We start from the raw sequence: 144179 nt of genomic DNA, 5'->3' as shown, positions 1-144179 counted from the left end.
GACAAACCTAGACAGCATATTAGAAAGCAAAGACATCACTCTGCTGACAAAAGTTCTTATAGTCAAAGCTATGGTTTTTCCACTAGTGATGTATGGATGTAAGAATTGGACCATAAATAAGGCTGAGCATCAGATAATCGATGCTTTTGGATTGTGGTGCTGGAGTAGACTCTTGAAAGTCCCTTGGACTGCAGTTAGATCAAGCTAGTCAATCCTAAAAGATATCAACCCTTAATATTCATTGGAAGGACTGATGCTGAGTTCCAATACTTTCACCACCTGATGAGAACTGCTGACTCATTGTAAAAGACTGATGCTGGGAAAGATTGAAGGCAGAAGGAGAGGGGCAGCAGAAAATGAGATGGTTAGATAGCATCACCAACTCAATGGACATGAACCTGAGAAAACTGTAGGAGTTAGTGAAGAAAAGAGGAGTCTGGCATGTTGCAGTCCATGGATTCAGATGTAACTTAGGGACAGATGAACAATAATATCTATCTATCTTATATATATATATATTTTTTTTTTCTGAAGTACGTTTCTTAGTAGTAATGAAACTAAAACCCTTGATGATTCAATAGCATTATTAAGGCACTTGATGTTCATATTCTTTCACCAAAAGTTTTCAATTATTTGAGAAGCCAGAAAAGCTTGATGGAAGATGTATAGTATAATGTCCATTATTTCACCAATGGTAATTTCTGAATGTTTTGCACCTTTTAAAACTTGATGTATTAGGTAGTATATGGAGAGTTGAAAATAAAACTATATGTGCCTAGATTATATTTGAATATATTTAGTTTTAAAACATCTTGGTATGTCAGTTTTTAGGATAAAATAAATCTCTTTAAGTTAGAGAAATGATATAAATTACAGTAAAGTAAGATTATTTTTCCTAAAGTTTATAATTCTCCTGAGGAGTATAAAAGTTTTACTACTCAGAAATATCATGTGAAATTTGTCTCCATAATCATTTCTTATTTGTAAACTGCTCTTTGTACTATCTTAAAAATCACTTAATGCTAAATAGAAAACACCCTTTAGGATGTTCCCTGGGTAAATGCTTATAGACAAAATTATGATGAGAGAAAAATATGCACTAAATTTGATTTAGTGTCTATGTGGTATTGCAGAAGGTATTCTTCTTCTTCTTCTTTTTTTAAATTTTTGGCTGTGCTAATAAGCTCGTGAAATCTTAGCTCCTGGCTGAGATTTGAATCCAAGCTGGGCAGTGAAAGCACCAAATCCTAACCTCTGTATAGGACCATCAAGGAATTTCCCAGAAGGTGTTCTTCTTATAAAGCATTACAAACTCAGTGTTGACAATAGAGTGGTTAATTGACAAGGATACCAAAGGATTGAGGGGGAAAAAAAGAAAGTTTATTTAACTATGACTTAGGATGAGATGGCTGGATGGCATCACTGACTCAATGGACATGAGTCTCAGTGAACTCCGGGAGTTGGTGATAGACAAGGAGGCCTGGTGTGCTGCGATTCCTGGGGTCGCAAAGAGATGGACATGACTGAGCGACTGATCTGATCTGATCTGATCTAAGTTTTTAAAGAACATGTAATGTATGGGGCCCCAACCTCCAGGCTGAAGACCCCCTGTCAAAACAGTGGGTGGCACGAGATTAGAAACAAACTGCACATTAAATATAATGCACTTGAATCACCACAAAATCACCCCCCACACCCCTTGTCCTTGGAAAAATTGTCTTTCATGAAATCACTCCCTGGTGCCAAAAAGTTTGGGGATTGCTGGTAAGGCTAAAGTCAAAAAACAACTTTGATGATATAGATTACTGTTAAATTAGTTTAACTATAATTTTAATAAATTTCATTTAGAAATATGGGAAAAAAGTATTAACTTTTGAATTATTACTAGTTACCACTATAATAATAGTACAAGTGAGCATGTGGTATGTATGTATATAGAAAAACCTTACTTAAAGAAGCTACTTTTCTCAACTCTCTGCAGAGTCCCATATCTAGCTTTTCTTATCTATAGCTGCTATCTTCTTCTAAGCTAGTGAGTTCAGTCTCAGTATCCATCTAAGGCTTGGTTTCTTAGCTGAGTCTCCCAGAAAGGATATCAATTAGTTACAAACATCATGGTCATTTTTCAGTGTGACCATCTGTCCACTTAGAACTTGAATCTGATGAAAAACTTATTTCACAAAGGCTGGCACACAGCTGCCAGATGGCAGCAACTTGTGATCACCATGACCCAGCCTAAATTTAAACAATATGACTAATAGTAAAAGTTGGCTTATCGAAATTTATAAATTTCACTTCAGAATGAAGTGTGAGGATTGCAGGCTTCTGACCAAAGGTCAGTAGTTGAGTTATATTCTGAGATATATAGTTAGACAAGTGTTGATGAACCACAATTATCTCTTTGAGTCCCCATAGTCAACTTTTAATAACTGTAAGAACATTATCTTCAGCAATTCACATTCTTGAGTTTTAATATGTATAATATTTACCTCATAATTTAGCTGTTGCATATTTTATTTTCTTTCATATTGAAGCACAGACTTCAGAGCATAAAGAATATGTAAATACCACAGAAAAGAGAAAACACTTTATATTCTGTATGTGTATATAAAACACATAATAAGCTTTGGGAAAAGTATAATAGACATTATTATTCATATTTTTCAATAGACAAAATAGGGTTTTGGAAAAGTTAATAGATTTTTCATATATTTATTTACTAATGTAAGTGCTAGGCCAGGAACATTAACCACCTATCACTCCAATTTCTGTACAATTTTCAATAAACTACCCTATCTCTTAATAGAAAATTATAAAAATGGTAATATTTAGCTGTTTTCTTACACTTTAGTTCAGTTCAGTCACTCAGTCATGTCCGACTCTTTGCAACCTCATGGACTGCAGCACGCCAGGCCTCCCTATCCATCACCAACCCCCAGAGCTTACTCAAACTCACGTCCATTGGGTTGGTGATGACATCCAGCCATCTCATCCTCTGGCATCCCCTTCTCCTCCTGCCTTCAGTCTTTCACAGCATCAGGGTGTTTTCAAATGAGTCAGTTCTTCACATCAGATGGCCAAAGTATTGGAGTCTTAGTTTCTGCATCAGTCCTTCCAATGAATATTCAGGACTGATTTCCTTAAACTTTATTGGAAATTAATTATTTCTTAACTCAGTATTGATGATGATGATAATGATGATGAGTCATGCTTACTCAGTTATTATTAAATTGAAGGCTTTATTTATTATAATTTAATTTAATGCTTAAAGGGATCTCTTAATACAAAACTCTGTTATTATCATCTCCAGTTTTCCATGGATTGTAAACAGAAAGTTAAATGAAATACTACCTTCTGCCATCAAAGGACATGTGTGTTTTTGTATTGAGGTCTTTATTTTATCTAACCTGGGTATAGGTTTCATTGGGTCTCTGTTGATACCAGCTCTAGAGTAAGCTTGTTTCCTCAGCTACCTCTTTTTTAGAGCTATTCATCAAGGAAAACATTCACTTAAGCAACCCATGACCTTACTCAATGTACAAAAAATAACAAGCTTAACATTTTCTAGTTCATTTATTTTCTTCTATTCAGCTGTGAGAACCAAGTATAACAGAAGAACAATGTGATTTGCAAGTGCATAGTTTATTTACTGTGACAGGTCTCCTCTCTGACTGGTACAGATGTGTCCTCTATAATAAACTTTTTCTAGTAATTGCAGGTTGATTATAGTCCCTGTTAATGACAGCTAACCTCAAGCTTCTCCTTATCTTATTATTTGATAAAAAAAAAATAATAACTGCTCTTAAGATATTAACCAAAATAACGATAGTCTAACATCACCGTAGTCGTTTGAAGATACCACAACTTGTGCAAATGAAAGTGGTGGCACTGTAGTTGTGTCTCAGTTAGTGTAAGGACATGTCTTCCTGGCCTATCATACTGTTACAGACACAAAAATATACATATCCGATGGTCACCACCAAATTCTCAAAGTAGATGTTTCTCCAAAGCTGTCTCCTGAATCACACTTAAACTATTTGGGGCTTTCTGTTGAGGTCCTTTAAGGGACCAGAACCTGGTGGTCCAGGGTTGACGATAAGAAAGTAAAGGAGAGAAAGAGGCTGATATTCCTTGGTTTACACAGAAAGCCAATAAAGCCCCTGGCACGGGGCTTGCTCTGTTCATGGAGGCCTCAGGCGCCCTCTCGATGGGGTAAAGGCACAGAGCACCTTCTCGAGAGGGTCTTAGAAGTCTGGGCAGGAAAGTGAACTCAGAGGGCCTCTGTGCTCTAAAGAAATAGCCTGAGAGAGAGAGAGAAAGAAAGAATAAGAAAGAGAAAGAAAGACACAGGGACCAGAGCTCTGATGCAGCAAAGGTGTTTAATCAACATGGTGTGGGCATATATACTGTAGTTATTTTCAGCAAAGATAAAGATTAAAATTCCAGACTTACAAAATATAGGCAATCCATATTAAAGAGAGAGAGAGAGTTGTAAGCAATCACTTTTACCATAAACAATCACTTTTACCATTTGGTTCAAAAGAAGGAAGAGGCTACTTATCACTGTGTAGAAAAACTAATGAAGGAAATGCCTGGATTCCTCAGTCCCGGAAGAGGCTTGCCTTTCCTCTAAGGAACAGAGAATTCCTGACAGATCCAAGACAATACACAGGAAGCCTCCTGTTAAATGCTTCCTGACAGCTTTTCTGGTGGTTCAGTTGGTAAAGAATTCACCTGCAATGTGGGATAACTGGGTTCAATCCCTGTGTTGGGAAGATTCTCTGAAGAAAGGAACAGCTCCAGTATTCTGACCTGGAGAATTCTATGGTCTTTTTTGTCCATGAGGTCGCAAAGAGTTGGACACAACTGAGTGACTTTCACTATTTTTATAATATATTTAAAACTGTGTTTTCCTGATACAGTATGTTCATCCTCTAACCAACACTGGCTGACCTGATACTTATTTCTACCTGTCCAATTAGTTGGCAGTGTTTCTTGCCAGTAGTAAGGATCAGTTTATATCAAAAGCATGTTATTGAGTGTTTACTATACTCCAGGAGCAGAGGGAAAAAAAAAACTGTAAGTATATTTTCCAAATTCAGAAAGTGTGATATCTCTTAGGAGGTAAATATTGACAGGCAATTTGATCAATACCCCACTAATGGTGAAGCAAGAATAAGTATGCAATAATATAAAAGAATAGTATTTAGTCAAGATTTTCAAAGAAGAGTGGAGCTTGAAATCAGTTGTGCATGGTAAGGGGACAAAAATATTTGGGAGTATTCTTGGCAGAAAGAAATGCATAGTTAAAGGCATAAGGGGTGTAGCATAACATGTTGTATGCCAGGATCTACAGTACCCTGATGTAGGGAGAGGTAAGTGTGAGACCACAGTGGAAGGACGTCTTAAGAAAGGTGGTGTAGTGGATGTCTTGAATTGTGTATTATAACTTTAGGGATTCTGTAAACAATGGGAAATTGGTGAACTGTCTTTAGTAGAGGGCATGTAAAGTCAAAATTATACTTTAAACTTTCTGACTGCAAAGGCAGATGATGTGTTCAAGGAGGGGAAAACTGAAGTTAGGAAAAAAAGTTTAGGCTTTGTTCTAAGTTAACTCTTGAACAAGGTAAGTGTTTGAAAGCTTTAAAAAAAAAGGACATATATTTTATAAATGCTTAGGTTATGAAAGGACAGGATATGGATATGTTTCCCTGAATAAGCCTGTAAGACAAGTATGTATGGTCAGATTTGAAAAATCATATGAATGATATTGTTGTGGAGCCAGACTCTTCATTAGTGATAAAAGCTGCTTTCATATGTCTGAAATTTTCTCTATCTTTATTTGTGAAAGATATTTCACTAGATATTAATTTTCAATTTTTTTTTTAGCACTGAGTCATTGCTCCCTTACTTTCTCATGTGCAGATTTTCCAGTAAAGATGGTGCTATCATCTATATTATTTCTCTTTACATATTCCACCCCCCAGCTACTTTTAACATTTTCTATTCATACATTTCCACTATTTTATAAACAATTCAATTAAGATGTGCCTGGGGTTAGTTTTACTCATATTTCCTATGCTTGGATCTTACTGACCTCCATCAGTCTCAGGGTTTATTGTTTTCTCTGAATCTGGAACACATTCAGCCATTATACCTTCAAATATTTTGTATATATGCATGTACATTTTAATATGTTTTAAATATTTGATATTATTCTTCTCCTGTCTCCATCCTTTGGGAATAGCAATTCAATAAATACAATATAAATAGGATCATTTGAAGTTCTATGTGTCTTTAAAGATCTATTCATTTTTAAATCTCTCCTGTGTTCTCCTTGTGCTTCATTTTCCATAATTCTTATCACAGTTTTTTTCATTGACTAATCTTTTCTTCTAACCCTAACCCTAACTGCCACATTGTATTACTTTCATAAAAGAATAACAAAATCTACAGGGAATAAGACTTTGCTCATTCTTTTTGGTTTCCAGTACATCATGGCGATTTGAACTTTTTTAGAATATATTTCATATAATTGGTATGGTTGCACTAATAAAAATGAGAAAATAAAATAGATTGTTTACAATATCAGTGATATATTAGGTAGTGTCCCTGAAGAGTTTTTCTGTGGAACTTCACTGGCTATATCACATTGAACTTAAGCTTGAGCTATTTTCTTTTACAGAAAGACATTTCCAAATGTGCTGACATCTTTAGTGATAATAACTCACTGTTAGTATAGACTGCCTAGCAGATTTTTAAAAAAGAGATGAGCGATATGTACTTTTAAGCTAAAGAAGACAATACAAAGAGTGAACTGCTTTCAAAACAAGTCCATTATTATGTAAGAATGCTGAAAATAAGCTTTTAATATTTTCCTTTTGTCATAAATGTGCTGTTTAATTTGCATCTTTGAATCTATGTATCATTTTTAGGTTTGATCACCATTAAAACTAAATATAGAAGAAATTGATTGATGTATCACAAAGAATTAAATTCAGATTTTCAAAAATTAATGTATCATGGTATGATGGTACTCAAATCAAATTAAGACAATAGTAAATTAAATGTGAAATAATAATTTCAAATTATATCCCTCATTTCACCTTTACCTTTTTATGAGTTCTACTTAGAGTACATACAATATTAATACAGAAGTATGAATGGTTTATAAATACGTGCATGACTGAAATCACATTAAGTTACCAACTCACTCTTTTCTTTACCATTAAGCATCCAAGATAAAAATAATACAGGTCATCTCTCTTTAAGAATTACTTCTGTTAGTTTGCCTAAAAGAAATAAAGTCCTTCTTTTAGAATTGTCTCTAGTTTTCACTGTTGCTACAAATATAGTTGTAACTCTTCAATGAACTCCAAAATTCAGATGTATGATTCTATCTAAAAGGAAAAATATTAATTTCCTTTTTAAAAGAATTGACATTTACTTTATACATCTAATCTTTCTGCGTAAGTATTTACTGTGTTCATTTAAGTTAATGGAGTTCTGATAGAGATATTTTATCTGGAAAGATCTAGATCTGGGACTAAGACAACATAATATCCAATATGTACAAAATCAGAAAAATAAAATCATTGATTTTAAATTATCCGTTAACATCCACTATGTTTATCAGTAGCAAATTATACATTAGTTTTCAGTTCTTTTTTCAGTACATCCTTTCATATTCACCGTTTTCTTTTTCCATGTAAAACAATTGGTTGACATTTTGAAGAGATTTTTCTAATGTTAGGAAACAAAACCAAAACAACTCACTTTAAACTTATCCAGTATTTCAAAGGAACATGAGTATATACTTGAATCACATAAATGCATGCAGTTTTTCTATTTATTTTGCTTTATGGATTATTTTTATTATCATAAAGTGAAGGAAATGGCAACCCACTCCAGTGTTCTTGCCTGGAGAATCCCAAGGTTGGGGGAGCTTGGTGGGCTGCCATCTATGGGGTCGCACAGAGTCGGACACGACTGAAGCGACTTAGCAGCAGCAGCAGCAGCAGCGCAATCCTTTACTGGCTCTTCTCAGAGCCCTCATATGTGTAAAAGAAGCCTATTATACTATCAAATAATAAAACACATTGGAATAAACTCACCTGCAATTTATATGCTTTATAAATTAGAAACATAAAAACAAAAGTGGTTGTTTCAATACAGGCTTTCAGACATATCATTATAGGATCTGAAAAATGCTACTTTAAGCAATGACTTACTATGAAGAAATGCATACCTACCTAGAAAGAAGTCACACTTTTCCTAATCAAATTCAAATAGAGTCTTACTGGAATTTAGATTGTTATTATATGAAATCAGATATGCAAGTGACAAAACATGAGACTGAAATGCAAACATGTTTACTAAGTTCTATTAAAATGATTTTTTTTTACTTTTTAGTGTCTATTGACCATGTTTATATACCCTTACATAAAGTTTTAAAGGCAGATATAATTCTGCTTAATTGTCCTCATTTTACTATTGAAGAAAACTGAGACTTACGCCACTCAACACAGTTTTCAAGGTAAACAAGATCACATAGCTTGCATGAGGCAAACAATGCCTCCTAGTTAGGTCTTATATCCAAATTAGCTGTCTTTTCACCACTTTGTCACACAGATTAAAAAATGATAAATAAACAGCAAATCTGGGACAGAGCTACAATTGCACAAATCTCAGAAAAGATAAGTTGGAGTTCCACCAAATGAGCTTGTCATCCAAGCCAAGAAACTAAGAATCATTTCTCAGTATTATGTTCTTAAATCTCTTCATTTTAACTTTAACATGGTGAGGCTAGCCATTCAATAATTTTCTTTCGCTCTTACATTCATTAATATTAAGCCACATATGTTAAGTAAGTTAAGAATTAACAAAGATAGGTAGGGAAAGGAATAGTCTAAGATCATATATTTGAACCATGTTTGTTAGTTGATGAAGACTTGGAGGTACAACACCTGTAAGTACAGACATTAAAATTTGTATAAAAAGAGAAAGAGTGAGAGGAAGCCCGAACAAATATATTTCTATTATCATATTTCACAGCTGGGACTAAGAATAAACAAGTGGAAAACCAATGTAGAATAAAAGAAACCATTTGCTAGATTGATTCAAAATGCTGTGTAATAGATTACTGTCTCTGTCATTTGTGCCATTCTACACATGATAACATTTAGCCCTATTGAATGATAATCTGCATCAGGTCACATCTAAATAAAAGTATAAATGCATAAGACTTCACAGGTGGCTCAGTGGTAAAGAATCCATCTGCCTATTGGAGACACAGCAGACACAGGTTTGAACCCTGAGTCGGGAAGATAATTTAGAGGAGGAAGTGGCAACCTACTTCAGTATTCTTGCATAGAAAATTCCATGGAGAGTGGAGCCTGGTGGGCTGCATTCCATGGAGTCACAGAGTTGGACACAACTGATCATGCATACGTATGCACACACACACACACACACACACACACACACACGTGCATGCATAAATGCATAATTTTTATGACTTCATTCTAGAACATAAGGTTTTTTCTAATTTCAAGGAAAATATTTTAGTCTTGATGCTATAGTTATCTAATAATTTCTAGGCGTTCATATGAATATATCAAATGATATATACTTTTATATTTGAGCAAACTAGCTTCTCTTTGCTTCCCTCTTCCCTATCTAGTTTCTCAAGAAAACTTTGTTAAGTAATCTTCATTTTTCTAATCTCTGTATGTTGTTGTGCCACAAGGCCCATTTTCTGCGTGAAACGCACATCCCAGACCCACTCACCCAAGACAATAATATCAAAGCTTATCTAGATAAAGATGACTCTTTCCAAATCTATCTTTTCATTTCCAACTTCTTCCATGATCTCAACACTTATATAAACCTAGCATGGGCAAAAATCTAACTTCCTATCCTTCTCCCAAATCTGCTCTGTAAGTAATATTCCTTGATTGATTGAATGCTAACTCCACTCACTCGGTGGCTCAGACCTCTAAACTTGGAGTTGTCTATAATGTTTCACTTTCTTTCATTTTTACATTTCGTTCAACAGTACAGCCTATCTGATCCATCTATAGCATGCATCTTTCTCCATCTCAGTTCCTATTTCTTCTACATTAACCATCATCTGTTACCAGGACCACTAAGATAACTGAACAGTTTGATTTCCTGTTTCCATTATTTTCCTTCTGTATTATTCAGTACACAAAAAGCACTGTCATTATTTAAGTATATGTTACTAATCACCTCACATCTCCACTTAAAAGTTCTCAAAGTCTTTTTATTAGTTAATATAATAATCCAAATTTCTCACAGAGAAATTTCTAAAATGTCCTTGGGACTCTCTTGCCATCATCTCACATACTCTTCTTTCTCATTCCATTCAAGCAACATTTAGCTTCTCAACAGTGGACCTGCTCTGGACTCTGCACCTTGCAGCTTATCCCTCCATCTGGAATGATTGCCTAAAGAAATCCTTGTTGCTTTCTCCCTTAGTTCTTCAACTGTTCAATTTTTACCACTTAAGAAAGGCTTTATCTGAACTCTCAATATAATATGCAAGACTGACCCATACGAGATTGCCAATAGTCATCTGTTTTTGTAATGTTTAACACATGATAATCTTTGCTCTCCATCTCTCTCTGTTTCCTCCCATATGTCTTCATTGACATTGTAGCACCTAATAATTATCTTACCTTATAGTGACTTTTCACTTCTTTATACATTGACCATCTGTCTTTCCCCACTATATATAAATATAAGCTGCACAAGACCAAAAAGTTAATCTTATTTCTTTGAGCAATATTTAGCATAGGAAGCAGTCAATGAATATTCATTAACTATATGAATTGATTCCCATTTTATAAATTGACAATAATAAGCAATTTAATTCTCTCATTTTAGGGGAGCAAAAAGTAGAATATGTGGAACAAAATCACTAATTTGTATGATTATAGACTTTATGCTTTATTATAATTTTCATATGTTTCATATTTGTTTTTTATTTCAGTTTTAATTATTGCATATGTGGGCTCAGTGGCTCAGTCATGTCTGACTCTGTGACCCCATGGACTGCAGCCCCCTAGGCTCCTCTCTCCATGGCATTTTCCCTGCAAGAATACTGGAATGGGTTGTCATTTTCTCCTCAAAGGGATCTTCTTGAGCCAAGGATCAAATCTGCATCTCCTGCATCTCTTGCATTGCAGGTGGATTCTTTACCACTGAGCCACAGGCAAGGCCATAATTGCATATATTGGTGTTTAAATATGGAATTAATTTTTATTCTAGAAAATGTACAAAGTAGGATAAAGCAATTCTAGCTATGAACAATTACGTGTTTTTATATTTTATTTGTAAATCATAATGTGTATCAAGCACACTGTACTGGAATCTGGATGGGAAAATAAAACATTCTTCATCTGGGTAAAATAGCTTCTTAGCATTTCAAAAGCTCTATTTTCTTAGTAATCAATTCATAATCCAAGAAAAAAAGCAGAGAGTGCAAAAGGTCATTTATCTAATCTTACATAACCTTCTGAATAAGTCATAACACACACACACACTCTCTTTTTTATCTGTTTCTCTACTCCTATATTTTTCCCTGTATTTATTTCTCCCTCTTTCCTTCCATGGTTCCAGTATTGGGATTTAAAATTAAAATTTTAAGTGTATATGTAAATTGTGAATGAAGTTTTGTATTAGTAAGTTAAAAATTTGAAGATTTACTATTTTAACCTTATATATGCAGCTTCCTATTACACTCCTCAATCATTTTTTAAAATTTTTATATTGAATTATTGCAGAGGATTCATTGTCTGTTATTAAATTGCAGATGCAAAAAACAAAAGATATTACCAAGTAGCTCTAGAGGAATAACATACTTTGACTTAATACAGTATACTAACGCATATATATGGAATTTAGAAAGATGGTAACAATAACCCGGTGTACGAGACAGCAAAAGAGACACTGATGTATAGAACAGTCTTATGGACTCTGTGGGAGAGGGAGAGGGTGGGAAGATTTGGGAGAATGGCAATGAAACATGTAAAATATCATGTAGGAAACGAGTTGCCAGTCCAGGTTCGATGCACGATGCTGGATGCTTGGGGCTGGTGCACTGGGACGGCCCAGAGGGATGGTATGGGGATGGAGGAGGGAGGAGGGTTCGGGATGGGGAACACATGTATACCTGTGGCGGATTCATTTTGATATTTGGCAAAACTAATACAATTATGTAAAGTTTAAAAATAAAATAAAATTAGAAAAAAATTAAAAAATAAAATGTAATGCTTTACATTTATATTCTCAATTAAAGATCAAGTGTCAGTTTCCTCCTCCTCACTTAATGTCAATTTTTCTCTAGTAAAATTTGTGTTTTCCAAACTTGTCTAATAAATGTCAGTGTTCCCTTTAACTTTTGTATTTGTCCCAAACTCACATCCTGTAGATCCTCTGTGTCGTGCTATTATCTTTAAAAGGACTCTGGACAGACAGGGTGAGAAATTGATGTGGTGTCATTTCATCTCTTTTTCTAACACTGTTCCTCACTATCCTCTATTAAAGTCCTAGACAAAGTCATGCAGGCGAATCGAACTAGACTGAAAGGTGTAGAAAATTAAACATGTCTTCACTATTCTTCAATCTTCTGTAGGCATTTGAAGACAGAAAAATGCCCTTATACTAGGGCGAATATGGAAAGAAATAGCTGAGTCTAAAGCATGACATACCCACATTTCTTTCAGGCATTTGGATACATAAAGGGAAAACAACGTCAGCACATACCAAATATTGTTTAGTATTATCAGGAGTTGATGTATTTTAATATATTCTAAAGGAAAATCTCAAACATAAATAAAACCAGAGAAAGTAGCAAAAAGAAGTTCCATGACAATATCAACCAGCTTTGATAATTACCAACCATGACCAAGTTTTTTCTATCTCTGTGTTCCTATTATCACTTGCTTGCCCTGCTGGGTAATTTTGAATCAATTCTCAAATCCCAGGCCTCATAGCATTTATTTTGTATAAGTAAATTTTAGCAACATATAGAGAATGTACACATACACATTAACATGTACAAATTAGAAAATTTAACAGAGAAGAAAACTCTGAATTAATGTGAATAAATATTTGAATTTGCCATTTCAGAATGATTATAGATATCTAGATAATAACTTAAACATAGGTCTGCCCTTGACAATATTTCTATCCCTAAAATATATTATGAATTGGATTAACTAAGTAGTTAACTCTTCTGAATTTATTGAATGGATGATTATGTTTCTCTCACTGTTTCTTTGCCTTTTATATGGAATAAGACTAAATCATATACAAAAAATAATGAAATAATTTTAAGAAAAGAATGAAATAATTGAAAACTTTTGATGAACAGGATCACGATCAAATTTTTGAAACAAATGCCATTAAAAAGATAAATTACAGAGGCATTAACTCATTTGTATATACTTTCTTTACTTATATATATAGACACACACACACATCTATACACACACATATACACTAAAAAATAAATAAATAAATAAATGTATGTACACACTCTAGGCTTATATACCATGGGTCAGATTCTGTGCACTGAAGTGGGAAAGAGAAATATAAAATGTTTTGGATTATGACAGTTTGATGTAAGCGTATACTTTTAACACAAAATAAAGAATACCAGCAGAGGCATTTTACATGCTTTTAATAAGTTAACAGGAACAACATATTAATATTAGAAACACTATTTTATAATTTTATAACTGATATTCTTGGTTATAGGTTCTGAAATGATTCTTGATTATGATCTGGTTATATAAGCATAACTTCTATTATTTTTTAAAACAGGTTACCATCAGTCTCAAGATATTTGGTTCCTGTACATCAGTAAAATTTTACTTTTTTATTTTTAAACAGGCAAGCTTCTTTCTTAAGCATGTGGTGAAAAAGTAGTATCAAAAGTAGTATCAGATTGAATCTGTCAGCCATAAAGTTTGGGTTGGCTTAGTAGCAGGGAATGGAGAAAGCAATGGCACCCCACTCCAGTACTCTTGCCTGGAAAATCCCACGGATGGAGGAGCCTGGTGGGCTGCAGTCCATGGGGTCGCTAAGAGTTGGACACGACTGAACGACTTTGCTTTCCCTTTGCACTTTCATGCCTTGGAGAAGGAAATGGCAACCCACTCCAGTGTTCTTGCCTGGAGAATCCCAGGGACGGGGGAGCCTGGTGGGCTGCCATCTATGGGGTTGCACAGAGTCGGACACGACTGAAGCAACTTAGCAGCAGCAGCAGTAGTAGGGAATGTATTCAGAGAGACAAATATGAATAGTTACATAAGGCATGGTATTTATTTCTCTGTTTGTGGGTTCACTACTGTATCCCTGGTGCCTTGAAGAGTCCTGCGTTGTGTGTTCATTGGCAATGTGGTGTTTTGGTCTATTCAATAGACCTGCAGGAGGGACAGGACATTACCTAGGAAGAGGCAGTCATGCAAAACATTTAAGAAACAGAAACAAAAAAACATATCTTTCATGTAACATGATTTACAGATAATGACAAAGAAATGTTTCTCTGTTGCTTTAGGATTATAATTTAAAAAAAAAAGAAAAGAAAGGTAGTCTTGAAACTTGTCAAAAGCTATCCCCAAAACCCTGATCATTAGTAGAATGGAAAGTACATAAGCCAACATAAAGGCAGAGGTTTGAGAGAAGGAGAGAGAAAGAGACGGGGATGTACAGAGAGAAGGATAGATATTCCTGAATACAAAGCAACAGGCAGGGATGAAGTGTTGATATACATATTCAGGTGAATTGTACAAATGAACTTCACAGTGCTCAAATTGGTTAAAAAAAAGTTCCAATTGGTTAACATGAATGCTTAAATCATCTTCAATTTTTTTTCATCAAATAGTTACTACAGAAATTTGCAAATTTCTAATTTTACTCCTGCAATTTACTATTTGAATCTTTGATAGTATCAAGCACAGAATTTAAAAGTAGATGCCATTTCTTTTTTATTTTAATTTTTGTTTTCCAAATGTCTAATTTGTTCTTATGGATATATGTCTAATTTTGCCTTGTCAATTTCCAATTGTTTTTTCTTTCTCAAAATTACTGTTTGGTTAAAATTAATCTTGAGATGTCATATTTTCTTTTTGAAAATATAAACATTTTAATTGATCAAATATAAATAAATTGTTTATGTATCAAAATTTCATTCACATTCATTCTGGTCTTTCATGGTATCATTTTTAATTTATTTTGTTTACTGTGTCTTAAAGGTTTACTTGCAAACTCAGTTTTGACTGGAAGTTTCTCTCTCTTCCCTCCTTCAATGCTATCTTCCTTTCCCTTTTTCTATACACTCTCCCCTAGCTAGCAGTTTTGCAGTCACTCCTGCCCCACAATTCCTAGATGGTAACACAGAGCCAGGTCCCTGCTTTCCAGGGATGTGGGTGATCCTGCAGATTTTTCATGAGAAAAATGAACAGCATGACTCCCATACTGGTTTCCTGACTTTCTCTGTCATCTCTTTTGGCCCATATATATATATTTTTTTTTTCATGCGCTCTTAACTTAGGTCAGTATATTGTTAACTTTCCAACAATCTTTCATCACAAGAAAACCTTCACTGCTGCCTTTCTTTTCCTAATCTTATGTGGATCATCTTCCTTTTCCCTGGGGAGTCATATTATCTGCTACCGCTGCCTATTTATTAACCAGAGGTCAGTGCTATGAAACATTTGCTGATTGTACTTTTTCTTTTCATAAAGATGTTTTGTTATGTTTAAACTTAGTTATGTCTTCTTGTTTTCTACTTTTTGTATTTTCTTCACTCATTACTATGTATTTGGAGCAGTGGGTGTCTCTCAGTATAAATACTCTGGGGCATGTTATTATGAAGCTAAGCTTGTTTTACCCAACAGTGTTAAAATTTAACAATAATGGCAATGTATATTAGTGTGTGTGTGTGGAATGTCAAATATATATATATATAAATAGATGAGCTGGTATTTCAAAATAGTTATCTTATGGCCTTGTTGATGCAAATACTTTCCTGGTTAGACTTTCCTTACAAGCTCTGTTACACTTGTTTAACTCAACCCAGTGGGATTGTCAGAATTCACAGGTGATGGCAGTCAAATAAATGTACCTGGAGAGAAAGAAAGAACCATATGACAGCTGTTGAAGACAGATTTTGACCATCTGTTATACAGTGACTACAAAAAGAAAAATATGGATATTTGAAAATGTGGATTATGTGAGGATATCATAGTATAATATGCAGATTTATAAGAAATACATATTTAGTCATTCAGATGAACAATAACAACAAAAAATAATAATATACATATATATATATATATATGTATGTTATCTTAGTCCATGGCTCCTGACTCACAGCTCCTAACATTCTTGGAATTTCCTGAGTGATAAGAGCATGTTTTGTTATAATATTTTGTCTATTGTCTTTGGTTCCTCAAATTGCTTCAGAGCCATAAAGGGTGAAGTTAGTGTCTTATTATTCACTGTTTCTGCTGTCTTGTCTGGAGAAGGAAACGGCAACCCACTCCAGTATTCTTGCCTAGAGAATCCTGTGGATGGAGGAGCCTGGTGGGCTGCTGTCCATTGGGTCGCTTAGAGTCAGACATGACTGAAGCGACTTAGCATGCATACATGCATTGGAGAAGGAAATGGCAACCCACTCCAGGATTCTTAGCAGCAACAGCAGCAGTTGTCTTATCAACCATAGGTTTATGGTAATAAGGTAACTTTTGGAAAGCACCTAAGGATGGGAACTGATTTCCAAGACAATTAATCATGAATTCAAGGGTGAAACTTTGTCCATCCCTTGACGGAACTTTTTCCATCTCCTCCCTAGGAGGGGAGATAGGCCGGATGTTGAATCAGTCACCAGTAGCCAATGATTTAACAAAACATACTTATGTGATGAAGCTTCCATATAAACCCAAAAGGACTAATTTTGAGAGATTCTGAGTTGGTGAACACATGGAGATTGAACTTTCATGTCCTTTCTTCATAACTTGCCCAATGCATCTTTTGCATTTCTCTTTCCTTGTTATATCATTTCATTAAAAAACAGGGAATCTAGTAAGTGACATGCTTCTCTGAATAACGTGAGTGGCTCTCTTAAATGAATTGAGGCCAAGGAGGAGTCACTGGAATTCCCAAGCTATACAGCTGGTCAGTACAAAGTACAAGTGGCAAACAGGAATCGAAGTGATGTCAAAAGTGAGAGAGGGACAGCCTGTGGGACTGAGGTCTTAACTTGTAGGATCTGATGCTATCTTCAGGTCCATAGTGTTCAAGAACTGCTGGGTCACGTGGGGACTCCTCTACCACCACCATGTTGAAGTTGAGACTAGGACCCAAAATATATATCAATGATATATTAACAGAAAATAGTTAGGTAAGAATGGACAAAACAAAATGAAGCTGAAGAGAACCATTTTGCTGTTAGAATAATTAATACCACCATAATTATGCAGGATTTTTTTTTTATGCCAGAAATTGACATAGTGAAGAAAATACTCAAACCATTTATGTTAAATTATAAATGGTTGGGTGTAGAAAACTTAATATTTAATACTAATGTGGGATAAAGAAACAAATATCTTTGGAAGAAAATACAGTAATACCAATACATTGACTACTACTAAATATGTCAGCAATTGAATGACTACGAAAACAAAAACAAATGGATCTTTACTAAATAGAATATTTCTACAATGACTCATTCAATTGTAAGTACATTTTTGTTTTTAGGGTTTTAATAGTGGAAAAATACTTCAGAAATCACTTTTACTATGTTTCACATACTCAAGAATTTTTTGAATATTCTATTTTTTTTATTAAAGAGAGTCTGAATATTTTGAAGCCTTGAATGAAGTGATATATAATATATGTAGAGTAATTTCTGCCAGAGAATTAATATAAGGCCCAATTGTAGTGTCCTGATTGAATCACACATCTGTCTTTCAAGAAAACAGCATAATGGTATAATATGGCAGATATTTATAAAGGAACTACTTGCATAGTATACCACAAAACCCGGAAGGATGGTATGACTCTATTTTGACAAAGTGTTCCAAAATTTTCTATTATAAATATATCTAAATTTAAAGGAGCATATTCTTGAACAAAAATATGCTTCATAAACATGCCCAATAAAAGCAATAAAAATGAAGCAAAAAAGGAAAAATATAGTGTTAAAAAGTTAACTGATGCATATTAAATCTGAATCATTTCTTTGAGCAAACATTGGTTTGAACTGAATAGCACCAAGCCAAAAGTTGTAAGGAGTACTCCACCAATAGGAACTAGGGACAAACTTTTTATCTAGAAGAGATGAAGGGAAAGGAAATAAATTATTCGATTATTTATAACTTAAGTGATTACCTTATTTGGGAAAGCCTAATTGGCTGTTTATGACGGACTTTGCCTAACCTTCACTTTCTCAGATATGGATGCATTCACTCTGGCTTAGGTTTGGTTTGCTTACATAGGCTAGTGAGGCATTAGGACCACCACAGTCTAAAGGTCACTTTGTTAAAAGACTTTAACAATGAATAGATAGATAATACTTAGAATTTTGGCGAGGAGTCTCTTCCTGGTTGGGAGAAGGCAATGCCACCCTACTCCAGTCAGTACTCTTGCCTGGAAAATCCCATGGATGGAGGAGCCCGGTAGGCTGCAGTCCATGGGGTCGCTAAGAGTCGGACACGACTGAGTGACTTCACTTTAACTTTTCATTTTCATGCTTTGGAGAAGGAAATGGCAATCCACTCCAGTGTTCTTGCATGGAGAATCCTAGGGACGGTGGAGCCTGGTGGGCTGCCGTCTATGGCGTCACATAGAGTTAAACACGACTGAACTGACTTAGCAGCAGCAGCAGCAGCAGCAGCAGCTCTTCCTGGTTGCAAACTGCCATCTTCATGTTGTATCTTTATATGGTTAGCTCTCTGGCCTCTACTCAAGAGGGCAATAATCCAATTTATGAGGACCCCACTCTAATGACCTAACTACCTCTCAAATGGCCCCACCTCCTAATCACATTGGAGATTCGATTTTAACATATGAAATTTGGAAGAATACAAACATTCCATCTATAACACATGCCCACTACTGTAATATTTGTCTGTCCTGCTCAAAATAATTTACTATTAGTTTTCTTTATCTTAATATACAAATCTAGACGTGAAATCTCCAAAGCAAATCAGTGAGATGCCCTCAAATAAATTTTAGATTAGTAAGAAGGAGAAAATAATGAAACAGATGCTAAAGAAGCAAATTACTTCATGAATGCTATAATGATAGTAAATACTGTTCAAGGTGAACTAATTATGCTTCCTGATCTTACAGGTTGTCATTGAAGACATACAAGATGTTACTGAGTATAGCCAAGTTCACTTAACCAAACTGTATGAATCAAATTGGGTATTGAGTGAAATTAGCAGTAAGTTTTCCCTAAACATACATAGAAAAATGATGTATGAACCATAAATTTTAATGCAGCCTGTGCCTACCCATTTATGAAATATTATCAATGAATATGAGATTCTGACAAAACAGATTAGAATACTAGAAAAGTGTCAAGAAAAGAAATTCTACATAAAAGGAATAGAATTAAAATATGAGTGGAGGGGAGCAGTGTTATATCAAAAGGAGGGACAACAAGAGTATCTTATTTCTGAAAGTGAAAGTGTTAGCCGCTCAGTCTTGTCCGCTCTTTGTGACTCCATGGTCTGCCCATGGAATTTTCCAAGCAAGGAGACTAGAGTGGGTTGCCATTCCCTTCTTTAGGGGATCATCCCAACCCAGAGATCGAACCCAAGTCTTCTGCATTGCAGGCAGATTAAAATTTAAAAGTAAAGTAAAACTGAGTACAACTTATTAATAGCTTCATCAGTACTGTATGCTGGGACTTCTAAGTCATGTCTCCTTTTGCTGATCCACTGAACAACAACAAGAAAAATCTGCACCATTCCTCACATTTTCAGTCTTTTTTTAACCTAGTACTGAGCTAACGAATCTATAGCCAATCTGGGAGTGTATGGCCCCCAGAGATAAAGACTAATGCATCCTTCTTGAACTGCTAAGCCTGTGATATTTTTATCAGGTAGAAAGAAAGCTAGCTTAGTATCCCTAGAGTCATTTCAAACATCACAAAGTTCATGTATTTTACTCTTCCAAAATGTCTAAGAAAAAATAAGCAACTTAAGAATACTGCTGCATTATCTCATTTCTGCAAAACCATTGAATTAAAAACAATTTCAACAGCTGTTATAGCCATCTTGCTTCTTAGTAAAATTTGATGTCATCAAGAGGAAAGATGATAGACTAGAAAGTGAACAAAATAGGAAATACGATTTATTTTTATTTCATCAGTAATTTAATCAGTGTGAGATCTGTCAACCATTTACCAACTTTAATTATTTGGGAGGATTCACCTAGGAATTTGTAGCATTGAACTATCAATTTCCTGGGGGAAATTCCACCTACTTATATCATTCTATCTCTCAGAGGTTAAAATACCAAGTGCTTTTTGTATTTTTCAAATTTGTAAATATCCTCTAGCAGGTGATACTATCCAAAAGTATGCCTTTCTATGCTTATGAATTTTTCATGTTTTCAGTACTAGCAGTGAAAACAATCCTTTCTTATATATCCTATAATTTGGCATTGGGACCTGACTCTATTTTTTTTTTTCTCTCTCTCTCTTTTGCTGAATCTTTAACAATTTTAAGGTTGGTGCTATATCTCCCCTTCTCTACTTTTCAATCCTAATTTTATTTTTCTCTGGGAATTTTTTTCTTTCTCATATTTCATCTCTTTTTAGAGCGTCCCAAATGTATTTTCCTAGGATTCCACCAGAGGTATTCACTGGTCTTTACACCTAGGTATTCCATTGTTTGCTTTCCAAATCATTAATAATTTGATGCTTTAATAAATCAACCTCAGGAATTCCCTGGCAGTCCAGTGTTTAGGACTGTGCTTTCATTGCTGAGGGCATGGTTTCATTTCCTGGTCAGAGAACTAAGATCTTACATGGCATGCAGCATGGCCATATATAAATACATAAATTTTAAAATGAAATAAAAATTAAGAAAAATAAATCCATCTGTTCCCAGGCTAGAAAAGTTGAATCAGCTCAATTGCACCTTTGCTACCAAGTGGAGTTTGCCTTTTTTCTCTTATTTTAACACAGTGAAGGGAAATAATTTTAATTTGAACTAATACAAATATTTTGAAAAGTGATACAGATGTATTCCAAGTTATTTATATACCATAAGTGTTTAAACTACCAGCTAATCTTTTAAGTGCCTCAAAAATACTATTTTGAATAAGATTTTCTGACCCACCCACTGGCATTGGTTTTCAGATAATACAATTATTATTGATGCATCAGATCAGATCAGATCAGATCAGGCCCTCAGTCGTGTCTGACTCTTTGTGACCCCATGAATCGCAGCACACCAGGCCTCCCTGTCCATCACCAACTCCCGGAGTTCACTCAGACTCACGTCCATCAAGTCAGTGATGCCATCCAGCCATCTCATCCTCTGTCGTCCCCTTCTCCTCCTGCCCCCAATTCCTCCCGGGACTCTCAAGAGTCTTCTCCAACACCACAGTTCAAAAGCATCAATTCTTCGGCACTCAGCTTTCTTCACAGTCCAACTCTCACATCCATATATGACCACAGGAAAAACCATAGACTTGACTAGAAGAACCTTTGTTGGCAAAGTAATGTTTCTGCTTTTGAATATGCTATCTAGGTTGGTCATAACTTTACTTCCAAGGAGTAAGCGTCTTTTAATTTCATGGCTGCAGTCACCATCTGTAGTGATTTTGGAGCCCAGAAAAATAAAGTCTGACACTGTTTCCACTGTTTCCCCATTTATTTCCCATGAAGTTGTCGGACTGGATGCCATGATCTTCGTTTTCTGAATGTTGAGCTTTAAGCTAACTTTTTCACTCTCCACTTTCACTTTCATCAAGAGGCTTTTGAGTTCCTCTTCACTTTCTGCCATAAGGGTGGTGTCCTCTGCCTATCTGAGGTTACTGATATTTCTCCCAGCAATCTTGTTTCCAGCTTGTATTTCTTCCAGTCCAGCGTTTCTCATGATGTACTCTGCATATAAGTTAAATAAACAGGGTGACAATATACAGCCTGGACGAACTCCTTTTCCTATTTGGAACCAGTCTGTTGTTCAATGTCCAGTTCTAACTGTTGCTTCCTGACCTGCATACAAATTTCTCAAGAGGCAGATCAGGTGGTCTGGTATTCCCATCTCTTTCAGAATTTTCCACAGTTTATTGTGATCCACACAGTCAAAGGCTTTGGCATAGTCAATAAAGCAGAAAAAGATGTTTTTTCTGGAACTCTCTTGCTTTTTCTATGATCCAGAAGATGTTGGCAATTTGATCTCTGGTTCCTCTGCCTTTTCTAAAACCAGTTTGAACATCAGGAAGTTCATGGTTCACATATTGCTGAAGCCTGGCTTGGAGAATTTTGAGCATTACTTTACTAGCATGTGAGATGAGTGCAATTGTGCAGTAGTTTGAGCATTCTTTGGCATTGCCTTTCTTTGGGATTGGAATGAAAACTGACCTTTTCCAGTCCTGTGGCCACTGCTGAGTTTTCCAAATTTGCTGGCATATTGAGTGCAGCACTTTCACAGCATCATCTTTCAGGATTGCATAGCTATCATCTATTGAAAAAATATTGATGAGATAAGATGAAATGAATTTTTCAAAGAATAATTATGACAGCAAAAACTCCTTGAACATTGGAGAATGCCACTTTCTTCAACCCCCACACCACCGCTTTTGTTTATTATGTGCTTTACTTCCATAATCCCTTATTACTGGCTTTCTTCATACTTTCTTCAGCAGGCTCATCAATATTTTTTCAAACTCCGATGTTATATCCACTCGGGGAAGAAGAAAAAACAAAATCCCCAAAGTACCAGCTACTAAGCCCACCACAAAACGAGATTAGGTATCCCTACACAATTCACATAGTACATTGCCCACACGTTTATTGCTCCAGTGAACACAATTAAGGATTTAGATTTCTTCACTTAGTGTTTCTCCTCCTAATATCACAAATACCTTGAGTACTCTCATTTTTGTTGTCAGTATTCCTAAAACATAACCATGTACGTCTCTTGAGGTATAAGTTCAAAGAATCTTGGTTAAATGAGTAGCTGCCCAAATGTATTGTCTTCTGAAAATTAGAAGCTACTCAAGTATCTTGAAAGAATTCTAGAAATAAGAACCATCCTACGTGGTCCGTGGGTGATGAAACTATGTACAACTTCAATATTCCTAGGTGTACATAAACTTAACTTGAGCATAATCTTGAATCTGCCTGTTGTTGTACCTTTCATCGTAGTTGGCAAGAAATGAAAACATTAGCTGTATGTCCTGGTGTGATAAATAAGATCATCAGCATATAGCTTAAAAACAGCAAGAAAAAGATAAAAAAGACACAGAGCTGTTTTATGTGTATTTTTGAAAAACATTCTCCATTGTAATTTTAAAAAAAACACTGAAACAATTGTCCTCAGGACAGCTGTGAAATATCTACTACGATTTTCCAAGACTTTTGCTTTAGAAATTAAGTGAAGGGTCATCATTAAGTGCCTTTTATTTATAGTCAAATTAATTTTATTTTATAAATATTAATTTTCTATTTACCATAGTTTGTATTGCCTAAATAAACTTGGAGGAATTAAGTCATGAAGCCATAGTAGCAAGAACATTAAAGAGTAGCAGCAGGATAGAAGGGATAAATATGGAGGCCCTACTGGATGAACATGGTTGGTGCTTACAGCTCTGCTTCTCACAGAAGCCATAACCCTTTAAGAGAGGGTGGCTTGAGTGTGAGAAACAGCCCTCTCTATCTCTAAAGCTTTCTGTGTTTATTGAATGTATATATTTAACTTCCTATGAACACTATGGAGTTGTGTATCTAACATTTTCAGAACAATTTTATATTTCCCTAGTGATTGACTGTACTCACTGGCTATATATTTGGACATGCTGCCACTAACTAGTCTCATGGAAACTTTTTTTTTTTTTTAAATCCAGGGTTAAAGTAGAACATTTAAAAGATAATGCTCTCCCCATCCACAATTAAGTAAAAATTTAAAGTATTCAATTAAAGTGATTCTAAAAAATAAGAAATGTATGTAAAGAAGCAAAATAATGGCAGAAGGTTGAGTTAATTACAGTTTTTAGTTCACAGCACATTATTACCTAGAATACTTAAACAAGAGGATTATGTGTGCTTTAAGGATGTCTATATAACTTGTAAAATTTATTAATTATTAAATATTTAATTTTAATATTAAATAATTAATACAAAGTACAGTTATTAAATATGTACTTAAGTTTCCATAGTGAATATAGTTGTGCTATACCAAACCATCCTCAAAATAAATTTTTTTGCATTTTCACTTTCACAAGTTTAACAGTTTACACACAGGGTATTTTAGCTCATTAATCAACCATCAAATGACCCGTTATTGTCTCTCTCATTCTATGCTGCATTTTATTCAGCCTTCTTTTACAGTCTTAATTCCATACATTTATTGACCACATTTTTTAGGGTATAAAAATTATTCCTGTAACCTCACCCACAGTGAAATTGTTACTCTGTAGTTTTTCAAGCAGTTTTTGAAGATAATGCTGATGTTCTGAATTTTCCCCCTGAAATTTCTCTAGATTGATTATACCTATTTTAATCTTTTATTCCTTTTTCTCTGGGTTTTTCAGTTCTTGCTTTAAGAGAGCCCCTATACTTAATTTCCTGCCATCTGGTCACTTCTGAATGCATCATTTCTGTCAGCTCTCTGACTTGCCTCTTGCTTGGTTTGCTTTCCTTAGGACCCATTAGGTTATGGTCTAATAACATTTAAGGCAGCCTTCTTAATAACGTTAAGATACATTTAGTGCACTTTATTTTTTCTTTTACATATTTCTTTTGGGACCTTTCAGATCTCATTTTCCCCTTCATATCTGAGGAATTTCTCTTTTAAGGTAGGATCGTAAGGAAAGATCTCAAGGAAAGCTAAATGTCTTTCTTCCAGCTTAATTAACATCCTCTTTGAAAATTTTTTCTTTGTTTTATCATCAATCTATTCCATGTTCTTATTGGATCTTGTTGGATCTGTAGTAAACCTGATTCTTAAAGACAGGTTATTCCAAACAGAGATTTTAAAATTACCCAAAGCAGGAAATGACCAGGACGCTCTCTGGTCTGCATATCTAGGCCTACAGAGATAGCTTAAAGTCAAAAGTCACAATCTTATATTCCTTACCTCACATTGGACTTATATGAGTTCTAAAATTTAGATATGGATAGAAAAATAGCCTATAGTTGAATCATTACTACTTTCAGAGAGAATAACACCTGAATGTTTTGAGATTCCCACAAAGCCTAATGAAGCTGGTGTATGCTTTCTCAAATATGCCTTGGTCCTGAGGAACCCAAGTCCCTGTGTTTCTAGCTGACCCAAACTTTGGCTGAAAGATGTCTTCATAAACTGCAATTTCAAGCTAAGGTCAACATACTCTTGGCCTAAGCCCTACGTCCTCAGATATGCAGCAGCCAGAACTACTCAATTTTACCTACTCAGTTACCGTAAATGCTATCCAGTCTCCTTCCCTGATGAAGAATCATTCAGTTCAGTTCAGTCGCTCAGTCGTGTCCAACTCTTTGAGACCGCATGGACTTCAGCACGCCAGGCTGCTTTTTAAAATGCTGTCTATGTTGGTCATAAGTTTCCTTCCAAGAAGTAAGTGTCTTTTAATTTCATGGATGCAGTCACCCTCTGAAGTGATTTTGGAGCCCAGAAAAATAAACTCTGCCACTGTTTCCATTCCCATAAACAATCATTATGCTCCTTAGATTCCATTCCTTATTTCTTTCTCAATATCTTCAGCCTAAATAAATAGCAACTGAGTTTTACTTTATCTAATAAAAAAATGGATCTTTTTATCTTGGCCAAGTTCTGAACAATTGTGGTACCTAGAATATAAAATCTCAGCAGTTAAAGACCAAAACAATACCATTTTGACAAAAGCTAAGTTCAAACATGTGGCTTTAAGTCTAATAGTTAAGGAGCTAGCTGGCACTGTATACTAGAATTCAGTGGATAGAGAAGTCTGGTGAGCTACTAATCATGGGGTCACAAGGAGTTGGACATGACTGAGTGACTAAGCACTTCTTCAGGCCAGAATCTGAAGGGCCAATTTGTGATCCCCCTCATAGGGGCCTACTTCTGCAAATTTTTAAAATTGAGATAAGAATGTGGACTTTTGTCAATAGTTCTTTAGGCAGGAAAAAGGGAAGAAGTAAAGGGCTGCAAAGGGTCCCTCCCCAATGGAAACCAACCACAGTATGCAGGACAACAGCTGACTATGAGAGGCATGGCCTTAAGATCAGCAGCACATCCTTTCCTTCCAAAGATGACTGAGGTTGATATCTATCTCATATCTACTTTGATTGGCAACATAGAATTATGTTCTATTTACACTCAAATATCATGCCTGTAAAAAAAAAATGTTTTCTTTCAAGTTATTTGGAATATTAGAAAGTGACTTGTGTGTTTCTTTTATTTGATTTTTAAAAAGTATTTACACATTCAGCATTAATCTTGCATTTTTTAACATATCTACATATGTTATATATGTTCCCTGCAGAGAATTTTCTTAACATGAAGATTGTAAGCTATGCCTGTGTGTTTGGGACTAGATTATGCAGTTTTATTGTCATAAGTTAAGTTTTTGGAAGTCCAGCAATAAGATGAGGCAGATTTACTTCAAATACTGTTTTCATGATTTCTTTTTTTTTTTTTAATTAATTTTATTTTATTTTTAAACTTTACATAATTGTATTAGTTTTGCCAAATATCAAAATGAATCCACCACAGGTATACATGTGTTCCCCATCCTGAACCCTCCTCCCTCCTCCCTCCCCATACCATCCCTCTGGGTTGTCCCAGTGCACAAACAAAGTGATATTAACATGGAAAATAACTTTGCTTAAATATTTCAAAAAGCAAACTTCATGCCATTAAGAGGTGGGAACCAACTTATTTTCCTGATTTTATAACCAATACATAGCTAGGGAAAGGAAAGAGAGAATTGAGATGATAAAAATAAAGGTTAATAGATTAGATACAAAATAATACATGTAATGAATTAAGTGGAAGAAAAAGTAGGGTAAGCTACAAAAGAGAAGCAGAGAAAAAAAGAAGCCACTGTAAATGGATACCTTGGGGCAAAACGAGAATGAAATGTGTCTTCAATATTAATATTCCAGGAAAATAAGTATTTGACTTTGTTTCTATGACTACAGGTGTCAGAACTAATTTCAAAGATTCAGTTGCAGAGGGGAGAGACTGACATCCCTTTAAAACTCTATCATAACTCAGTGGAATTTATAAAGAAGTCTTGAAAAAACGTTCAGATCTTGAATATGCAAATTGTATCTATGAATAGTAATTGGGCTATTCATATATTGATATATTGGGTATGGGCATATGTATTTGCTAAATTAATTTGTAAAGAATATTAAAAGTAAGTTCCTTGAAAAACTTCACTATTATTAAAGTTTAATAGTATTTTTATTAGCTTCTGATTTAAATTTAGATCCTGTCCTCTTCAGAGACCTTCCTTGTTTGTTTCCCTTCTCTGTCTCTATGAAATAGGGAAACCAGCTTTACTTTGCTTTCTGATATGTTCATTTTTCTTCTAGCTTCTAGATCTTCTTTTAAGGGAAAGTTAGTTCTTCCTCCCAGCAGCAATATTTTCAAATATTTAATTTCATTTAGTCTTAATTATTGTAGTAAAGTGATATGCAGCAACTTTACATTTTCTCTCTTCTTATATAATGTATGAATATGACATTTATCCATTCATATCCACTGGTCATTGAACATTAAGTTTTATGTATCAGGCTTAATAGACCATTTTCAACTTGCTACATCCAAACAAAATGATTAGATCATAATTAATTGCACAAACAGGTAATTAAACTACTATGACTATGATTATATATACTTCAATTATGCAGATTAAAGATTTGATTTCTATTTCTTTATCTTCTAATTGGAGAAGGGAATGGCAACCCACTCCATTATTCTTGCCTGGAGAATCCCAAGGACAGAGGAGCCTGGTGGGCTGCCATCTATGTGTTTGCACAGTAAGACATGACTGAAGTGACAGCAGCAGCAGCATCTTCTAATTATTAAAATATTTTATTTATTTTTGATATGAATTTAGCTCAACTAAATATTCTTAAAATCAATTTTAACTTACAGTTAAAATTACATTTTTGGGGAATATCCAATATTTCTGTTCTTATAATAAAATTGTTTATATATAGCATAATGAATTAAACAAATTTTGTTAGGATGTAAAAATCAGTGAGCCAAAACATTCTTGATACTGGTAACATGACACATTTCTCAAACTATAATTCATTATAGAATGCAACTGAAATTTTATGAGTTAATGTATATAAGTGAATGAGAAATGAACATTCATTAGAAAATAATGCCTGTCTTATAATAAAAAGAACTTAATATATTGTCAGTCAAATTTTCCAAAAGCATTATGATGGCATAGGTATATTTAGAAAATATTTCCATATGTTTATGTACAAAAGCTTTCTAATTCACTTTATGTTTCAAAATTATCTTTCACATATCTCTTGTCTAATGTTACATGTGAGCCTAAAATTTGAGTCTTTAGTCCTATCACTATAAATTTTAAGCTCTTAAGTATTATATAAGAAATTTTTTAAGCTATGAGTTCTTAGGAATAAGCTTAAGCATAAGATGGTTGTAAAATCAAGGTCATAAAATTAATTTCTAAATACTTAATGATATTTCAAGAAAAACATTAATAAATAATATTGAAAATATTAATTGATCAACTTATTAATTGTATCAATTATTTGGAGTATTTGTTACTTTTTTCTTTAGTTTTTACATTCTAATTTGTATTTAAAATCTCCTTAGGCAGTTAGTAACTTCTCAAGATACTTTAAATTTACAGGGAGACAAAAGTCCTCTAGAAAATGAAATTAATGTTTCATTATGTTAAAATGGGTATGAATAAATTATTTATTTAATCTGGGCAAGGAGAAATGTAAGGAGTTTGTTAATTGGCATATTTGTACCCAGAAAGGAAAATAAAAGTGAAATTTGGAAAAGAGTAACTAGTTAAAGAAAGGTAGCATTATACCTAAAAATGTTATTATAAAGCTGTATTATTTCACATTATATTATAAATTTAAGTAAAAACAAAAAATTGTGCATATTTACATTTAAAAGTAAGAATGGCTATTTAATTGAATAGGATGATCAAATATTTGTTAGTGTAAATAGATTATAGAAATTTACATTCTACATGTACCCTCTAAAATTTATGTTGATTTTTATTTGCTCACACAGGGTCAAGTAGTAAATTGCATGTTATAGGTACAAGAATGTGCCAAAATGTATATAAAAGATTGATGTTTCTGAGGAAAAGTAAAAGCAAAATTACCCAACATCTATATTTATCTCTATTTCTAATGCATTTGAATCTCATTCTTGTGAATTTTTTCTTCTGTTTACAATTTTGCCTTGGCCCTGTCTTGGAATTGCATGCATCTACCTATACCTGTCAGTCTACTACTATTACAAGATCACAAGTTATATTTGTCTTGTTGATTCAATGATGCACATTTCAGTTATCCAGTATTTGGTCTCTCTTATGTAGTTAGTCCTGGAATCTTATGCAAATTATATAACATCTCTAAGCCTTAGTTCTCAAGATAATCCATGTGAAGTGCTCAACTTTCTGTCACATAACTCTTAACAAATGAGTAACTTAAAACCAAAGATGAACAAACTGAACATTTAGCTATCAATCATAAAGATACATGCTATATTTTTGTATTTTACATAAAGCATAAAGATATAACATAAAATATAACAGAATTGTAGTATTTCATGGAAGAAACTAAATGCAAACGGAAGGTCAAATTAAATTAACAGTGAAAGGAAACCTGCAAATAAAGTGACAGTTGTGTCTTTCGTAAAGTCTGAATTAAACTGGAGTCAAAGGGTCCTATGATCTTGTTGAATACGTAAGCAAACCAAAAGCAAAAAATAATTAAAGAATAAAAGAGAATAAAAGTTAACGTCTCATCTATTTCATCAAGGAGACAATTTTATCCATGCACGTGCATGCATGCGAAGTGGTTCAGACCTGTCAGATTCTTTGCGACCCTATCGACTGTAGCCCACCAGTGTCTTCTCTCCACAGGATTCTCCAGGCAAGAATACTGGAGTGCATAGCCATGCCCTCCTCCAGAGGATCTTCCCAACCCAGGGATCCAACCAGCATCCCTTATGTTTCCTGCATTGGCAGGTGGGTTCTTTACCACTAGCACGACCTGGGAAGCCCTGTCCTGCACAGCTTGGGTCAAAATAACATATCAGAAATGACAATCACCCAAATCTGTGGTTCAGTGCACATGGAACCATTTAAAGTGGTTGATTATTTTATCATCTGCAGCTATTTAATTATCGGAAACTAAATACTTACCCACTTAAACTTTTAGTCATTATAATATCAATTGTCAGGACTCCTTCAGAATGAAAGCCAAAGATAGAGAAAACACCAACATTCAAGAAAATTGTGATCATGATCTCATATCACAGGTTTTAAGTCAGTAAATAAAAAATCTCACAAGTTACCTCTTTCTATCACTGAGGTCAAGAGCAGAGGGCAGAGCATAGGAACTTAGACTTCTCTCTAGATATATTAATAATTATCTGGCAGTGTATGAAAAATTGAAAGAATATTGGAAGTCTGTAGTGGAATATTGACATTCTATAATTACATCATTTTAGCTTTGTATAATAGTTTTAATATATCTAGTATTTTTGAAGCAAAATAATGGTACAGAATTGCTTATTGGTCATACACAGGTCACTGTGAAATAGGTAAGATGATAGCATCTCATTGTTTCTTATTAAAACTTTAGTCCTAGTAGGAAAATGGCATATTTTTTCGTTTATGGCATGCATAAAGAATGCAAAAGAATGACATCTATTCTTTTGCTTTCAATGTCTTGACAATAAATAATCGAATAGTGAATAATATAAAAACTATAATGCATATCCGCAGTTCTACTTGGTTTTGCATTACTTGAATTCATGAATGTCTAGGTAATTAAAGGCATAAAAATCTATGCAGCTTTAACATATACTACAATTTGTTATTTAAATAAAAAAATGATCATGTGGATAAAAATTATTGCATTTAAGTTGTCTTATTGCATTATTGTCTTTACCAGTGAAGAAGTTACTTCAGTTTCTTTCAAGACCAAATATGTTTATTTAGATTAAAAGTAAAATGTGTAAGCTAATAAATTTTTCAGAAGTAATATGTTTATAAACTAAATATGAAGAGCATATCTATAACATTGGAAATATCTATCATGCAGCAGTCGTGTGCCCTATTGCCTCTCAAATAACTTGTGCTTTCTTTTAAATTAAAATGTAATTCATTGAATTGAAGAGAAGGTAGAGTCATCACATGGAAGTCACTAGTAAATATCATGAAGCTTTCATTGGGTTAAACTTGATGGACCATGATTAAAAACTCTCTCAAACTTCATGTACTGGAGTCTTCAACATATCATAGATAAGCAAGATACCCTTCAAATCTTTTTGCAAAGGTGCTTCAAGTACTTAAGAAAGGGTTCCTATACTTCAACCTTCTCTGTCTTCTCATTTATACATCTTTTTCTTGTGCCGATAAAGTGCTTAGATAAGGAAAATTACTATCCACTTTCAAAATGGCTTGGACTATTGTTTACATGCTTGTACATTTTGTTTATTAAATGTCCTGTAGATTAAAAAAAAAATGAATATCCCTCAGAGAAAACCACCTAATAAATTATAATGAAATCCAGTCAGTTCTGTTTTACAAACATGAAAGCACATTATAACACTTCTTTTGGTGGTGGGGCTGGGGAGGGGGGGTTAAGAAAAAAAAAAAAAAGAAAAACCTCAGATTTAAGAAAATCCACCTTCTACTTAATGGGTTAAATTTTGGGACAAAAAGTTCTTTCTCATAGGAGATAGCACTGTATCCTCTATTAATATATATGTGTATTGTGTGTGTTGTTGTTTTGTATGTGCTCAGTCATGTCCGACTCTTTGTAATCCCATTGACTGTAGCCCTCAAGGGTCCTCTGTCCATGAGATTCACCAGGCAAGAATATTGGAGTGGGCTGACATTTCCTACTTCATGGGATCTTCCTGACCCGGGGCTTAAGCTCATGTCTCCTGTGTCTCCTGCATTGTCAGGTGGATTCTTTACCACTAGCAACAACTGGGAAGCCAATATCTATATATGATGAAGGGAATGGCTACCCACTCCAGTATTCTTGTCTGGAGAATTCTCTGGACAGAGGAGCCTGGTGGATGCAGTTCATGAGGTTGCAGAGTCAGACATGACTGTGTGACAAACACTTACACTTTTCATGATAAAGATTAACCAAAGAATGTCCACTGATGCAAAAATGAAAGACATAAATCTTATGAATAACTTTTGGAAAATGGAGTCTAATGATATGACCACATCGACAAGGTAAGAATATAAATGGAATATAATTTGTTTTGAAAGTTAAAGTATAGTCACTCAGTTGTGTCTGACTCTTTGCAATCCCATGGACTGTAGCCCGCCAGGCTCCTCTGTCCATGGAATTCTCTAGGCAAGCATGCTGGAGTGGGTTGCCATTCGCTTCTCCAGGGGATCTTCCTGACACAGAGATTGAACCCGAATTTCCCACATTGCAAGCAGATTCTTTAATGTCTGAGCCACCAAGGGATTTTGACAAATATATATTTATTAAAAAAGGTTTCATGTTCAAAATTATTAGGGATTTTAATCTTTCCCTATTCATGCTACTATCCCAGATAAGTTGCTTTTATGATGATTAAAAAATGGTGAACAGGCTCTCAGGTGCTCAGTGTAGATGAAGTACCATTTCTACGTCTATTCTCAAGCCTAGAAGCCCAATCTGAGTCTGCATTATTAGCACACACTTTTCATAGTACCTACTCATGCCATCTCTCCAGGGTGTTGCTAAGATGGCTTTAATCTTCCCCTCAGCTTGACTAGAATTTCTCAATATAAGTACCTATTCTTAGAGCATACATTCAGAAAATTTGGAATTATAACTCTTTTTTCTGCCAAGTGACATGTAAATTTCTCCCAGTCTCTTGCAAATTTTGCAACACAGGAATGCTTTTTCAAGGAACTGTGATGCATCCCATTGAAAAGTAATCTCACGTGGATGATAGGACACTTACTTTGATAAGTACCAGTTAGCCAGTTAGTAAAAACAGACGATACAATCACTATAGTCAAACTTCCTCCTAACGTTCTCAGTGCTTTTCAGAGGAGTTTAATTACTTCTCTACAGAAGTTTCTTTCCCTTATTGCAGTAGTCTGAACAAAATGTGTTTTTTGCCTTTCTTTCTTTATAAGTATTAAGAAACTTTGAAATCTTTCTTTGGCATAATTTGATTTTATATTATACCCACCTATAGATTATTTTTCATAACCATGTAACAGCTCAGGGTATTTAGGATACAATTTGGATACATATGTTCAAGACCTAGATAAAATTTCATAAAGGAAAGATTGGTGAATTGCTTTATCTTTTATTTGGGTTCAATGGTTTTTTTAAATATTTTAATTTATTTTCAAAGTACATTTTATGTTCACTGGTGTATTATCATAGAGGAGGAAGAGAAAAATTCTGACAATGAGATTTGTCTTAATAGTGAATTGGATGGAAGGAATGTTATTGTCAGTGGAAAAAGAAAATGTCAGTAAGGTATGTTGGAAAGGCCACTGTACCTGCATTTCTCTTTCAATTCCAAAGCCATGTTAATGAAATATGTATATCTTAAGTCAAGAAAGTTTAGTCACTCAGTCGTGTCCAACTCTTTGCGACCCCATGGACTGTAGATTACCAGGCTCCTCCGTCCACGGGATTTTCCAGGCAAGAGTACTGGAGTGGGTTGTCATCTTAAGTCAGACAGCCAGGAAGAGAGAGTTAGACATTATCTTTCAGGTTGAGGAAAGTAAAACTTAGAAGAAGAAATAATCTGCCAGCTTTGTTACATTCATGTAATTAATACAGAAGAGTGAGTTGGGCATAGGATATTTCTTAATCTGGGAGTAGCTTCATTAACTGACAATGTAAAAGAAATTATAAAACAAAATATGTGGAAATACTTGATTAAATAAAATGATAAGAAATTTGATAATGATCATAACAAGAATCATATATTAATGATGATTTTGATAATAGTAAAGACATCCATGGAAGAAAAGCTATGACAAGCCTAGCATATTATAAAGCAGAAACATAACTTTGCTGACAAAGATTCATATCATCAAAGCTTTAGGTTTTCCAGTAGTCACGTATGGATGTGAGAGTTGGGCCGTAAAGAAGGCTGAGCCCTGAAGAATTGATTCTTTCGAACTGTGATGATGCAGAAAACTCTTGAAAGCCCCTTGGACTGCCAGGAAACCAAACCAATCAATCCTAAAGGAAATCAACCCTGAAAATGAAAAGACTGATGCTGAAGCTGAAGCTTCAATACTTTGGTGAAGAGCTGATTCATTGGAAAAGACCCTGATGCTGGGAAAGATTGAAGGCAGGAGGAGAAGGGGATAATGGAGGATGAGATGGTTGAATGGCATCACTAACTCGATGGACATGAGTTTGAGCAAATTCTGGGAGACAGTGAAGGATAGGGAAGCCAGACATGCCGTAGTTCATGGGTTTGCAAAGAGTCGGACATGACTTAGAGACTGAACAGCAGCAATGTTCATTGTTTTTTAATTGCAGAAATGTGAAAATGTAAATAGATACTGTCTCATTAACATTTCATATCTGAAAACTCTTTTGTTAATCTAGCTTTAAATTTAAAGGAATGCAGTGTGCAGATTACTTTGAGTGAAATCTCTGCCTTCTGGTCTCCAGAATGAAACACTATCACATAGTAACTGGAAGTTTGTAGATACAATAAAACTATTGACATATTTTTCTCCAAAGCCTGTTCTTAACTTGGTGTGAGTAAGTATTTTAATATATTGGCAAGGGAATGCTATTTTGGTCTACATAAATTCTCTTCTGATTTATTTGAGTAATTCATGGGTTTATTAAACTCTAAGATAAATTATAAAAGTAATAAATAAAAACTTTAAAACAACAGTATATAGAAACTTTTTTTAGACCTGTGAGACTTCCTGACTTGTTTAAATTCATATTTTAATAATAATCTGTAATTTATTATGTTTTTATTGTTTAATATTTTCCTGATGGTGAGCATATTTTTTGCTACTCATATTTTATTAGTGCTAGAGATATTCAAAACAAGTAAGTACATTTTATTTGCATTTCTCTGATTCTTAATAATATTGATTATCTTTTTATGTGCTTGTTAGACTTAAGTCTTCTTTGGAAAAGTTTCTATTCAGATTTTTTGTACATTTAAAATTTTTCTTTTCTGCTATTGAGTTCTTTGTATATTTTGGGCATTAATTCCTAATCTAATTTTTGATTTGGAAATATTTCCTCCCATCCCACAGATTGCCTTTTCATTGTGTTTATCTGTTCAGAAACATTTTAGTTTGATGTACTGTAGTTCTATTTTTTTGCTTCATCAGCTTTGATTTTGGTGTCAAGTCCAAAAGATCCCTGCCAACACCAAGGTCAAAGAGCTTATTTCTTATGTTTTCTTCTAGTTTTTTTTTTTATGTTTTTAAGTGTTTCATTCAAGTCTTTACTCCATTTTTATTTTTATGTATGATATGTTAGTGATTCAGTTTCATTCTCTTGCATGTAACTGTCCAGATTTCTCATCATCATTTCTTGCAAACTTGATCCTTTCCCCACTGCACATTCTTGGTTTTTTATCATCCATTAAGCAACATATCTGCATAATTAACCATATATGCATGATTTTTTATCATGTTCCATTAATCTATGTGTCTGTATTTATGCCAATATTGAACTGTTTTAATATAGCTCTGATATATCATTTCACAACTGTTAGGCTGTCTATCACTAGAAAAGATAGATAACAAATTCCTATGTGGACATGGAGAAAAGGAAACTCATATACTGTTGGCTGGAATGTAAACTTGTAAAGTCACAATGGAAAACAATATGGAACTTCCTCAAGAAAATAAAAAAACAGAACTATCATATCATCCTGCAACTGAACTTCTGAATTTAAATCCAAAAGAAATGAAACTATTGCAGTCAGTTCCCTACACACATATCTTCAAGTTGCAAATTATCAAAGATGTGAACATGTGTTCTCATGTCCAATCACATAAATTAGTTCATGTGTCTGGCCTACACTTTCACATGTGTGCACCTTTTATAAGTGATTGTGCTTGTGTGTACTTAGAGTAGATCTTTATTTCAAGCCTAGAATGTCTAGAAGCAAGTGTAAAAGCAGCAGCAATACAGCTGGTAGTGCTAGGAAATGCCAAGTGGTAACAGTAGAAACAAAAGTAAAAATAAATGAGAGTGGAGCAAGATTGAAAGATGATAGACCCTACTCAGTAAATAACTGAAGAACCAGAGAGATTCACAATGTAGAAATTGATAGGGGGATGTTCTTTATCTGAGGAAGCACTGCTAGTTTTGAGGCACAAGACTGGAGCATAGAACAGTACACAAATGTTGAGTAGCCGTTCAGAATACAATCCAGTGCTATCGTGTCATCTATGATGAGACAAAAAAGAGATACTACCCAGGTATCACTGGGTCATATTTTCAAGATAGAATTGAATCCAGAAAGCAACTAGAATTTGTGCCATCAACATCTGGCTTGAGTGAAACTGCAACTACCCCTCTGTCTTCTATTGCTAATGATCCTTCAGTTCTATCATATTCATATCCTCCTACAGTCAGTAACTCTTCTAGTCTGTTCACTCCTTTGTTTTTCAGTTGATCAGTCACAAATGAGTCTTTGTGACCATATAGACTGCAGCAGTCCTTCACCCTCTCAAGGAACTTGCTCAAACTCATGTCCATTGAGTCTGTGATGCCATCCAACTATCTCATCCTCTGTCTTCCCCTTCTCCTCCTGCTTTCAATCTTTCCCAGCATCAGGGTCTTTTCTAATGAGTCAGCCCTTCCCATCAGATGGCCAATGTACTGGAGCTTCAGTTTCACCATCAGTCCTTCCAATGAATATTCAGTGTTGATTTCCTTTAGGACTGACTTGTTTGATCTTGCTGTCCACAGAACTCTCAAGAGTCTTACTCAACATCACAGTTTGAAAGCATCAATTCTTTGGCACTCAGCTTTCTTTATAGTCCAACTCTCTCATCCTCACATGATTACTGAAAAAAACATAGCTTTGACTATACAGAACTTTGTCAGCAAAGTAATGTCTCTGCTTTTTAATATGCTGTCTATATTGGTAACAGGTTTTCTTCCAACGAGCAAGCGTCTTTTAATTTCATGGCAGCAGTCACCATCTGCAGTGATTTTGGAGCCCAAGAAAACAAACTATCACTGTACCCATTGATTCCTCATCTATTTGCCGTGAAGTGATGGGACTGGGTGCCATGATCTTAGTTTTTTTTTTTTTTTTTTTCAATTTCTAATTTTATTTTATTTTCATTTTTTTTTTTTTTGTAATATGGAAACAAATCTTTATTTATTTTTTTAATTTTATTTTATTTTTAAACTTTACATAATTGTATTAGTTTTGCCTTTTTTGAATGTTGATTTTAAGCCAGCTTTTTCACTCTCCTCTTTCACTTTCGTGAAGAGGCTCTTTATTTCCTTTTCACTTTCTGCCATAAGGGTGGTGTCATCTCCATATCTGAGGTTATTGATATTTCTCCTGGCAATCTTAATTCCAGCTTGTGCTTCATCCAGCCTGGCATTTCTCATGATGTACTCTGCATGCAAGTTAAATAAGCAGGGTGACAATATACGGCCTTGATGCATTCCTTTCCTTCCTAGCTTGTCTCCCATTGCTAATAATTCTTCAGTTCTACCACCTCCACATCCTCCTCCAGTCAGTAACTCTTCTTGCCCATTCACTTGACTCCAGTCCCTGTATGACAGCTGTTGTACTGTACTACCATGATTTTCAAGGTAATACATTATAAGATTAAAACATATTCTTTTTTGTGTTTGTGTTATATCTACCATTTTGTGAAAAGTATTATAAACTTAATACAGTATAGTACTATATAGCTGATTGCGTTAGTTGGGTACCTAACTTTGTTGGATTTATGAAAAAATTGGGCTTAGAAATGCTTTCTTGGAATGGTGCTCATTTGTATGTGGGTGACTTTACTATTTATCAAGAGATATCTGTACTCTCATTTTCATTGCAGCATTATTCACATAATCCAAGATATGGAAGCAAATAATCTAAGTTTCTGTCAACGGATGAAACAACAGAGAAACTGTGGTAAATATATATACATCAAATTATTATTTACCCCTACAAAAGAAGACCATTCTATCCTTTGTGACAACAAGAATGAACTTGGAAGGCAATATCCTAAGTGAAATAAGATAGACAGTAAAACAAATACCACATGGTATCACTTACATGTGGAAGCAAAAGAAAAATGAAGAGAACAAGATGGCGGAGGAGTAGGTGGACATGAAGTACATCTCTCTCCACAGATGTATCAGGAATACACATTCAGACACAGAGTTTATACAGAACACCACCGGAGAGAATACAGGAATATGTGACCAGTAGACAATAATATATAGAACTATGCAAAACTCAGTAGGAAAAAGGAACTAGGGGGAAAAACAGGAGTGTTAGTAGGACTGAACCCACCCTTGGCAGGTGGGGGAACTGAAGCAGGGGCCCAATCCCCACATTGGGGCAATTGGCTGAGTCAGAGGAGAAACATTTAAGGCTGAGAGTGAAACAGCTGATCTGTGGCAGCCTAAATGGAATGAGAATCAGACAGTCCTTGATGTAGCCATACACACCCCATACAGGGATACAGGTCCCCTGGAAAGTGCAGCAGCTGGGAGCAGGAGTTTAGGTATTATGGAGCAATCCCCAGGGTGAGGGCTACTGTTCACTGCAGAGAGACAGATCAAGGGGATGTGAGGGAGGAGACTGTGGTGGGAAAGGCCTGTGGAGGAAAGCCAGGCAGCCATGGAAGCAAAGTGATACTGCTGAGTCATATGTAGGGGGTGGAGCCATCACCATAGCCTGTCTCTCCCCACATGCCAGCATTGGCAGCTGAACAATAGAGAGGCTGGCCCATCAAATGCCTGATTGCACTGAACTACAGAATAGGACCCCATCCAGGATGCTCCTTTAAGTGACTGATGCACTGATTTACAGAGTAGGACCCTAGCCAGGGGGGCCTGTCTGTGTGCCTGACGTGCTGAAAAACAAATAAGGACCCCAGGCTAAGGAGCCCTCTATGTGCCTAAATGGGTGGAGCAACGGAGAAAGACTGGCCAAAGAAGCCTTCTGATCACCCGCTACAAAAGGCTAGACAAAAGACTCTGATGGGGCCATAACTCTTGCCGTGGAGGCAGTCCATGTCCCTTCACACTTGGTGCTGCCAGGGTCCCCACAAGCCAAGCAGCTGCACCACCTTCACATTCAACTCTCACTGGGACAGAGCTGCCACAGGCCAAAAAGTCTGACATCTATACCCACAGGGTCGCTTCAGTCATGTCAAACTCTTTGTGACCATCTAGACTGTGGCCTGACAGACTTCTCTGTCAGGAGGGTTCTCCAGGCAAGAATACTGGAGACAATTGGCCAATACTGGTTGCCATACCCTTCTAGAGCACTATATTTTCTGCTGCCTTGGCTGCCAACTCCCCTGAGTACCTGGTGCTTCCAGAACCCTGTGACCCAAGCAGCTGCACCATCTCCACACCTGGCCCTCACAGGGGCAAACCCAAGTCCTCCAGGGCAGCCTCAGGAGCAAACCCCAGTGGATGACCCACATGCAGAGGTGGAAACAAAACCACAATTGAAACCCAGGGGTAGTGTGGCTAAAGAAGACCCAAAACTTTCCCATCAGTTGTACAGGCTGCAGATTAAATCCACACAATCAGCTGACAGACTGTGTCTATGGAATATATAAAAGGACATAGAGAGCTCCCACAACAGAAAATACACTGGTTCTAATAGCTGTGAACATTGGAGGCAAGAACACACAGGAGGAGGATCAGAATAGAATCTGAGCTGCCCCCATATCAGGTCGAGAGACCAGCACAGTGTTGGAGGGCATTTTCCAGCACTCACTGTGACTCCCAGCGAGGGAAAGGACCCTGACAGCAGTGACTCAAGAAAAACCTTTATTATTCTTATGTTTTAACTTGTTCTATAGATTCTTTTGGATTTTTTCTCCTTTTCTCCCCCACTCTGTTGTAGTTGTCAATTTTACTGGCACTATGAAATCTAAATAAGCTTTTTAGTTTTTTTTTTTTTTTTTCTTCTTCTCAGTCACATTTATTATTGTTGTTATAAATCTGCCTCTAAGTTGGGCTTTTGCAATTCTGTGGAATTTGCCTTTTTCTCTATTTTTCTTTAATTTTAATTTTTGATTTTTTAAACCTATTATTATTTTTATACTTTTATTTCTTTGTTTTTCCTACTGTTCTTTTCACCTTGTAGTTAATCTTTAATGTATATACATCATCTTCATCTTCCTCTATTTAACATTGCATATCTCTACTTTCTTTCTTTTACTATCAACATATTTGTTAGTTTTATTTTCATTTTTTTATTCTCCAGCTGGCACCTTGCTGTAGTTTTGTTTTCCAGTTTGTACATTAGTTAGTCTTGTTCTTTACTAGTAGATACAATTTTTGTTTTCCTTTGTTCTCCAGGTCAATCTATTGTGCTTTATTTTTGTCAATTTTGACTTTGCTTATGGGTGTATACATATATGTGAATATTTAGTCACACTCTTTATTGTTTTTATAAACTTCTGCTCCTACATTGGGCCTTTCTCTCTCTCTCTCTCTTTTTTTTTTTTTTCTTTCTTCCTCCTTTTTTTTTCTTTTCTGTCATTTTATACTTTTAATTTTTAAAACATATTGTATTTGTCTACATTTATTACTTTGTTTGCCTTTCCTACTGTTTTCCCCTTGCAGTTAATCTTCAATGTATATACATCTTCTTCATCTACCTCTATTTAACTTTACATATCTATTCTTTCTTTTTTTTCTTTCTTTCCTTTCCTCTCAATATATTTATTAGTTTTGTTTTCATTGCCTTATTCCTCACTTGGCACCTGGCTTGAGTTGTGTTTTCCAGTTTGTGATTTAGTTATTTTTGTTTTTAATGGATAAATAGAATTTTTGACTTCCTTTGTTCACCAGGTCAATCTACTGTACTTTATTTTTCTTGGACTGTTTTGACTTTGCTGATGGATGTATATTTATATGTGTATATTCCATTATTTTAATTATTATTTGTCTGATTTTGTAACTGACATTTGCCTGGGGTTGATCTTTGTTGTCTCAGTTTTGTGCATTTGTTTTAATCTCACTTAATGCCATAGAAAAACACTTGTGGAATCTTCATTGCTGACCAGAGATCAAGCCTTAAGTTGTGGAGTGGGAATACTGGCTCCAAGACCCTAGACTACCAGAGAACTAGCCCTAGGGAGTATCAAATACTGAGAACTCACATACAGGAAACCTCTTGAATACAAGACCCAACCACCAGTAGCACCCTGTGCAGGATGCCTCATCTAAACAACAAGCAAAACAAAATTTACAAACAAAATCATCAGCAGAGAGGATTACAACCTCATTCAGTTTTCACCACCAGAGAAAGAACAAACAAGCAAAAAAAAAAAAAAAAACTCAACACAAATCTCACCCTATATGAAGCTTATGCAAACCATTGTACCAACCTTAGGAAGGCAGAAACCAAAAGGAAGAAATAATTCAACCTTGAACCCTGGGAAAAAGATATCTCAAACACAATAAATTAAAAATAATAATATTAAAAAGGCAGAGAAATACTACATAAATGAAGGAACTAACTAGAAACACAGAAGTCCAAATAAATGAAGACAAAATAGGCAAACTACCTGAAAAAGAATTCAGAAAAATTATAGTAAAGATGATCAAAAACCTTGAACACACATGGAGAAAATGCAAGAATCGATTAACAAAGACCTAGAAGAATTAAAGAATAAACATATAAAGACAAACAACACAATTACTGAAATTGAAAATACTCTGGAAGGAATCAATACCAGAATATCTGAAGCAGAAGAACGAATCAGTGAGCTGGAAGATAAAATGGTGGAAATAACTTCTGAAGAACAGAGTAAAGTAAAAAGAATGAAAAGAACTGAGTATAGTCTCAGAGACCTCTGGAACAATATCAAATGCACCAACGTTCAAATTATAGGGGTCCCAGAAGAATAGTATAAGAAATGGTGTAAGACAATTTTTGAAGAGATTACAGTTGAAAATTTTCCCACCATGGAAAAGAAAATAGTCAATCAAGTCCAAGAGACATAACGAGTCCCATACAGGATAAACTCAAGGAGAAACACACCAAGATACATATTAACCAAATTAAGAAAGACTAAAAACGAAGAAAGAATAATAAAAGGAACAAGGGAGAAGCAACAAGTAACATACAACGGAAACCCCATACGCTTAACAGCTGATCTTTCAGCACAAACTCTGCAGGTCAGAAGGGAATGGCAGGAGATATTAAAAGTACTGAAAGGGAAAAAATCTGCAACCAAGATTATTTTATCCAACAAGGATGTCATTCAAAATTGATGGAGAATCAAAAAGCTTGCAGACAAGCAAAAGTTAAGTGAATTCCATACCACCAAACCAGGTTACAACAAATATTAAAGGGACTTATATAGTCAAGAAATACAAAAGAAGAAAAATGATCTACAAAATGAACCCCAAACAGTTAAGAAAATGGCAATAAGAACATATATATCAATAATTACTTTAAATGTAAACTGATTAAATGCTTCATCCAAAAGACATAGACTGGGTGAATGGATGCAAATACAAGACCTATATATATACTGTCTACAGGAAACCCACTTCAGACCTAAACACACATATAGACTGAAAGTGAGAGGATAGAAAAATATGTTCCATGCAAATGGAAATGGAAGGAAAGCTGGAGTAGCAGTCCTCATAGATGAAATAGGCCTTAAAATAAAGAATATTACAAGAGATAAGGAAGGGTGCTACATAATGATCAAGGGACCAGTCCAAGAAGAAGACATAACAATAGTAAATATCTATGCATCCAACATAGGAGCACCTCAATATATAACACAAACAATAACAGACATAAAAGGAGAAACTGACAGTAACACAATCATAGTAGAATACATTAACACCCCACTGACAAGAATGAACGATCATCAAAACAAAAAATTAATAAGGACACACAAGTCTTAAACAATACTGTAGATGAGATGGATCTCATGGATATCTTCAGTACATTCCATCCAAATGCAGAAGAATACACGTTTTTCTCAAGTGCACATGCAACATTCTCTGGGATAGACAACATCTTGGGTCACAAATTAAACCTCAGTAAATTTAGGAAAATTGAAATCATATCAAGCATCTTCTCTGACCACAACTCTATAAGACCAGATATCAAGTACAAGAAAAAATCTGTAAGAAACACAAACACATGGAGATTAAACAACACGTTTCTAAATAACCAACAGCTTACTGAAAAAAGCAAAGGGAAACAAAATATTTCTAGAAACAAATGACAGTGAAAACATGACAACTCAAAACCTATGGGGTGCAGCAAAAGCAGCTGTAAGAGGAAAGTTTATAGCAAGACAATCCTACCTCAAGAAACTAGAAACTAATTGAATAGACAACCTAAATTTTCACCTAAACAACTGAAAAAAGAAGAACAAATAAAAAATAGAAAAATTCAAAATTAGTAGAAGGTAAGAAATTGTAAAGTTCAGAGCAGAAATGAATTAAAAAGTAATGAAATAAACAATAGTAAAGTTTAATAAAGCTAAAAGCTGGTTATTTGAGAAGATAAACAAATTTGACAAGCCTTTAGCCAGACTCATCAAGAGAAAAAGAGAGAAGAATCAAATTAACAAAACTGAAATGAAAAAGGAGAGGTTACAACAGACAATGCATAAAAACAATGGATTATAAGAAAATATTATGAACAATTCAGTAAAATGGAAAACCTGGAAGAAATGGAGATATTCTTAGAAAAGTTCAATCTTCCAAGACTGAATCAAGGAGAAAGGGAAATTATGAGTAATCAAATTTCAAGCACTGAAACTGAAGCTGTGATAAAAAAAATCTCCCAAAAAACAAAAGCTCTGGACCAGCTGGCCTCACAGGAGAATTATATCAGACATTCTGAGCTAGACATTCAGAGACGAGCTAATGTCTATCCTTGTAAAACTCTTTTAAAAAACTGCAGAGGAAGGAAAACATCTGAATTCATTCACTGACACTTCAATACCCTGAATCCAAAACCAGACAAGGAGAACACACACACACACACACACACACAAGAAATCTATAGGCCAGGAATAGAAGGAACATACCTCAACATAATAAAAGCTATATATAACAAACCCACAGCAAACATGCTCAATGGTGAAAAAATGAATACATTTCCCCTAAAGTCAGGAAAAAGACAAGGGTGCCCACTCTTACACTACTATTAAACATAGTTTTGGAAGTTACAGCCACAGCAAGCAGAGAAGAAAAAGAAATAAAAGGAATACAGATTGGAAAAAAAAGAAGTAAAACTCTCACTGTTTGCAGATGACATGATCCTCTACTTAGAAAACCCTAAAGAATCCACCAGAAATTACTAGAGCTAATCAATGAATATAGTAAAGTTGCAGGATATAAAAATAACACACATAAATTCCTTGTATTCCTATACACTAACAATGAGAAAACAGAAAAAGAAATTAAGGAAACAATTCCATTCACTATTGCAACGAAAAGAATAAAACACTTAGGAATAAAGCTACCTAAAGAAACAAAAGACCTATATATAGAAAACTATAAAACAATGATGAAAGAAATCAAAGAGGACACTAATAGATGGAGAAATATACCATGTTCATTGATTGGAAGAATCAATATAGTGAAAATAAGTGTACTACCCAAAGCAATCTATAGATTCAATGCAATCCCTATCAAGCTACCAACAGTATTTTTCACAGAGCTAGAACAAATAATTTCACAATTTGTATGGAAATACAAAAAAACTCGAATAGCCAAAGTAATCTTGAGAAAGAAGAATGGAACTGGAGGAATCAACCTGCCTGATTTCAGGCTCTACTACAAAGCCACAGTCATCAAGACAGTATGGTACTGGCACAAAGACAAATATAGATCAATGGAACAAAATAGAAAGCCCAGAAATAAATCCACACACTTATGGACAACTTATCTTTGACAAAGGAGGCAAGAATATACAATGGAGAAAAGACAATCTCTTTAACAAGTGGTGCTGGGAAAACTAGTCAATCACTTGTAAAAGAATGAAACTAGAACACTTTCTAACACCATACACAAAAATAAACTAAAAATGGATTAAAGATCTAAACGTAAGACCAGAAACTATAAAACTCCTAGAGGGAAACATAGGCAAAGCACTCTCCAACATGCATCACAGCAGGATCCTCTATGACCCACCTTCCAGAGTAATGGAAATAAAATCAAAAATAAACAAATGCAACCTAATTGGACTTAAGTTTTTGCACAATGAAGGAAACTAAAAGCAAAGTGAAAAGACAGACTTCAGAATGGGAGGAAATAATAGCAAACAAAGCAACTGACCAAGAATTAATCTCAAAGATATACAAGCAACTCCTGCAGCTCAATTCCAGAAAAATAAATGACCCAATCAAAAAATAGGCCAAAGAACTAAACAGATATTTTTCCAAAGAAGACATACAGATGGCTAACAAACACATGAAAAAAGGCTCAACATCACTCATTATCAGAGAAATGCAAATCAAAACCACAATGAGGTACCATCTTATGCCGGTCAGAATGGCTGCTATCCAAAAGTCTACAAACAATACATGCTGGAGAGGGTGTGGAGAAAAGGGAACCCTCTTACACTACTGGTGAGAATGCAAACTAGTACAACCACTGTGGAGTACAATGTGGAGATTCCTTAAAAAACTGGAAATAGAACTCCCATATGACCCAGCAACCCCACTGCTGGGCATACACACCAAGGAAACCAGAATTGAAAGAGACATGTGTACCCCAATGTTCATCGCAGCACTGTTTATAATAGCCAGGACATGGAAGTGACCTAGATGTCCATTGGCAGATGAATGGAATGGATAAGAAAGCTATGGTACATATACAAAGTGAAATATTACTCGGCCATTAAAAAGAATACATTTGAATCAGTTCTAATGAGGTGGATGAAATTGGAGCCTATTATACAGAGTGAAGTAAGCCAGAAAGAAAAACACCAATACAAGGAAACTCACGCATATATATAGAATTTAGAAAGATGGTTCAGGTTGAGGAACACATGTACACCTATGGCTGATTCATATCAACATATGGCAAAAAGCATTGCAACATTGTAAAGTAATTCACCTCCAATTAAAATAAATTAAAAAATAGATTAAAAAAAGAAACAAAAGAAAGAAACTGCAGGACAATTTCACGGATGAATGTAGATGAAAAAATCCTCAACAATATTTTAGCTAACAGAATTTAGCAACACATCAAAAAGTTTCTGCACCATAATGAAGTTGGGTTTATTCCAGTGTTCCAAGGATTCTTCAATATACACAAGTCAATCAATGTGATACACCATATTACCAAATTAAAAGATAAAAACCATACAACCATCTTAATAGATGCATAAAAAGCCTTTGACAAAATTCAGCACCCATTTATGATTAAAACTCTTCAAAAAATGAGCTTAGAAGGAACCTACCTCAACATAGAAAAAGGCCATATATGATACGTCTACACCAAACAGTATTCTCAGTGGTGAAAAACTGAAAGCATTCCCCCTAAGATCAGGAACAAAACATGGGTGTCCACTTTCACCACTATTATTCAGCACAGTTCTGGAAGTCCTAGCTACAGCAATCAGAGAAGAAAAAGAAATAAAAGGAATATAGATCAGAAAAGAATAAGTGAAGTTCTCATTGTTTGCAGATGACATTATGCTGTACACCAAATACCCTAAAGATGGTATCAGGAAATTGCCAGAGCTAATCGGTGAATTTAGCAAAGTTGCAGGACACAAAATCAATACACAGACACCACTTGCATTTCTATATGCTAAGAATGAAAAATCAGAAAGATAATTTAAGAAATCAATGCTATTCACCATTGCAACAAAAAGAATTAAAAATCTACGAATAAATTCTAGGGAGACAAAAGAACTGTACACAGAAAAGTATATGACAATAATGATAGAAATCAAAGATGACATAAACAGAAGGAGTAATATTTCATGATCCCAGGTAGGAAGAATCAATATTCTGAAAATGACGATACTACCAAATAACAATTTACAGATTCTATGTGATCCTTATCAAATCACCAATGGCATTTTTCACAGAACTACATCAAAAAAATTAACAATTTATGTGGAAACACAAAAGACCCTGAATATCTAAGGCAGTCTTGAAAAAGAACTGGGCTGGAGGAATCAACCTTCCTGACTTCAGATTATACTACAAAGTTACAGTCATCCAGACAGTAAGGTACTGGAACAAAAACAGAAATATAGACTAATGGAGCAAAATAGAAAGTCCAGAAATAAACCCATGCACCTATGGGTACCTTATTTTTTACAAAGGAGGCAAGACTATACAAGGAGGAAAAGGCAGCCTCTTCAATAAATGGTGCTTGGAAAAGTGGACATGTAAAATAATGAAATTAGAACATTTCCTAACACCATACACAAAGATAAACTCAAAATGGCCTAAATATAAGACCAGAAACTATAAAATTCTTAAAGGAAAACATAGGTAAAACACTCGAAGACATAAATCAAAGCAAGATCTTCTATGACCCACCTCCTAGAATAATGGAAATAAAAACAGAAGTAAACACATGGGGCCTGATTAAACTTAAAATCTTTCACTCAGGAAAGGAAACTATAAGCAAGAAGAAAAGATAACCCTCAGAATGGGAAAATAAGAAGAAGAAAAGAAAATAATAGCAAATGAAACAACTCACAATGGATTAATTTATAAAATATACAACAGCTCATACAACTCAATACGAGAAAAACAAACAACCCAATCAAAAAGTGGAAAAAATACCTAACAGACATTTCTCCAAAGAAGACGTACAGATGGTTAACAAACAAATGAAAAGATACTCAACATCATTCATTCTTAGAGAAATGCAAATCAAAACTACAATGAGATATCATCTTACACCTGTCAGAATGACCATCATCAAAAAGTCTACAAACAATAAATGCTGGAGAGGGTGTGTAGAAAAGGAAAGCTCTTGCACTGTTGGTGGGAATGTAAATTGACACAGCCTCTATGGAAGACGGTACAGAGATTCCTTAAAAAGCGAGGCCTAAAACCACCATAAGACCCAGCTATCCCACTCCTAGGCATATACCTTGAGTAAACCAAAGTTGATGAAGACATATTCATTGCATTGTTCATTGCAGTACTATTTACAATAGCTAGAACATGGAAGTAACCTAGATGTCCATTGACAGATGAATGGATAAAGGAATCATGGTACATAGATGCAACTGAATATTACCCGTCCATAAAAAGGAACCCATTTGAGTCAGTTCTAATGAAATGGATGAGCCTAGAGCCTGTTACACAGAATGAAGAAAGTCAGAAAGAGAAAGATAAATATCATTTACTAACCCATATACATGGAATCTAGAAAGATGGTACTGAAGGATTTATTTGCAGAGTAGCAATGGAGAAACAGACAGAGAACAGATTTATGGACATAGGGAGAGGGTAGCAGAGGGTTAGATGTATGGAGAGAGTAACATGGAAACTTACATTACCATATATAAAATAAATAGTCAAAGGGAATTTTCTGTATGACTCAGGAAACCCAAACAGAGGCTCTGTATCAACTTGTACAGGTGGAATGGGGAGGGAGATGGGACCGAGTTTCAGGAGGGAGGGGACATATGTATACCTATGGCTGATTCATGTTGAGGTTTGACAGAAAATAGCAAAAGTCTCTAAAGCAATTATCTTTCACTTAAAAAATAAATTAGTTAAAAAATCTAAGTTTTAATATGATGAAAAACAATTTTTACTTTTCTAGTTATTAAGAAAACAAAAAAATGTTAGAATTAACTTTTATGTCATTCAAGAATTAAAGTCAAATTCATATTTAAATAGCATAATAAATATAAAATTATAAAAAATATGTTTTTTTGGTAGTCTGTTAGGACATTGCCACTGATCTTATAGAAATCTATTTTATTTTGACAAAGTTGATGATTTGGAAAAATATAAAAACTGTTCAAAATATGCAGTTTACCAAATAGAATGAATAGCAAGTTTGTATAGTATATCTAGAAAAAAATTGAATCATTTATTAAAACACATTTGACAAAGAAGTCCCAGGCTCACCTTGCCACTGGCTTCATTAGGGAATTTTTCTAAATATTTATTCTTTTCCTACTCTTAATTCAATTTTATATGAGTCATTTAAAGAATAGACAAAAAAAGAAATCGTACCCAACTTTTTTTGAGATGAGCATAAATTTGATTCCAACTTCCTATTAGACAGGGATGAATTGACAGGATTTGATTTGGAGAAAGAGAATTAATTTCAAACATTTGTTCTGTCGTGTCCTGGCCACAAATTCTTGACTATTACCTTTTGAAAAATATGTCTCCAAATATTTAACTTATGAATATTGATTTTATATATATATATATATTTCTATCTATGGATAGATAGAGAACATAAATTCTTTACACAGTACTTTGAATATACTGTGTTCTTATATAATAACAATTTTAATATTGTATTTGCTCAGTATATTTATTTGATAATTATTATTAATTACAATTACAATCAAATACAATTACACCTAGATGCAAAGAAAGCTATACTTTTGAATTGTCCTTAAAAAGCACTTCCTTTTTCTCTATATGTTTAATAGCAGGTATAATATGTATGAATGAATCTTTTTTGATAAAAGTTATGACCATTTATTTGACATCCTATATTCTGTCTGTTAATATTATATACTTAATGATATTCTCTTATTTGAATTTTAAGAATCTGTGTTTCTAACTCAGGGTTATATTATTCCACCCTCTAAACAATAAAATACCAATTTTCAAACACAATTTATGAAATTCTGATTATTATGTTTTGGCTTGTCATCTTTCTCTAACACTCCTAGAAGCTCTGTCATGACTATTAATGATTTTTCTCTATGGAAAGGAAATGGTTAAGTAGTAGTTCTTTCTGGAATATATCAATATAAGGTACATTAATTTTCAGATATTGTCATATGTGCTATGGTAACTGAGTATAAACTGGAAATGTGTTATGGCCAAGACAGCTCCACATGTGAAATTTAATGAGTATTTACACTTATATTGGTCTTTTTATTGGTAAATCTGGGCCAGAGTGTTTCCTGTTTACACCAGAAAGGAGCTACAGAACAATTTGCAAGTCTTAAACCTCTCTGCTTTTTTCTCCACTGTCTTCCTGAAAGCTGTAGCAAAGTTTCCTACTGGCTAAAACCTCAAGAATTCTATGAGTGTGATGTAATGACCTTATCCTTGTGAGGTCTCACAGTGGCGTTGTTAGCAACATCGTCTCCTAGACTGTCTTAGTCCATTTTAGCTCCTGTTACACAAAAGCGAAGATTGGGTAGATTACGAAAGACAAACTTGTATTTCTCAAAGATCTGAAGATCTTGGTACTGGCAAATTCACTGAAGTGGTTGGTAAGGGCACACTTTGTGATACATAGATGGAGTATTGTCCTCTCATAGTGGAAGTGAGCAAGGGCACTCTCCTTGACCTCTTTTTAAGTACACTAAACCCATTCATGGCAGAACCCTCATGACCTAATCATTTCCAACTCTTGTTTAGTTTTGCAGCACCATGTGACTTATGGGATCTTAGTTCCGAGGCCAGGGATTGAACTTGCGAACTCAGCAGTGAATGTTCAGAAATCTAACCATTGGACCACCAAAGAATTCCCCCATCACTTTGGAGTTTAATCATATGCATTCAGGAGGAAACACATTCAACACATAGATCAGATCCATCAATCAAACTGGCTAAGGGACCTCCTGGCAAACAAAGCAGGGGATAAAGAGAAACATGATGAGGACTTGATTCTAGAATGACTGTTTGCTCAACCTCCATATAAAGTGGCAAAGACTTGGGTGGATTATGGCTTATACATTTATGAAAAGAATTTAGAAGAAATAGATCTAGATCTGGCAGAGATGGCTAAGTGGAAGAAATAAAAGGTAGATAGGAAATAAAGCAAAGATTTCATTCACTGGCAGAAGGATGGGATGGGGAGGGAGGTGAGAGGGAGGTTCAGGATGGGGAACACATGTACACCCATGGCAGATTCATGTCAATGTATGGCAAAACCAGTATAATATTGCAAAGTAATCAGCCTGCAATTAAAATAAATAAATGTATATTAAAAAATTCTGGGATACTGGGGTGAATTTATGTCTTTGAAATGGTCTGGGGCCGGGTGGATATCGAGGGGAGGGGTGGTGTCAGAGATGAGCACAATTAACCCAGGTTTCAAAATAGTTAAAAAAAAAAAAAAAAAGAATGCCCGTAAAAGGTAGACTTCTAAAGGAAGAGGCTAATATCAATTCTAGGGTTTCCCAGGTGGTGCAGTGTCTAAGAATTTATTTGTCAGTGCAGGAGATGTAAGAGATGGGTTCAGTCCCTGAATTGGGAAGATCCCCTGGAGTAGGAATTGGCAACCCATTTCTGTATTATTCCCTGGAAAATCCCATGGGCAGAAGAGTCTTGTGGGCTATGGTCCATGGGTTTTCAAAGAGTTGGACATGACTGAGTGACTCAGCACACATTCAGAGATACCTTTAGAGTGCACTTTATTTTCTTTCTGGCTGTATCCACTCATTTTTACATATTTTCTCCTACATTCAATTGAATCAGTTTGAGGTAAAACACTATGCCTTTAGAAGAGTTAATAAAAGTGATGGGAAGAGGGAGATAAGTGTACCCACAGCTTTTTAAAAGATGGCCTCGTATGTACATGTTGCAAATCTAAAGCAACTCTTTCAGGCTTCTTTTTGTTCTCCTTTACATTTCAATAGTCCACTTGTTTTCTAGAACTGTTTCAAAGGTGAACTATTTAATTTCTGAAATGTGAGTTGTAGTACTCTTTTAATTCTGTGTCCCTATGTTGTGAAGAGCTGACTCATTAGAAAAGACCTTGATGCTGGGAAAGATTGAATGCAGGAGGAGAAGGGGGCAACAGAGGATAAGATGATTAGATGGCATCACTGACTGGATGGACATGAGTTTGAGCAAGCTCTGGGAGTTGGTGATAGACAGGGAACTCTGGTGTGCTGCAGGCCATGCGGTCACAAAGAGTAGGACACAATTGAGCGAATGAACTGAACTGACATTCTAGAAGATGGGAACGACTATGGTTACATTGCTAGCAGTGGAAAATACTATATTTATGAAGTGTTCAGTTCTTTTTCCCTAGAGAAGCTCTGGAGAATTTACAATGCCAGATCTATCAGTCAACTCCAATGAGACGATGATCCCCTAAGGCTGAAAATTTGGCTACAAATTAGCAAGGTTGAAAAATGATTAGGGGATGGTTTGTTACCATGGATGGAAAAAGGGACTCCTGATTTCTTTAATTTTGAAAAGGCTTTGAGAATTTCTTTTGATGTAACATTATCACAACTGGGAAACTAGGGTGAAGGAAGGATTTATTATATCATCAGGATCACTGAAAAGGAATGCCTGGTTATTACTGTGACATAATTTTCCTCTATTAATACCCTAGCCATTAGATTAAGTTTTCTTCTGTAATAATCCACAGAAGCTTTATGAATGACACATTTTAATACTAAATTAGTTGAAATGTTACATTAAAAATAAACCATGGAATTATGAAGTTTTTTATACCAATGTAAATTATCAGCATTTTGTTTTGTTTTATACTTTCTTAGAGATTACTCATAGGGTAAACTACAAGCACATCACAGATGTACGTCACAGATAGACATCCACATCCATACCCACATTTGTGTATATTGTGTGTACAGTGTCACATTGTTGTGTTCATTAGCTTGTCTTTTACTGACTACTTTTAATCTTCTTTCTTTTTATGACATATCAGATTAAGCCAGAAATTGATTTTATCTGTTTGCTTTGTGAACACTGAATCAGAAAAAAAAAAAAATTGTGTTAATAAATTGCTTAATGACAAGTGACCAAAATGTGATGTTTATAAATTTACCCAATAATGGATATTATATTGTACTACTTTATGCACAGTATTTGATTGGACTTTTAATAATTTTTGTTTTTATAGCCCATCTTTTAAAATAATTCATTGGCTAATAAATATTTAAGATACTGTTTTATTTTTTGTTCTCATTCTTTGAGACAAATGATTTAGATAGTTGAGGATGCCTTTATATGATTATAATCAAGTCCTACTGCACAAAAATCAAATTTCAGCTTTAAATTTTCTCTGGTTTATTTCATCACACTTACTAATTGTATAATTTAATTTTCAGAGGATCATCATTTATCCTTTATTATATAGTTTTTTTCACAATAAGCAGTTTTATAATTTTATATTCCAAATATCATGCTACATTTCATTTTGTCTTTTAAGATAATTCATATAAACCATTTCCCTTCCAGACATTTAATGTCATAGTCAATGAAAGCAGCAGATTTAATTCAAATTTACATGTTCTATCCTGAACTTTTGATAAATTCTGAAATTAAAGATCCACATGGAATACACTTATAATGGATATAAGGGATAATATTAAGACAGGCCAAGGAAAAAGGCAGAAGTTGTACGTGCATATACATAGAAATATATCTATGTCTGTCAAAGATGCAAATTATTTTATCCTGTTTGCAACTATGAAACATTTATTGATTGATCATTGCTGTATTTAAGATATCTTAATGCATATTGAATATATAAAAAAGTGGGAAAGGAATCTCTAATTACAGTAAATAGAATGGTTGCATTTATTTTTATAGAAAGCAACACTGTGTTTATTTTTATTATATTACATAATGCAAATAAAAAATTATAAAACATCTAAATATGGAAGAAAAGTTAAAGTTAGCATTGTGAGTTTATATATGATAAAGAACCTTTGCATTATTCAGTGAGGAAAGATCTAACGAGACATCCTAATGTCTGTTAAAACATTTACTTCTCATAATCTTCCTCAAAATGCATAAAATAAAAGAAAATAGATACTATGGTTTAATTAAAAAAAGCATCTATTTTGAAGGATGAAAGTCTGGGTTAAAAAAGTCTATCCTATCCATTTCTTTGAGCTCCGTACATAACATTTTGAGTCTCAGTTTATGATGCTTAAAAGGTCATCATTATATTTAGCCCAAAGGTTTGCCATGATTAGACAGCATTTATATTCAAGCTAAGCCTAGATTATTCTTCTTTTAAATGGACAAAACTCCATAACAGCAATGGAAATTGAATGAAATTTAATTTTCTACTAAGTTTGAGGAATATTTCTTAATTTGCACACTGATTTGAAATAAACCATATTAAGAGAAAATATTTTATTAAAAAAAATCTGAGTCTTGTCTTGAATTATATTTGATCAGATTCTGACACTCCCTCAGATCTGATACTGAAAAGATATATAAGCCATAGTGCTCTGCTAGGATACCGTTTACTGAAGGAAGAGTTTTCTTGATTGTTTCAGCGATAATAAATTCAAAGTAAACAAACAAATCAATGAGCGATAGGTATGTAAAGGCTGATTCATGTCAATGCATGGCAAAAACCACCACAATATTTTAAAGTAATTAGCCTCCAATTAAAATAAATTAGTGATAATAAAAGATCAGAAAAGGAAGACACCAAGGGGAAAAAAGTCACTCTAGTGACTAGTTTTTATTTAAGTTTATCCTAAAAAATCTTCATAATATTCCTTATGTCTGTGATTGCAATAGGGGTGACATAGGGAACACCATAACAATCCATTAAAGCCAAGTGAAAAGAATTTCTAACTGACCCTAGAAATTAGACCATGGATTGTGGGTGATACCTTCCCGCCTCTTTGTTTCAGAGTGAACGACCCCAATTAAGTCATTGTGAACACTGAGACTAGATAAGCTGCCTGTTGATAAGTGATAGGCCTAGAGAGACGTCTTGACTTCTGTCAAGTTATTTAACAGCTATGTTTTAACAGCTACTTGTCTCTGATTCTCATTTTTTTTTTTTTTTGGTAAGGATTTAATGCAATGTCTTCAGAACGTGCTCATGCTCAGTCACTTAAGTCGTATCCAACTCTTTGAGAATCCATGGACTGTAGCTCGCCAGGATCCTCTGTCCATGGGCTTCTCCAGGCAAGAATACTGGAGTAGGCTGCCATACCCTACTTCAGGGGATCTTCCATATCCAGAGATCAAACCCACACCGCTTAAGTCTCCTGCATTGGAAGGAAAGTTTTTTATCACTAGCGCCACTTGCGAAGCAAAAATTCTTCAGAGTAGTGTCGTATTTAAAATGTTATTTTTTTAGTCTAGCTATCGCTCTTCTTGTAATAAAAAAAATTATATTCTATAGATGATCTGCATTGTGTCTGTCCTATAAGCCAAATAGAGCATGCAGATGGATTTAGCATAGTCTACAAATTTAGCCACACATAATGCTTTTAGATGGCATTTAGTATCACCGACTCTCTGCGACCCCATGGACCGTAACCTACCAGGCTCCTCTGTCCATGGGATTTTCCAGGCAAGAGTATTGGAGTGGGTTGCCATTGCCTCCTCAGGGGATCTTCCCATCTCAGGGATTGAACCTGGGTCTCCTGCATTGCAGGCAGACGCTTTACTGTCTGAGCCACGAGGGAAGATAATATCATGGTTAAAATTGGGATATTCATTCACAAAAAAATAACATATCCTGTTGAACTATTGGATTACATTTTAATTGCATCTTCATACTCTTGTGTGCTAATAAAACAGGCCAGATTTAAGTAAAAGTCACTCCAAATCTAGAAAGAGATTCAAAACCTCCAGGCCTATATAAATCTAACCATTCACTGTTATTCTACTTAGAGGCTGCTTATCTATAATGTCCCCTGAAACCCACTCTGTTAGTATTATGTGTCCTTTTCTGTTACTATGTTACTATTTCTGGTTCTTCTTGGCAGGCAAACACTTCACTTACAAGGCCCATTTTTAAACACTTACACTTTGTCTAGGATATCCTCTTCCACATTTTTAACCTCTTGTTCTCTATTGTTTACACTTTTACATGTTGGGAACTAGTTTGTTTGCATCACAGGAGGGCCTAGCAGGGAATGAGTTAAGAATTCTGGCTCTGACAGACTTAAAATATATTTTTATATTATTTTAGAGGGAAATCCACCTGTTGTTTTTCTTTCTTATGCATTTCTTGGGAGGGAAGAAATTTTGTTTTCATTTTCATCTTTGCAAGCTCTGAACTCTGGATTTATGTATAGATAATTGGTGGAGTCATTACGTCAGTCTCCTTTTAGTTTTGTCTGTTCTGATTAAGCATATGGCATACAATGAGTAATCAAGACTGTATTCTAAATTCAATCTTTTCTATCATTCATTTAGTGGAAAACTTCTCCAAAGCAAGAGCAAACATTTGGTGTTGTTGCCAGATTTTGATTTTTCTGTATTCTCAAGGGTATTTTAAAGGAAAATGGAAAAAGTTTTGTATTTAGAACGGGGAAAAAAAAGAAGCCAGAAATTATCTGTTTACCTATCTGTCTGTACTACTCTTTCCTAAAATCTTTGAGGTCTGGTCTTTGAATCTCTAAAGCTTAGAACAGTTACTCACATACAATAGCCACTCAGTAAATATTTACTGAATGAAATTTACCTCTGAGAATTGCATCTGCTCTGAATTGACTTAATGCCTATCTCCATGATGCGCATGTTAGTCTATAAAAACAGTGAATATCTTAGATCTTCCAGATCAGTATCCCTGGGGTGATGCTTGATTTTGCTTTATAAACATAAATAAAAGTTAAAAGATGCACAAGAAAACAGAGAAGGGGAGGAATAATCAATGACTCCTTTCACATAGAGGAGCTGTATTTCCCTTGTCAAAGTGTTACATCAGTGAGTCAAAATCATCAAGTTCCTTTCCTAGAACATTGCATTGGTGTAATTGTCAATATTTCTGTAAAGCAATGAATTCCATAAACTACTCGTGAAATACTAACTTTTAACAATTCTTTGGGATCTGGAAATAAAATTACTTCTGAAAGAAATTGAACTAAAATAGCTCAATTGTTACTTTCCAAGACTAAAGATGTACATTTGAAATCTGTAAATGAATAAATGTGTCAAAGTTTTCCAGAAAAACTGAGAGTAAATTGGATATTTACCCAGAAGATAAAACTGGTAAATTAAAAATCCAGAAATGTTGTAATATATACTCAATATATTCCATTTATAAAGTAATTTAGCCTGCTGCTTTGGAACACATGAAACATTAATTCCACACTTTTAAAGGAATGTTTGTGAAAACATTACAGCAACACCTATTACTTTGGTAATGCTGTTATGAAAATTCCTTTCAAGTTACACGTAATTTTGGGGGAAATTTTCCTGGGTAAAAAAATGTAAAATTAAATCAAATCATGATTTTGATTTAAACCTTGTTATTGTACAGTTTATTTAATCAAAACAGTTTTTCTTCTTTTTAATGTCATTTAATATTAATATGTTTGAGAGAAAATAAGCCTACATCCCAGTGGTCAGAAGTGTTCTTTAAGTTATCCCTCACCAGTAATAAATGTTGGCCTTAAAAAAAAAAAAAAAAAAAAAAGGATACCGTATTTAGAACATGAGCAATCCAAGTCTAAGCCCCAACTACTGATGCCAAAGAAGCTGAGGTTGACCAGTTCTATGAAGACCTACAATACCTTCTAGAACTAAGACCAATATATATGTCATTTTCATCATAGGAGATTGGACTGCAAATGTGGGATGTCAAGAGATACCTGGAGTAACAAGCAAGTTTGACCTTGGAGTACAAAATGAAATAGGGCAAAGGATATCAGAATTCTGCCATGAGAACACACTGGTCATAGCAAACACCCTCTCCAACAACACAAGAGACAATTTTACACATGGACATCACCAAATGGTCAATGTAAAAATCAGATTGGTTACATTCTTTGCAGCCAAAAATAGAGAAACTCTATACAGTCAGCATAAACAACACCGGGAGCTTACTCTAATTCAGATCATCAGCAATTTAGGGAAAAATCCAGGCTTAAACTAAAGAAAGTGGGGAAAACCACTATGCCATTCAGATATGACCTAAATCAAATCCTTTATGATTATACAGTGGAAGTGACAAATAGATTCAAGAGATTAGATCTGGCAAACAGAGTGCCTGAAGAACTATGGACAGAGGTTTATAACATTATGCAGGAGGCAGTGATCAAAATCATCCCAAAGGAAAAGAAATACAAGGAAAAGTGGTTGTCTGAGGAGGTTTTACAAATAGCTGAGGGAAGAACAGAAGCAAAAAAGCAAGGGAGAAATGGAAGGGTATACCCAACTGAATGCTGCATTCCAGAGAATTACAACGTGAGATAAGAAGGTCTTCTTCAGTGAACAATACAAAGAAATAGAGGAAAATGCAAAGACTAGAGGTTATTCAGGAAATTGGAGATAAAAAGGAATATTTCATACAAAGATGGGCACAATAAAGGACAGACATGGTAAGGACCTAATAGAAGCAGACAAGATCAAGAAGAAGTGGCAGGAATACACAGAACTGTACAAAAAAGTTTATTCTTATGGATAAACATGATGGTGTGGACATTCACCTAGAGCCAGACTTCCTGGAGTTGAACTCAATAGGGCCTTAGGAAGCATTGCTGCCAATAAAGTTAGTGAGGGTGATGGAATTCCAGCTGAGTTTTTTAGAATTCTAAAAGATAATGTTGTTTAAGTGCTGTGCTCAATATGCCAGCAAATTTGGAAAACCCAGCAGTGGACACAGGACTGGAAAATATCAATCTTCCTTCTCATTCCCTAGAAGGGCAGTATTAAAGAATGTTCAAACTGCCAGACAATTGAACTCATTTCCCATGCTAGTAAGGGTTATGCACAAAATCCTTTAAACTAGCCTTTAGCAGTACCTGAATAGAGAACTTCCAGATATACAAGCTATATTTAAAATATGCAGAGGAACCAAGATCAAATTGCCAACATTCGCTGAATCATAAAGCAAGGGAACTCCAGAAAAACATCTAGTTCTGTTTCATTGACTATGGCAAAGCCTTTGACTGCAGATTACAACAAACTGGAAAACTCTTAAAGAAATGGGAATACTGGACCACCTTACCTGTCCCCTGAGAACCCTGTATGTGGGTCAAGAAGCAACAGTTAGAATCTTACTCAACTTGTGTGCAGAGTATATTGTGCACAATGCTGGGCTGGATGAAGTACAAGCTGGAATCAAGATTGCCGGAAGAAATATCGTCAATATTGCCATTCTACTGGCACAAAGCAAAGAGGAATTAAAGTGCCTGCTGATGAAGGTGAAAGAGGAAACTGAAAAAAAATTGGCTGAAAACTCAAAAAACTGAGATCATGGAATCCAGTCCCACTTTATGACAAATAGAAGGGGGAAAGGTGGAAGCAGTGACAGATTTTACTTTCTTGGGCTCACGCTGAAGAACTGATGCTTTTGAACTGTGGTGTTGGAGAAGACGCTTGAGAGTCCCTTGGACTGCAAGGAGATCCAACCAGTCTATCCTAAAGGAAATAAGTCCTTAAGATTCATTGGAAAGACTGATGCTGAAGCTGAAACTCCAATACCTTGGCCACCTGATGTGAAGAGCTGACTCACTTGAAAAGACCCTAATGCTGGGAAAGATTGAAAGTGGGAGGAGAAGGGAATGACAGAGGATGAGATGGTTGGATGGCATCACCGAGTCGATGGACATGAGTTTGAGTAAGCTCCAGGAGGCCTGGTGTGCTGCAGTCCATGGGTTCCAAAGAGTCGGACACCACTGAGTGACTGAACTGATTGACTGACCGAAAATCACTGTAGATGGTGATTACAGCCATGAAATTAGAAGATGCTTGCTTCTTAGAAGAAAACCAGTTGCAAACCTAGTGAAAATGAAAGTGAAATTCACTCAGTTGTGTCTGACTCTTTGTGACCCCATGGACTATACAGTACCTGGAATTCTCCAGGCCAGAGTGCCCAAGTAGGTAGCCTTTCCCTTCTCCAGGGGATCTTTCCAACCCAGGGATTGAACTCAGGTCTCCCACATTGCAGATGGATTCTTTACCAGCTGAGCTATCATAGGGTACTAAAAAGCAGAGGCATCACTTTGCTGACAAAAGTCCGTCTAGTCAAAGCTATGGTTTTTCCAGTAGTCATGTATGGATGTGAGAGCTGGGCCATAGAGCAGGCTGAGCACCAAAAAATTGATGCTTTCAAATTGTGGTGCAGGAGAAAACTCTTGAGAGTCTCTTGGACAATAAGGAAATCAAACCAGTCCATCCTAAAGGAAATCATCACTGAATACTCATTGGAAGGACTTATGCTGAAGCTCTAATACTTTGGCCACATGATGCAAACAGCCAACTCAGTGGAAAAATCCTGATGCTGGGAAATATTGATGGCATGAGAAGAAGGGGGCAACAGGGGATGAGATGGTTGGATACTTGGGCAGACTCTGGGAGATAGTGGGGGACAGGGAGGTGTGGCATGCTGCCATAATGGGGTTGCAAAGAGTTGGACACAACTTAGCAACTGAACCACAAAAACAACAATAGAGAGCTGTAAAGTCTTCAGATATTCTAAATTTTTAATTTTACTATGAAAAACTGATCAAATCTCTGATTTTCCTTCCATATTCATAAAGACATATAGTTCTCTAAAAGCAACACACATAGCTGGTTTATAAAATAAGCTAAATTTTAAGTATGTTTGTTAGTTTTCAGAATCTAAAATATTTATTCTCTATCTTTTTTTTTTTTTTAACGAGAACTTTTACAGTGTTCTCTTACCAATGGTCTAACACGTAGTGTATTTGTATATTGACGGGGGTGGGGGGGGGTGGGGGTGGGCATACACTATTCTTCACGTCCCATTATTCTCTCACCCTCCTTTTCATGTGTTTCCCCTTGTGCAGAGATTATTACTCTGCAATTAATTTTGCATAGTTTGGAAGTCATCTGTTTATCTCACATAGACGGATGTGCAATCCCTCTTTACTAACAGAGAAAGATTAACTAATATAGTAAGAAAATTAGAACAAATAAATTTATATTAAAAAATGAAAACAACAAAAAAAGACAACTTAAATTTTTTCTTAATGGGTCAATGTGAAATGACTTATGTGTTGTGGTTGATTTACGTTGTTGTATGGTAACACAATATGACATCAACACAACATTATAAAAACTTTAAAAAATTAGAGTAAATGCAATTGCCAAGAAATAAATATATAAAAATAGGCTGCGACCGGCGCATTTAGCGCAGGTGGCTGCGACCCGCGCATTTAGCGCAGGCTGCTACCCCACGTCCAAGGTCAGGGGCAGAAGCCGGGAGGACCCCATGCCCGAGAGGAGGCGGCCAAGAGGAGTTACCCCACGTCCAAAGTCAGGGGCAGCGGCCAAGAGTGCCAGGCTGCGACGGCGCAGGGATGGCCAAGAGGAGCTACCCCGTGTCAGAGGTCAAGGGCGGTGGCCTAGAGGAGCTACCCTGTGTCCGAGGCCAGAGGCGGCAGCCCGGAGGATCTACCCCACCTTCAAGGAGCGGTGGCTGCGCGGGTGCAGGAGGGCCTAGAGGAGCTATTCCACGTTCAAGGTCAGAAGGGGCAGCAGTGAGAAGACACCCCTCGTCCAAGGTAAGGAGCAGCGGCTGCGCTTTGCTGGTGCAGCCGTGAAGAGATACCCCACGTCCAAGGTAAGAGAAATACAAATAAGACAGTAGGTGTTGTGAGAGGGCATCAGTGGGCAGACACACTGAAACCATACTCACAGAAAACTAGTCAATCTAATCACACTAGGACCACAGCCTGGTCTAACTCAATGAAACTAAGCCATGCCTGTGGGGCCACCCAAGATGGGCGGGGCATAGTGGAGAGATCTGACAGAATATGGTCCACTGGAGAAGGGAATGGCAAACCACTTCAGTGTTCTTGCCTTGAGAACCCCATGAACAGTATGAAAAGGCAAAATGATAGGATACTGAAAGAGGAACTCCCCAGGTCAGGAGGGGCCCAATATGCTGACTAGAGATCAGTGGAGAAATAACTCCAGAAAGAATGAAGGGATTGAGCCAAAGCAAAAACAATACCCAGCTGTGGATGTGACTGGTGATAGAAGCAAGGTTTGATGCTGTAAAGAGCAATATTGCATAGGAACCTGGAATGTCAGGTACATGAATCAAGGCAAATTGGAAGTGGTCAAACAAGAGATGGCAAGAGTGACTGTCGACATTCTAGGAATCAACGAACTTAGATGGACTGGAATGGGTGAATTTAACTGAGATGACCATTATATCTACTACTGTGGGCAGGAATCCCTCAGAAGAAATGGGGTAGCCATCATGGTCAACAGAAGTCCTTAATGCAGTACTTGGATGCAATCTCAAAAATGACAGAATGATCTCTGTTTGTTTCCAAGACAAACCATTCAATATCACAGTAATCCAAGTCTATATCCCAACCAGTAACACTGAAGAAGCTGAAGTTGAATGGTTCTATGAAGACCTACAAGACCTTTGAGAACTAACACCCAAAAAAAGATGTCCTTTTCCTTATAGGGGACTGGAATGCAAAAGTAGGAAGTCAAGAAACACCTGGAGTAACAGGCAAATTTGGCCTTGGAATATGGAATGAAGCAGGGCAAAGACTAATAGAGTTTTGCCAAGAAAATGCACTGGTCATAGCAAGCACCCTCTTCCAACAACACAAGAGAAGACTCTCCACATGGACATCACCGTATGGTCAACACCGAAATCAGATTGATTATATTCTTTGCAGCCAAAGATGGAGAAGCTCTATACAGTTAAGAAAAACAAGACCAGGAGCTGACTGTGGCTCAAATCATGAACTCCTTATTGCCAAATTAAGACTGAAATTGAAGAAAGTAGGAAAAACCACTAGACCATTCAGATATGATCTAAATCAAATCCCATATGATTATACGGTGGAAGTGAGAAATAGATTTAAGGGCCTAGATCTGATAGATAGAGTGCCTGATGAACTATGGACTGAGATTCGTGACATTGTACAGGAGACAAGGATCAAGACCATCCCCATGGAAAAGAAATTCAAAAAAGCAAAATGGCTGTCTGGGGAGGCCTTACAAATAGCTGTGAAAAGAAGAGAAGTGAAAAGCAAAGGAGAAAAGGAAAAATATAAGCATCTGAATGCAGAGTTCCAAAGAATAGCAAGAAGAGATAAGAAAGCCTTCCTCAGCGATCAATGCAAAGAAATAGAGGAAAACAACAGAATGGGAAAGACTAGAGATCTCTTCAAGCATATTAGAGATAGCAAGGGAACATTTCATGCAAATGTTCGATAAAGGACAGAAATGGTATGGACCTAACAGAAGGAGAAGATATTAAGAAGAGGTGGCAAGAATACACAGAAGAACTATACAAAAAAGATTTTTATGACCCATATAATCACGACGGTGTGATCACTGACCTAGAGCCAGACATCCTGGAATGTGAAGTCAAGTGGGCCTTAGAAAGCATCACAAAGAACAAAGCTAGTGGAGGTGATGGAATTCCAGTTGAGCTATTTCAAATCCTGAAAGATGATGCTGTGAAACTGCTGCACCCAACATGCCAGCAAATTTGGAAAACTCAGCAGTGGCCACAGGACTCGAAAAGGCCAGTTTTCATTCCAATCCCAAAAAAGGCAATGCCAAAGAATGCTCAAACTACCGCACAATTGCACTCATCTCACATGCTAGTAAAGTAATGCTCAAAATTCTCCAAGCCAGGCTTCAGCAATACATGAACTATGAACTTCCAGATGTTCAAGCTGGTTTTAGAAAAGGCAGAGGAACCAGAGATCAAATTGCCAACATCTGCTGGATCATCAAAAAAGCAAGAGAGTTCCAGAAAAACATCTATTTCTGCTTTATTGACTAGGCCAAAGCCTTTGACTGTGTGGATCACAATAAACTGTGGAAAACTCTGAAAGAGATGGGAATACCAGACTACCTGACCTTCCTCTTGAGAAATTTGTATGCAGGTCAGGAAGCAACATTTAGAACTGGACACGGAACAACCGACTGATTCCAAATAGGAAAAGAAGTACATCAAGTCTGTATATTGTCACCCTGCTTATTTAACTTATATGCAGAGTACATCATGAGAAATGCTGGGCTGGAAGAAGCACAAGCTGGAATCAAGATTTCCAGGAGAAATATCAATAACTTCAGATATGCAGATGACACTACCCTTATGGCAGAAAGTGAAGAGGAACTGAAGAACCTCTTGATGAAGGTGAAAGAGGAGAGTGAAAAAGTTGGCTTAAAGCTCAACATTCAGAAAACGAAGATCATGGCATCTGGTCCCATCACTTCATGGGAAATAGATGGGGAAACAGTGGAAACAGTGTCAGACTTTATTTTTTAGGCTCCAAAAATCACTGCAGATGGTGATTGCAGCCATGAAATTAAAAGGCGCTTACTCCTTGGAAGAAAAGTTATGTCCAACCTAGATAGCATATTCAAAAGCAGAGACATTACTTTGCCAACAAAGGTCCGGCTAGTCAAGGTTATGGTTTTTCCTGTGGTCATGTATGGATGTGAGAGTTGGACTGTGAAGAATGCTGAGCGCCGAAGAATTGATGCTTTTGAACTGTGGTGTTGGCGAAGACTCTTGAGAGTCCCTTGGACTGCAAGGAGATCCAACCCATCCACTCTGAAGGAGATCAGCCCTTGCATTTCTTTGGAAGGAATGATGCTAATGCTGAACCTCCAGTACTTTGGCCACCTGATGGGAAGAGCTGACTCATTGGAAAAGACTCTGATGCTGGGAGCGATTGGGGGCAGGAGGAGAAGGGGACAACAGAGGATGAGATGGCTGGATGGCATCACTGACTTGATGGACATGAGTCTGAGTGAACCCCAAGAGTTGGTGACGGACAGGGAGTCCTGGCATGCTGTGATTCATGGGGTCGCAAAGAGTCGGACAGGACTGAGTGACTGAACTGAGCTGAACTGGAAGAGATCTATATCTTATAATATATGCAGATACAGGTCTTAAGTCGCAGAAAAGATAGAGGTATTTTCTCTGTTTTGCATTTTGCTTTGTTGCATCATTGGCTATTTCTTCTGCTATATTTCTTTCATAAGCATGTTTTCCATATCTGCTTTCTAAAAATTATTTTTTCTCAATTTCATTTTTATGTCAGAAATATTCCAAGGACTCTTTATTCTTAATCTATTAAGCATGATCCCTGTTTTAAAATACAATTGTACTTTATTTATATGTTTAACACAGATCTGTGTATATTTACTATGCTCCGGACTTGAGACACTTTTCCAGTAATAACTGAAGTGATCCTTATGACAACTTATAAGTAGTTACTGCTTTTAGCTAAGTCACTTCAGTTGTGTCTGACTCTGTGTGATCTTATTGACTTTAGCTTGCCAGACTCCTCTGTCCATGTTATTCTCCAGGCAAGAATACTGGAGTGGGTTTCCACTTCCTACTCCAGGGGATCTTCCCAACCCTGTGATTGAACCCACTTCCTTTATGTTTCTTACATTGGGAGGAAGGTCCATATAGTCAAGGCTATAATCTTTCCAGTGGTCACATATGTCTGTGAGAGCTGCACTGTGAAGAAGGCAGAGCACTGAAGAGCTGATGCTTTCCAACTAGTGGTGCTGGAGAAGACTCCAGAGAGTCCCTTGGACAGCAAGGAGGTCAAACCAGTCAATCTTAAAAAAAATCAACCCTGAGTAACTTATTGGAAGGATCAATGCTGAGGCTGAAGCTCCAATGTTTTGGTCACCTGATGCAAACAGCTGACTCATTGGAAAAGACCCTGATGCTGAAAAAAATTGAAAGCAGAAAGAGAAGAGGGTGTTAGAGGATGAGGTGGCTGGGTGGCATCACTGATGCAATGGACATGCACTTGGGCAAACTCTGGGAGATGGCGAGGGACAGGGAGGCCTGGTGTGTTGCAGTCTTTGGAGTCTCAAAGAGTTGGACACAGCTGGGTGACTGAACAACAGCTGATGTGCGTGTGTGCTAGTTGTTTCAATCATGGCCAACTCTTTGCGACCCGATGGACATATAGCCCGCCAGACTCCTCTGTCCGTGGGATTCTCCAGGCAAGATACAGAAGTGGGTTGCCTTGCGTTTCTCCATGGGATCATTCCAACCCAAGAGTTGAACCAAAGTCTCAAGTTTCCTGCATTTGCAGACAAGTTTTTTACCACTTTTGCCACCTGACCACATGTTTATTAATGTGATAATATTAAAAAACATTTTATATAAAATGTGATAAAAAGAAATCCTTGGGAGCAGTTAACCGCAAGAATTATGTATGTCCAATGGTTTGCTGCAAAAACATTATCCTAAGTAAGCATCTAACAGTACCCACGTAAGTAAGAGTAGACCTAATTATTAGATTGATTGAAACTTTCATGATGTCCTCTTGTAATTTCTCTGTCCTGTCAAAGCATGCGTCTTTTGATTTTTAATTGTGCAACTCATTTATGCTTGTTATTCTTTCCTATTTTAAAAGAGTTATGTAGCACATGAAGTGTGTTGAAGATGCTTAAATAAAACTTCTAATAATGATGTTATGTACTATTTTTCTGGCTTGCTGCTGTGAAATGCAATTTTTTATGACATTTTAGTTTGAGTTAGTACACAGAAATTGCTGTTTCCATCCCCCTGGAAACAATGACATCTGATACTATTACATTGTGCAATATCCCAAGACCTGACTTATTTTCTCTATTTATTTACACCCAAATACACATATCCATGAAGTAAAATAGTTATTTTGTATGCCTCTTTCAAGCCAAATATATTGCCTATTAATTCTAATTTCAGCAGTGTACAAGTAGCTATTGTGAAAATGTATCTAAGTAAAAAGAATTCTTCATCAAAATAATGAGAGTTTCAATTGTTTCTTGAACCCGAAGTATTGAGGATTTATCAAAATCTCCAGACTAATTAAACAAGATACCTACCATAGGGATTCTGATTTTCTGTCTCATGCACACATACACACAGTTTTATGTTAAAGAAAGCTGACTTGCTTTAGCAGGAGATTCAATTTGCAAGGCAGAAGACAGCAGAGACTGCAAAGCAATAGTGGTTTCGCAAAAGATACATGATTAAAATGGGAAACAGCTCTGTTAAAAATAAAACTCACACTAAATGTCATTACTTATTTACTAGAAGTAAAAAATCCACTATATTACGCTAGTTTTTTTTTGGGGGGGGGTTCTTATGTTTATGCTAACTGAAATAAGTAAGAAAAATTGATGTAATTGACCAATAATCATCACTACCTTTCAACAGTAAATGGAGATTCTCTATTTAAAAAATCTGATTGTTTTTATAACAGTTTTCAGGAGAAATCAATATTGATCTTACATGAATAGTAAAAAAAATGAAAAATAGAAAATAAAAGCATAGAATAAATGAGTAGCTAAAGCTTAAATGCTATTCTCGTAAAAATTCATGAAAGTTTGAATCTTTCATTGTTTTATTGATTTTTGACAAATATAGTATTTATTTTTTAATGTCTACATCTTAATTTGCTAGCCAAAAAAAAAAAAAAAAAAAACCTAATGTGGTGGAAAGCTCACGAGACTCAGTTTCAGAAGACCTCCAGATAAGGTAGGAAGGTCTCACCTCTATGGCTGGAAAGACCACATAGCTAACAAAATCTTAATTTCTTTACAGTTTCTCATTTCTTGTCTCCTCAAACCCCTTGTGAACAGGTGAGCAGCTGTAGATGTAACTGAGGGATTCTGGCAGGGGTTACTCCCTGAAGTGTCCTGAAGGTTCCACTGTCCTCTGTACCCCAGTAGCTGCTGCCCAAGAAGGTAAGGGTTCTTCTGTCCTTAATTTTCATTGTTCCAAGGACTCAGGGCAAAGAAAACTACGTGGACACAGGTCAGGCATTTAGCAGCTTTCCCGGCAGGTTATGAAAAGGATTCCTTCAAACATTCTTCCTACTTATTTTTCCTCCCGTCCTCTAGTCTCACCCCCCACCTATGCCACTGTCTGAAAAGTATTGGGAGAGTCATCAGCTTTCTAGTTCCAGAAGGTATGCTCTTTTTGTGAGCCCTGTCTGGGTCCACAGTGTTGTCTCTGCACCTTTGTGTCTGGACAACCAGAAAATGGCTGGCCCTTAGGAAATATTGTATAGTGTCCAATCCCTCTGGAGATTCAGGCCTTCATCTCCTGTGTTTCCTACAACATGCTTGACAAAAGCATCAGTCAGGGGACCTGCTAGGGTGGGTGACAGGCACACAATGCCTACTAGAAATCCATCTGTTGGTGGCATCCCTTCAAGGGCAATTGGGCCTCCAGTTATGATGTTTGCCAAGTTGAAAGTTATCCTTGTAGACCATTTGGGCCCAAATACTTACCATTCTTCTCCTAAAGCTGGGAACATACCCCCTGGATCAAATCTCCATTCCACTTTATTGAACATATGATCTATTTCCTCTTGACATTTTCTGTAAGTTTAGCTGTCCCTGGCCCTTAAACCACTTTATGCCTCAACTCCTACAACCACAACCCTGCCCCCTCTGCAGGCAACATTGCTCCACCCAGCCATTATTAAAATACTTTTAATGCCCCTACCTGAAAACCCATTCCTTTATCATTACTTCTGTTGTTACCTAGAGTGGGCCTATGACAATGAAATGTTTGTCATTGGAGACGCCCTAAATTGCTCTTATGGAGGACTGGGGGAGGAAATCTGTGATATGCCTTTCCTCAGGGTGAAAGAGAATTAGGCTTTTTGCTATTTTTCCAGGTTCCCGGTCTCAGGACACAGGCTTGGATTGCTTCCCATTATGCTATCGATTCCCATCTGGGGCAGATAAACCAGCAATGAATTAGGCCCATCCAACAACTCTCTGCTGGAATCCCTGGGAATACCCAAATCCCAATCTGGGGGTGCCTGGCTCTCTGATTACAACCCCTTAATCCAACCCAGCACTAGTCATGCTGGAGACCTTGAGGACACCCAACTCCAGTCTGGGGGTCCCAGGAGGTATACCAGCCTCAACCTTCCTGGGGATCTGGTCCTCGGGAGGTTAACATGCCTCAACTTGCTTGGGGATCTGCCAATCCGGGGATCCCAGGAGGCCAACATACCTTGACCTGCCCAGGAATTCAATCTCCAGGAAGCTGACCTGCCTCAACCTGCCTGAGAATCTGCTCCCTGACCTGGGGATACCCAGCTCTCAAGTTGCAACAGTACTAGATAGGATAAGCTTCAAAAAGAATCACCCTAAATTCATCCATGGAAATAGAAGGAAGCCCATTGTGGTGCTGTGGTGCTGTGTGCAGGTTTCAGCAATAATGCAGGCACCAACAAGAACCCCATTGCCTTTCTGGAAAGACTAGAAGGGGACCATCCAAAAGTTTACCAATTTGGACTTAGACCCTTATGTGGGACAGGCGATTTTAAAAGACAAATTCCTGTCCCAATGTGCATCAGAAATCAGGATAAAGTTGCAACAGCTACAGCAACAGGATCCTGCTGCCTCTTTACACGAAATGATCCAGACAGCCACCAATACCTTTTATAACAGAGAACAGGAGAGGGAGGCCAAGGCCCAGGAAAGGGAGAGAAGGAAAGAGACAAGGTATGCCCAGATACTGGCCACCCTCCAGAGAAGCCCTATGGCAAACCCCAAGTCCTTGAAGGACAAGGCACCAGACAAATGCCTCATCTGTAGACAGTTGGGGCATTGGGCCAGAGTGTCCAAACCATGACAAGCCTCAAAAAACAGCCTGCTACAAATGCCATCAATTGAGTGGCATTCTGCCCTTGGGACCCAAGAGCCTCTAGATCAAGTGGCAAGCCTTCCCTCTTGATGGTTCAGTAGGACTGAAGTGCCCCATTCCAGCCAACCTACCTATCACAGATAACCATCACAGGGCTGGAGCCAAGGGGGCAGCTGGATAAGGCAAGTAGGTCTGAAAATTTTTTGGTTGACACAGGGGCTACCTACACTATTCTGACCTCATACTCTGGAGACTTTTCTCCACAGACCTGTAACATTTGGTACAGGTGCTACAGGGAAAACAATTACAGATAAATTCACCCAAGCACCTCTTTGTTGCAGGGATGGACAGATATTTTTCCACCAATTTCTGGTGGTCCCTGAGTATACTACATCCTGATTGAGAAGACACAAACTCACTAAGGGCTTCCCTGGTGGCTCAGATGGTAAAGAATCTGTGCAATGCAGAGATCTATGTTAATTTCCTGGGTTGGGAAGATCCCCTGGAGAAGGAAATGGCAACCCACTCCAGTATTCTTGCCTGGAGAATTTCATGAATAGAGGAGCCTGATGGGCTACAGTCCCTGGGGTAGCAAAGAGTTGAACATGACTGCATGACTGAGCAATTAACACGTGCACATACACACACACACACACACACACACACACACACACACACACACACTCATTAAGCTGGGGACCATCCTTGTGACGAGAAGCCTCTCATCTCCTAGAGCTTTACAGCTCCTGTTTACTACTGAGGAGCTCATTACAGCCTCTCCAAAAGCAAAATCTATGGGAAGATCCCGGAGAAGGCAATGGCACCCCACTCCAGTACTTTTGCCTGGAAAATCCCATGGACCGAGGAGCCTGGTAGGCTGCAGTCCATGGGGTCGCTAAGAGTCAGACACGACTGAACGACTTCGCTTTCACTTTTCACTTTCATGCATTGGAGAAGGAAATGGCAACCCACTCCAGTGTTCTTGCCTGGAGAATCCCAGGGACGGGGGAGCCTGGTGGGCTGCCGTCTATGGCGTCACACAGAGTCGGACACGACTGAAGTGACTTAACATAGCATAGCATATGAGAAGATCCAGGAGAAAAACAACAAATGACCTGGACAATATTACCTCAGGGGTTTAGAGATAGCCCCCATCTCTTTGAACAGGCTCTTAGTTGGGATGGGTCTCTTAGGTCTGGACTTAGGACCTAATGGGAAAATATTACAATATGCAGATGACCTATTAATATGCTCTGCAGATGAGGAAAATGCCTAACAACATGCAATTCAGATTCTAAACATTTTGGCAGAGTGGGGATAAAAAAGTCGCCCTTGCTAAGGCATAGATGGTCCAGTCAAAGTCAGATTACCTGGGAGTTCAGATTACTCATGCGTCCAGGAAGCTATCCTCTTACTGAGTATAAGGACTCCTCCAGTTGCCTTTCCCAACTATGGCCTAATTGCCCAGATCTTATATGAAAGGTTAAAAGGATGTTATGATTCAATCCCATTGACATGGGGACCTCCTAAAAAGGAGGCAGAGGTTACACTAAGACAAGCCTTAACCCAAGCACCTGCCTTGAGGTTGCCAGACCCAGAAAAAGCATTTCAACTATGTGAAGTGAAAGTCATTCAGTCGTGTCTGACTCTTTGAGACTGCAAGGACTATACAGTCCATGGAATTCTCCAGACCAGAATACTGGTGTGGATAGCCAATCCCTTCTCCTGGGGATTTTCCTGACCCAGGAATTGAACCGGGGTCTCCTGCATTGCTGGCGGATTCTTTACCAACTGAGCTATCAGGAAAGCCCATTCCAACTACATGTCCACAAAAAAGGAAGGAATAGCCTTGGGAGTGTTAACTGAAAGGTTGGGACCTGAGCCCCAGCCCATAGCTTACTATCCAAGAGGCTCAACCCAACCACCTGTGGCTGGCCTCCCTGCCTTTGAAACCTTGCAGATATTGCAGTCCTCATAGAAGATGCTTTAAAACTCTCTCTTGAAGCCAAACTATTTTTACAAGCCACCAAGTGAAACAACTCCTGAATGGAGAGGCCATTTAGGGATGTCTGGTCAAAATCCTTAATTATCAGGTAATGCTGATGAAAAATCCAGGACTGACTGTACACCCTTTTGAGCCTCTTAACCCAGCCACCCTCCTGCCTACCCCAGAGAGCTTGCTCCCCTTTCACTATTGCCTAGACAGTTTGGACCATTGAACAGAACTCCGAGAGGGCTTGTCAGAAGATCCTCGACCAATTCTGAGGAATTCTGGTGCACTGATGGAAGCAGCTTTGTCTTAGATGGAAAAGGGAGAGAAGGATATGCAGTACTCTCCAATTTCAAAACCATAAAGGCTAAACTTTTACCACCAGGTATATCGGCCCAGCTGGCTGAGTTCATAGCTCTGACTTGAGATTTAGAGCTGGAAAAAGGAAAAAAGTAGACATTTACACCGACCCCAAGTGTTCCTTTCTGGTGTTACAAGCATATAATGCTATTTGGAAAGAAAGAGGTCAGTTGGCCACCCAAAGCTCCCCAATCAAGTATGGTGATCAAATCCTTAGGCTCCTAGGCAGTCCCACCTGCCCGCGGAGGTTTCAGTCTCCCACTGTAAAGGATACCCATGGAAGTGGAAGTGGCACGAGGGAACCACGGGCTGATCAGGCAGCTAAGAGAGCAGCATTACAGAGAAATGACTTAATAGGGGTTGCCAGTCTAGTTTCAAAGGCTAATTTGCCAGAAACTCCTTCATATGCTGAAAGTGAGACTCTTAAAACCAAGAGTGAGGGCTTTCAGGAATATCATATGGCATTGTTCCAAAACCTCTTTCAGCTTGGGACCCTCCAACAGAAGCTGGTTAACTCCCTACATGCCACTACTCATCTAGGGAACAAGGCCCCCTAAAGATCAGTAGAAAGATCCTTTAGAGGAGCAGGCCTCCAAATAACTATGAGGCAAGGAGTCTCTTGGTGTCTCACTTGCCAACTGAATAACTCCCAAGGAACTCAAAGATCCCAGCTGGCCCATCCTGTATGGGACCTCCTCAGGAGAGGACAGACAGATGGGCTTTACCCTGATGCTAGTTTCTCAAATATATAAATACCTATTAATCATGACAGATACTTTCACAGGTTAGATTGAAGGCTTTCCCACTCAGAATAAGAAGACTGAGGAGGTGGTGAGAAAACTGATTTATGAAATCATTCTGAGATTTGGCCTGCCCAGGTCACTACAGAGTGACAATGGGGTATCATTTACTTCTAAAATCACCCAAGGGGTCTCTAAAGCATTGGGCATTACTTATTACCTCCATTGTGCCTGGAGGCCTCAGTTTTCAGGAAAGGTAGAGATTCAACCAATTCTTACAATCAGTGATAAAAAAGATAACCCAGGAGACCTCGCTCAGAAGGATGAAGGCTTTACCAGTGGCTCTCCTCCACACCCATATTGCACCTAAGGAACGGGTCACTTTTAACCCATATGAGATGCTATATGGGAGACATTTTGTTTAAGTCAATGACCTCTTCCTAGATCCAGAGGCCCAGACCCTGTGGTCTTACACCATGGCTGTTGGGCAATTCCAACAAGCTATATGCTTATGGGGTGTCAAGCATGACCCAAAAGATTCTGAATGGCCATCACTATATGCCCCAATGACTCAAGTCCTTATTAAGATCTGGAAAGATGGGTCCCCAAAGGCTCAACTCTGGCCCACATGGACGGGCCCTACCCTATAATACTTTCTACCCCGACAACAGTCAAGTTACCAGGGCATGATTCCTAGATTCACTACTCATGAGTCAAGCCATGGAAGAAACCAGAAGAGGAAACTCAGTACACCTGTGAGCCTCTGGGAGATCTCCAGTATCTATTCATGACTGAAAATAAGTGCCACTCTAATGATCACCTCAAAAATTAAATTTCTGAGGTTAAGCTTTCTCAGGATAACTCTTGCATTCCGTCTGTGCTACACTGCTGTTTCTCTCTTGGTTTGTCTTAGCTAAGGAAATTCACTCGCCCTCAGATGGACACCACTATAAGGACTCTGAGGCTTGAGACTAGCAAGAGAGGGAGGCCCAATGGCCCTTGCCATCTCAGCTCAGCAGGAAGTAGCCAGAGAGACCTTGACACCCCTATTCGCAAAGAATTGGGACCTCCCCTCTCTTGATGGGGGAATGTTAGGTAGGTAGAATAAGAAAAGGTGTCAAAATGGCACCGGCTAAAAGACAAAGAAAGGAAAACACACTGAGAAAAGGGAACAGAGGAAAAATTGCTGGACTGGAGTAGGAAGCTCAGGTGACAAACATGCACCCTTCCAGCCTGATGATAGTTGCTAGCCCTAACTTGCATAGGGCAGGCTTGAGAGGAGGAGACAAAAAGTATAAAAAGAGGGAGCAAGGAGGAGTTGAGGCTTCTCCTTTGGGGTTGGCCCACCCTCATGCCTCGGAGGCACTCTATCCTTTGTTTACCGAATAAAATGTTGAATTGTAACTGAGCTGTAACCCTTGTCCACCTTTTCAAATCTTTGTTGCAGTGAGACTAATCCAAGGAAATTATTCACTCTCCTGACATTACCTTCTTGAATAAAATTGCACTAGTAAAATCCAATTTACTGTTCAAAATAAAAAATAGTTTTCTTGGTTCCTGCTGAGTAAATTACTGAGTAAATCCCTATTGATTTAATTTAGTAAATATGATTCTATAACAACACCCCACTAAAATGCCTTTGATCTCTTCTATTCTTACAAGTATGGTTTCTATAAGTTGAAAGCTATAAAAGTAAAGTTTCTTTACTAGAAATTCAGCACATAATTTGGTAACTGTGTAACCAAGCAGGACCCTACAGACCCTTCCTTGAACAGACCATTCCCTTCCATTGTCCACCGCCTGCCCATTGTAGAAAAATTAAATCTCCTAGGCCACCCACATGTTGTTGCTGCTACTGCTGCTAAGTCGCTTCAGTCGTGTCGGACTCTGTGCGACCCCATAGATGGCAGCCCACCAGGCTCCCCCATCCTTGGGATTCTTCAGGCAAGAACACTGGAATGGGTTGCCATTTCCTTCTCCAATGCATGAAAGTGAAAAGTGAAAGTGAAGTCGCTCAGTCGTGTCCGACTCTTAGTGACCCCATGGACTGCAGCCTACAAGGCTTCTGGTCCATGGGATTTTCCAGGCAAGAGTACTGGAGTGGAGTGCCATTGCCTTCTCCATCCCCCATGTTACACAGTAAATTTAATCAGAGAAGTGAGAAAATGTAGAAAGAAAGGGAAACAGTCAGGCAAGACAAAATAATGATACTTTAGTCATTAAACAAAGTCAATGAATTTTAGTTCCCCTTAAACAGCTATAGATATTATTCTGAGACATAAGATTTGAACTGTTTTATAGATATGAAACCTCTGCCAGGTGAAAGATGTTAATCGTAAACTGCCCACAAGGACTTATATCCCAGACCATTTGGAACCAGAAGGCTGATGATGTTGATTCCCAATTACCTCTCCACTAAAGAATCAGAAGAATCTCCATAAGCTTATCTCACACACTACAATTCCCCTCCTTCACCAAGTTTTTTTTTTTTTTACTTTACAATAATGTATTGGTTTTGCCATACATCAACATGCATCTGCCATGGTTGCACACGTGTTCCCATCCTGAACACCCCTCCGACTTCCCTCCCCATACCATCCCTCTGGGTCATCCCAGTGCACCAGCCCCAAGCTTCCTGTATTCTGCATCGAACCTGGACTGGCGATTCATTTCTTATATGATATTATACATGTTTTAATGCCATTCACTGCAGATGGTGACTGCAGCCATGAAATTAAAAGACGCTTACTCATTGGAAGGAAAGTTATGACCAACCTAGATAGCATATTGAAAAGCAGAGACATTACTTTGCCAACAAAGGTTTGTCTAATCAAGGCTATGGTTTTTCCTGTGGTCATGTATGGATGTGAGGGTTGGACTCTGAAGAAGGCTGAGCCCTGAAGAATTGATGCTTTTCAACTGTGGTGTTGGAGAAGACTCTTAAGAGTCCCTTGGACTGTAAGGAGATCCAACCAGTCCATTCTGAAGGAGATCAGCCCTGGGATTTCTTTGGAAGGAATGATGTTAAAGCTGAAACTCCAGTACTTTGGCCACCTCATGCGAAGAGCTGACTCATTGGAAAAGACTCAGATCCTGGGAGGGATTAGGGGCAGGAGGAGAAGGGGACAACAGAGGATGAGATGGCTGGATGCCATCACTGACTCAATGGACGTGAGTCTCGGTGAACCCCGGGAGTTGGTGATGGACAAGGAGTCCTGGCGTCCTGCGATTCATGGGGTCCCAAAGAGTCGGACACGACTGAGCGACTGAACTGAACTGAATGCCATTCTTCCAGAACATCCCGGCCTCCTCCGACTCCCACAGAGTCCAAAAGACTGTTCTGTACATCTGTGTCTCTTTTGCTGTCTCATACACAGGGTTGTCGTTACCATCTTTCTAAATTCCATATATATGCATTAGTATACTGTATTGGTGTTTTTCTTTCTGGCTTACTTCACTCTGTTTAATAGGCTCCAATTTCATCCACCTCATTAGAACTGATTCAAATGTATTCTTTTTAATGGCTGAGTAATACTCCATTGTGTATATGTACCACAGCTTTCTTATCCATTCATCTGCTGATGGACATCTAGGTTGTTTCCACGTCCTGGCTATTATAAACAGTGCTGCGATGAACATTGGGGTACACGTGTCTCTTTCCTTTCTGGTTTCCTCCGTGTGTATGCACAGCAGTGGGATTGCTGGGTCATATGGCAGTTCTATTTCCAGTTTTTTAAGGAATCTCCACACTGTTCTCCATAGTGGCTGTACTAGTTTGCATTCCCACCAACAGTGTAAGAGGGTTCCCTTTTCTCCACACCCTCTCCAGCATTTATTGCTTGTAGACTTTTGGATCACAGCCATTCTGACTGGCGTGAAATGGTACTTCATTGCGGTATGATTTGCATTTCTCTGATAATGAGTGATGTTGACTATCTTTTCATGTGTTTGTTAGCCATCTGTATGTCTTCTTTGGAGAAATGTCCATTTCGTTCTTTGGCCCATTTTTTTATTGGGTCATTTATTTTTCTGGAATTGAGTTGCAGGAGTTGCCTGTATATTTCTGAGATTAGTTGTTTGTCAGTTGCTTCATTCGCTATTATTTTCTCCCATTCTGAAGGCTGTCTTTTCACCTTGCTTATAAATTCTTTAGTTGTGCATTCCTATACACTAATAATAAGAAAATAGAAAGAGAAATTAAGGAAACAATCCCATTCACCATTGCAACAAAAAGAATAAAATACTTAGGAATATATCTACCTAAAGAAACTAAAGACCTATATATAGAAAACTATAAAACACTGGTAAAAGAAATCAAAGAGGACACTAATAGATGGAGAAATATACCATGTTCATGAATTGGAAGAATTAATATAGTGAAAATGAGTGTACAACCCAAAGCAATCTATAGATTCAATGCAATCCCTATCAAGCTACCAACGGTATTTTTCACAGAGCTAGAACAAATAATTTCACAATTTGTATGGAAATGCCAAAAACCTCAAATAGCCAAAGCAATCTTGAGAAAGAAGAATGGAACTGGAGGAATCAACCTGCCTGACTTCAGGGTCTACTACATAGCCACAGTCATCAAGACAGTATGGTACTGGCACAAAGACAGAGATATAGATCAGTGGAACAAAATAGAAAGCCCAGAGATAAATCCACACACCTATGGACATCTTCTCTTTGACAAAGCAGGCAAGACAATCTCTTTAACAAGTGATGCTGGGAAAACTGGTCAACCACGTGTAAAAGAATGAAACTAGAACACTTTCTAACACCATACACAAAAATAAACTCAAAATGGATTACAGATCTAAACATAAGACCAGAAACTATAAAACTCTTAGAGGAGACCACAGGCAAAACACTCTCCGACATACATCACAGCAGGATCCTCTATGACCCACCTCCCAGAATATTGGAAATAAAAGCAAAATAAACAAATTGGATCTAGTTAAAATCAAAAGCTTCTTCCCCAAGTTTTTAAAAACCTTTTCCTGAAAGTGTTTGGGTAGCTTTTAAGTACTAGACTCATTAGTACCTTTTAATAGATTCTAGTACCTTTTAGGAGAACGCAATGGCAACCCACTCCAGTACTCTTGCCTGGAAAATCCCATGGATGGAGGAGCCTGGTAGGCTGCAGTCCATGGGGTCGCTAAGAGTCGGACATGACTGAGCGACTTCACTTTCACTTTTCACTTTCATGCATTGGAAGGGGAAATGGCAACCCACTCCAGTGTTCCTGCCTGGAGAATCCCAGGGACAGTGGGGCCTGGTGGGCTGCCGTCTATGGGGTCGCACAGAGCCAGACACGACTGAAGCAACTTAGCAGCAGCAGCAGCAGTACCTTTTAAGTACTAGACTCATTGCTTGGCACCCTGCGATAACCACTATACTTCCTTCACCTCAACTTAGTGTCAGTAGATAGGCTTTACTGTACATGCACAAGTGGACCCAAGTTTGGCTCAGTAACAACTGTTGCAAATTTATCCCTCACTTAAAAAAGTAAAGAAAAATATTAAAGGAAATATAATCAGAATAATTTACACTTATCAGTAAATAACTTACATTTAAGTGGTTTGACTTAAGAAGAGTAAAGATATAGTTTGAATATAAAATGCTTTCCTCAACTCTGTGTATAGCCTTCTGAGATGATCACTTTGCCATCTTGCACTTCTTTTCCTTTGGAATGATTTTGGTCACCGACTGCTTTACAATGTTAGCTTTGTCCATAGTTTTTTCAGTCACTCTGTCTACCAGATCTAATCCCTTGAATCTATTCATCACCTCCACTGTATAATAATAAGGGGTTTGATTTAAGTCATACTTGAATGGCCTGATGGTTTCCCTACTTTCTTCAATTTATGCCTAAATTTTACATTAAGGAGCTCATAATTTTGCAAAAAGGATCCACAGTCAGCTCCAGTCTTGTTTTTGCTGACTGTATAGAGCTTCTTCATCTTCGGCTGCAAAGAATATTTTAGTATTGACATTTGGTGATGTTCATGTGTAGAGTTGGCTTTGGTGTTGTTGGAAAAAGGGGGTTTGTTGTAATCAGTATATTTTCTTGACAAAACTCTGTTAGCCTTTGGCCTGCTTCATTTGGTACTCCAAGATCAAACCTGCCTATTACTCCAGGCATCTTTTGATGTCCTACTTTTGCATTCTGATCCCTTATGATGAAAAGGACAATTTTATGTTTGTTTGTTTGTTTGTTTTTGGTGTGAGTTCTAGAAGGTCTTGTACGTCTTTATTGAAACATTCAGCATCAGTGGTTGGGTACAGACTTAGATTACTGTGTGGTGTTGAATGGTTTGCCTCGGAAATGAGTCAAGTTCATTTTGTCATTTTTGAGATATGTTCTAGGTATAGAATCTTCTCATTTTTCCTGGTTCATGTGAGCAAACAATTATGCTGCCCTGCTTTTCCTCATTCAATTGTCAAATTTTCCTCATTCAATTGTCAGATTTACACTGTGGAAAAATCTTCTGGTATTCACTTTACAGCACAAATAATTTTAATTTTTGTATGCTAAATTGCTATTTTCTGTTAAATGGGTTGATGACTTAGGGAAAATTTGACCAAGCTATCACACATGCCCAGTTTTAAAGGATAACTATGCTCCAAAACACGTAAGATTGAAAAGACTGTAATCAAGGCTTTTAAATATAAAATATAAGTTATTATTTTCATATCTGCATAAACTATTATTTCTACCATATCCATAAAACATGATTATTTTGGTAATGGTTAATTTCCTTTAAAATCGTACTCCACAAAGAGATATTTAGAGATCAAAGAAGTTATTTCTTCCTTAATTCATCTAAAATATTTATTAAAATATTTTGGTAATAGGTTAGATTAATATAAATTATATGCCAAAATAAATCAGCTTGTTAAAACTTTCCTGATGAAAGAGCAATTGCTTTGAAATGAAGAAATGCTTTAGATAGATAAATAATAAACACACATCTTCTGTTAAAAATAGGAATTAAGATGTTGCCTACCTCATAGATTTGTCCACAGTAAAGCATGTAGAATCATATTTGGTGTATGTTAACACTCTGAAATTATCCAGTACTGTATAATTTTTTATGTAAAATTCTTTGAGGAAATTATATGTGATGGCAGATATATTAGACATTATTTTAAATTTTAGTCAAATTAAACTGCAATTGCAGAATGTTAATGCTGTTGAGGCTGGAATATTTCTCATCTTACATAGTGCTGGCTTAAGTCCTATATCATGACTAAAACATCATTGATTATTCATTAGCTTGCTCAATAATTCTTGTGCCATTGATTTCTTAGTAACCCACATCAATCAATATAGGAACTGACCTTATCAAATCTAGGCATTTTACATTTGAGGTAAGACACAGCTCAAGTGACTTGATTATTCTTGTATTATATAATCAAAGAGTGTCTTTATTCGGTTGACTTTTTTTTTTTTTTTTTAGGCTCAATAAGGTCTAGCAATTTAGCTTAGCAGTGCAGTCAAGATCTGCCATTATCTTTGTGTTGGCACATTAAATGAACATCACTAAAATAGCTATTTGGAGATCACTCAACTGATAAGCTCCATTCTTTACACTAGTAAAAATGGTTCTCATCTTTTGTTGGCCAAGTACTCTGCTGAAAAACATGATGGAAACTGAGACAGCACATCACCGCAAAAATGTACAAACATTTACTATATATTTATAGAGCTTTGTATAAAATGAACTCCAAGTATTAAAAAAATTTGAGATAGATATTTTACTTTTGAATCAATTCATTTTGCAATTTAGACACATTTATTACTTGAAATACGGCTTTTTACATAACTATTAAGATTATTTCACAGTTAAAATCATCATCATCTCATTTGTATAATGAGTAAGGATAACTGAAAAAAGAAAATTTGCAATTCTCCCTAACATGTCATTAAATGTATTTTTAATATTAGATTTAGATGTTTACTGATAAGTTTTTATGATCTCTGCATTCTTTAAATAGTAAGCATAGTGACTGACATATTTAGTCTGGAGCTAAAGCCGTGCATTAACCACCACACTATATACTAGTTGTACAAACTTGGGTAACTTAATTTTTCCATAATTGACTCTTCACTCATAATTTATTGGATAACTTAAGCTATTTCATGTAAACAGAAAATAATAAAAAAAGGAGGAAGTATATCACTGGGTTATTTTAAGAAACACATGGATTAAAACCTGTAAAATTCTTAGAATAACACTGATATGAGAAAATAAATCAGTCAACGTGAGTTATTATCATTTTTCAGTTCCCAGAGATAAAGTCTTAATACAACAATAAAAATATATTTCCAATATCACAGTAGACACACTTTTGGCACTTTTCCTTGTTTTAATAATCTTTCCAAGTTCTGATATTACAGTTTTAATATGGAAGTTAAGATGATGAATTTTATCAAAGAATTGCCATCATAAAACAAAACCTCCCAGATATCTCCTGTGTGCATAACAGTTTACAGAGAGAAATTCTATAGAAAATATGTTTAAAAAAATTACCTGCATTATTTTAAACTACCTACATTTTAATTTGCCATTTATTTGAAAAAAAAAAATTGTCTCTATGTCCAGTGACATATTTTCTCACTAATAAAAATTCTCTTTTTAAAGATCAAGATATTTTTGTGTCTTAATTTCTATATTTCTCAGCTTAAAATGTAGTTTTCATTTATTGATATCAGTTATTTTTAGGTTTCAAGCATTTTCAGTGTCCTTTACTGATATTTCAAATAGCTATAATATAGCTATCCATCTCTGCTTTTCATGAAAATTCAGATATAAATGCATTAACATTTTAAAATTAAATGAATGAACTTGTTCTGGGAATTAAAGCAACTATCTAAGTTACTTCATACCTACCAAGGAAATTGGTCTAGTTCATCTCATATCCTCTAAAACATGTTATCCAGAAAGACATATTGACTTATTTTTAGGAATTTCTAATCAGCATTTTACTTCAGTTCAGTTCAGTTCATTTCAGTCACTCAGTCGTGTCCAACTCTTTATGACCCCATGAACCACAGCATGCCAGGCCTCCCTGTCAGTCACCAACTCCCGGAGTCCACACAAACCCATGTCCATTGAGTCGGTGATGCCATCCAACAATTTCATCCTCTGTCATCCCCTTCTCCTTCTGCCCTCAATCTTTCCCAGCATCAGAGTCTTTTCAAATGAGTGAGCTCTTCACATCAGGTGGCCAAAGCATTGGAGTTTCAGCTTCAACATAAGTCCTTCTAATGAACACCCAGGATTGATCTCCTTTAGGATGGACTGGTTGGATCTCCTTTAGGATGGACTGGTTGGATCTCCTTTAGGATGGACTGGTTAGATCTCCTTGCAGTCCAAGGGACTCTTAAGAGACTTCTCCAACACCACAGTTCAAAAATGTCAATTCTTCTGTGCTCATCTTTCTTTATAGTTCAACTCTTACATCCATACATGACCACTGGAAAAACCATAGCCTTGACTAGACGGACCTTTGTTGACAAAGTAATGTCTCTGCTTTTTAATATGCTGTCTAGGTTGGTTATAATTTTCCTTCCAAGCAGTGAGTGTCTTTTAATTTTATGGCTGAAATCACCATCTGCTGTGATTTTGGAGCCCAGAAAAATAAAATCAGCCATTGTTTCCACTGTTTGCCCATCTATCTGCCATGAAGTGATGGAACCAGATGCCATGATCTTAGTTTTCTGAATGTTGAGCTTTAAGCCAACTTTTTCACTCTCCTCTTTCACTTTCATCAAGAGGCTTTTGAGTTCCTCTTCACTTTCTGCCATAAGGGTGCTGTCATCTGTATATTTGAGGTTATTGATATTTCTCCCAGCAATCTTGATTCCAGCTTGTGCTTCCTCCAGCCCAGCATTTCTCATGATGTGCTCTGCATATAAGTTAAATAAGCAGGGTGATGATATACAGCCTTGACGTACTCCTCTCTAGGTTGGTCATAACTTTCCTTCCAAGGAGTAAGCATCTTTTAATTTCATGGTTATATTTTACTTATAGCTACTTTATTCAAGAGTTCAATGTGAAATCATTTTAGTATTTCATGTACTGAGTGCTGAGGTAGTTATGCCTCTGTGTCATCAGCAAACTAGTTTCATTAGGCCTTTTTAGCTCACTCATTTTTAAAATAATTTTCATTTGGAGTAAAATTGCTTTACAATGTGTGTTAATTTCTACCGTATAGCAGTGTAAATCAGCTATCCATAAACATATATCTCCTCATTTTTGAATTCCCTTCCCATGTAGGTCATCACAGAGCTGGGTAGAGCTCCATATGCTATACAGTAGGTTCTCACTTGTTATCTACTTTATAGAACCTCTCATTAAGTCATATCCGACTCTTTGCAACCCCATGGACTGTAGCCTACCAGGCTCCTCTGTCCATGGGGTTTTCCAGGCAAGTGTACTGGAGTGGGTTACCATTGCCTTCTCCATATCTACTTTATACATAGTATCAAAGTGTATATATGTCAGTTGTAATCCCTCAATTCATCCCATCCCACATTCCCTCCTTGGTAACCATATGTTTGTTCCCTACATCTATGTCTCTATTTCTGCTTTGTAAATAAGATTGTCTATACCATTTTTTTCAGATTCTACATTTATATGATAGGATAGAGTATTTGTTTTTCCCTGTTTGACTTATTTCACTCTGTATGATAGTCTCTAGGACCATTCTCATCCTTGGTCGTGACCTGATTTAATTTCTGTTTATGGCTGAATAATATTCCATTATATACATTTTGAATTATGTGTGCATACATACATCTTTCCCTTTTATCTTCATATTCTATGCACATTCAGTTTTCCTCATAGGAAACTATGCTAGTGTATTTAACACATACTTTATTTGAATGTGTTCTTTATTTTCATATTTTAATCTAATTAAATGCTATCTGTATCAATATGACATCATAGAAATCAAGAGGGGGCAATGCTTCAGAGGCAATGATCAGCCATCTGTTATATTCTCCTGAAAAGCAAAGTGAACTGAAGAACACATTTTGTTCATCATGTTTAGAAATATGTAAATGAGTTGTTGGCTTATCTAATATCTCAGTGGTAAAGAAGCTGCCTACCAATGCTGGAGACTTGAGTTTGATCCCTGGGTCAGGAGGATCTCTTGGAGAAGGAAATGGCAACCCTCTTGAGTATTCCTGTTTCAGAAATACAATGGCTAGAGGAGCTTAGCAAGCTACAGTCTATGGGGTCGCCAAAGAGTCAGACATAACTTAGCGACTAAACAACAACAAATGAGTTTTATAACAGCATGTTCATTGGAGTTGCAAATCTTTATCATAGTCATGTTATTAATGATAAGGAGATGAAGAAATCAAGTGTAAATAGCTACTTCTTGAAACTTGGAGAACAGAAAGTTTATCTTGATTAGTTGGTTGGCTGATTTTAATTGAAAAACTGCATTGGTATAATATTTATGCCAAAAAGTCAGTAGAGAAGGGAAAATAAAAATGGAAGATGGCAAGAAGACATCAAAGGTAATTCAAAATATATTATCCCTGAGAAATTTGGCAAGAATAAGGTTCGTGAAAAAGGTGAAGAATTTAGCAGTTGATATATGATTTAATTTGGAGATGGTAGGTTCAAGGCAAGTAATTTTAAGTTAATGAAATTTTGAGAGTTTATATCGTATAAATGCACTTTTTAATAATTTTGAACTGACATACAAAGAAGTTTACTTGGATCATGATGGAGAAAGTAGAAAAGGTTAAAATATCCTTTACTGAAAATGTGAGAAGGATCTGATTCAAAGAAAGGGAAATATTTATTAAGATCTTTAAGAACTCAGTTACAATCAATTCAAAATGATTATTATAGTGACAGCTTGCATGTTTTTCAGTAATAGTAATGACCCATTTGTGTGTACATGATAAACGACATAGTGTGTCCTGGAATATAAGAAATTCATGATAGGAAGGTAAAAAAGAAAAGGATAGATGTATAGGAAAAAAATATCAAGGAACATTTACCTTTGGAATGTTTGAATAGGCATTTTGGAATCAATGCTTGGTTTCAACTTAAAGGGAGAGCATTTCTTCACATAAATTTATTTATTTATTTTAATTGAAGGATAATTGCAATATTATGATGGCATCTGCCATACATGACCATAGTCACACATCTGATCCCTCCCTCCTGAACCCGTTTCTTGTGATAAGTTAAAGTGTGTGACTATAGAAGCTGCTGGGTAGATTCTGTAAGGAATATAGTTTGTAAGAAGTCAAGGAACTGAGTGATTGAGGGTTTGGATATGCTGTCCTTGAGAATCCTGAAGTGAGTGATTTGGCAGCATTTGAACTGGTTAGAAAAATCATATGAAATAGGGAAAATATTCAGTGAATATGAATGAGTGTCTTAAATGGCAATGGACTATATAAAAATTATAAGAAATGGATAGGAGAGATGGAAGAAATGAGACATAAAGAAGCTGATAACAAGTGTGTAGAAGAAAAATAAAGAAATGGCATTGGAAAGTCAGTGAGCCACGTAATCTCACTTTCTGATACTGGAGTAGATGGCATATGAAACTGAATGCCTGCAGTGAAAGCACTATTCTTAGTTAATATATAAATTTTAGTTCAGGACAGAAGACATAAGAAATATTCAAAAAGTTATTCTTGGCTGGTAGATTTGGGGAGAGGGAATATTGTTAAGGAGAGTGTTGGTCAAGTGCCAGACATTAGTGGAAAAGTTTGCAATACAGAAAAGGGGTAATGATTTGGATCAGGAGAGGGGAAACAGAGAGCATTCTGGGAAGGACAGAGATCATCTAAGCAGTTTGCATTTTGTGGATTGTCAAAAAAAAAAAAAAAAAAGCATGACTATAAGAGAAGACAGACTTAGATTTGAATGACAGTTGAAAAAATCTGGCCAATCATGCTGAAAACAAGGTACAGACACAGATATTTTATTTTAAACATAATTTTTAAGTAGGGATTTTATTCAGTTTGAAGAGACATGATTCTTAGTGATCATAGAATGAGGGGAAAATATGAACATTTAAATAGTTTATCTTGTATAGTGTAGTTAAACATGTTAATAGAAACTGAAAATGTATTTAAAACTATAAAAGTTTCAGTCATAAATATTTTTGATGCCAGAATCCAAAATAAAATATCAACAAATAGATTTTAATAATATATTTAGCATAAAAAGCATTTTATTATGAAACAGATATGTCCTAGAACTCTGAGGGTTGATTAATATTAGGAAATGCATTGGCTAAATAAGAAAACCATTGTGTAGTCTCAGTAGATATTACAATGGCCTTGATTGTATTCAACATGCCTTAATCATAAACTCTGGGTAAACCAGGGATACAAAAATATTTCTCAAAGTAATTAAGAATATTAGGCATGTAATGCAAAAACATATTCAGCAAAGTATTATGTATGTTTTTATAAAAACTTTTTTTTAATTAATTTTATTCTATTCTCAAACTTTACATAATTGTATTAGTTCTGCCAAACATCAAAATGAATCCACCACGGGTATACATGTGTTCCCCATCCTGAACCCCCCTCCCTCCTCCCTCCCCACACCATCCCTCTCCTACAGCTCAACTCCAGAAAAATAAATGACCCAATCAAAAAATGGGCCAAAGATCTAAATAGACATTTCTCCAAAGAAGACATACAGATGGCTAACAAACACATGAAAAGATACTCAACATCACTCATTATCAGAGAAATGCAAATCAAAACCACTATGAGGTACCATTTCACACCAGTCAAAATGGCTGCAATCCAAAAGTCTACAAATAATAAATGCTGGAGAGGGTGTGGAGAAAAGGGAACCCTCTTACACTGTTGGTGGGAATGCAAACTAGTACAGCCACTATGGAGAACAGTGTGGAGATTCCTTAAAAAACTGGAAATAGAACTGCCTTATGATCCAGCAATCCCACTGCTGGGCATACACACTGAGGAAACCAGAAGGGAAAGAGACACGTGTACCCCAATGTTCATCGCAGCACTGTTTATAATAGCCAGGACATGGAAGCAACCTAGATGTCCATCAGCAGATGAATGGATAAGAAAGCTATGGTACATAAAAACTTTTTATTTAAGCATTTCAATTGCTTCCATTATACTGAAGTATAAACTTAACAATCCATAATGCAGTCTTCAAAGCCCTTCAATTGAGGTTTTTTTTAATATTTTATTTTATTTTATTTTTTAACTTTACAATATTGTATTGGTTTTGCCATATATCAACATGAATCCACCACAGGTATACACGTGTTCCCCATCCTGAACCCTCCTCCCTCCTCCCTCCTCCCTCACCATACCATCCCTCTTTTAATTATCTCTTCAGTGTCATCCCAGACACTCTTTTCACTGCTTTCTTCACTCTGCTTTAGAATCAGTACTTGTGTTGGTTTCTTTCATATAATGCTTAGCTTTTCTTGTTGATAAAACCTAACATGTTTTGTTCCCAGAGAAATGGTCTGTGGCCACCTAGATTAGTGAGATCTTCAGTTATTTTCCAGTATATCACCAAAGCCATCACCTTCTACTCATAATTTCTCTATTTCCTTTAAAACTGATATGTCTATAAGGAGATAAAAGTTGTTACCTCTATTCTACATTGCAGGTTTTAGAGCTTAGTACTTATACACCTATTTCTCTAACTGGGGATTTTCTGTAGTATAATTCAAGGGAGACAGGGCCTGCTTTCCACTGCAAAAGGAGAAATATATAAATGTTAATTTTTCCTATTAAATTTTCCTCTATTTTATAGGCAAGCATGTGATTTAGGATCAATCAAACAGACATTTATACTAAGATTCTAAATCTAGAGAGAATGACAATTTAAAAAGAGAGAGAGAGACATGGATTCCTTTGTCTAACAGTTGTGGTAATGACCGCAGGATGAGGATGATCATTGCAATTGCAATGACACTAATCATTTCCATGATATGAAATTGTCTGAGATTGTAGCTATCTAGATCTCAAGATTCATCTTACTTTAAAGCCTGCATTATCAACTTTACCACAGATTATGTGAGCTATTAAGTTTACTTCCTTAAATGCATTGGTGAAAGCTCTTTTTGTTGTAAATCATAGCACAGATTAAGCTTAATACATATGGTTAACTTAATGGATTTTTACATGTTGAACAAGTAACCACCACTATTAACAATGAACAGACTTTCAGGTCATTACAGATGCTGTCCAGTTGCCCAAAGTCCCATAGCCCTGATGTGGCCGCTATCTTAATTTAATGGCAGTTATGTCCTTGCTTCATTTTATAATTTTACAACTGGCGTGCTGCAGTCCATGGGGTTGCAAAGAGTCGGACACGACTGAGCGACTGAACTGAACTGGTTAATTCATTCATGAATATTCAGATAGTAAACTTTATTGATTAATTTTTAACTCCAGACACAATAATAGTTCAGAGGCAAGTGGAGATGTAAAGACATCCTATTTTCAAGGTCACAGTCTATTCAAAAACAGAATAATAGTGCAAAATAAGGAAATGCCACTTCAGTTTATTACCTCAAGAAACATTAATAATTAAATTGAATTTATCATCAAGCAAGGGAAAATGAAGCCCTGATAGAATATATTTAAAGACTCTTTTACTTGAAAATGTAAGCTTCAACATTTACTGATATTTTTTTTTCCTATGAATACATCTGCTTTAAAGGAATAGGAGTCCTTTCTAATGTTGCAAAAATCTATTTCTCATATAATTTCTTTAACTACCAGGTACCATTTCAATTACAATTCCAAGGTATTGTTTTTTTCCTTTTAAATTTCATGTTGATTTGTTTTATCATTTGAAAAAGTTATCATTATAAGTAATTTCCAAATAACTTCTTTTGAATAAAGGCATATACACAGAAATTAAACTTTTTTGTGCATAAGAAAGTATCTATATGTATTTCAAAGATACCAAAAAGAGGTTATGCATCAGGGATTTTAAACTGGTATTCTAATACTATCTGCAATAAAGAATAGCTATTTCCAGTTTACCACTTAAAAATTTAACTACATTTGATGAAATTTATAATACTAGCTCATATATTTGAATTTATTTTTTATACAATAGTGAGCAAATATTTTCATGTAAGCAATTCAGCATTCATTCACTGTTTAGGGAATTTCATGAGTTATTAAATTTGTTGCCAATTTGCAAACATAAAATAGTTTCAAAGAAATACTGTTCTGTGGATGGAATACTTATATCTCAATATAGACAGTTTTTCTTCCCCCAGCTATCTGCATTTATTTAGATGATGGAGGTAAATTCACTTATCAAATGATATAAAGCAAGATTGGGTCAAAGGAGTGCATGATTGTGTGAGCTGTTTCTAAGTTTCCTCTTTGGTGTTTCATATGATTTATCTTTTTCCCTGCAAACACACACTAGTCCTATACAAATTTCTTAGAAGAAGATGAAATAATTCAGATTCTAAAGCTATCAATTAGTAACTTTAGCACCCTTTAGTAAAGGAAGATATGAAGTGAAGCATTTTGTATTTTCAAGCTTATTCTGGTTTTATGTCCTTCTTTAGTATAAGCTGCCTTCTCTCATTGAACAAATACAGTAATAAAAAATATTAAGACATTATGTAACTAAGCCTTTTCATTTTTATTAAAAGTACAATGAAAAACATAGGAATTCTAGCTTTTCCCCAAGATACGATATACAGAGAATATTTTAGTCATGAATACACCGGATTTAGGATTTTAGTCACCAATAAATTCAAGAAATTTCAGCACTTCGGTTATATGGTAAACAAACACACAAAAGGGATCACTGAGAAAAATGGCCACTAAAAGTGTAAAAGCAACTGTGAAAACTGTGTTAGACTGCAAACAAGCAAAATTAACAAAATTAACTGTATTCTATCCTCAGCCATTATCTTACAACAATATAAATTTCTGTTGCAAACAAAATCCATTTTCTGAAATCCATTTCTTCACTATATCGTGCTGTTTGAAAGTTATTTTGATGAAGTTTAATGTGCAAAGCCAAGATTAAGAAAACAATGATTTAAAAAGAAAAAAAAAAGTCATGTCAAACTTGTAAAAGAAATCCACAGGCTAAAGAAATCTGTAACTAATATTTTCAAGAACAAAAATCTATATTGTTTTGGATTACTTCTCTACTATCTTTGGCTTTCATTCTCAAGGTTATTATTATTTTTTTTAAATATGGATTTTCCCATTCCAATCTTTGCATTTGAGATTCAGGCAGTAAGCACAGTAGAAAGAGGAAATACCTTATGTCTTTTATTTAAAGAATCTTCCTGAAATCACTCACTAATCTTCTGTTCATAGTTCATTACTCAAAAATTTGTCACAAGGCCATAACTAGCTACAAATAGGACCTAAAATGTGTCTTTAAACCACAGTGGCAAGTTACCGTAGCAAAATTAGAGTTCATGTATCTAAATGAGAAGAGGAGAAAAGATAACTAGAAGAAATTAAGCATTTCTGGGATAACTGGTACTTAGAAAATTGTTCGTTTTTTGACATTGATAGAGACAAGTACCTTTTACAAAATTTTGATTAGATACAATGGCTTGTCAGGTTCTTTGAGATCGCTGGGTATGCAATAACATATTTTGATACCCTGAAGAAGACACTGGCAACCTGCGCCAGTATTCATGCCTGGAAAATTCTGTGGACACAGGACTCTGGCAGGCTACAGTTAGTCTATGGAGCCACAAAATGTTGGACACGATTGAGCCTGCAAACACACAACTAATAAATGTTTTATATCTTCCTGGTGATTCTTCTACATTTATACTTTTTATTTATCTTAATGAATTGAATACCTTTGCCAGTAAAATGTTAAAATAATAACTTTACTGCTACTGCTGCTAAGTCGCCTCAGTCGTGTCCGATTCTATGCGACCCCATAGACGGCAGCCCACCAGGTTCCCCCATCCCTGGGATTCTCCAGGCAAGAACACTGGAGTGGGTTGCCTTTTCCTTCTCCAATGCATAAAAGTGAAAAGTGAAAGTGAAGTCGCTCTGTCGTGTCCAACTCTTGGCGACCCCATGGACTTCAGCCTACCAGGCTCCTCTGCCCGTGGGATTTTCCAGTCAAGAGTACTGGAGTGGGGTGTCATTGCTTCGGGTTACATGTGCTTTAATTTGCTTCCTGGGGGTCCCGGAGGCTGCTCTCCAGGTGGAGGGGCTAGGCTGGGCTCTCCTGCAGCTGGCCCCCCATGCCAGCCCTCAGACCCTCGGGAAGGGCCGTGTCCTCCTCCAGGCTGCCCGTGCCCTCCACAAGCTCCTCGTAGGTGATCTTCTCGGCAAACGGCCGCAGCCCGAGCAGCTCCACCATGTCGGCCCGCTCCAGCACCTTCTTCTCCAGCAGCCGCCTGGCCATCTTGTCCACCTGCTCGTGGCAGTAGGTAAGCCGGTCCAGGGTGCGGGCGTGCGCGGAGCCGATAAGCCGCCGCACCTCCTCGTCTATGAGCTGAGCCGTGGCCTCGCTGAACAGCTTCTCCACAAGCGTCTCGCCTGGGCACGGGAGATCGAAGGACACCTGGCCCAGCTTCTTGCTTATCCCGAACTGTGCGATCTGGGCATCGGCGCTCTGGTTGACCTTCCTCAGGTCGTCCTGGGCCCCTGTGGTGACCCGCCTGAAGAACAGCTGCTCACCCACGCAGCCCCCCAGCATGGCACACATGCAGTCAAAGAGTTGCTCCCGTGTGTACAGGTACAGGTGTATAAAGTTAAAATAATAACTTTAAGCAACATAATTAAATTCTGAGATTTAATGCTAATGTTTCAATAGTTTGCTATCTAGCACATGGCTTAAGGATAAGAAACCATTTCTTTTAGCCTGTTAATTGTTCTAAAATCCTCATACTTTTTCTGTTTAATAAGTTAATATGAAGATTTACATTAATATAGTTCCTAATTGTTAAGCTATTTTAAGTTGCTGAGCCAAAATATATTAATGTTTGTGGTACTTGTATTTTTGCTTTTAATTTACTAAAGTTTTTTCATATTTTTATATACAGTTCACACTGTGCTTATATTTAATGTTTCCATATATAATTATACACATATATATTTTTGGCTTTCTTTGAATGTTAAATTGTGACACTGAGTTGTGTAATGATTGTAGCATGCTGTCAAGTCCGACTCTAGGACCCCATGGACTGTAGTAGCCCATCAGGTTCCTCTCTCCATGGGATTTTCCAGGCAAGACTATTGAAACAAGTTTCTAGTTTGTTCTTCAGGGGATCTTCCCAACCCAGGGATCAAACCCATATCCATTGTGCCTCCTGAATTGGCAGATTCTTTACCACCTGGGAAGCCCTGAGTGGTGTACATTACTTCAAATATTATTTCCTATAGTTTTAGACAGGGTTTATAAAATGGAAATAATCTGCTCTTTGAAAGTTTGCTAAAACTCATCATCATGCAAGTCATATGAGATTTTAGAAAGAATTCCACAATGACAGAATGTCTGTGAAATTCTATTTTAGTGTTTCAATAGAAAATAAGAGGGAAAAAATTAGAAATAACAAGCTAAGACAAAACTTTAAAGATATGTCACTGTAAAAACTTTCATGGTGCAGTAATGCAGTGGGATTTTGAATAATATATAATAAATACTAGAATAATAGTACCCAAGTCATGTTATCTGAGGATTTATTTCTGGAAGAACTGACTGGCCCAAGGTCAAATTCCTGCAAATTCTGACTTTTTAAAATTGTTTCTCTTGTTAAATATCAATAGACAGTTAAATCTCACCAGATTCTTGGATAAAGTCTCTAACATGACAGAGTGAAACTGAAATTAATAAATGGATAAAAGAGACACTGGTCAAAATTTTCATGCTACATGAAATATATTGTTTAGATGTAAAAGAAGATATTCTATTCTTGTATAAGTATATCAAGATTTTTTCAGAGTCTGAAAAGATTGTCTGAGTTCCTGTGTATCAAATACATTATGGTGTAGTGCTTGGTTGGAGAGGTCAATGGAAGGACTTGAGAGTAAGAAACAAATCTGAAAATAAAAGAAAAATGGTTGTGTAATATGAGAAAACATAAGGATCAGTTAGTGCAGTGACTTTCAGTCATGTCGGACTCTTTGTGACTCCATGGACTCTACAGTCCATGGAATTCTCCAGACCAGAATACTGGAGTGGGTAGCCTTTCCCTTCTCCAGGGGATCTTCCCAACCCAGGGATCGAACCCAGGTCTCCCACATTGCAGGTGGTTTCTTTACCAGCTGAGCCACCAGGGATGCCCATGAATCCTGGAGAGGGTAGCCTATCCCTTTTCCAGTGGATCTTCCTGACCAGGAAATCGAACTAGGGTGTACTGCATTGCAGGCAGATTCTTTACTAACTGAGCCATCAGGGAAGCCATCAGTTAGTGCAGAACACCACAAAAAGTACTAATAATACACTCAGAATGATAAAGAGAAGAAACTAAGGTGAGAAAACTAACAAAAAGTGATCCAAATTTACTTCATGTGAGTGAAAAACATGTTTCCTCAGTAAAAGAGCCCTTGAGTAATAAAATGACTAAAGCAAGATCCAGTGAAAGCCATTCCATTGATGGCGACAGATAAACACTAAACAACACTATAGATAGATGTTAGTTGTTTGTTCATTGATGGCATTCAAAGATAACAATAGAGGGGAAGGATGTATTAAAAATAAAATTAAAGTTTTGGTATACACAGCATATGAGGTGTTTCAAGAGCAAGGGTCTGATACTCAAAAGAAAATAGAATGGAACCTTTATAATTTTGGTACTATTAGATTTTTACTCTGGAATCCTAAATAAAACTAAATATCAATAAACATAAATTTTTAAGAAATATTTTAAACATCTAAAGTAGCAAATTATTTATATTTCACACATTAAGTTACAGGATGCTACTGAAGAGTGTGACAATTTTAAAGAAGGGCAAATATAAATATACTGGAAGACACAGAATCCAGGAGGGGAAAAAAAGTGGTATTCAACAAAGGAAAAAGACAAAATTTAAAAATCAGCCTGAAAGTGAAAGAATTTCTCAGAACAGTTGTGCATTTGTATGGGGAAAACTATACAGCAATATTATTCAGCACTCTACTGAGGTACCTCTCAGGGGGATATGGTGTCAAAAGAGAAAAAGCAACTAAGACCAAAAGACAAATTCTAATTTTACAGCTGAAATTATCAAAAGTGAGTATACCTGTGTGATCACTATCTTGGTTAAGAAGTTATCAGTAACCCAAAATTGTCCCATTACACCCCACTTCAGTCAATATGACAAGCATCCCATCTTACCATTTTTTGTTTCCTTTTTGCTTGTCTTTCTGGATAAAATGCCATGTCTTTGAATATATTGATTCTTCCATTGGCTTGAATCTGCTGCTGAAGCTCTTTATTGAATGCTCAGTTCTGTTGTTGTATTCTTCAGAGCCAGGATTAGTGTTTGGTTCTTTTGTATGATTTCCAATTCTTTGGTTTTCTTCTGACAGAGGATGAGATGGCTGGATGACATCACCAACTCAATGGACATGAGTTTGAGAAAACTCTGGGACATGGTGAAGTACAGGGTAACCTGGCATGTTGAAATCCATGGGGTCACACAGACTCAGACACGACTGAGCAACTGAACAAAAAAATTTCTTTGTTAATCTTATTTTGTTCATTCATTGCTTTCCTGATTTGTTTACTTATCTAAGTTACCTTGAATTTCATTGTTTAAGATGAAATAATCATTCTTTAAGATGATTATTTTTTAATTATTTTTCAGGTAATTCATAAATATCCATTTCTTTAATATATGCCTGACTATTCACGAAACCTGTAGGCTTTTATTGGTGTCTAGGCATTTCAATACCTGAATGATCTAGTGGTTTTCCATACTTTCTTCAATTTAAGTCTGAATTTGGCAATAAAGAGCTCATGATCTGAGCCACAGTCAGCTCCCGGTCTTGTTTTTGCTGACTGTGTAGAGCTTCTCCATCTTTGGCTGCAAAGAATATAATCAATCTGATTTCAGTGTTGACCATCTGGTGATGTCCACGTGGAGAGTCTTCTCTTGTATTGTTGGAAGAGGGTGTTTGCTATGCCCAGTGCATTCTCTTGGCAAAACTCTATTAGCCTTTGCCCTGCTTCATTCCATATTCCAAGGCCAAATGTGCCTGTTACTCCAGGTGTTTCTTGACTTCCTACTTTTGCATTCCAGTCTCCTATAATGAAAAGGACATCTTTTTGGGGTGTTAGTTCTAAAAGGTCTTGTAGGTCTTCATAGAACCATTCAACTTCAGCTTCTTCAGCATTACTGGTTGGGGATTACTTGATATTGAATGGTTTGCCTTGGAAACAAACAGAGATCATTCTGTCGTTTTTGAGATTGCATCCAAGTACTGCATTTCAGACTCTCTTGTTGACCATGATGGCTACTCCATTTCTTCTAAGGGATTCCTGCCCGCAGTAGTAGATATAATGGTCATCTGAGTTAAATTCACCCATTCCAGTCCATTTTAGTTCGCTGAGTCCTAGAATGTCGACATTCACTCTTGCCATCTCCTGTTTGACCAATTCCAATTTGCCTTGATTCAAGTACCTGATATTTCAGGTTCCTATTATATGCTCTTTACAGCATTGGACCTTGCTTCTATCACTAGTCACATCCACAGCTGGGTATTGTTTTTGCTTTGGCTCCATCCCTTCATTTTTTTTCTGGAGTTATTTCTCCACTGATCTCCAATAGCACAGTAGCATACTGGCCACCTACTGACCTGGGGAGTTCCTCTTTCAGTATCCTATCATTTTTCCTTTTCATACTGTTCATGGGGTTCTCAAGGCAAGAATACTGAAGTGGTTTGCCATTCCCTTCTCCAGTGGACCACATTCTGTCTGTGTGGAAACAGTGTCAGACTTTATTTTTTTGGGCTCCAAAATCACTGCAGTTGGTGACTGCAGCCACGAAATTGAAAGACACTTACTACTTGGAAGGAAAGTTATGACCAACTTAGATAGGCATATTCAAAAACATAGACATTACTTTGCCAACAAAGATCCATCTAGTCAAGGCTATGGTTTCTCCAGTGGTCATGTAAGGATGTGAGAGTTGGACTATGAAGAAAGCTGAGCGCTGAAGAATTGATGTTTTTGAACTGTGGTGTTGGAGAAGACTCCTGGGAATCTCTTGGACTGCAAGGAGATCTAGCCAGTCCATTCTGAAGGAGATCAGTCCTGGGTGTTCTTTGGAAGGAATGATGCTAAAGCTGAAACTCCAGTACTTTGGCCACCTCATGTGAAGAGTTGTCTCATTGGAAAAAACTCTGATGCTGGGAGGGATTGGGGGCAGGAGGAGAAGGGGATGACAGAGGATTAGATGGCTGGATGGCATCACCGACTTGATGGACATGAGTTGAGTGAACTCTGGGAGTCGGTGATGGACAGGGAGGCCTGGTGTGTTGCGACTCATGGCGTCGCAAAGAGTCGGACACGACTGAGCAACTGAACTGAACTGAACTGAAGCATTTGAAAGAGAAAGTACCTCTTTTGACCTTGTAGACAGATTTCAGCAAGCAAAGAATTTCTGTCAGTTCTCAGGGCCGATAATACTATCTCCAGAGTCACAGTTATGTTGTTTTCGAGCTGTATCACCAAATCTAATTTACAGCAGCACTAGAGGCTCTTGATGGTTCACAGAGGGTTCTGAAGTTGGTAAGTCTGTTACCAGGGACCCGGGGATGTGTGGATCATGTCTGGTGTTTAGGTGGATGCTACTGCCTCCAGAACCTTGTTCAGTAGAGTAGTATTGTGACAAGTGTCTGTTTCAGGCTCTGCATCTAGGTCTGCTGACAGTGGGTCTGTTAACATGTGTATGGTTTCTAGCAGGTCACTAAATGAGTCCCTGGGAGGGCAGAATCATGCCCAGGTCATGGCTGAGAGGAGCTGGAACTCAGTTCAGGGCTGCTTCAGGGTTCACAATTGGGGTTGATGTCCACATGTCTGGATCTCCAGGCCCCAGGTGGCATGCCTCCTGTCAGGCTCCTGGGCAAACAAAATGACTGCCTGGTTGTGGAGTTATAGCACCTGCAGTGGGACCCAGGTTGGTAAGCTGACCTCAGGAGACACGGATGGGAGTGTCTCTTGGTGAGTGCTAGGGCAAGCAGAACTGCTCTTATGCTGCACTTAGGAGGGGATGGAACCAAGTCATAGGACTGTTTCAGGATCTGCTGGATGAGTTTTGGCTGGCCTGCCTCCCAGGGCATTAATGAACAAGTTTCCTGCTGGGCCCCGGGCCAGCAGGACTGCTCATGAAATTTCTCAGTAGTGGTTTAAGACAAGTATATGGGTTGCTTAGGTACATTTTAGCTATTCTGGAGGAAAAAAAGTGGAAAAGCAACCTAACACGTCTTTGGGCCAGCAGAATTGATCATGGACTGTGGCTGGGAAGGGTAGGGATACAGTTACAGTCACACCAAGTTCTGAAGACCTGCATCCAAGGGTTCTGGGGCAGGTAAGAGGGGCTACAGCCAGGTCAAGAACCTATAATATAACATAAAATGTATCTATATATATTTATAGTATACATTTTTATTATATATAATAAGTTTGCATCATGGTTTCTGGCAGGTAACTTAAAAATATTGAAATAATGTTGCTATATATAACATAGAAACACCTAGCTATTCTTAGCTGTCATTTCACCACCATGGGTCTTTTTCCTTCTGCTTAAGCAAAACTCAGTTCAGTTCAGTTCAGTTGCTCAGTCGTGTCCGACTCTTTGTGACCCCATGAATCGCAGCACTCCAGGTCTCCCTGTCCATCACCAACTCCCTGAGTTCACTTAAACTCATATCCATCAAATTGGTGATGCCATCCGGCCATCTCATCCTATGTCATCCCTTTCTCCTCCTGCCCCCAATCCCTACCAGCATCAGAGTATTTTCCAATGAGTCAACTCTTCACATGAAGTGGCCAAAGTACTGGAGTTTCAGCTTTAGCATCATTCCTTCCAAAGAACACCCAGGGCTGATCTCCTTTAGGATGGACTGGTTGGACCTCCTTGCAGTCCAAGGGACTCTCAAGAGTCTTCTCCAACACCGCAGTTCAAAAGCATCAGTTCTTCAGTGCTCAGCTTTCTTCACAGTCCAACTCTCACATCTATACACGACCCCTGGAAAAACCATAGCCTTGATTAGATAGACCTTTGTTGGCAAAGTAATATCTCTGCTTTTCAATATGCTATCTAGGTTGGTCGTAACTTTCCTTCCAAGGAGAAAGTGTCTTTTAATTTCATGGCTGCAATCACCATCTGCAGTGATTTCAGAGCCTCTAAAAATAAAGTCTGACACTCTTTCCACTGTTTCCCCATTATTTCCCATGAAGTAATGGGACCAGATGCCATGATCTTCGTTTTCTGAATGTTGAGCTTTAAGCCAACTTTTTCACTCTCCTCTTTCATTTTCATCAAGATGCTTTTTAATTCCTCTTCACTTTCTGCCATAAGGGTGGTGTAATCTGCCTATCAGAGGTTATTGATATTTCTCCTGGCAATCTTGATTCCAGCTTGTGCTTCTTCCAGCCCAACATTTCTCATGATGTACTCAGCGATCAATGCAAAGAAATACAGGAAAACAACAGAATGGGAAAGACTAGAGTTCTCTTCAAGAAAATTAGAGATACCAAGGGAACATTTCATGCAAAGATGGGCTCGATAAAGGACAGAAATGGTTTGGACCTAACAGAAGCAGAAGATATTAAGAAGAGATGGCAAGAATACACCGGAGAACTGTCCAAAAAAGAGCTTAATGACCCAGGTAATCATGATGATGTGATCACTCACCTAGAGCCAGACATCCTGGAATGTGAAATCAAGTTGGCCTTAGAAAGCACCACTACAAGCAAAGCTAGTGGAGGTGATAGAATTCCAGTTGAGCTATTTCAAATCCTGAAAGATGATGCTGTGAAAGATCAGTTTTCATTCCAATCCCAAAGCAAGGCAATGCCAAAGAATGCTCAAACTACCGCACAATTGCACTCATCTCACATGCTAGTAAAGTAATGCTCAAAATTCTCCAAGCCAGGCTTCAGAAATATGTGAACCGTGAAATTCCAGATGTGCAAGCTGGTTTTAGAAAACACAGAGGAACCAGAGATCAAATTGCCAACATCTGCTGGATCATGGAAAAAGCAAGAGAGTTCCAGAAAAACATCTATTTCTCCTTTGTTGACTATGCCAAAGCCTTTGACTGTGTGGATTACAATAAACTGTGGAAAATTCTGAAAGCGATGGGAATACCAGACCACCTGACCTGCCTCTTGAGAAACCTATATGCAGGTCAGGAAGCAACAGTTAGAACTGGACATGGAACAATAGGCTGGTTCCAAATAGGAAAAGGAGTGCATCAAGGCTGTATATTGTCACCCTGCTTATTTAACTTATATGCAGAGTACATCATGAGAAATGCTGGGCTGGAAGGAGCACAAGCATGAATCAAGGCCAGATTAGGTGATTGAATAAATATTTTTAAATGAAATTTGAACGTTTTAAATTTCTAATGACTAGCCCCATGAAGAAATTAGGAAAGAAAGACTGAAGTGAGGTAGCAGCAGCAGCAAGTGCACCTTAATTTTTAGAAAAAATACATTTAGGTCATAACCTGCAGTTCATAGTCAGAGAATATATGATTCAAAATATATCTACATTATTATGTCAAAAATGTGAAAGTTTCTTGAAAGGCCTCAACCCAAATGTCAACAGATCTGTCTTTAAATACTGACAGTAAAGTTATTCTGGAGCTTTCTAGGTAGTGCAGTGGTAAGGAACCTGCCTGCCAACACAGGAGAGAAGAGACACAAGTTCGATCCATGGGTCAGGAAGATCCTTCGGAGAAGGAAATGGCAAGCTGCTCCAATGTTCTTGCTTGGAAAATTCCATGTACAAAGGAGCTTGATGGGCTTCAGTCCTTGGGGTTGCAAAGAGTTGGATATGACCGAGTACACACACACACACACACACATATACACACACAAATTTACTTCTACATAGAAAATTATCAGTAAAATCTACATTAATTAAGTGGAATAGTTCTCTGTTATTTGTCAAATTGTTTTAATAACTTATCAAACCTTATGCTAAACTCAGGATTAAGTTAGAAAATTTGGCTCATGGAACTATGAACATTTGTAATGATACGATTGTTGTCCATATGTTCTTTCTTATTAGATATTTGCAGGCTATCTGAGAATAAAACAGCCTTTATCAAAAACTTACTTAATAAAATGGAATTTATTTTTACTAATTTGGAGATAAGTTTTTTATCAATAGTTTTATCAATATTAAAGTCAATAGTTTTGTTGATTTAGTAGCTTGAGCTCAGAAAGAAATTTCCAATGGATTTGAATTGCTATCCCTTCCTTTTCAATATCATTTTTTATTTCTATATAATATGCTTTCTTCCATTTGTTCTAATGTGTGGTGCTACTTATTTTTCATGATTCTTAAAGATAATTTTTAAAGCAGTTTTAGTTCTACAACTCAACTGAGAGAAAAATATGGAAATATTCCATATTTCTCTTATTCCAATACATGCATAGCTTCCTCCATAACCAAAATCACTCGCCATAATGGTACACTTTTGTTTTGTTTTGTTTTTAACTAACAATTAGTCTACACAAATGCATCAGAACTACCTTTCATACTTTACAGTAGAGTTAATTTGCACATTCTATGGTGTTAGTCAGTCATATCTGATTCTTTCAGACCCCATGGACTGAAGTACACCAGACTCCTCTATCTATGGAATTATCCAGGCAAGAATACAGAAGTTGGTAGCCATTCATTTCTCTGGGGGATCTTCCTGACTGGGATCAAACGTGGGCCTCCTACATTTCAGGCAGATTCTTTACCATCTTAGCCACCAAGGAAGTCCTGTATAAAGATGTGTATCCATCAATTTAGTTTCACCCAGAATATTTTAAAAATACTTCAATTAAAATTTTCTGTACTCTATTTATCTCCCCTTTCCAACTCTGGCAACCACTGCTTGTTTGTTTTTTTTTTTAATTTTATTTTATTTTTAAACTTTACATAATTGTATTAGTTTTGCCAAATATCAAAATGAATCCACCACAGGTATACATGTGTTCCCCATCCTGAACCCTCCTCCTTCCTCCCTCCCCATATCATGGGACGACCCCATCCTCTGGGTCGTCCCAGTGCACTAGCCCCAAGCATCCAGTATCGTGCATCGAACCTGGACTGGCATCTCGTTTCATACATGATATTTTACATGTTTCAATGTCATTCTCCCAAATCTTCCCACCCTCTACCTCTCCCACAGAGTCCATAAGACTGTTCTATACATTAGTGTCTCTTTTGCTGTCTCGTAATTGTCTTCATAGTTTTGCCATTTCCAGAATGTCATATCGTTGGGATTATACAGTATTTAGCCTTTGTAGGCTGGTTTTGTTCACTTACTAGTACGAATTTAAGGATCCTCTATGTCTTTTAATAGTTTGAGAGCTGATTTCTTTTAACTCTGAATAATATTCAAATGTCTGAATGTACCACAGTTTACCTGTTCATCACAGAAGGATTCCTTAGTTACTTCCAAGTTTTGGCAATTATGCACAAAGCTGCTATAAACATCTGTTTGAAGGTGTTTTTTTGTTTTTGTTTTTTTTTTGTGTGTGGACAAAGCTTCCTATCCATTTGGTAAATAACAAGGAGCATGAAAGCTGGATCTTATGGTAAGAATACATTTAATTTTGTAACAAACCATCACAGTGTCCTCCAAAATGAGATTAACAGTTTGCATTTCCACCAGCAATGTATGAAAATTCCTATTGCTTCCCATCCCAACCAGCTTTTTGTGTTGTCAGTGTTTCAAATTTTAGTCATTCTAACAGGTTGTATAATGGTATCTCATTTGAACTTGCAATTTTATGATGGCATGTGGTATGGAGCATCATTTTATATGCTTATCTGCCACTGTATATCTTTGATAAATGTTAGATAAGATGTTTGGTCTATTTTTTAACTGGGTTGCTATCTTGTTATTGTTGAGTTTTAAGAGTTCTTTGTCCATTTGGATATTAGTCTCTTCTCAAATGTGTCTTCTGCAAACATTTTCTATTCTGTGGTGTGTCTTTATTCTCTTGACATTGTACTTCCCAGAGTAGAGGTTTTTTTTTTTTTAATTTTAATTAAGTCCAGCTTATTTATTTATTGTTGAGGTTACATCATCAAGAAAATCATTGCCATAATCAAGGTCATCGAGGTTTTCCAGATTCCTTTAATTTAATATATGTGTACATTAGGTCTGTCATCTATTTTGAGTTAATTTCTGTGAAGTGTGTAAAATATGTCTAGATTGATTTTTTTTCACGCATGAGTGTTCACTTGTTCCAGCACCTTGTGTTGAAGAGGTTATTTTGTTCTATTGCATTGCGTTTTCTCCTTTATCAAAGATCAGTTGATTATGTTTAGGGGAGTGTATTTATGGGCTCTTTAATCTGTTCCACTGATCTATTGTCTATTTGTTCACCAATACTTTACTCTCCTGATTACTGTAGTTTTTTTAAGTCTTGAAGTCAGGTAATGTCAGCCCTCTAACTTTATTGTTTTCCTTTGATATTTTGTTGGCTGTTCTGGGTTGTTTGCCTCTCCATGTATACTTTAGAATCAGTTTACTGATATGCATTAAATAACTTGCTGGCATTTGGATGGGATTCCCTTAAATATATAAAATTTGGGAAGAATTGACATGTTGACAGTATTAAGTATTCCTATCCATTAATATGGGATAACTCTTTATTTACAGTTAAATTGTGTTCATCTCATCAGCATTTTTCCTTCTAGATGTTTTATATATTTTTTTTATAGATTTGCAACTAAGTATTTTCTTTTTGTGAGTGCTAATGCAAATGGTGTTTTTTGTAATTTGTTCATTGTTGATATCTGGTAAAACAGTTGACTTTTACATTTATTTTAATATTATTTATGCCTTTTTAACACTAGGTTGAGAGGGCAATATGTTAACTTAATGCAAAGTAACCTCCATGAGTATCTTTTAAGTTTTAGTATTTGCCATGGTGTAAATACTAGGCTCCCAGGTGGCTCAGTGAGTAAAGAATCCACCTGCAATGCAGGAGATGCAGGAAACATGGGTTCAATCCCTAGATTGGGAAAATCTCCTGGAGAAGGGAGTGGTAACACACTCCAGTATTCTTGCCTGGAGGATCCTATGGACCTAGGAGTCTGGCAGGCTACAATCCACAGGGTCGCAAAGAGTCAGACATGACTGACGTGACTGTGCAAGCAAGCAAGCATGGTATAAATAATATATTGCCTTGCCCCAACCATTCCAAAATTTAGCATCTTAAAACAATAACCAATTATGTGGCTTGCAGTTTTGAGAATCTGCAGTTGGGTTTGGATTACGTTAGATGGGTCATCTGCAGATCTCAGCATTTATACAAGCATTATACAAGCATTTCTATGTTATACATATAAATACTTATATGTATTTATACAATACATATACAGACATTTATATGTTAATCGAAGTCAAGCTGACAGACAATGGCAGAAAATTAAGTTGTCTAGGCATTAGATAGCCCTTGGGTGGGAAGATTTGGATAACAGAGACATTGTCTTCAATCAGGACAACCCTGCTTTCTGTGTTTTTCACATTACTAGTTATAGGTTCCTAAGAACAGTATTAGAGAGGATAAATATCTTCTCACATCACAATTGTTAACATTATACTGGTCAAAACAAGTCACATAACTGCTCCCAGAAAGGAAGTTGGATGCCACAAGCAACAAGTATTTGAGGAGAATTTGTGGCCATATTTGCTATCACCTCTGTGTTTGGTTTCTGTGTCTTCCCGAGTGGCACTAGTCATAACGAACCTACCTACCCATACAGGAGACAAAAGAGATGTTGTTTTGGTTTCTGGGTTGTGACAATCCCCTGGAGGAGGACATGACATTTCAGTCCAGTATGCCTGCAAAGAAAATCCCATGGACAGAGAGTAGCCTAGTGGGCTACAGTCCATAGGATTGCAATGAGTTGGACAAGACTGAAGAGACTTAGCACACATGAACATGCTTCCTTATCCTCAAACTGAAGTATTAACAAAGCTTCTATATAAGGTTCTTATGTTATTTCAATTAATCAATATTTTAAATTACTTAGAACAAAGCCTAGCAAATGTTAAGACCTATATTTTTGTTATTATTATTGATGTTTTTACTAAATATAAACAATGAGAAAATATAAGTCCCATGATAATAAATACCATATTATACAAATTTACATAAAATCAGTGTTGGCTATAAACTCAGTTCAGCTCAATCATTCAGAAGATATTAAAAAGAGGTGGCAAAAATACACAGAAGAACTGTACAAAAAAGAGCTTTATGACCTAGATAATCATGATATGATCACTCACCTAGAGCCAGACATCCTGGAATGTGAAGTCAAGTGAGTCTTAGAAAGCATCACTATGAGCAAAGCTAGTGGAGGTGATGGAATTCCAGTTGAGCTATTTCAAATCCTGAAAGATGATGCTGTGGAAGTGCTGCACCCAATATGCCAGCACATTTGGAAAACTCAGCAGTGGCCACAAGACTGGAAAAAGTCAGTTTTCATTCCGATCCCAAAGAAAGGCAATGCCAAAGAATGCTCAAACTACCACACAATTGCACTCATCTCACATGCTAGTAAAGTAATACTCAAAATTCTCCAAGCCAGGCTTCAGCAATACATGAACCATGAACTTCCAGATGTTCAAGCTGGTTTTAGAAAAGGCAGAGGAACCAGAGATCATATTGCCAACATACACTGGATCATGGAAAAAGCAAGAGAGTTCTGGAAAAACATCCATTTCTGCTTTATTGACTATGCCAAAGCCTTTGACTGTGTGGATCATAATAAACTGTGGAAAATTCTGAAAAAGATGGGAATACCAGACCACCTGACCTGCCTCTTGAGAAACCTGTATGCAGTTCAGGAGCAACAGTTAGAACTGGACATAGAATAACAAACTGATTCTAAATAGGAAAAGGAGTACATCAAGACTGTATATTGTCACCCTGCTTATGTAACTTATATGCAGAGTACATCATGAGAAACTCTGGGCTGGAAGAAGCATAAGCTGGAATCAAGATTGCTGGGAGAAATATCAATAACCTCAGATATGCAGATGACACCATCCTTATAGCAGAAAGTGAAGAGGAATTAAAAAGCCTCTTGAAAAAAGTGAAAGAGGAGAGTTAAGAAGTTGGCTTAAAACTCAACATTCAGAAAACTAAGGTCATGACATCTGGTCCATCACTTCATGGGAAATAGATGGGGAAACAGTGGGAACAGTGTCAGACTTTATTTTTTGGGGGCTCCAAAAATCACTGCAGATGGTGATTGCAGCAGTGAAATTAAAAGACACTTACTCCTTGGAAGAAAAATTATGACCAATCTAGACAGCATATTAAAAAGCAGAGACATTACTTTGCCAACAAAGGTCCTTCTAGTCAAGGCTATGGTTTTTCCAGTGGTCATGTATGGATGTGCACCTTGGACTGTGAAGAAAGCTTAGCACCAAAGAATTGATGCTTTTGAATTGTGGTGTTGGAGAAGACTCTTGCAAGTCCCTTGGACTGTAAGGAATCCAACCAGTCCATCCTAAAGGAGACCAGTCCTGGGTGTTCATTGGAAGGACTAATGCTCAGGCTGAAACTCCAATACTTTGGCCAGCTCATGCGAAGTACTGACTCTTTGGAAAGACCCTGATGCTGGGAATGATTGAGGACAGGAGGAGAAGGGGATGACAGAATATGCGATGGCTGGATGGCATCACCGACTCAATGCACACGAGTTTGGATGAAGTCCGGTAGTTGGTGATGGACAGGGAGACTTGGCGTGCTGTGATTCATGGGGTCACAAAGAGTTGGACACCACTGAGCGACTGAACTGAACCAAACTGAACTGAGCTTTCTTTATAGTTCACCTCTCACATCCATACATGACCACTGGAAAAACCATAGCCTTGACTAGATGGACCTTTGTTGGCAAAGTAATGTCTCTGCTTTTGAATATGTCTAGATTGGTCATAATTTTCCTTCCAAGAAATAAGCATCTTTTAATATCATGGCTGCAATCACCATCTGCAGTGATTTTGGAGCCCCCTCCAAAAAAGAGTCTGCCACTGTTTCCATTGTTTCCCCATCTATTTGCCCTGAGGTGATGTGACCAGATGCCATGGTCCTAGTTTTCTGAATGTTGAGCTTTAAGCCAACTTTTTCACTCTCCTCTTTCATCATGAGGCTCTTTAGTTCTTCCTCACTTTCTGCTATAAGACTAGTGTCATCTGCATATCTGAGGTTATTGATATTTCTCCTGGCAATCTTGATTCCAGCTTGTGCTTCTTACAACCCAGCATTTCTCTTGATGTACTCTGCATATAAGTTAAATAAGCAGGGTGACAATAGACAGCCTTGACATACTCCTTTCCAAATTTGGAACCAGTCTGTTTTTCCATGTCCAGTTCTAACTGTTGCTTCCTGACCTGCATTCAGTTTTTTCAAGAGTCAGGCCAGGTTGTCTGGTATTCTCATATCTTTCATAATTTTCCACATAAGCTTCGGCATTGTCAATAAAGCAGAAACAGATGTTTTTCTGGAACTCTCTTGCTTTTTTGATGATCCAGCAGATGTTGGCAATGTGATCTCTGGTTCCTCTGCCTTTTGTAAAACCAGTTTGAACATCTGCAAGTTCAGGGAAGTTCCATGTAGTTCCTATCAGTTACATGGAACATTATGAGTAATCTGTACATATGCTTTTAATGAATAAATGAATTTATTAAAGTGACATCTTTCAGCTATCTTTTTAAATGCTAACTGAAGAGTCTGGCTCCTATTTAAAAACCTGTGTGTGATATTTTAGGCTTGAGTGTAGGCAATTCTAAAGGTTTTTCCTGCCGGGCCTCACAGGGAAAAGCTGCCCTCCCCACACCAGACTTGTTGAACAGCCAGTGAGCTGCAGTTTCTGAAGAGAGTAGCCATCAAGGACTCTTGACCCTCTGACCAGCCATGCTCTTATGCATTATTTTCATTTCTAACCCTGGGGCATTTCCTTTGAGGATTTCTCTATTAAAGCCATAGACAGAAGATTTCTCAAATGCCTTAGCTGACATCACCGTACTGGAGAAACGGGGCATACGTGACACTCTTTTCCACTCTGACTCATGGCTCAGCACTTTTTCCACTCCTGGCTCTTCCCTCCTACCCCTTGCTTCCAGGGTTCATAAAACTGCAACTGGAGAAGCCTCCAGGTTCCCTGGCAATGAGATAACTTCCATATCTGCACTCAGCCACCTGACCCAGCATGTGGGGATGTGGTGATGGAGTGGGTGTAGACATTTCTCCAGTTTAACATGTTCTGCAACCCACTCCAGTGTTCTTGCCTGGAGAATCCCAGGGACAGAGGAGTCTGGTGGGCTCCCGTCTATGGGGTCGCACAGAGTTGGACACGACTGAAACGACTTAGTAGCAGCAGTAACATGTTCTTAATCACTGTAAGTGATTAAATACTTGACTGTTACTTACATTTTTGGCCTGTTGCTTTTACAACTCCTGAGAGCGAGCTGAGCAGACAGGTGTCAGAATAACCAATTAAAGCAATAAATTGTTGTATTATATACAATTAGACCAAGCATAAAAAAAATTGATAAAATAAGTGTGAATTTTGGAGGCACTGTTTTTGCGAGTTTAGTCAGTAAAGGCCCCTCTAAGCAGGGAGTATCAGAAACTCAATATATATGACACACTTACTGATTTATTTGTTTACTTTCTGTCTCCCCAGTTTGATTGCAAGCAGTGTGTGCAAAGGAATTTTGTCTGTTCTCAGTTGTATCCTCAGTGTCTAGAAGAATGTCAGGTATAATATATGCCCTCTACAAATATGTATATTCACTATATTAATGATGAATGCTTTGTATTAACAGTAATTGAAATGTTATTTATATCAAAATTACTAAAAAGAAGAATTTATGCATCTCAGTATAATGAGATTGTTTCTTAAGTATTTGTTGCATTATGTAAGGTCCATGTGGCAAAAAAAAAAAAAAAAAATCCATTATAATGTACTAATAAGTGTTAGATATTTAACACTTTAAGTAAAATAAACTAATGACAGAACAATTTAGTGTCCACATTTGCTTCCCTTCTCCTCCAAGATAGTTGATATGTCTTCCTGGTATTTAATGGTGATTTATTTGCAATAAGGCTTTCTTTATTCCAAACTGATTACTCTGATCTACCCTTGTCCACTGGAGAAGGAAATAGCACCCCACTCCAGTACTCTTGCCTGGAAAATCCCATGGATGAAGGAGCCTGGTGGGCTGCAGTCCATGGGTTCGCTAAGAGTCGGACATGACCGAGAGACTTCACTTTCACTTTGCACTTTCATGCGCTGGAGAAGGAAATGGCAACCCACTCCAGTGTTCTTGCCTGGAGAATCCCAGGGAAGGGGGAGCCTGGTGTGCTGCTGTCTCTGGGCTCGCACAGAGTCGGACACGACTGAAGCAACTTAGCAGCACCCTTGTCCACGTTATGTATTCTTATAATTCTCTTGCAGTGGTCTTTAGCTGTTTTTGGCAGGAGAAATAGATCTATGAAATACTCAACTTTTCAGTACATGAAGGTAACCATCTGGGAATATTTTAAATAACAAAGTATTCCAGTAAGTTGCAATATTTGGGTATGACTTGAAATTTTAAAACTTTACTAGTGGTGCTATTTTTCATTAGCCTAATGGGCAAGAAAACATGTCCCCACAAGCTAACAAATTTACTTTGGTTGGTGGAGAGTTCAAAGAATTTGAAACAGAGGAAGGACCAAAAAAAATCTTACAATGTTAGCATTTTAAGACCTTTGTGAAAATCTCCCAATTTTGATATATATCCTGTGTTTCTAAGGAGTGTACTGGCCTCAAGAATTTAATAGGATAATTACGCTTCATTACTTTTTCCCTTTTCTTACTTACTTCTGAACTTTAAGAGACTACAAGTCCTGGAGGAAAGTATCTTCTACTGATATTTACAAATAACATAATATATGTATATATTTATATATAGTATGTGTATATATACAGATAATATTATACATATATTTATATTATATATATATATATATATGCATGTGTACATGTATATATACTATGTTTCCCATTCACATACATTGCAAGTTCATTGTTTGTTCACCTAATTTTTTTCCTTTCCATTTAATCTCCATCTCCTGATACATCAACAGCAGGGAGCTTTCATTTGTTATTTGGTTAAATCACAAATCTCCTGCAACATCATGTTTAATGGCATTAATTTCAGCTTCAGTTAGCAAGTTTCTTTTCACAATGGCTTGTCTCCAACCTGTTATATTTTGCTCATTTATTTAATCTGGTTGTCAGCTCAGGGTATTTGTTGATAAATTGCTAGAATATTTTCTGTCTCTATATAACTATAATATTTTCTGATTGAATACCTTCTCTAAAACAGCACTTTAATCTTATGCTTAAAAATTCCAATTACTAGGATTTTTAGGTATACAATTCTGATGATTTCACTTCTTGCATCTGCCAAAACAATTTAACCACTTACATTAAAATGTTCTCAGTCCTTAAAATTTTGCAATATATTATTTGTGGAGCTTCTAAGTAATTGAGTAAATAATGAATTCCATCCTTAGATTTGTTTGACACTTTTGAAAGCTACATCGACCTTCCCCATGGCTATATTTATCACTGTATTTGAGTTGTTGTTCAACAGAGTTCTCTAATCACTTACCTATATAGGCATGAGAGAAAATATATACATGAAATACAAAGTTTTGGCAAGTGTATAATATTTAGAACATAAGTATATATAGCACTTAAAATGCACTAATTTATTTTGTCACAGGCTTCTGATAAGTTTGATATGTTTGTTATCATTAAAAATATATATCATCTAACACATGTATTTCACATTCCTAATATATTCATACATATTTCATTACATATATACATACATATGTATACATATACATACATATACACACACACACACATATATATAAACTACTGATCCATGCAACAGGACTGGATGAGTCTCAAAAGCTTTATGTTAAATGAAAGATGACAGATACATAACAGTTAATTCTATGTGTTTCTATGTCTATAAAATGCAAACTAAACTATACTGAGAAAATAAGACCAGTCATTGCCTGAGATCAAGAGATGGAAGGAGGAATGGATTGACAATTTTCTTAGGAACTTCTGAAAGAAATAAAAATGATCTGTATTGTGATTGTGGCAGTAAATTTCATGAATGAGTACATCTACTAAATCTCAAGTTGTACATGTTAAATTATTGCTCATTTTTTTCCTTATAGGTAAACTATTACCTATATTCAACTTGATGGATGTTTTAAGGAAATGTACATTCTAAATAAACCTTAAATCTCCACTTTACTAATTCCACTAACATCCTAATACAAGACACAATTACATTTTATTTGAATAATAATATCAGCACTGTTATCACTATATTCACTTCTACTCAATATCAAATATTTTGCACACAGAACTAAGGTAATCTTTCAAATTGATGATGCCAGTCCTGTTTTTAAAAACAGAAAATACATTTTCTTTCTTTTACAAGTGGTTGACCAGTTTTCCCAGCAACACTTGTTAAAGAGATTGTTCTTTCTCCATTGTATATTCTTGCCTCCTTTGTCAAAGAGAAGATGTCCATAGGTGCGTGGGTTTATCTCTGGGCTTTCTATTTTGTTCCATTGATCTATATTTCTGTCTTTGTGCCAGTACCATACTGTCTTGATGACTGTGGCTTTGTAGTACAGCCTGAAGTCAGGCAGGTTGATTCCTCTAGTTCCACTCTTCTTTGTCAAGATTGCTTTGGCTATTTGAGGTTTTTTGTATTTCCATACAAATTGTGAAATTATTTGTTCTAGCTCTGTGAAAAATACCATTGATAGCTTGATATGGATTGCATTGAATCTATAGATTGCTTTGGGTAGTATACTCATGTTCACTATATTGATTCTTCCTATCCACGAACATGGTATATTTCTCCATCTATTAGTGTCCTCTTTGATTTCTTTCATCAGTGTTTTATAGTTTTCTATAAGATAAGAAAGCTGTGGTACATAATACACAATGGAGTATTACTCAGCCATTAAAAAGAATACATTTGAATCAGTTCTAATGAGATGGATGAAACTGGAGCCTATTATACAGAGTGAAGTAAGCCAGAAAGAAAAACACCAATATAGTATTCTAACGCATATATATGGACTTTAGAAAGATGGTAACGACAATCCTGTATGCGAGACAGCAAAAGAGACAAAGATGTATAGAATAGTCTTTTGAACTCTGTGGGAGAGGGAGGGGAGAATGATTTGGGAAAATGGCATTAAAACATGTATAATATCATATAAGAAATGAATCACCAGTCCAGGTTCAATGCAGGATACAGGAGGCTTGGGGTTGTTGCGCTGGGATGACCCGGAGGGATGGTATGGGGAGGGAGGTGGGAGGGGGGTTCAGGATGGGAACACGTGTACACCCGTGGCGGAAGCATGTTTATGTATGGCAAAACCAATATAATATTGTAAAGTAAAAATAAATAAATAAATAAATAAATAAATAGAAAATACATTTTCTGAGAATTCATGGTGAATTCCAAAATTCTTACCATGGCCTGAAGGGTCCTGAACTTTCTTGCATGGACCTTTCCAGCCTAAACTGTGTCCCTCTGCCCTTGATTAATACACTTCAAGCTATACAGTCAGTATTTAATGTTATTTAAATATATAAGGCTCCTCTCCATCAGGGACTACTTCTAAATCCATACTCATTGTCCTGTGATTCCTCCTTAGGCTTCCCTGGTAGCTCAGATGGCAAAGAAAAGTGAAGTAAAAGTGAAAGTTGCTCAGTAGTATCTGACTCTTTGTGACCTCCATGGATTACACAGTCCATGGGATTCTCCAGGCCAGAATACTGGAGTTGGTACCCTTTCCTTTCTCCAGGGGATCTTCCCAACCTTGGGTTTGAACCCAGGTTTTCAGCATTGCAGGTGGATTCTTTACTAGCTGAGCCACAAGGGAAGCCCAAGAATACTGGAGTGGGCAGCCTATCTCTTCTCCAGTGGATCTTCCTGGCCCAGGAATCGAACCAGGGTCTCCTGCATTGCAGGCAGATTCTTTACCAACTGAGCTATCAAGGAAGCCCCAGATGAATCTGCCTGAAATGAGGGAGACCTGGGTTCGATCCTTGAGTTGGGAAGATTCCCTGAAGGAGTGCTTGGCAACCCACTCCAGTATTCCTGCCTGGAGAAGCCTCATGAACAGCAGCGCCTGGCGGGCTACAGGCCATGGCTGCAAAGAGTCAGTCATGGCTGAGCAGCTAAGCACAGCACACGGCGATTCCTCCAACTCAACTCAGAAATGAGATTCAATTCAGTTCAGTTCAGTCACTCAGTCGTGTCCAACTCTTTGCGACCCCATGAATTGCAGCACGCCAGGCCTCCCTGTCCATCACCAACTCCCGGAGTTCACCCAAACTCAGGTCCATCGAGTCAGTGATGCCATCCAGCCATCTCATCCTCTGTCGTCCCCTTTCCTGTCCCCAATCCCTCCCAACATCAGAGTCTTTTCCAATGCGTCAACTCTTCACATGAGGTGGCCAAAGTACTGGAGTTTCAGCTTTACCAGCATTCCTTCCAAAGAATACCCAGGACTGATCTCCTTAGGAATGGACTAGTTGGATGTCCTTTAGTCCAAGGGACTCTCAAGAGTCTTCTCCAACACCACAGTTCAAAAATATCAATTCTTCGGCACTCAGCTTTCTTCACAGTCCAATGCTTACATCCATACATGACTACTGGAAAAACTATAGCCTTGACTAGAAGAACCTTTGTTGGCAAAGTAATGTCTATGCTTTTGAATATGCTATCTAGGTTGAGCATAACTTTCCTTCCAAGGAGTAAGCGTCTTTTAATTTCATGGCTGCAATCACCATCCGCAGTGACTTTGGAGCCCAAAAAATTAAAGTCTGACACTGTTTCCACTGTTTCCCCATCTATTTTCCATGAAGTGATGGGACCAGATGTCATGACCTTAGTTTTCTGAATGTTGAGCTTTAAGTCAACTTTTTCACTCTCCTCTTTCACGTTAATCAAGAGGCTCTTTAGTTCTTCTTCACTTTCTGCCATAAGGTTGGTGTCATCTGCATATCTGAGGTTATTGATATTTCTCCCAGCAATCTCAATTCCAGAAATGAGATTAATGGCACACTAGTTATTACTCTGGATTGATATGAAACTCTCATGACTCTGGGCACTTTTCTGCTTTAGTAGTTATCATGATGGATACTAAATGAACCTCTGTGGTGTCATTGCCTCATTTAATGTTTTTATTTGCATTTTTATTTAATGTCAATGCTATTGAGATATAACTGATAGATCACATTGTTTATGATGTGCAACATAATTTGGTCTTCATATATATTGCAAAAAGATTATCAGAGTTCATTAACAAGAATCATCATAATCTACATTCAGTCTGCAAAGTTTGCTCATTTTATAACTGAAAATATGTACCTTTTCACAAATATCCCCTAATTTCCCCCAAGCACTGCCTCTAGCAGTGGTGTTTCTGCTCTTTTTCTGAGTTAATGTTTTTTAGATTCACATAAAAATGAGATCATACAGTACTTGTCTTTCTTTGTCTGACAACTTCACATGGCAGAATGGCCTCATCATCCACCAAAATCATACCAAATAGGAGGATTTCTTTCATTTTATAACTGAATAATATTCTATCATATATATGTATATATTCTTTACCCATTTATTAATCATGGGACATGTCAATGTCTTTGCTATTATGAATAATGCTCCAATGAACATGGGAGTGCAGATACCACTTCATATAGTGATTTTATTTCCTTTAGATATACACACAAAAGTGGGGTTGCTGGACCATGTGTTAGTCCTATTATAAATTTTTTGAGGAACCAAAATCACACAAGGATTCCCTTTTCTTCACATCCTCACCAGCATTTGCAAATTCTTATCTTTAGGTAATAGCCATTCTAAGAGATGTGAGGTGATATCCCATTGTGACTATCTAGTATGTTGCTGATGTTTAGTTGTTCAGTCATGGTCAACTTTTTGTGACCTCATGGACTGTAGCCCAGACTGTAATACTCTGTTCCTGGGATTTCCCAGGCAAAAATACTGGGTGGGTTGCCATATTCTTCTCCAGAAGATCTTCCTGACCCAGAGGTTGAACTTGTGTCATTGGCAGGTAGATTCTTTACCACTGAGTCGTCAAGGAAGCCCATCTCCTTTAAAAGTGAAAGTGAAGTAATTCAGTCATCTGACTCTTTGAGACCCTATGGACTGTAGCCCACCAGGCTCTTCCATCCATGGGATTTTCTAGGCAAGAATACTGGAGTGAATTGCCATTCCCTTCTCAAGGGGATCTTCCAGACCCAGGGATAGAACTCAGGTCTCCTGAATTGCAGGCAGACTCTTTACTGTCTGAGCCACCAGGGAATCCCCACCTTGTATGAGTTTGTAAATATTCTGCCATCCTTTTAAATTTAATAATAATATCCTTTGCTGTGTAAAAGTTTTTTAGTTTGATGTAGTCCTAGTTTTTAATTTTTTCTTATGTTGCTGATGTATTTGATGTTATATCCAAGAAATTAAAAAAAAAATGTTGCCAAGTAAATTCTTCACTGTGTTTTATTCTAGGCGGTTTAGAATTTCAGGTCTATATTTAATATTTTGTACATGTCACGTTAACTTTTGTGAATAGTATGATAAGAAGAGGGTCCAGTTTCACTCGTTTATAGTTGAATAACCAGTTGTTCTAATGTGACTTATTGAAGTAATTGACATATTGCCACTGAATATTCTTGACTCCTTGTTATATCAGTTGATCATATATGCATAGATTTTATTCCAGCCCCTTGATTCTGTTCCACTTTTTTATGTGTTTATTTGATTCTAATACCACATTGTTTTGATTGCTATAGATTTTTCATACGATTTAAATCTCGGTGTGATGCCTCTATTTGTATTCTTTACTTACTTTGAGTTATTTTCTAATTGAAGCATAATTGTTTTATAATGTTTTGCAGTGTTAGTTTCTGATGTACTACAAAGTGAATAAGCTAAACATGTTTTATAACATATAAAATTTCACCGTTGAAACTTTAGCCATTCCACCCCTCCAGGCAATCACAGAGCACTGACTTGAGTTCCCTATGCTATATGGCAGCTTTCCACTAGCTATTTTACACATGATAGTGTATGTAGGTTGATGCTACTCTCTCCATTTGCCCCACAGCACTCTTCACCAACTTTCTCCACAAATCTATTCTCTAAATCTTTGTCTCTATTCCTTCCCTGAAAATATATTAATCAATATCATTTTTCTAAATCCCATTCAGTTCAGTTCAGTCACTCAGTCGTGTCCAACTCCTTGCAACCCTATGAATCGCAGCACACCAGGCCTCCCTGTCTATCACCAACTCCCGGAGTACACCCAAACCCATGTCCATTGAGTTGGTGATGCCCTCCAACCACCTCATCCTCTGTCGTCCCCTTCTCCTCCTGCCCTCAGTCTTTCCCAGGATCAGGGTCTTTTCAAATGAGTCAGCTCTTTGCATCAGGTGGCCAAAGTATTGGAGTTTCAGCTTCAACATCAGTCCTTCAAATGAACACAGATCCAATGAACCAGATGCCATGATCTTAGTTTTTTGAATGCTGAGTTTTAAGCCAGCTTTTTCACTCTCCTCTTTCACTTTCATCAAGAGGCTCTTTAGCTCTTCTTCGCTTTCTGCCATAAGGGTGGTGTCATCTGCATATCTGAGGTTGTTGATATTTCCCTGGCAATCTTGATTCCAATTTTTGCTTCATCCAGCCCAACATTTTGCATGATGTGCTCTGCATATAAGTTAAATAAACAGGGTGACAATATATAGCCTTGACATACTCCTTTACCAATTTGGAACCAGTCTGTTGTTCCATGTCCAGTTCTAACTGTTGCTTCTTGTATACAGATTTCTCAGGAGGCAGGTAAGGTGTTCTGGTATTCCCATCTCTTTAAGAATTTTCCACAGTTTGTTGTGATACACACAGTCAAAGGCTTTGGCATAGTCAATAGAGCAGAAATAGATGCTTTTCTGTAACTCTCTTGCTTTTATGATGATCCAATGGATGTTGGCAATTTGATCTCTGGTTCCTCTGCCTTTTCTAAAACCAGCTTGAACATCTGGAAGTTCATGGTTCACGTATGGTTGAAGGCTGGCTTGGATAATTTTGAGCATTACTTTGTTAGCATGCGTTTTGAGCGGAATTTTGTGTTAGTTTGAACATTCTTTTTGGAGAAAGAAATGGTGACCCACTCTAGTGTTCTTGCCTGGAGAATCCCAGGGACAGAGGAGCCTGGTGGGCTGCCATCTATGGGATTGCACAGAGTTGGACCCAACTGATGTGACTTAGCAGCAGCAGCAGCAGAACATTCTTTGGCATTATTCTTCTTTAGGATAGTAATGAAAACTGACATTTTCCAGTCCTGTGGCCACTGCTGAGTTTTCCAAATTTGCTGGCATATTTGGTGCAGCATTTTCACAGCATCATCTTTTAGGATTTGAAATAGCTCAACTGAAATTTCATCACCTCTCCTAGCTTTGTTCATAAGCATACTTCCTAAGGCCCATTTGACTTCACATTCCAAAATGTCTGGCTCTAGGTGAGTGATCACACCATCGTGGTTATCTGGGTTATGAAGATATTTTTTGTAAAGTCTTCTGTGTATTCTTGCTACCTCTTCTTAACATCTTCTTATTCTGTTAGGTCCACACTATTTTTGTCCTTTATTGTGCCCGTTTTGCATGAAATATTCCCTTGGTATCTCTGATTTTCTTGAAGAGACCTCTAGTCTTTCCTATTCTATTGTTTTCCTCTATTTCTTTGCATTGATCCCCGAAGAAGGCTTCTTACCTCTTTGTGCTATTCTTTGGAACTTCACATTCAAATGACTATATCTTTCCTTTTTTCCTTTGCCTTTAGCCACTTATCTTTTCTCAGATATTTTTAAGTCTTCCTCAGACAGACATTTTACCTTTGTGTATTTCTTTTTCTTAAGAATAGTCTTGATCACTGCCTCCTGTAAAATTTCCCAAACCTCCATCAATAGTTCTTCAGGCACTCTGTCTATCAGATCTAATCCTTTGAATATATTTGTCACTTTCACTGTATAATACTAAGGGATTTGAATTAGGTCCTACCTTATTGGTCTAGTGGTTTTCCCTACTTTCTTCAATTTAAGTCTGAATTTTGCAATAAGGAGGTTAATGCAATAATAGGTTAATTTACATAGATTGTTATTATTTTATAAATGATATTTGTTTTACTGTCTCTGAATTCTTTCACTCTATATGACCAATTCTAGGTTCATCCACATCATTATAAATAACCTGATTTCATCCCTTTTTATGGCTGAGTAATATTCCATTGAATATATGTACCACATCTTCTTTATCAATGCATCTGCTCATGAACATTTAGGTTACTTCAATTTCCTGGCTATTGAAAATAATGTTGCATTGAGCTTTGAGTTGCATGTGTATTTTAAATTATGTTTTTCTCAGGATATATACACAACAGTGGAATTGCTGTATCATATAGTAGCTCTGTTTTTAGGTTTTAAAGAACCTCCAAATAGTTCTCCATAGTGGTTGTACAACTTACATTCCCACCAACAGTTTAAGAGAATTCCCTTTTCCCACACCCTCTCTAGCATTTATTGCTTTAAAACATTTTTTTTTCTTTTGATTGTGGCCATTCTGACTGGTGTAAGGTGATACCTCATGTAGTTTTGATTTGATTTCTGTAATAATGAGCAATGTCGAGCACCCATTTGATACTGAGATGCATGAATTGTTTTTATATTTTGGAAGTTAATTCTTTCTGAGTTTTTTCATTTGCAAATATTTTGTCCCACTCTAAGGGCTGTTTTTTGGCTTGTCTATGGTTTTCCTTGCTGTGTAAAGGCATTTAAGTTTAATTATGTCTCATTTGTTTATCTTTGCTTTTATTTACATTATTCTACATGGTGAATCAAAAAAAATCTTGCTGAAATTGATATTCAAGAGTATTCTGCTTATGTTTTCCACTAACAACTTTATAGTGTGTAGCTTTACATTTATGTCTTTAATCCATTTTGAGTTTATTTTTGTTCTTTGCATTAGGATGTATTCTAAATTAAATCTTTATATAAACGTCCCAGTTTTTCCAGCACCAATTATTGAAGAGACTCTCTTTTCTCCATTATATTTTTGCCTACTTTATCAAAGATAAGTTGACAATAGATGTGTGGGTTTATCTCTGGGCTTTTTTAATCCATTCCATTTAGCTATATTTCTGTTTTGGTGCCAGTAACATACTGTCTTGCTTACTATAGATTAGTAGTATTGTCTGAAGTCAGGAACCCTGATTCCTCCAGCTCTGTTTTTCTTTCTCAGCATTGTTGTGGCCACTTGAAGTCTTCTGTGGTTTCATACAAATTGTTGTTGTTGTTCAGTTGTTAAGTCATATCCAACTCTTTGCCACCCCCTGAACTGCAGTATACCAGGCTTCCCTGTCCTTCACTCTCTACTCCCGGAGTTTGCTCAAACTCAAGTCCATTGAGTAGGTGATGCCATCCAACCAACTCATCTTCTCTCATCCCCTTCTCCACCAGCCCTCAATCTTTCCCAGCATCAGGGTCTTTTCCAATGAGTCAGTCCTTAGCACCAGGTGGCCAAACTACTGCAGCTTCAGCTCAGCATCAGTCCTTCCAATAAAGATTCAGGGTTGATTTCCATTGGGATTTACTGATTTGATCTTGTTGTCCAAGGGACTCTGAAGAGCCTTCTCCAGCACCACAGTTCAAAAGTATCAGTTCTTCAGCACTCAGCCTTCTTTAGGGTCCAATTCTCACGCATGACTACTGGAAAAACCATAGCTCTGACTAGAAGGACCTTTGTCGACAAAGTAATGTCTCTGCTTTTTAATATGCTGTCTAGGTTTGTCATAGCTTTCTTCCAAGAAGCAAGGGTCTTTTAATTTCACAGCTTCAGTCACCATCCACAGTGATTTTGGAGCCCCAAAAATAAAGTCTGTCACTGTTTTCATTTTTTTCCAGTCTATTTGCCATGAAGTGATGGGGCTCAACGACATGATCTTAGTTTTTGAATGTTGAATGATCTTAGTTTTATGAATGTTGAGTTTTAAGCCAGTTTTTTCACTTTCCTATTTCACCTTCACCAAGAGGCTTTTTAGTTTCTCTTCAATTTCATCACTAGGGTGGTGTTATCTGTATATCTGAGGTTATTAACATGCTTGTTTATGGAAATGTATTTTTCTAGGTTATGCAATTTGTTAGCTCTTAACTGTTCATAGGAATCTTTTATAGTGATTTATATTTCTGTGAGTCCCAGTTATAATTTACTCTTTTTCATTTTTATTTGACACTTCAGTTATTTTTCTTTAAGTCTAGATGACATTTCTTCAAATTTGTTTACCTTTTCAAAAAACAACTCTTAGCTTGTTGATTTTTTTCTATTACTTTTAATTGCCTCTATTTTGTTTATTTCTGCTTCAATCTTTGTTATTTCCTTACTTGTCTTAATTTAGGATTCCTTTCTTCCTCTATCTACTTCTTCCATGTGTAAATTTTACTTGTTTTTGAGAGATTTCTTTTTTATTAATGTAGTCATTTATTGCTACAAATCTTTCCTGTATAACTGCTTTTGCAGCAACACATGAGTTTTTATATATTGTATCCTTTTTCATTTGTTTAAGATTTTTTTTTTCCTTAACTTATTGCTTTTTCTGGAGGATTTATTTCCATGTATTTCTGATTTTTCTATTTTGGTATCCTTTTATCTCTTGTCTTTATTTTTTGTGTCCCTACTGTAGGCATTTGTTTAATGTTTATTATGAAAATTGGTGGTGACTTATTGCTTAATTATTGGTATCCAAATCTCTCCAAAAATAGTTTGATCTTATCAGTCTTTATGTTTAGATGAGCTCATACACCTCTCTCCTGCTCTGCTCCATCTTGGATGTCAATAATGTGCAGATTTTTTGATGGTATACTGTAGTTCATGTAGGCTTTTTTCACCTTTTTCCTGTTCTCTGATTAGGTAATTTCAAATGATATCTTCTACTTCACAGATTATTTCTTCTTCTTGACCTAGTCTGCTATTTGTGCTCACTATTGCATTTTTAGTTTGGCTCCATAATTTGTGTGTATTTTTGAAATAAATTCTAACTCTGCTAAACTCATTTTGTTTGTATTTTGATTCCTGATTTTATTAAGCTGTCTATTTTCTTGTGACTCACTGAGCTTTCTTAAAATCATCGTTTTGAAGTCTTTATTAAACGAAGTGCAATTCTCTATTTCATTGGGGTCACTTGCTGGAAGTTTTTGAAGTCCTTTAGTAGTATCATAATATCTTGGGGTTTTGTACTCCCTGATGTTCATTCTTGTTTCTTGGTGAAAACTAAGTCGCCTTCTCATGTTTTTACTGATGGATTCAGCCTTGCTTGAGATTTTGAGACTTTTTAGGTCCTTTCAATGAGTATACCTGCTCCATACTTTGTTGCCCTTTCGTGGAAGAATTCTTAATTTGTATGTCTTTTCTCAACCTTAAAAAAAAAAAAAAAAAAAAAAAAGACAAAAACAGTCAAGGTGCTCACCACTTCTCTTTTGCTTTCCCTAATTTGATACTGAAAATTCATGTGTGTTGTTTCTGCCAGGAATACAGGGTAGGGACAGTTTTCTGAATATGCTCACTAGCCATCTGCAAAAGTTTGCTCTTGTTGCTTTGAAAACACACATGGGAAAATGGCCAGAGTGGCACGTGTGTGAGTGAGGCAACAGGAGAACTAAGGATGCCCATGGGGCCCTTTGGGGATCTACAGCTGATGATCAGCAGTAGCTCACAAGAAGTCTCATGGGGACCAGTAGGGTTGCCTTCCTTTTTATGCCCTGAAAGAGTCCTATTTATTGCTCCTCTGACAACTCCTTGTTGCTCAGTTTCACAGAACATCTCAGTATTCTGAATGGGTGAGAAACAAAGTCTAAGTCTAGGTCACTTTGGGAGAATCCTGTGAAAACAGGGCAGCCAGGTGCTCACTCACATGCTCTCACTTTACCCTGTGGGAGAAATCACAGGTAGGAATGTCTTTCTTGGCACTGAGTGGTACAGTCTTGGGAGAAGCTGATGAGGGTAATCCAATTTGGGGTTCTTTTTGTTGTTGTTCCAGTTATACACTGGGAATTATAAGCTGTATTCCTCAACTTCCACAAAATATCATTTCTGAGTAGTTTTATAAATTGGTATTCTTTGAGGGAAAAACCATGGAAAACTGTTATTCTGCAATTATGATGATGCCACTCTCCTCTGTATGTCTTATGCCTTGCATTCTCTATAGATTAAACATCTCTGCTTTACAAACACCCTAATTTTCCAGCATATGCTACAATGGCTATTGCATGGGATATGCTTACCTACTGTGTGCAATGATTTTATTACTATACTCAAAAAGAAATTGTGTAAATATTGTTTCTGATGAACTATGTTAAAATCAATGAAATTAAATATAAAAGACAGAAATACCTATTCTAGTACTGTTAAAACTTCAGTTTGGATATTAGATAATAAATAAAAGGAATGCAATACTGCTCGCTTTCAATGGCAATTAAAATCTATGAAGAAATGTAAATCATTGAGGACATTAAAATTTTAAATAGGGTAATCTAAAATTTCACAGTATATTGGAATGTGAAGAAAAGATGTGAAGGAACTGATAGATAAAGTCATGCAGATTCAGAGTTCTAAGGAAATGTCATTCCAATAAGAAATTTCAAAATTTATAATAGCCCTGAGGCACTTGCTATACTGGAAGAAGAACAAGGAATTAGTGTGGGTAGAGTGTACAGAATAGGAAGAAAGATATAAAAGATAATATAAGAGCAATAAGGAGAAAGCAGATGATTCATAGAAATCCAGGACAATGGAAAAAAATTGTTTTATTAGGTGAAATGGGAGGCCAATTAAATTATTTAGAAAATGGAAAGTGACAATCAGAATTATATTTTAAAAGCATATTTTGGAGATTAGTCTGTAATGAACAGACAAGAAGAAATGGAGGGAGTACAGTTAGAGCTACAAGTGTTATTAAAAACCCAACTGAGAAATATGAGTGTATTTGATCAGGGTAGACCATAGGGAGTCTGCTGCTGCTACTGCTGCTAAGTCGTTTCAGTCATGTCCAACTCTGCGAGACCCCATAGACGGCAGCCCACCAGGCTCCCCTGTCCTTGGGATTCTCCAGGCAAGAACACTGGAGTGGGTTGCCGTTTCCTTCTCCAATGCATAAAAGTGAAAAGTGAAAGTGAAGTTGTTCAGTCGTGTCCGACTCTTAGCGACCCCATGGACTGCAGCTCACCAGGCCCCTCCGTCCACGGGATTTTCCAGGCAAAAGTACTGGAGTGGGGTGCCATTGCCTTCTCCGTCTAGATGTTGTCAAATCCTGAATATATATTTTAAAGTAGATTCAAAATGTGTTACTAATTCCTGAAGATGGTGGAGGTTCAGAATTTCTATTGTTGAATATTGCATTAATATGTATTCTACTTTGTGAAATTATTAGGTATTTGCTGCTATGTTGTGACATAAAATTATTTATGCAATTAAAGTGCACAGTATTTTGGATAACCAAACACATATTTGGAGATTATTGCAAGGTCTTGCTAACATTTATTCATAGTGGTTCTTTGGGGAAAAAAAAAAAAGTGTTTGAGACAGAATATAGAGGAAATATCTTTGAACTTTTTTTTTTCTCTCTCTAATGTAATAAAATGAGGACTGGAAGTAGATAGAATAAATTAGCACAGGGCACAATTGTCTTTAATATCACAGATTTTCTCTACTGGCCACTTTTGCCCTTATGGAAAGAAATTTAACTGTAAGAATCCCATTCATAAGGTAAATGCATGATCACATTTATAGACTCACACTCATTTCAATGTAATAAATCCAAAAAATATGTTTGAAAATAATACTAACTTGATCAGTGATTTCTTCTTCATAAAATTTTGTTTTACATGAGTCAATAATTTAGGTTATAAACAGTTCTGCCGGTATGAATTTTAGCATATTAAATCACAGCTCATGATAAAATTTAATTGCAAATATTTTTGTCAGTAACAAGTTTGGTTGTTTTTACAACCTTCAAGTTTTATAAAATGTTCATTGCTTGAGCAATACTTGACTAATCATTATCAAAATGAATGACACATTTTTAATTTGTTTTTCTGCCTTGTAATCTTCTACATTTTTAAAACAAAATTGATGCTTTCCAACATATATTTGTATGTTTGTATGAAGCAGGAATTGTGTATTTCTTTTATAAGTATTTAAATGATTGTAATATGAAAAATATAAATAATGTTATAACTGAATATATTTTACATTGGATATATATTTAGACATAAAAAGTATACATACCAAATTAATAGTTTTTTATAGAAATGATTAATTTGCACTTTCCTTGATTAGGGCATAACTTAGAATATGTCTCACCTCAATCTCTCTGGTGTGATATACTAGAGCTTACAAGCACATCTTATTAATAAAGTTACATGGTAAACATTTCAAGGATGAAACTATGAAATAATTATAATTATTAGATACGTGTTGAGGATACAGAAGAGAAAAAATAACACAAAAGAAAATAGGTCATATTTCCAAAGGCAAATGACAGTTAAGCTGAGTTTTTAAATATTTATATTTTGGCAGGTAGAATTGAGTAGAGGATATTTTAGGTGAAATGGTAGGAAAAAATAATTGAAAAAATTTAGGGTAAAGAAAACATAGTCAATAGAAGATATAGTTTGAAGAATGATTTAATTATCATCCTCCATGTCTGTTCCTGCCTTAGAAATAGTTTCATCTATACCATTTTTCTAGATTTCACATATATGTGCTAATTATCAAACTGCATGTTTTAAATCTTAATAAATTAAACATTTATATAGGTATATACATATTTTGTGTTATGATTATATATATTTTATTTTGCATTAAAGTTATATATTTTACACATGAGTATTTGGCATATCTCTGGAGATATTTAATGCTTAAATCCATTTTACAGTACTAACTTCCTTCTAAATAACACATATATAATCTCTCATTTTCTTGATTATTTATCATTTCAAAAAAAAAAAAAACAGTTAAATTGTCTGAAATACAGTAAGTTTTCTTAACATAGCAAGAGCATAAATACAACATAGAGCTTCTAATAAGAGTAATGTTTGTTAGGAAAACAAAAGGAGAAGATTTGGATAATATGCAGTAAATCCATCAATCCCATTGAGTAAAATTGGGGGATGGGGCTGGCATTTTGACAAGTTACTATGTAATGGATAGCAGCATTCTACCTTGCTAGGCAATGAACATCTTTATATTTAATGCTTAAACTAATGCAAACATATGTACTGAAAAGGAAAATCCTTTCATGATTACCTTCATGGTTGCATGCTGAATATAGACTAACAATAAAGGTTTGTACATAGAAACATGCCAGTGTATAAGTATTTGGTCTATCCTTAAAAATCTGGCAGTACTGCAACTCAAATTTTACTACTTTAGTTATATAATTTCTGTAGGCAGAGTTAACTTTTTCATTAGCCTCTTGAATTTAAATGGTCATCTACAAGAACCTAGATTTAATTTGCAATTAAAGTAAAATTGAATTTTAAATTATGCTAATTTCAAAAATAAGAATAGGACCGAATAGGACCAAATAACATCAACCAAAGTGTTGCTAATATTAAGCTGGAAAAAAAATCTACCCATGGATGTTTTTAACACTGAAAATGAAAGTGAAAGCATCCCACATTTTGCAACCCCATGGACTGTATCCCACCAAGCTCCACTGTTCGTAGACTTTTCCAAGCAAGATTACTGGAGTAGATAGCCTTATTTCCAGGGGATCTTCCTGACCTAGGGATGGAACCTGGGTTTGTCGCACTGCAGGGGAATCTTTACTCTCTGAGCCACCAGGGAGGTCTTCTTTAACACTATTTATTTTTAAAATTATTATAAAAAATCTTTAAAATATGGGTTGTTGTTTTGCTAATATCTTATTTTTTAAACCTTTTTAACAGAATCAATATTTAAGTAAAATATTTACATAGTATATTCTTTCCTTGTCCAATTATGAAAAAAACTAAATAGTGTCTTACTGAATATGATATCTAAACATGGTTATCTGTGCGGGAGTATTTTTGTTCCCTATTGCTGCGAAAAAACAAAAACAAAAACAAAAAACAAACTTGGAACCTAAAATAATGTAAATTTATTGTAAGCCTAGAGATCAGAAGTCTGAAATCAGGGCCTCCCTGGACAAAAAGGCTGACAGGGCTGTTTTCCTTTTGGAGACTCGTGGGCAGAATACACTTCCTTGTCTTTTCCAGTTTCTATATTTTGCTCACAGTTTTTGATTTATGGCTATTTCTGTCTTCTAAACTTCAATGGCCAGTCTAGTCTTTCTTAGGTTTCATCTCTCTGGTGCTGAGTTTTTCTTTTTTCCTCAATATTTTACTTATAAAGACCATTGTGATTACATTGGGCCCATCAGGGTAAACCAGAATATTCACGTATTCCCCAAATTCTGCATTTAATTACATCTGTAAAGTTGCCTAACTATGACATGTAACTTAAGTTCTGAAGATAAAGGCATAGTTATTATTTTTTGGAAAGTTGTATTAGTCTATCACAGGAGTCCTTGAACAATTTTGCAAAGTTAAATCTACATTTTCAAGATATAAAATTAAGCCTAAACAAGTTTAGGGAATAAGTAATTTAGAACAAGATATTATAATTATTTCCCTGTAGAACAATATAATATCTCTGCAGTACAAGGTAATATAATTCAGAATCTTCTCTATATCTAAGTTTAAAACAAAATAACTTTATATGTGAGTAGGAAAATGTAAGCCATTTAAAAAAAAAAAAAGAACAAGTGAATAAAAGCATACTAAAAGAGACCTGAAATACTACAATTGTTAAAATTGTTAAAGGAGTTATTAAAAATTTTCTTAAGAAGTTAAAGGAAAACATGGTCACAATGATTTAGTTGTATACAGAATTTCAGAAAAGGCATGGAGACTTTAAAAAAGAAATAAATGTAGATTATAAATCTGAAAATTGCAATATTTGCACAAAAAAGAATTGTACTTGCAGTCAGATACAAATACATCTGAAAAATAAAACCCAAGGAAAAATTAAAACTAAAAACCAAAAGAACAGGGCCTCAAGAAATTTGTGAGGCAAAATCAAATTGTCTAATATGTGAAATTTCATAGCATATAAAGGCAAAGAGTAGGAAAGAAACATATGTGAAGAAATGATTGTTAAAATATTTCCACATTTGATGAAAAATCCCCAAATTTCAAGGAATTCCAAGTATGCTAATATAGAAATACAGGAAAAGAAAATAAACTCACATAAGCATATCAGATCAGATCAGATCAGTCATTCAGTCGTGTCCGACTCTTTGAGACCCCATGAATCGCAGCACGCCAGGCCTCCCTGTCCATCACCAACTTCTGGAGTTCACTCAGACTCACGTCCACTGAGTCAGTGATGCCATCCAGCCATCTCATTCTCTGTCGTCCCCTTCTCCTCCTGCCCCCAATCCCTCCCAGCATCAGAGTCTTTTCCAATGAATCAACTCTTCGCATGAGGTGGCCAAAGTACTGGAGTTTCAGCTTTAGCATCATTCCCTCCAAAGAAATCCCAGGGCTGATCTCCTTCAGAATGGACTGGTTGGATCTCCTTGCAGTCCAAGGGACTCTCAAGAGTCTTCTCCAACACCACAGTTCAAAAGCATCAATTCTTCGGCGCTCAGCCTTCTTCACAGTCCAACTCTCACATCCATACATGACCACAGGAAAAACCGTAGCCTTGAATAGATGAACCTTTATTGGCAAAGTAATGTCTCTGGCTTTTGAATATGCCATCTAAGTTGGTCATAACTTTCCTTCCAAGGAGTAAGTGTCTTTTAATTTCATGGCTGCAGTCACCATCTTTAGTGATTTTGGAGCCAAGAAAAATAAAGTCTGACACTGTTTCCACTGTTTCCCCATCCATTTCCCATGAAGTGGTGGGACCGGATGCCATGATCTTCGTTTTCTGAATGTTGAGCTTTAAGCCAACTTTTTCACTCTCCACTTTCACTTTCATCAAGAGGCTTTTGAGTTCCTCTTCACTTTCTGCCATAAGGGTGGTGTCATCTGCATATCTGAGGTTATTGATATTTCTCCCAGCAATCTTGATTCCAGCTTGTGTTTCTTCCAGTCCAGCGTTTCTCATGATGTACTCTGCATATAAGTTAAATAAACAGGGTGACAATATACAGCCTTGACAATATACTTCCTTTTCCTATTTGGAACCAGTCTGTTGTTCCATGTCCAGTTCTAACTGTTGCTTCCTGACCTGCGTATATATTTCTCAAGAGGCAGATAAGGTGGTCTGGTATTGTAGAAGATGCTAAAAAGAAAAAACTGAGAAAATTAGAAATCTAATAGAGAAAAAAGAATCATTGCATAAAGATTACATAGAGCAGAATAATGAAACAGATTGAAAAGGCATATACCACCTCATTAAAGGGCAGAAAACAATCAATTGATATTTTTAAAGTGCTGATAGAAAACATGTATAATATCATATATGAAACGAGTTGCCAGTCCAGGTTCCATGCACGATACTGGATGCTTGGGGCTGGTGCACTGAGATGACCCAGAGGGATGGTACGGGGAGGGAGGAGGGAGGGGGGCTCAGGATGGGGAACATGTGTATACCTGTGGAGGATTCAGGTTGATGTATGGCAAAACCAATACAATATTGTAAAGTAATTAACCTCCAATTAAAATAAATAAATTTATATTTAAAAAATAAATAAATAAATAAAAGGAAAACAATAAATTATCAACCCGATTTTTATATTCAGCAAAAAATCCTTCAAAAACTGTATCAACATAATAATATTATCAAATCAACAAAAATTATAAAAATAGTACTGATTCAAAGCTCAGTACTTGGTTAGTTTCTTTCACACCTTGGATAAAATCATACAGTCTCATTATTTTATATTATTTAAATACTCATTATGGCAAAATTAATATATTCAACTCAGACAACTTTTCTATTCTACAATCTTGTCTGTCCAAATGCCACTTTGGAAATTCTGTGGTGGTTCAGGGCCCAGTGTTTAGTACTTCAGGCTTCCACTGAAGGGGGCAAGGATTGAATCCCTGATCCGGGAACTAAGAACTCTTAAGCCTTGCAGTGCAGCCAAAAATGCACAAGTAAATAAATAAAATAAATGCCACTTTAGCAACTATGTTTAGATAACTCAAAATTTATTACATCTGAACCTGCTTCCTGATCTCTCCTTTGAAACTATGTCTTGTAAAATTCTTTCCCTTTTCACATTATGGCTGCATTATTCTTTTAGGTGCTCATGTCAAAATAAAAACTAAGATAAAATAGTAAAAAAAAATTGAAGAATTGGCTTTACTTATGTTTTTATATTTGAAATCTTAAATTTAAACTATCAGGGAATTCTATTATATTCAAAATCTAACCACTTCTCAGGTGTTTTTTTTTTTTTTCTTTCTTTTTTACCATGTGAAATCTTAGTTCTCTGACCCAGGGGTCAAACCAATTCCCTGTCCATTGGAAATGTGGAGTCTTAACCACTGGACTCCCAGGGAAGTCCCTGCCTGTGTTCTTATTATATGCTGATTTACTTTCTAGCTTTTAAAGTAGTTTCATCTAGTTTGTTTGCCAGAACAGAAAAACAAGTCACTCTTTAAAAAATTAAGCTTAAATCATTTGAGTTCTTAGCTCAAAGTCCATCAATCCAACTCTTCTGGAGTCTAAGTAAAAGAATATACCCTTACAGTGATCTCCAATACTCTGTGTTACCTTTACTCTCTTTAATTTTCAGACATTATTGTCTACTACCCCATCTCTCATCTATTTTTCTTCTTGATATGTATCTCTTGATGTTCTTAAAAGTCCCCAGTCAAATTCCGGCTCATGGATTTTTAGAGTGATTGCTCCCTCAGTCTGACTGATTTCACTCAGTATGAAATGACACAAAAGAACTTACTTCCAAAGCAGAAAGAGACTCTTAGACTCAGAAAATGAAATTATGGTTGCTGAGGGGGAAGTGAGAGTCAGGGACTTTGGAAGGTTATGTGCACTCTGCTATATTTAAAATGGATACCAACAAGGCCTATTGTATAGCACATGGAACTCTGCTCAATGTTATGTGCCAGCCTGGATGGGAGGGAGTTTGAAGGACAATGGATACATGTATATGTATGGCCGAGCCCTTTTGCCATTCACCTGACATTACCACCAAATTGTTAATTGTCTATACACCCCCCAAAAATGTTTAAAGTTTTGGGGGGGGAAATTTCCAGAAGGAAAAAAAAAGAAGAAGAAAGACTGCTGCTGCATTGATTTGCATTCACACCAACAATGAGTGTCCCTTTTCGCCACCTCCTCATCAACATTTGTCATTTGTGGTCTTTTAGCTGATAGTCATTCTGATAGGTGTGAGGCGATATGTCATCATGGTGTCAATTTGTGTTTCCCTGATGACTGGTGATGTTGATCATCTTTTCATGTGTCTGTTGGCCATCTGCATAATCTCTTTGAAAAAATACCTATTCAGGTCTTTTGCTCATTTTTAAATCAAGTTGTTTTTGTTTTTTCTTTTTCTGATGTTGAGTTTTTTGAACTATGTATTTTTGGGTCCCTTATCAGTTATATTATTTGCAAATATTTTCTCTCAACAAGCAGGTTGTCTTTTCATTTTGTCAATGGATTCCTTTGTTGTGCAAAAAATATTTGAGACTAATTAGGCCATTTGTAACAACATGGATGGACTTGGAAGGTATTATGTTAAGTGAAATAAGTCAGAGGGAGAAAGGCAAACACTATATATATAACTAAAATGGAGAATCTAAAATATAAAACAAATCACTGAATATAACAACAGCAATAAAATGATGCATGGTTATAGAGAATAAACCACTGGTTACCAGTGAGGAGAAGAAAGAGGAGGCAAGCAATACAGAAGTAAGGGGTTAAGGGGTAAAAACTACTATGCATAAGATAAAATAAGCTATGAAGATATATTATGTAACAGGTATATGTTATGGGCATAACTATATACATAAGTATATCATATATAGCACATGCTATAAGTATATAGTATATAATACATATATGCTATATATGCTATATATTGTTCCTTAGTTGCTTAGTCGTGTCTGACTCTGCAACCACATGGACTGTAGCCAGCCAGGCTCCTTTGTCCATGGGGATTCTGTAGGCAAGGTTACTGGAGTGGGCTGCCTCTAGGGAATCTTCCCAACTCAGGGATTGAACCCAGGTCTCCCTCATTGCAGGCAAATTATTTACCATCTGAGTCACCAGGGAAGCCTATGAATACTAGAGTGTGTAGCCTATCCCTTCTTCAGGGGATCTTCTTGGCCCAGGAATCAAACCAGGGTCTTCAGCATTGCAGGCAGATTCTTTATCAGCTAAGCTACCAGAGGAGCCTATGATATAATGCCACACCTAATAAAAAAATGTATGACATATATTATAATTTTTATTAGGTGTGGGATTATTCCTTTTAACCTTGAAGTTTTATATAATCTCAACCAAAATTCCTGCTGGAGTCTTTGAGTGAGTGTTGGCAAAACTCTGTAATTAATGCATAAAATAAAATAGGTAAATCAATGCTAAAAAAAAAAAGGTATACAGTTTATCTTATATTAATATATTATATGCATTAGAGCAATTATCTATATATATATAAATGTAATATATATATAATCTCATATAATTTTAAGTGATGGAAAATAAAATCATTCCAATTTACTAGTTTTAGACTGGTATATGGTTGGTGATATAGCCAAATCAGTGATCTCTGTATTGGTAGAATTGGAAATATCAACTGAAAAATTAGCAGAAATGAAAAAAAAACTCATAGAAGTTAACGACTGTCTATATATCAATTTGTAAAAAGCCACCAGGTATCTATAGGATCAAAGAGACTTGGTTGAAGTGTTCAAGCCTGAAATTCTAGAGGCTATGGATTTTCTTCTTTTTATATTTCTGTTAATATAGAATATTTACCACCTCCCAATAGTGAAAATGCTTTTTGCAACCTTATATGGGATATCATAAGAATTTTTTTTGATAGTGTAAAATCAATAAGAACATCTTAAATTGGGTAGCATTGTATTATGGTAAATCAAGCATTTGGGAATTAGGCACATTGACTTAATTTTATCAACATTTAGCCGATTTACCATGAACTTGTTATATAACATTTCTATTCATAATTTGCAATAGAAATTCATAAGCATCATAAATGTGCAACAAATGACAGATACTATTTTCAAATGTTTATAATCAATGCTGTGTGAAGAACTTTGGCCTTCATATTGAAGTTTATGTCTAAATTTTAAAATTTAATGAAATTATTTCTAATTAAAAGCTGAATATTTTCTTCATTCTTATTTATACATTCTTTGTTCATTCCCTTATAAATAGTAGTAGCTTTTTTTGAGTAATCTTCAGTACTATACTTGTAAAAACTTAATCATTAAAAATAGCAATTTTTTTAATAAATTATAATGAACATTTCAGTATTTAAATAAAATTGCAAATAGCTAACTAGATTCATTTATAAAACAAGTGAAAATTAGAACTGCTTATGAAGCTATATTATAATTGGAAAAAGCTTCAAATTAATTTTAGTATAAATGTTTGATATGAACATTGAATGTAATTTTTATTGTATACTTATGTATTTCATTTTATATTTATTTTATTGAAAATAAATATGAGGTAAATAAGTGACTCACCTTGCACACCCATCATTTTCTGTAGAGCCATGGTCTCATGAGTTAGACAGCCAATTTGGCAGACTTTCTGTGATTTGAAAATTCATTAATAAGACATTACTTACTTTTAAGCAAAAGGAAATTTCTTAGAATATAGGCATTATCTCCTATACATCTAATAGATAGGAATACTCCAAATCAATAAGAGGAGCTATCAGAAGCTAACCAGTTCAAACTACATAAAGTGAAAGTCGCTCAGTTGTGTCCAACTCTTTGCGACCCCATGGGCTATACAGTCCATGGAATTCTCCAGGCCAGAATACTGGAGTGGGTAGCCTTTCCCTTCTCCAGGGGATCTTCCCAACCCAGGTCTCCCACATTGCAGGTGGTTTCTTTACCAGCTAAGCCACAAGGGAAGCCCAAACCACATAAGCTACTTTTAAAAGAGTTCAGGTTAAATGCTTAAATTTTTTTATTAGCATAATGATGTGAATTAAAAATAAATCAGACATACAGATGGCTAACAAACACATGAAAAGATGCTCAACATCACTCATTATCAGAGAAATGCAAATCAAAACTACAATGAGGTACCATTTCACGCCAGTCAGAATGGCTGCGATTCAAAAGTCTACAAGCAATAAATGCTGGAGAGGGTGTGGAAAAAGGGAACCCTCCTACACTGTTGGTGGGAATGCAAACTAGTACAGTCACTATGGAGAACTCGAAATAGAACTGCCTTATGACCCAGCAATCCCACTGCTGGGCATACACACTGAGGAAACCAGAATTGAAAGAGACACGTGTACCCCAATGTTCATTGCAGCACTGTTTATAATAGCCAGGACATGGAAGCAACCTAGATGTCCATCAGCAGACGAATGGATAAGAAAGCTGTGGTACATATACACAATAGAGTATTACTCAGCCATTAAAAAGAGTACATTTGAATCAGTTCTAACAAGGTGGATGAAACTGGAGCCTATTATACAGAGTGAAGTAAGCCAAAAAGAAAAACACCAATACAGTATACTAATGCATATGTATGGAATTTAGAAAGATGGTAACGAGAACCCTGTATGCGAGACAGCAAAAGAGATGCAGATGTATAGAACAGTCTTTTGGACTCTGTGGGAGAGGGAGAGGGTGGGATGATTTGGGAGAATGGCATTGAAATGTATAATATCATATAAGAAACGAATCACCAGTCCAGGTTTGATGCAGGATATGGTATGCTTCGGGCTGGTGCACTGGGATGACCCAGAGGGATGGTATGGGGAGGGAGGTGGGAGGGGGGTTCAGGATTCGGAACACGTGTACAACCATGGTGGATTCATGTTGATGTATGGCAAAAACGATGCAATATTGTAAAGTAATTAGCCTTCAATTAAATAAATAAATTAAAAAAAAATCAGAGATGTATGCTTTTGGTTTGAATGTGTAGAAAGCTAAAAAGATTGCCACTTACAAAAATTTGAAAAACTAGATAAAAAGCAAATAAACAACTGAAAAAAAAAATCCCATCAAAAAACTAAGATCCCTGGACAACCATATTCAAATCTTGAGACATAAAACTACAGAAAGACATAACCTCATAATTTGCCTATCTTCAACTCATGACTCTAAATGCCATATAAGCAGGTAGAACAGTTAATCCAGAATGTTTAACAAGTCACTATAGGTCATGTGTAAGCTCACAGAGATAGAACAAATAATTTCACAATTTGTATAGAAATACAAAAAAAAAAAAAAAAACTCAAATAGCTAAAGCAATCTTGAGAAAGAAGAATGGAACTGGAGGAATCAACCTACCTGATTTAAGGCTCTACTACAAAGCCACAGTCATCAAGACAGTATGGTACTGGCACAAAGACAGAAATATAGATCAATGGAACAAAATAGAAAGCCCAGAGATAAATTCACACACCTATGGACACCTTATCTTTGACAAAGGAGGCAAGAAGACACAATGGAGAAAAGACAATCTCTTTAACAAGTGGTGCTGGGAAAACTGGTCAACCACTTGTAAAAGAATGAAACTAGAACACTTTCTAACACCATACACAAAAATAAACTCAAAATGGGTTAAACATCTAAACCTAAGACCAGAAACTATAAAACTCCTAGAGGAGAACATAGGCAAAACACTCTCTGACATATACATATACACATACACATATACACATATAGTCCATTGTGTACATATACACAATGGAGTATTACTCAGCCATTAAAAAGAATACATTTGAATCAGTTCTAAAGAGGTGGATGAAACTGGAGCCAATTATACAGAGTGAAATAAGCCAGAAATAAAAACACCAATACAATATACTCATGCATATGTATGGAATTTAGAAAGATGGTAACGAGAACCCTGTATGTGAGACAGCAAAAGAGACACAAATGTATAGAACAGTCTTTTGGACTCTGTGGGAGAAGAAGAGGGTGGGATGATTTGGGAGAATGGCATTGAAACATGTATAAAATCATATAAGAAATGAATCGCCAGTCCAGGTTTGATGCAGGATACAGGATGCTTGAGGCTGGTGCACTGGGATGACCCAGAGGGATGATATGGGAAGGGAGGTGAGAGGGGTTTCAGGATGGGGAACACGTATACACCTGTGGGGGATTCATGTTGATGTATGGCAAAACCAATACAGTATTGTAAAGTAATTAGCCTCCAGTTAAAATAAATAAATTTAAATTAAATAATAAAAAAAAAAAAATTAAGAGACAGAAAGAAACTCTGAGGCTTGCAGGCACAGAAAACCACGCATTTTCTTTCAAGATTTTCTTCCCAAAATGTTGCCATTTGAAAACAGAAAATATTAGGGAGAAAAATAGCAGCCATGGCCCAAACTTCCACCAATCCAATCCATGTTTATCTCCTCTGTGGAAAAAAGTCATTGATATCTTGGGCACTCTTTGAAATCCCTGGCCACTTGGAAAGGGTATAGCAGCCACCACCCAAATTATACACTACTAAAATATACTCTTATATCCCCTAACGTATAAGAACCTTATACTTCAGGAGGACATCAATACTTGGGAAAGGGCAGAAAAACAGGTTAGGTCCAGAATTGTGTGATGGACATTCCTCTCCAGTCTCCTTCAGCTAAAAACATAGGCCTTCTGTTTCCCCAGTTCCCCGAGGGCTTTCCTTCCAAAAAGAGCAGGATTTCTGCATTTCTCATCTTTCCTCCAGTTCTCTGTTGATGAGAGTATGCTCCTAGTAAATGAGGTCAAGAGGTGGGACTCACTCTTCCAGTAAGCTCCGCAGTGTGAAATGGAAGATCTACCTTGGGTGTGGCATGTGAGAATTCTGAGGACCTGGTAGCCCTTCCCCAGGTTTAGAGGAGTGGCTCCACACCCAGGGAGGTTAGACAAAACCATGTTTGTTGTTGTTGTAGTTGTTTAATCACTCAGTCATGTCCAGCTCTGTGACCCTGTGGACTGTAGACCATCAGGTTCCTCTGGCCATGGGATTTCCCAAGCAAAAATACTGGACTGGCTTACCATTCCCTTCTTGAGGGTATCTTCCCAACCCAAGGATTAAGCCTAAGTCTCCTGCAATAGCCGATGGATTCTTAAAATCCCCATCAAGCACTCAGTTTTTAGAGGGAGATATCATGAATAGAGAAGCATACTGTTGTCCACACTTTCAGCTCCAAAGCCCTAGGCTCAGTTACTTTATCTAGATGGAAAAGCAAGCCATAAAATAGATAGATCCATCTTTCTCAAAAGAAATTACTTCATTTACAACAGAGGGTGAAAATATTTAAGGCATCAGAAAACTCCTAAGAACAGTAGAGATTATGGTGAGGGCAATTCTGAGAAAATTTATAGATCTAATGAAAACAGAGTTTTAGATTATAGGTTAAGATAGAGTTTAGACTATGGGATTTCTATTTAAAAAAAAAAAACAAACAGAGAAAAAAATGTATCATTCCACAAAGGATAGATAAATAAAATTTTGTATACTCAAACAATGGAATATTATTCATCAATAAATAAATGATAAATTTTCCTGAATTTGTCTTTAATACAATACTTATTATAAATTATCACATATATAATCATGAAAACTATGTTACAGGGAAAATAAAGGTAAATATTAATAGAAAGTAATGCAAATATAAATACATGTAAGAAATAATAAGCACACAGTTCTGAGCCATGTAGACCATGTTTGGAGAAGATAAGATAGAAAACAAACATTTATGCAGATATAAATTTATTTGATTCTAATTTTGTTGCTGTTGTGTGATTGTTTTATAAATGTTTTCTATAACAAAATTATTAATAGTTTAAAATGAATTATCTAATCAAAAATGAAAGAAGACCATAGGTGGCCTAATTATTATTTTGTGCCATAGCATTATAATCTATCCAATTATGTGTATATAGGACTAATGTAAAATCAAAGGTAAAGCATAACAAACAAAACAACCAAGTGTTAAATGATGTTTTCCCTTCACTATTCATTTTAGCATGAATATTTCTATGTAAGTGAGAGTTAGACCATGAAGGCTGAGCCCGAAGAATTGATGCTTTTGAACTGGGGTGTTGGAGAAGACTCTTGCGAGTCCCTTGGGCAGGGAGATCAAACTAGTCAATCCTAAAGGAAATCAACCCTGAATATTCATTGGAAGGACTGATGCTGAAACTAAAGCTCTAATACTTTGGACACCTTATGCAAAGAGCCAACACATTGGAAAAGATCCTGATGCTGGGAAAGATTGAAGGCAGGAGAAGAAGGGGATGACACAGGATAAGATAATTGGATGGTATCACGGACCCAATGAACATGAGTTTGAGCAAGCTCTGGTAGATGAAGGACAGGTAGGCCTGGCGTGCTGCAGTTCATGAGGTTGCAAAGAGTCGGACGAGACCGAGTGACCAAATAACATTTATATCACCGATGTGATTTTTCCTAGACATCATATATTCACATCATTCAGTTATTCTTAAACTTAAATGTCCTTATGTTATACAATTTAGTATGAGGCATACAAAGAAAGATATGCATATTAACTATGAATTCCACATGTTTATAGTATGTTAAAAGGTATTCCTAGGAATTTTGTTAAATATTTGAAACAAATAGAGGAAATTATTGGAAAGATAAGAAAATTGTTTTATTGATTTTTTCTAGAGTAGCAAATCTCACGATGTATTATATTGCACAGCATAATGTATTTAAGGGGGCATAATTATTTTCATAGAGAGAATAAATAAAATTATTAAAAAGTGAATGAAAATATGGAAGAGTTTAAATGTAAATTCCGTCTGATGATTTGGTGAATTAAATCATTTTCTTGGAAAAATAATTTAATATATCAAAATTGCTAACATATGAACATAAATATAACATAAATATTTCATCGCAATGAAATATTTTCCTTTGAAAAATTTTAAATTATTTTATTATCTAAAAGGATTTCTTTAATTATTAGAGAGCTTATCATTGATAATTAAACTATGGTGAACATATGTTTCTTTAGGAAGTCCTGTTTCTCTCAGATAGCTGTATTATATATAAGAGTTACCATGAAAACTGTTCTATTTCAAGGAGAATATTCAAATGAATTTGAGAATTGGATGAAGTCTATCAGATAAATTAATTAATCAATGAAAAGAACTCTTAAGAGATCAGTAATAGAAACTGTATTAGTAAGAGTGAAATATAAGACATGGCTAGTCTCATTATCTATAATAAGTTACATGGAAAAAATAATAAAATCTAATCGTTTGAAATCTAGTGTTTCCTATGTACTAAGTACATAAAATACTTATTATATACCTATTAAAATGTGTTAATTAAAAAGCACTTTAAAATTATACTTACTAAAAGATATTTTCTTTTTTATTACTAAACAGTATAATTAACTAAATTTCATTTTATTCAATAATAATATGACAGCCTTTCCAGGTTGCTTTTACAAAACAATATATATCTGAGCCATCCTTTGGAAATGTTAAAAATTTGATAGCACTGGAAAATTACTAGAATTCATAATATTCTATTTGTATTTTGCATTAACATTTCAATAAATAAAATTTTATGTTTGATTTTATTTTTGTGTTTTCAGTACATAAATTGGATTAAAAAAAAAAAAACAATGAAGCAGCAAAGTACAGCTTTAAAGATTTTAGGACAATTCCACTTGTACTGCATATTTAAATCTGTCTATCTCATGTAGCTCATTATAATTTCTTTAAAAATCCCCAACAAATCTTTGGTTTTTCATTTATTTGCCTACAACATGTTGCTTAACATTCTCTGACTATTATGAGAGCAAAGGAAGCTTCACTATGAAACAGAACCTGGGACTGAGTCAATTTAAAATGAATCTTCCACTATGTAATATTTTCTAGCATAAATATGTTAATTGAATCAGTCTGAGATAATAAAACTTCCTATTGAAGTCATTGATTGTAAGTTAATTAAGATACCCATAATGACTTCATCTTCACATATATTTCAGTTGCACATTGTCTTGTCCATATCTTAACTGACAGCAGTCAAATGTAACATTGGCATGCATAACAATAAGTTATATTACAAACTGCAGATTCATTCTTCTAAGTAAGAATAAAGATATACAGTCTCAGTACCTTTAAGATATTATATGCTACAAACAAGTAAGATCCACAATTTACACTTATGGAAAACTCCTTGATTCTGGCATGGATTATGAATGGACATAGAATTAGAGCATTCTTTTAATAATGGTCAAAGGTAAAACACCTGTGTAAAACATTTTTTCTCATAACTCTAGTTTAAAAAAAGAAAGAAAGAAAACTATTGATAAAACAACTGAAGCTCAATTAGAATTATTGAGTATGTATGATTAAGTATGTACGATTATACAGTGGAAGTGAAAAATAGATTCAAGGGATTAGCTCTGATAACAGAGTGCCTGAAGAACTATGGATGGAGGTTCATGACATTGTACAGGAGACAGGGATCAAGACCATCCCCAAGTAAAAGAAATGCAAAAAGGCAAAATGGTTCTCTGAGGAGGCGTTATAAATAGCTGTGAAAAGAAGAGAAGTAACAGGCAAAGGAGAAAAGGAAAGATATACCCATTTGAATGCAGAGTTCCAAAGAATAGCAAGGAGAAATAAGAAGGCCTTCCTCTCTGATCAGTGCAAAGAAATAGAGGAAAACAGTATAATGGGAAAGACTAGAGATCTCTTCAAGAAAATTAGAGCTACCAAGGGAACATTTAATGCAAAGATGGGCACAATAAAGGACAGAAATAGAAGCAGAAGGTATGAAGAATACACTGAAAAACTATACAAAAAAGATCTTCATGACCCAGATAATCATGATGGTGTGATCACTCATCTAGAGCCAGGCATCCTGGAATGCATAGTCAAGTGGGCCTTGGGTAGCATCACTACAAACAAAGCTAGTGGAGATGATGGAATTCCAGTTGAACTATTTCAAATCCTAAAAGATGATGATGTGAAAGTGCTGCATTCAATAAGTCAGAAAATTTGGAAAAGGCAGCAGTGGCCACAGGATTGGAAACCATCAGTATTCATTACCATCCCAAAGAAGGGTAATGTCAAAAATGCTCAAACCACCACACAATTGCACTCATGTCACATGCTAGCAAAGTAACGCCCAAAATTCTCCAAGCCAGGCTTCAACACTATATGAACCATGATCTTCCAGATGTTCAAGCTTAGAAAAGGCAGCAGAACCAGAGATCAAATTGCCAATATCTGCTGGATCATTGAAAAAGCAAGAAAGTTCCAGAAAAATATCTACTTCTGCTTTATTGACTATGCCAAAGCCTTTGACTATGTGGATCACGACAAACTGTAGAAAATTCTTAAAGAGATGGGAATACCAGACCACCTGATCTGTCTCTTGAGAAATCTGTATACAGGTCAGGAAGAAACAGAATTGAACGTGGAACAATAGACTGGTTCCAAATCAGGAAAGGAGTACGTCAAGGCTGTATATTGTCACCCTGCTTATTTAACTTATATGTAAAGTACATCCAAAAAGACGCTGGGCTGGAGGAAGCACAAGCTGGAATCAAGATTGCCAGGAGAAATATCAATAACCTCAGGTATTCAGATGACACTACCCTTATGGCAGAAAGTGAAGAAGAACTAAAGAGCCTCTTGATGAAAATGAAAGAGGAGAGTGAAACGTTGGCTTAAAACCAACATTCAGAAAACTGAGACCATGGCTCCGGTCTTATTACTTCATGGCAAATAGATTGGGAAAACAGTGGAAACAGTGACAGACTTTGTTTTTTCCAGTAGTCATGTATGGATGTGAGAGTTGGACTATAAAGAAAGCTGAGAGCTGAAGAATTGATGCTTTTGAAAGGTGGTGTTGGAGAAGACTCTCGAGGGTCCCTTGAAATGCAAGGAGTTCCGAGTCCATCCTAAAGGAAATCAGTCCTGAATATTCATTGCAAGGACTGATGCTGAAGCTGAAACTCCAATACTTTGGCCTCCTGATGCGAAGAACTGATTCATTTGAAAAGACTCTAATGCCGGGAAAGATTGAAGGTGGGAGGAGAATGGGACTACAGAGGATGAGATGATTGGATGGGATCACCCACTCAATGGACACTAGTTTGACTAAACTCCAGGAGTTGGTAATGGACAGGGAGGCCTGGCATGCTGCAGTCCATGGGGTTTTAAGGAGTTGGACACGACTGAGCGACTGAACTGAAGTGAGTTGAGTAAGGATGTAGACCTTTGTAAACAGTGTAGAGATAAAGGATCTCTTTCAACAGTTTTAAAATTTAAGCCCCTTGCAAGCATTGCCAAACTTGTAGAGAATAAGAAGTGCACTTGATTCTGTTGAAATATAATAAGCTGTTGAAATATATATATCTAAATCCTGGAAACTGAATCTATGCACTAATAAAATGTAATTCTTGCTTAATAGCCGTAACAATACTGTAACACTGTAAATGATGAAATCATTAGCAATGAAATTGTCAGAAATTATTAAACTGTAGATCCTATGATAGCCAAATCTCAGTTCCAAAATTAATCAGATATTTCTTTCTGAGCCACATAGGATTTCTTGTTTTCCACTTATCTTCATACTTCTTATGGTATTTTAGGAGGTTAATTCTTACCAAATTTTAGAAAGTGAATTCTTATCCAACTGCTGGATGGTGACCAAACAAAAAATGTCAGCAGCATTTTGTGTATAATAACACGGAGCAGCAAGAAGAGTTTCCAATATGGTATAATATTATTAATGGCTTTTTTTGACATTTCAGACAACAGAGACATCACTTTGGAAATTAAGAAAACAGAATCTTTTTATTGCAGAGGAATAAACCTTCATTTATTATTTAACGTGCCAGTTTTAAAATATTTATTTTTATTTTATTTATTTTTGGCTATGCTGTGTCTTTGTTGCTATGTACAGGCTTTCTCTAGCTGTGGAGAGTGGCACGTACTGTCTAGTTGCGGTGTGCGGGCTTCTCACTGTGGCGGCTTCTCTTAACGGGGAGCACAGGCTCTAGGTGCACAGGCTTCAGTAGTTGCTTCACATGGGCTCAGTTGTGCTCATGGGCTCAGTTGCCCTGCAGCATCTGGGATCTTCCTAGAGCAGGGATTGAACCAGACTCCCCTGCATTGCAAGGCAGGTTCTCAACCGTTGGACCGCCTAGGAAGCCCTAATGTGTTTGGTTAATAGCATTAGTTGAAAGTTATTTGTTCTGTAAATTAGTACCAGAAGAAGTTTTGGGGGTAAAATATTTAAATAATGATATTTAAAATCAAATTAGAATTTATGAAAGAGTTGTATGTATTTTATATTCATGGCATCAGTGATGGAGCTGCATAGATAAGAGAACAATGCAAACATTTAAATCTAGAATTATTCTGACAATAAACTCTCCATTACAATCAGGCATGGAGCTGCTAGATCACTCTTTCCTCTAAAATCAGGAATAAGAAGAGGATGCTCACTCTCATCACTTTAACTTAAATAAGTATTGGAAATCAGTCACAGCAAGCAGACAAGAAAATAAAATAAAAATCATCCAAATTGGAAGAGAAGAAGTAAAACTGCCATTAACTGCAGATGACATGATACCATTTTAGAAAATTCTAAAGTCTCAAAAAAAAAAAAAAAAACCTATTAGAACTAATAAATAAATTCAGTAAAGTTGCAAGACAGAATAATACATGGAAACTATTGATTTTTCTATACATCAATAATTAACTATAAGGAGGAGAAAGAAAGAAACAACTTTGTTTAAAAGCACATACAAAATAATAAAATACCTAGGAATCAAAGAGGTGAAAAACTTACACTCTGGAAACCATAAAACATTGATGAAGGAAATTGAAAATTATAGAAATAATGAAAAGGTACCTGATGTTCTTGGACTTGAAGAATTAATATTATTAAAATATCCATAGTATCCAAAGCCATCTATAAAGTAATGCATCCCCATCAAAGCATTCATGATATTTTTCAAAGAAATAGTACAAACAAACCTAAAATTTAATGGAACCACAAAAGACTTCTAATTGCCAAAGCAATCTTGAGAAAAAAGAACAAAGCTAGAATTATCACACTTTTTGACTTCAACCTATGTTACAAAGCCACAGTAATTAAAACAGTATAATACTGCAACAAAGATGCATATATCAATGATACAGAATAAAGAGTTTAGAAGCCAAGCCAAGTACCTATGGTCAAATTAATCTATGACAAATGGGGCAAGAATAAACAATGGATAAAAGACAGTCTCTCCAATAAGTGGTTCTGGGAAAACTGGACAGATCAGATCAGTCTCTCAGTCGTGTCCAACTCTTTGTGACCCCATGAATTGCAGCACGCCAGGCCTCCCTGTCCATCACCAAATAGGGAGTTCATCCAGACTCATGTCCATTGAGTCAGTGATGCCATCCAACCATCTCATCCTCTGTTGTCCCCTTCTCCTCCTGCCCTCAATCCCTCCCAGCATCAGAGTCTTTTCCAATGAATCAACTCTTCGCATGAGGTGGCCAAAGTACTGGAGTTTCAGCTTTAGCATCATTCCTTCCAAAGAAATCCCAGGGCTGATCTCCGTCAGAATGGACTGGTTGGATCTCCTTGCAGTCCAAGGGACTCTCAAGAGTCTTCTCCAATACCGCAGTTCAAAAGCATCAATTCTTCGGTGCTCAGCCTTCTTCACAGTCCAACTCTCACATCCATACATGACCACAGGAAAAACCATAGTCTTGACTAGACGAACCTTTGTTGGCAAAGTAATGTCTCTACTTTTTAATATGCTATCTAAGTTGGTCATAGCTTTCCTTGCAAGGAGCAAGCATCTTTTAATTTCATGGCTGCAGTCACCATCTGTAGTGATTTTGGAGCCCAGAAAAATAAAGTCTGACACTGTTTCCCCATCTATTTCCCATGAAGTGATGGGACCGGATGCCATGATCTTAGTTTTCTGAATGTTGAGCTTTAAGCCAACTTTTTCACTCTCCACTTTCACTTTCATCAAGAGGTTTTTTAGTTCCTCTTCACTTTCTGCCTTAAGGGTGGTGTCATCTGCATATCTGAGGTTAGGAAAACTGACAGCTACATATCAAAGAATGAAATTAGAACATTTCCTCAAAGGGTACACAAAGACAAACTAAAAACGAATTATACTAAATGTGAGATCTGAAG

Source organism: Bos indicus, chromosome 12 (assembly GCF_029378745.1).
Source record: "Bos indicus isolate NIAB-ARS_2022 breed Sahiwal x Tharparkar chromosome 12, NIAB-ARS_B.indTharparkar_mat_pri_1.0, whole genome shotgun sequence".
Lineage (NCBI taxonomy): Eukaryota > Metazoa > Chordata > Mammalia > Artiodactyla > Bovidae > Bos > Bos indicus.
The sequence above is the reverse complement of the archived record's forward strand: the minus strand, read 5'-3'. Positions refer to the sequence as shown.